The sequence below is a fragment of the Melanostigma gelatinosum genome (assembly GCF_949748355.1).
Source record: "Melanostigma gelatinosum genome assembly, chromosome: 13".
Lineage (NCBI taxonomy): Eukaryota > Metazoa > Chordata > Actinopteri > Perciformes > Zoarcidae > Melanostigma > Melanostigma gelatinosum.
The window spans coordinates 12314627-12437261 of NC_136646.1; the positions used below are offsets into that span (position 1 = coordinate 12314627).

Sequence of the window (122635 nt, forward strand, 5' to 3'; positions counted from 1 at the left end):
AAGTGTCTGTAAATATTATGTTCTGGTCAAATGAAGCTCATACCTGGGTATTTGGTTCTTTATTCCAGCTGGTCTGAGGCACGTCACCACCAGGTGTCAGTAAAGTCCAAAGGATCCGACAGAGGCCTGGACTGACTGGGCAGATGTGGACCGTCCTTTTGTTTCGATCATGTGATCATGTGTTGATTGTGCATTTAAAGAGTAACCGTGACTGTAGCATTACATTGTAAAAACTACACGACATGAAACGCCTTTTGTGAGAAAGAATCCATGCAAGGTCCTTGTTGCGCTGATGACCACATGGGGCATGCACAGGAGAACACACCCTCTGCTCCCTGGCTGTGAGCAGCAGGAGCATCCTCTATGGACGTCAGCGTTCATTCAAATGTACAACGCAACCCAAGGCTGTCCTGGGGCTGTACAGAGTTAGGGTGAGGGGTTAAGGGTCGGAGCTTGCTGGAGGCCGGCCAAGGATCGACAAGTGTCAGCACAAAGCACCAGGATCTTCTCTTCTAATGTCTCCCTAAACAAGTCAGCCATTTCTGCTTTTTCTCCTTTTTCATCTTCTCTGGTGTGAAGAGGCTTTTCCCTGCTCTCCAAGTGCAGAGACCACACAATCTCTGGCTGATGGCTTTCAAAATGAATAGTGTTTGCAGTGTTTCAGCTGCTAACATATTGCCATTTATTTACCTTAGAAGGTACTATCTTCCTTTTAAGACCGGGAAAGGTAACCGTAACTGATGCTGCAGACACTGTAAGTGTGAAATAGAGGTGTTGGCAAACACACAGGTGACACATGGCTTTCTACAAAAACCGTATGTGGTAATAAATCCTGAACATTTGACCGGATGACCCTCGCTTCTATTCCCCAGCTGGGATTAGGAGTCGTGATCAATCGCCAGCTGTTCATCAATAAGATGGCTTGGCTTCTGTTGATGGGCCCCCGCAGGGAGGAGGGGGGCCCATTAGAGGCCTGAAGGTATGGCGATAGAGTATCCGTTGATACCAACTGCTACTGCAGCAGGAGGGAGCGGTGCCTAAACTGTGGCTGACATCCTGCCACAGGAAACTAAAGCAAACCTCAATGGAAAACAACAAGGGTGTTATTTAGAGTGACATTGCCATTTCAGTGTTCAAGAGTGCTGAGTCGACTCTGTCGTTCACATTCTCTCACACTTGCTGTTTTATTTCAGCTCATGTTTTGCTTCTTCCGTCAGTCCCTGATGTTTTCACCACTTCACAGCGCACTGAACATACAGCAGGGATCACCGGGAGGCCCCTGCTACAAGGCTGACAGCGGGCCCTGCTATGACCATCATCTGCTATGACCATCATCAATTCACAAATATTTCATTCACTTCTCCCCCTTCCTCTGTCCTGTCCTGTCCTTGAGAAGTAGCTTGGCTCCGACGGTGCTCATATTTCTCTCAGTCATCGTACTGAATGTGATTAGAGCGGCTGTGTTTTGGCTGCAGATTAAGCCACTTATCACCACCAAGGTCTGTGAACATATCCACGTAGCAACACCCTTGAATAAGACCCGTAACTTCTTCAGACTGTCTCGCCCTCTGAGCAAACATCCCACGATTACAAACCACGTACAGTGATCCTCCGTGTGTCATGTGGCCGTTGGTATTTACCAGAAACAATGTCCCTATTTCCTGCAGTATTTTTACACGAAGGATACACGCTCTCTGCTGCACATGCCTTCTTTGGCACCAATTGGCTGTGATTGGATTTGCCTCCTCAGTGGGTTATGAATGGGGTTGCATTTATCCCAGCTTACTGGCCATGCCTCGTCCGATGATGCGAGTTGGCCTGATGTCTAGTGCTACGCCATTGTTGTAGTTTATTCCGCCCTGGCCTCAGACGCTCAGTTTTATGGTATATGTGAAAGCAGGGGAGTCGAGGTCAGACTGCGCACGATGATGCTGCACAACTGCACTCTCTCCGAGCTCCTCTCAGTGCGAGAGTGAATGAGTGGTGCTTATATTTACAGTCTCCACTCTGTTTGTTTGTCTTCAAATTGATTCCTAAGAAGAAGGGAGGCGGCGTGAAGGAAGAGCAGCCTTGCGTCTTTGATGAAGAGTGATACCGTAAAGGAGTGTTCCGTGGTAACCGCTACTATTCCCCTCGCACCTTTGCCGGGTGAAACATAGTGTTTGAGGTGGAGCAGGATTCCCATCATTGAGGCTTCAGCAGCATGTTGAATAAGGAAACATGAGGAAATAAGGAAATAAGTGCTGCATTGTAGCACATTTCCTTGGAGACAAGGACACACGGTGTCAATTTTATTTATACAGCCCAGTATCACAAATCACAGTCTGTGACAGACACCCTCTGTCCTTCGGCCCGCCAACGTTGACAGACCAACGTTGTCAAAACAAAAAGCATAGACAATCTGGATGACAAAATTATGGATAGATTGTGAAAAAATGTGAAGAATGGAGAGAGAGAGAGAGAGAGAGAGAGAGAGGGGCCCTTAGCTTGGACTCTCATGTGGGACAAACAAATCAAAGAGAGGGTTGGAGAGACGCAGTGGTTGTTAGAAAGTTCACTGTATTCTCTTCAGCGGGACAAACATGGAAGAGGTGGGCTTAATCTCCTCTGTTGGCTCAGACAGTATCATCCAGTTGCAGAGCTGCAGCCCTGGCAGTTTCAAACCTGAAATAATGGACCTGATTGTTCTGCTGTAGCCAAGGAAAATAACAGATGACTCTTACAACTCAATTTGTTTCAGATAGCTGTTGTTCGCGGTTAAAGGAAAAATAGAGGGGTGAAAAACAACACCATAACTATGAACTTGTGAGTCTGTTGGTTATCGATACAGCAGTTGACTCTGGACATGTGAGCTATTCTCAAGACAATCAGCTTGTTTGAATGATGTCCTTCAACATCTTAATATTGGATCATAGATGTTTAGAGACTGGAAAAAAAAGCTAGATTAATGTACAGATCTTTAAAGAGCTGCTTATTGAACTTACCTTCTTTTTAATACAAAAAAATATATATATTTTCACCAACATTTTATTGCACACCTTAGTGGTTGTTTCCTTTCCCAAGAGGACATCTTTTAGTAAGCCTGCTCCTCCTGACATGACTACAGCTCAGAAATGCTTCCACTAATACAGAAATAAAAAACTGCCTAAAATTAGATTTTCATAAAAAATGTATTATTCCACTCATATTCGAAATCACTCATTGTTAAATAGCGAGGCTGCCGCTCCCTAGCGCCCTCCAATGGGGAGCCCTATATGTGGTACAGAGTGAGTGCACGTGAGTTACGAGCTCTTCACTTCAAATGTAATGATGAGACTCTGTACAATAAAACTATAGAGCTAACGCGTAGGCCTGTGATACATGTTCCAATGATGAACTCACAAACGTTCAATACAGTCCGTGTGCCGATGGGGGAGACGGTGCGCGCGCACGCATGGAGAATCAAACTCTCGTTGCGCGCGCGAGACGCTGGGGGTTTAATTGCACACGCACGCGCACACGTGTGCTCGCGTTTCGGGGGCTTATTGCGATTGCGCTCTCGCCGTCTAGAAGTTGTCCCGCGGATGCATGCGAGAGAGGGGAAGCGCTCCCGTTTGCAAAGCTCTGCAAAAGTGAGCACAGGGCGCGAGGCGACGCACACCGCGGAGAGTCCACAGAAGCGGACGTGGTGAGCGGAACCGATTTCTGAGGACACGAAAGTGCAAGCTGTAAACAGAAACGGCAGCGGCAACCCCCCCCCCCCCCCCAAAGCATAAGTTATTAATCCCAGTGTTTGTTTGTTTTTAGCACGCACGCCTCCAGAGAGCTAATCGGAGGGGGGGTCGCGTGCTGCTCTTGCTTTGACCAGGACGGCAGTCAGACTCTACCGTGCGCCCCCGGTGATGGACCGCCGGTGATCCGGAGAAGAAGACCGAGCCGCTCTGGACGTCAACAAGTCCACCTTTGCATTGAGAAAATGGGCTGTTTTCACATCGAGGAGGGGTGGGCACTGCTGTAACGCCGGCGGATCATGGCAGGGGTACACGCTTCAGATGTTGTGTCGGGACATTTTCTGGATCCCACCGTCGGAGCCCCGTCGGCCCAGGGCGCGACCAACACTGCGGGAATCACCGGCGACGCGGCCGCGCTGACTCTGACCGGTACCCGGGCGTACTTGGAGGTGTCGGCCGCTGCCCAGGGCTACGGAGCCGAAGGAGTTTACACCAACGGGCGGTACAGGGAGCAGGGCAGTCCACGGATCGGGAGTGGCAGCCGTGATCATTCCGCCGAGAGAAGTCACCAGGGAGCTGGAAACGCACCGTGTGGCATCATGAAGGTTGGTTGATTCAAACAATACATTATCCTCGCCAACGATCGTCAAGGTGACGCGAGAGGGAATTCGCTAAGTGGCCACATTATACAGCGTAACAAGATAATAAAAGGTTATCAAATGTGTGGTAAGCCTGTAAACTGTGGTCCAGACACAGGGGGTCCCTAGAGTTCCACCGGGTACCCCAGAAAAATGAAGTTTAGCACATCGAGCACCCGAATTAGTCTTCATGCCTCCACAGAGGAGACAACAGAAATCCACTCATCAATGACAACGAATGCTCAAATCTTCACCCAACATCTGTATTTTGGGTCCTATAGGCATATGGATGCCCCTGCATCCTGTGTGTCAAACTCACTGATGGTAAAAAACAACACTTTGACATGAAGTCTGTAATCATCCACAGATCCTGTAAACCCCTCACATGTGCAGGGTTGCATCTTCAACGCCAGTTCAACCAGAAGCTAAAGGAGCCTCATTCTTTTTGAAACAGCTGCAGTCACCTTGTTGTTGCTACAGTACAGCATGCACTTAACACACACAGGGCTGCACAGTAACACGCCGTTACACTGTGGAGAGATGCAGTATTCTGCTGTGGTGTCTTGTATTTCACAAATAATGTCTGGTTTTAGTAGCGTTGCAGTACACTAGGGGTTCATTTATTAACTCTTGACAATGTAGCAGTAATGGCATATTTATGTGAAACAGATGGTGCACAGAATTCTGTGTGCTTTGAAACTTTTGCGTCACATAAAAAAACCCTGATATGTGGGCCACTTCTCTGCATATAGCTCCCTCAGTTTAATGGATGGTGTGATGTTCATATTTTTAATGGTGGCCCGGCCCGCAGTGCTCCCATTACCGGAGGTTAATTAACCGGTCTTCCACACACCGACATGGGCGAGTTGTCCCTCATAGGATTTATATAATACTCACCAGCGTTGCATTGTTTCTACAACACAGAGTGCACCATGGGGCCCTTGGTGGAGATAGGAGTATTGCGTAGGTGGGGACACACTGGAGAGTTGCATTCTGTCATATCAGACCCAGTTTGCTTAGCAACTGACACAAAACACTGACTAATTCTTTGTTGCCCCCATTATTAGATTCCCTTTTGGATGCCGTGCACCCTCCCACAAACGACATGCATGTGAACGCAGACACTGTCAGCGCTTGATTGTTCCCTGAGCCTTTACTTTTGTGTTTACAGTGGAAACATTTGTTCTTTATAACAAACAAAAAAAATCTGGAGTATCACATGTCTCCAAAGCCCTGTACCAACCGTGTTGGTGGACTCCTGCCTCTCGATGCATTTAATGACCACGGCGATCCAGCGCACTCTCTCAGAGAAGTGCGCTCACGTTTCCAAGGCTCTTCTTCCTAACGTGAGAGGCTGAATTTTAGTCTGTGAAATTGTGCACAGCTGGTGGAATTCCCCTCTGCTGTGTTTCAGCTGCACTTATGACAGTTTTAAATAGACTGTAGTCATCGTGACGCTACCTATTAGTTTGTGGAGTGCCGTTCTAAGCCTCGATATCGCCATCTTGGATTACCATGTTGTTTCTTGCAACCGATGAATGGAAGTTACCATATTTGAAATGCGGAAGAGTGACGTAGAGACGCCGGATACGGCTCTGGTAGCGGTAGACCTGTCAATCACAGTAAGCCCCGCCCTAAAGCATACCCTGCTTTATGGTCTGTTTGAAATGGACCATCATTTACCAAATGAACATCATGCTGTATTGAAGAAGACTTGAAACTAGAGATTGAGACCATAAACTCATGCTCACAATGTTTACTGAGGTAATAAATCAAGAGAGAAGTATGGCCATTTTCTCATAGACTTCTATACACTCTGACTTCTTTTTGCAACCGGTGGAGTCGCCCCCTGCTGGTCAGTTGAGAGAATGCACTTTTAAGACACTTCCGCATCGGCTTCACTCGTCAGAACCGGATGTTGCCGCCTGGTTTAAATTAAACACTATTATCAAACCACTGCTTTTTGATAGAATTTCAATAGATTTTAATGTACAGTTTTTTAAAACTCGACTCGACTCGACTGTGGTTTCAGTCGCTCTTGTCTGGTGTTGATCACATGACGGCCTTGTAGAACAGGTTTGATCATTTAACATGCACATAATCAAGCTGAAACACTCCCGTCACAGAGCCTGGAATATGTCTTGAACCATTTGAGTCCGTCTCATGTTCAAGCAGGTGCGACTGAACAGGGTTTGATTTGCCCGAGCACCTCCAGAAAGGCACGAAATGATACGCACTGTTCGAGCAGAGCATGTGTTGGGAAACTGGGTCAGCCGTGCTTCACGTGTAGCTTGAGCACAGCCACCCACACTTGAGCAGCACTGTTTCTGCCTGTGTGTGTGTGTGTGTGTGTGTGTGTGTGTTTGAGTGGAGGTTTAAAAGGTGAAGGGGCCATCGGTCCGTGGGAATTTTGGAAGCAAATGAGCAATTACCGCTCTGCAGTACCTCATTGAGTTGACCCGTAACAAGTGAATCTTAGAAGAGAGGAGCGCTTGTGTGTCTGTCGCTTAAGCGGGCATGCAACTTTGTCCTCGTGCCATTTCCTCAGCGGGGGTGACAGTGTCATGGTGGCCGGGGGGGGGGGGGGGGGGGGGGGTTTGTGATGCAGCCTTGTTATGTAACGCTGGACTGTGGACAGCTGCAAGGCCGGCTCCAGCCTGGCTGCTGGGTGGAGGCCACTGACAGCTAGCACAAGTGAGGAAGGAGCCAGATTTGATCAAGAATTTAAGAGTGACGCATTTTATTATTGCTGCATCTCTCAAGCATTTGCCATATCTTTCTTTTCTTCCTCCCCCCCCCCCCCCCCCCCCCCCCCCCCCCCCCTCTTGGCTGCGCTCTGCAGAGTCCTTAACCGTAGCAGCAGATTAAAGGTCAGACATTTATTTTCAGAGCTCTGCAAGAAGAAAAAAGAAAAGAAAAAAGGTTCAAGGTTGGGTTAAATGAAGGAAAGACATCAACGATGTAACACTGTTCTCATCAATTCATGCTCTTATTAATGACCTCATATAATAGATATGAGGCAACATGGCCGTGTGCTTAACAGGGGACATGCCTGATTGGCTGATGGAGGGGTCAAACCTGTCGACTGACAACATCCTAGATGACAGATTCAACTAAAAATTGGGATCTTTAGTTTGAATGGGAGACTGTAAAAAGACATGTCCTTCTGTCACCAACGACAAAAAAAACAAGCGGGAAAGTTCTCCAACCCGTTCTCTGGTGAAGTGATGCGTTCTGCCACATAACCGTGATGTCCTTCTTCCACTCTCAAAGTCGCCCTCCTCCACTCACTGACCATTGAAATACCGTTCACTACCGTGTTTGACCACCTCTGGCCTTGATTGCAGCTCCCACGCATCGTGACTCAACAGAGGGGCGAGTGTTAACGCTGACCATGCAGACATGCGCCCCGGAAAAGCAACTTGGTCAAGGACACGCGGACAAGGAGGAGCTAGGAATCAAGCTGGGAAGCTAGGAATCAAACCGCCAACCTTTGGATTAAAGGACGACCCATGCTATGCCCTGAGTCAATAAACAACACGCTGTATTTGTCAATGATTGAAGGATGTACGCTCGGCAAGATCGGCTTTGCAGATTGTACAGTAGTTGCATTAAGTGGCCGCCGGTGTTCTGTATCTTTAAGCATCCGCAACACGTGGATTCGCATCAAAATTATTAGTAGACAGGAATTGTCTTATAATGTCAGTATAGTGCCAGCTGACAGTCAAAAAAACTCTGCACGGCAGTAATTGTATTTGATATTTTCAAAGAGCCTCTCGGTGAAAGAAGCACAAGTAATTCACAGTGTCTGACTTTGTGACATTGGAAAAGTTAACACTTCAAACCTGTATGGACACGTAGCTGTAGGGAACCTGTCAGACAGCAGCAGCGTCTTAAATCTCCGCCCCCTGATGGATCCAACTGTCAGGCTGCCTCTGCTGCTGGCTGTTGTTTAGCTGATGTGCGATTTGGCTGATCCCCCTGGAGGACTGAGGACACCTCCGTACGAGCCTGAACTTATAACACCGATTACATTGAGTGGGATCATATGAGATGATGATGATGATGAGAATTGGAACAGTGTCGACGCCTCACTGCTCATATCACAGGCTTTACCTAGAATCGTAGATTAAGAGCTCCCTCCGTGAAATTCATTCAAAGTAATGAAATAAAGACAAGAGATCCAGAAAGTTGGAACAAAATGCACGTCTCTCTGAAGGTTTTCAAAGTAATCCCCATGTCTCCTGCAGCAGCAGCAAACCCGAACTGAGCGCGTGGATATTTTTGGAGAACTGAGATCTGCAGCGCGTCGTGAAAGGAGGAAACAGAAGATGTGAAGCGGTGATTACAGACGTCTGGGGCTGCTGAGTCATCGCTTGCTCTCTTTGGCTGCTTCTCTCAAAGCAGCGATCTGCAAAAAAATACAAACATCTCAAATAGGGCCTCTTTGTCTGTGAATGCACAGCTTGGCATCATGCTGGGAGCAAAAGCAGCAACGGTGTTATAAAGGGCACTCGCCCACAGAGCAGTACTGAGCTCAAGAGCCCCCAAAACATTCGTGGAACGAGAGTGAAGTTAAACGAGGAGGAGCTGTGAATTATGTTTGCTTCAAGGTTTATTTGATATCGACGTTCATATTTCTCTCGTCTCTTCAAAATGTCTCCTCACTCGAAGCTGATGCGACCGTGGCAGAGAGAAGACGAGGACTCCAGGAAGAGGGAACAATCAAACAGAGCTTCTCATGGAGACATGATATGGAGGGTCTATATCTGAGTTTCTGAAGCTCAGTTTCAAGCATTTTAAAGGATTTAAAAAAAAAAACCCTGGCATGGAGAAATGTGTCACCTCTTCAACTTCAATTTGGGATGAGAACTCTTTATCTTTGCCGGGCCATTTTTATTTACCGGCGGCTACAATTTCAATTGGCAAACACTAGACTAGACTAACCGCCATAAAACCCCTGACAGGGATTTGGTGTATTTAACTTTCCCTTCACTCTTCCCTTCTTGAGGGATGACACACACCAGTAGAGTTCCTCTTGTCCTCGTGCCTATCCGTCTCTTGTTTCGTGGGGGGGGGGCTCCTAATCCTTCCTCCTCCTTTATTCCCTTCGGGGATAATGTCTTGAGCTGGAACCTCAATTACCCAATGCGTCAAGTCGGGCCCCAGACAAAGACGGCTCTTTCAAACAAGAACGATTGATTTGATTCGACGCCGTGTTTGGGGTGATGCCTTATCTTGATGATCCTTGTGGGGACGTGTGCAACGGTGATGATACGACATCGGTGGGTTTTATATGTGTGGTCCCGGTGACGGAGAGAGGACATTGGTTTGACCAGGCGATGACACCAGATGGGTCTCCCAGGGTATAGCTTTTGTCATTTCAAGCACATAAGTAAGGATGCGTAATACTCCGATGTGTCAGGCTGGATGTTTCTCCGGTTCATCTGGGCCAGAGGAACGGTGGATCTGATGGATGAATAGGACACTATGTCCATGGGAGCTGCTGCACCTGGCTTCACTCCGACATGTTTTTTCTCCTGTCTGTAGAACATACAGCATATCCTTTCCATCACATTGGTTCATGTTCAAGTGCAGTGAGACAGGAAGAGAATGTAACGACACGTCACGACGTGCAGCACCAGCGCCTCGTGTTACACACCGTGTTATATTACAGGCTTAAGTGTGAATCCTAGGTTTCCCCCATAATCCCACTGACGGGGAGGAAGCACAGGAGATGGAGCCGGCTCCGTTTTTCTCTTTCTCTGACTACGCCACTTAATTAAAAAGAGCAGGAAACCGGTAAAGACCGGCGGCAAGTCTTCATCGGCCTCGCTTTATTTACTCAGACAGTCAATCAGTTATAGGTTTGGCCCGCCGGAGGGAGCGCACTGTCCTCACGTCCGCACCATTTCATTGGTCTGTTCCTCCTCCTGCGGTCTGGTGCAGCTATCTCTGTGCGACGAGAACGATTAGTAGAAGGAGGCCGCGTGGTGGATGAATTGGGACGTGTGTAATGTGAGTCATTGTGCACGTGGGTGGCCGTTTCCAGTCGACGTCACTGTCGTTATCGGAAGTGACAGCGGCGTATCTTACCGGTGACGAACGTTGCAGCGTTCTTCTTGCGCAGCTTGTTCTCGTTGAAACGGAAGGGAATTCCCCACAGAGCGTCGAGACGAAAGCCGTCAGTGCTGCTTCCTGAGAGAACACAATACGACGAGGGACAACTGATAATGGAAGATAAGCCCAGGGCATTGCAGGAGGAAGGAAGTGATGCAACTTGCCCTGATGATCTGCATTAAGGCATGCCAGAGTGGGTGCGATGTGAGGACATCACATCAGAGATATTATTACACTATGCTGCGTGTGTGTGTGTGTGTCACATGCGTGTATGTGTGTGTAGGCCATCATCAGTGTGTTTCAGACCGAATCATGACCAACAAAAGTTCTCCTGTAGGAAAATAAATCAAAAATATTGATCGCCAGCCACAGTTATCTCTACTTTAACTGAAAGCACATACTAATGCAGTGGTTATGCGAGAGTGCAAGGTTGTGTTTGGAGGTTTGAACTTCCATAGAAGTAGCTCTTGTTGAGCTACTAAAGAAAATTGCAAAAAATAACTTTGTTATGCCCTCTGGTTGCTGTAATTTGTCTCTCTTGGCAGTGTGTGTGCCAGTGTTGCTCCTGAGTCCTTGTGTCTGCTCCGCTTTGCTTCTTTTTTTTTTCTTTTTTTTTCTTGCGTTCTGACCTCGTGACCCAGCCAACCAAGGACCTCAGCTTATTTATAGATTTTATAATGGTAGGCTAGATCTTCTACAGGTGCATAACACAAAGTGAGGTTTTTTGTTTTTGAGTTCCACACAGCAGAGCAGCCTGCTGTGTTTTATGTTAATGTGTTGTTCATGTAGGCATCACGGTGAGATTATCTTGTGATCAGTATTTAGCAGTGTCGGGTGTCAAACCTCAATACTTATTTGGTGCTGACAGAAATGTGTCGGTAGCTCATCAAATACTGAAAGCAAATTCAATATTTCCTTCAATTATTCATTGTTTTGGTCCGGGGTCCAAACACCTTGGTATTGTATCAGCAGTTCAAATCAAATGATAACCAGCAGAGAGAACCAGCCTCTTGGCCTCATGACAACTATTCTCTTGCTCAGTGCATCGCAAAAACCTCGGCGCAAAGTGCACAATGCGTTACGCATCGCATAGAAAGCAACTCAGAGAAGTCTTTCGCCTGCTAAAACCTCACAAGATCAGGTTTGTTTGTACTGTAGCACTAAAGTGACACCGTTACCATTTAAAAAAGCCTTTAACCTTCAGCATTCATCAGCATCATTCAGGCTGCATGGTGGATTGTGATGTCCATGAACATCGCGGGCCACTGTGTGCGGAGACGCTTGTGTTTATTCCGACGTCTCTTCACCACGGTGGGTGAGGATAGCCCGCTGCTACGCAGACCTTGCCAGGGATTCACAGATGGTGTCATTTCTATCATTGCCCTGGCACAGATGGCGTAAGACGTAAGGACATTTTGGGGCTTCATAGGCACAGAAGCTTGAGTGTGTATGAGATCGGAATGGACAACTTAAGTGTCTCGTTTGATTCGTTGATTGACGCCTTTTTAAAATGTTGCGTTGTTGGAAATCAATCTCACCGCGTGGTCAGAATTTAACGAGCTCTTTGTGATGTGGCGTTTTGTTTCATGTTATAATTTACCGGTCGTTGTGGTGGCTGCCCGCACATTAAAAGAAGTCTCTCATGCCTTTTTGTTTTTTTTATTGATGAGCCATTCGGAAAACTGCAACAGCTACGCAGGCTGAACAAGAGATCACGTTCGACTTTCCTTTTCCGCAGAGGAGACGTTTCTTTTCACATTTCCTGTAATTACGGTTCACTCCGAGTTATGCGCAGATGTTCCGGTTTGTTTTCGAGTCAACTGGTTGTTTTCGAGTGCCTCTAGGGACACACACACACATTGCGTCCTAGTGTGTGTTGCCCCCAGGGCGTCTTTCTGCAGGTTACAGTGCAAGCACGGGCAAGACACTCGCAACATTCCACCGATAGCAAACATAGCATGTCCTTTGCAGCGGCATCGGTACGTTTCTCTGCGGCTGAAACAGAATACATTATTTACGGGATGGTTTATTTCTGTTTGCCATACTGTGCGGTAGATGTGTGGTGGGAGCTACTGACAGAGTAGGCCTTGGCTGATCCTGGAGAATATAAGACATGGGTTTGGCGATTGGAGGTTTAGGGTCAGGGGGTCTCACGCAATCCCAGCTTCCTCTCTGCTCTGCGCCTCTGTGCACCAGACCCCAATGATCGGCTTGTATATTTCTGTTTTCTCTGAACATATATATTCAGTTTGTGCGTGAAAGGGGAGGAGGCTGGGCTGTGACTTTGGATTGAGGGATTTTATGATTGATTGTGAAAGAAAGAGAGAAAAGTAAGCGAGAGGAGGTTCGTTGATGTTGCTCTTCTTGATGAAAGTGAACAAGCATATAAAGGAAGGTTAGAGTCACCTTTGCAGATCCATTAGTTTGTAGAATATTCAGCTTCTTTCATGAATCTTAATCTGATCTTTTAAAGAGCAATGTGAAGAGCATGTGGAAAGTGTGGGCACGTCTCACTAGAAAAAGGAAATGCAAGATTTGCAGTGTGGTACACGTGCATCAAATCAAAGGAAAGTAAAAAAAACAAAGTGTGGGACTCAACCACAACATGCCGCTGCAATCATAAGTGCAACGCAGTGTGACAGTCGGCGCTGGCTAGATGCTAAACAGGAATGAATATTATTTCCACCATCTCCTGTGTATTTCTGCTTCTCGTGCTGCTGCAGCTCCAGCTGGGTCTCTTAGCGAGGAGCAAACGGCTTTTTTTCCCCTCACAGCAAGAGGAGAAATGAGTCAGGGAAGGGCCGAGAAAGGTCACAGAGCAATGACGAAAAGCAGTGGTGAAAATGCTTTCAGAACAAATGAATCCCTGTGGTTTACCCATCCCCCTCATATTCCACATTTGAGCCCCGACTACACTTAACCAGCAACAATGTTTGATAGCGTACTGACAGGTGGATCTCCGGCCTTCCAAACAGCCGTCGGTCCATCGCTTGCAACACGTTGACTCTGTGTTTTTGTCAAAGCTTGGTTGTCATTGTGAGGTAACGTAATTGTGAGCAAAGACTGAGCACAAACATAAAGAATTCGAGCTATGTTGTCTGAAATAGAACAATAAACAGATGTTGTGAATAAGACGACCAAGGTGTTGTTGGTCCTTACAATTAAAACTTTGAAAAGCCTTGAAATGTAGTTTTTTTCCCCCCTTTCCTTTCCCCCCCTCAAGTACTTGAATGTCTAACCACTGAAATGCAATGTGTACTTAATGGACAAAAACATGCCAAATTAACAGCATGGAACTGTAATCAGTTCCTAGTGCCAAGGCGTCCCGCTTTGTTATGCGGGCACCGTGCAAAATGTGAGATTCCAATTAGACTGAACAGAGCAGCTCGGTCAGGGTAAGTGGGTCCAAGCACTCAGCACAGGGTGACCCGCTCGTCAACAGCCTTGACAACGTGTGTGTGTGTGTGTGTGTGTGCAAAAGTGTATTGAGTGCATGATTGTGTGAAAAGGTGAGACAGTCCGGCAACAGGGAAGTCTGGTTTGGTAATCAGGGAGTATTAAGGTCAGCAGCTCTGATTGTCGGCGGGTTGGCGGGTGGCGAGAGGTTCGGGTGGCACACAGCCTGCGCCAGAAATAAACACAAGAATCTCAATCGAACTAATTGAGAGCTCACCCGTTGATCCTGACAAAAGGGCGGCGCGGTCGTTCTCAGAGCGTCGTCTCTGGGACATTTATAGCCGTTGCAGTTGGACAGGGTTATATAATGACAACAACCAGCTTCATGCTCGGCACAGTTTTTTGATGAGTCAGGCTCTCGATCGTTTTTGGTTTTGAGCTATTTGAATGTAGCCAGATCTTTTAAAAGAAGGTCATTGCTTTTGTCTCCTGCTGCAAGGCGATGCTGTTCAACACGATTGATGGTGAAACGGGGGCTCCCCCCATAAAACTGTGTTCACAATCAAGTATTCCATTGATTATTCTGAAGGTCGTTCCCTTTATTGGATGAGGACACGTTAAAGTACTTTTATTAAAGAACACAAATAAACAAAAGACATTGAGCACAGAGTGTCTGCAAAAGGAATAGTTCAACATTTCGGGGAATGCCCTTCGAGAATCAGATCAATTCCACTCTTGCGTCGGTGCTGAATATGACGCTACAGCCTGCAGTTGGTTAGCTTAGCGTAGCATAAAGAACTGGAAGCACGGGGCAACCACGAGCATGTGCAAAGGCTACACTTTGTTGGATGTTAAATGCCCTATGCTAGATCAACAGTGAGGGAATAACATGCAGATCAAAGGCAGGAGGAGGAGGAGGAGGAGGAGGAGGAGGAGGAGGAGGAGGAGGAGGAGGAGGAGGAGGAGGAGGAGGAGGAGGAGGAGGAGGAGGAGGAGGAGGAGGAGGAGGAGGAGGAGGAGGAGGAGGAGGAGGAGGAGGAGGAGGAGGAGGAGGAGGAGGAGGAGGAGGAGGAGGAGGAGGAGGAGGAGGAGGAGGAGGAGGAGGAGGAGGAGGAGGAGGAGGAGGCATTAAAAGCCAGAGGGATGGAAATAAAGAAAGGGCACTGCCTGTTCTACAGCTATTAGCACCTTCAGCTGGCAGTAATGCTGAGCAGCGAGGACTGCAGTCTTCTCCCAACAGCCCAGTCACGAAGCAGGGGGGGAAGACGGGGACGTGAGGCACAGACGAAGGGGGAGGAGTGAAGGTGCGACGCCGTACATTCTGGATGCAAATGCTTCAGTGAAGCCGCGACGGACGCCCCTCCCGTCTTCCTGTCCTCATCTAACCCGAGTATAGTGCAGGCCTTGTCTCTCATGAGAGGTTTTTGAAAAGACAAAGGCAGCTTTCTCACTTCTGTTTCCAACAGGCCCCGTTGGCCTCGAGAGACTCTCTCACAAACGTGCCTGTTCTTTTGGCAGTTCTAAGGCGACCATTTTGAATCGAAGTGTAATAACTGGTTCGTCAGACAAAACAAATCAGTGTTACGTGTGTGCTTCCAGCAGGTTCTGTATAAACTAGTCCCTGAACAGTTAATTGATTATTTATTGCGAGATTATAGTTCCTCTGTTCTGGATGACATGATCCATAGTCGTAGTTTGTCGTCTTGATTGAGCGACAACCAGCACAATGTAGTAGTTACACAACGGGTTTTGTATAAGTCACATGAAGATGTGTTGACAGATTAATCCGTTGATTGCTTTTCTCAATCATTTTTCCTCCATCACAAGTTCCAGGTTGAAGTTGTCAAATTGCTGTTTTTGTCGCCTCCCAAATGACTGAAAACATTGATTCGATTATGATTTGATTCTCAAAATAGTTGCTGATTCCTTTTCCAGTTATCAGTTAAACCAATGAACTCTTTACAAATGTGCAAAAAAGGAAAAGAATATATAGAATTGACATCAAAGCTACAATGCAAATAGCACTTCTTTGTTTTTCTGAGTTTGACGTTTGAAGGACTCGCTGATGAAGGCACCGGGTGCTGGTTGACTGTCTGCTTGTGCTTTTCGGAATCTTATTTTCTCTGCCACATTTCCCGTCTCTCTGTGTTTTGTTTTTTTGTCCTCATCTAAATTTTCACAGTTTAATTCAAGTCACACGCTTTGGCGCTAATTGTTTACCCAACATGCAGAGTGAGTATCCTTTACAACCAATTAGAAACCGCATCAACAGACGTCCCCTTCGCTCAGCTGAGTATAAGCACATAACTGCAGTTTATAGTTGGTCTAAATGTTATCGTACAGTTTAATGTTATAATGTTTCATGTATTTTTTCAATGCACGGCAATCAAAGTGGACAGCAACTTATGGATTTTGATTTTGCAGTGCAACTTGTTCCCCATATGAAAACAAGGCTTTGAGTCTTGAGTGACTCATCGAGGTCTTTATAGGCAGAGAACCGGACAAGCAAAGTAGGCCATGACTGCTCATCGAAGGCAAATAGAGCAGCCTCATCACTTGCATCAGTCCTTTTTCTAAGAATGAATTATTGAGAGAATATATGCTCCACTTCATGTTTCTCTGATAACTGCAGCTGAGCTGAGATCAGAACTGTTGTTAACCAAAGGAAGTTCAGGCTTCTGAGAAAAAGTACTCCAGGAAACCGCTGAATCTCTTTATGGCTCAGTATTGGCGGGTTCGCACCCAAACGCACGAACCCAGAGACGGAGCGGATGAAGTTAGAAGTCAATAACAGACAGGCGAGGTAAGGTAAGGCAAAGTCATCCAGTTAGGAATCAAGGAAAGGAGCAGAAGTTCGTAAAGCAAGGCAGGAATCCGGCTGGGCACTGAAGAGGATCTGGCTTAGAATGATGGTAATGGAACGGTGTATATAATCTACAAGGCTAATGGAGACGAGGGAGGTCAGGTGACAGGGTTACCTGCAGGTCAGGAGGGAGGGGCACAAAGACAATGTGGATCTGGGATCAGCTTTAACGTTGTGACCGAGAAAAACAGAGCAGACATAGACGTGTAGTTCATGTCAGTCATCTCCATCACCTCGGTGAATTGGTATTCACACTGTATTCACAGACAGCTCGTGCTGCGACTGGTTAAACTGCCTCAGGTCTCGCATATGTGTGTGTGCGGGGGAAACAGGTGTGCGCTTCCTCATTTGTTTACATGGCTTGTGGCTGTGAGGAGGGTACAGTGTGTGTGTGTGTGTGTGTGTGTGTTGTTGTGACTATGGAAAAAGCATCCTGTGGTGCAGCCTCTCTCCCACCTGCCACTTACAGAGCCGACTCCAGAGACCTATAGACCCGTGTGTGTGTGTGTGTGTGTCGCTTCAAAACACCACTGCCGACCCACAATATGGAGCCGCCTGCTTGCACAGAGCTGAGGGAGGGGAGGAAAAGAGAGGCGATGAAAGGAAGATGAAAAGGTCGAGCGAAGGATGCAGGGAAATCGTGAGAGAAAAACAGGGAAAAACAGGGGTGGTTGTATTTTTTCACGTTCTAGAAATGATGGAATGGAAAACGACAGCTTGGGAGGCAGGGGGGGGGGGAGTGAGAGAGCAGGGGGGGGGAGTGAGAGAGAGAAACGCTGGTAGAATGGAAGATGGAAAGCGAATGGGCACCGATCTGTAGAGGTCGAGGTGAAAGCTGCCGGGAGTCGGGGTAGTTTACAAGACGGGGAGCTCTGCAGTTGGATAGCAGAGGAAGGAAATACTTTGTGTTTTTTTTTGTCTGTGAAAAGCGCTCGATAAATACATTTTATTGTTATTAAAATTGGAAGAAGGTGGAGGAAAACTTCAGGGTGGAGTACGAGGGTCATCTAAATATTGAGGCTGGCCAGGCGCCATTAGATTAGCAGATAACTGCACGGCAATCCGATTGTCAGTCAGTGAGGTGAGGAACACCGGTGAAGGCCACACTGAACATCCCAGGGTGCCTTCAGACTACAAACGCAAGCATACACACACACACACGCACACGCACACACACACACACACACACACGTAGTGTTTGCTAATGTTGTTAAATGCTTTCCTGTCCGCGCAGGAGTTTGTCCTTGTAAGAGGATGTGCTACTCCTCCCCCCCCCCCCCCTCTCTCCCATCAGCCCCTCCCTCCCATGTCCCAACTCACTGCCAGACAACAGAGCGATAGGAGGAGAGGAAGGAGGATCACATTTCCCAACGCTGCATAGGTGATATAGGAACCTTGCAGCCAGCTATCAGTCATAAGAATCTTCCGGCCCGGCCCGTGCCAAGCACCGTCCCCGATCTCTCCCCCCCCCCCCCCCCCCACGATACCTATGAGCCTCGTCAAGTCATATGAGCGGAACAACTCCTACATGCTCTTTATGACTCGGGAGCAGGCCGTTCGGTTAAAGATAGCGTTGTGGGGTGAGGTGCTCGTGAAGCCAGAGCAAACTTAAGGTTGTCACGGTTTTTTTTTTTTTTTCAATCACACCCTTGAACACATCGCGATGTGAGGCCTTGTTGTTCTCCATTCAGGCATATTTTGGGCTGTTTTATATGCGTGTCTAGTTCCAGCTTTGTCTGGTTTTAGAGCATGACAGAAAGTGAAAGAGGATGTGGAAACTGTTTTCTCTTCACTTAAAAAAAAAAAGAAGAAAAAAAAAAAGCAGAAGCTGAAAGCTGAACAATCAGCCGGAAAAAGTGGCGAGTCGGCTGTATTTGTGTGCGTGAGAGAGAAAGAGAGAGAGACACAGAAGGAAAGATATCTGTGAGGTAATGCCTCACAAGGTTTCCTCTGTGTGTCTGGCTTTGTTTCGGAGGTGGTGAGGGGGTGGAGGGCGGGGTCTGCTGGGAAGGAGACAACCCAAACAGCTGGACCTGGGTCGACATCACAAACAGCGACCCCCCCCCCCCCACCCCCCAAAAGACAAAGAAGGTGGGAAATTAAATGTGCACGTTCTGAGGCTGGCGGTGGATATTGTTCCGCCAACTGATGATGTGATGTTGTGCAGGCTCGGGCGAATCTCGCTTGATGCTCCGTGTGCCTGCATCATGCTGACTCAGCACTCGGAGGGAAAGGAACCCAGAGAGTCCATAAGTGCACTAATGCCCTTGCTGCTGTTGAAACTCTTCTAAAGACAGCTTTCCATCATCCACCCTTCCATCCTCCGTCATCCAACTCAATGTGAAGGAACTGAGATCAATCCCGGCACATTGATGAGAAACATCCAGAGAGTTAGGAGAGAAACAAAAGTGTGATTTCATTCATTTTTTTCTTTTGTCCTATTTTTTTGTACCTCTGCATCTATGCCCCCCCCCCCCCCCCCCTTGCTTCTTTCAGCAGCCTGTCCTTTGACACTGTCAGAATTAGCCTCTGTGCTGGATATAACGTACAAGCAGACCACAGGAGACAGAAGTTAATGGAAACAGGTTTTATTGAGCCTGACTAAGACAGGAAGGTGTGGAGCCCGTGGTCCGACAGCAGAGTAGGCAGATCGACGGTGTGAGGCCCGTGGCTCGACACCGGAGGGCTGGCAGCTTGACGGCGTGTGTAGTCCGTTGAACACAAAGGAGGGCAGAGCGGCGGAGTGTAATCCGTAGAACACAAGGAGGGCAGCGGATGCCACGGGGTTGAAGCGGGTGAAAGACGGTACGACCTGACAACCCCAGACTGCAGGGCCAGAGTCTATATAGAGACAGGGGACTCATTAGTGGGCCCTGAGTCTGGTGTGTCAGGCTGCAGGAGGTGATCGGCTGGAGTGTCCTCAGCTGTGCACAATCAAGGGTGTGGCCATGGGAGGTGTCAGGAGGCAGAGGACAAACAGGGGAATGACAGGACACATGAGGAGAGGAGATCAGCGGAAACACACAACAGGTCAGACAGGGATCCTGGATCCTGGATCCGGTGGAATACACTTATATTGGTGTCCTTGAGACCTCCTTTGCACAGCTCAGGTACTGGATGTACTCGGCTCAGTGAGCGGTGTTCTTATGGTGTAATTACAATTTTTTTGTTCAAGCTACCTGAAGAGATTTTGATTCTTTAACCTGAAATAAAGGTTACATACGTGTACAAGATATATATTTTGAACATTAAATATTATGACGAGTTCATAAAAGGTTGAGACAGTGAATGCTTCTTTTCTCACAGGCCGTGTGTTTCAGCATATCCAGTCGGTCCTCCTCCTGTCGGCCCTTGAGTCGCTGACCTTCTGTGAGAGGAAATTAACACATGAAATGCATTGCAGAGTTGCTAGGCAACCAGGCCACTCTATTAACCTGTTTTGTACATTTCTCTCTGCATCCCCAATCAGTGAGTTGTTGAGAGAATGATGGATGAACACGAACAAATTACAGCATAGTATATACAGTCTAATGATCTGTGATTAGAGTATGTATATCACACGGTTGAACCGCACCAGGAAACTCTAAAGTGGCCGTAGAGTTGAACCTGCCCTCGCTTACAGATGTAGCAGCTACGCAGCGAGCTAAACACACTTGCAATACACTGGAAGCAACTCTGAAAACACTATAGGATTCAACTATAGTAGTTACAACAAAATGACAAAAATATGAGATATCATAAACCACCGTTGGAAGGTATTGCAGAAATGAATTTGCACAGTAACAAGCTATCACAAAAGTATAGTTCACATGAGTTCATGTTCACCAGTGAAAGATCAACCTTTGTATTCACTGGTTAGTTTCCTCCAACGTCACTTAAAGGAGTAGTTTGGCATTTTATGTAACAAGCGTATTTATTTTTTTAAATACCGCTCTCATAATGTCCATGAACAGATATGAATGCAGAATCTGTGGGCAACAGGACAAGATTTTGGTATTTTGGTTCTGGTTTCTGTTTGTAGTCTGAGTAGTATTGACCAATCACATTTGAGCAGGCTATGGTCTGACGACTTGGCTGTTTTATTTGCTTTTAAACTGGTTATTTATTTAAAAAAACAATCTGGTCGTAGACATCGTCTTTCAACTATTCTCACATCTCAAGCTGCTAATCAGGCTGTGAACAATGACCAGCATACAGATGACCCAGATATCAGTTATCTGGATCTCAGCTGGCTCCAGAGGCCAAATCATCATCAGGTAATGTGATATGATTGTTACCAACCGTGAAAGCAACGCTGGTCTTGCCATTGGCCCCCTTCACTTTACGCCCCTGGCCCGATTTAGAAGATGGGTGTGGTCTAAGCACGGGCGCTCGAAGTAGCAACGCAAGTTGGTCTCTCGTCTATTAGGTCTGTTTTTAATTGAATTCTAGGGAGAGGCCACTTTCCATGTGTCCCGAGTTAGTAGGTCATCTTCTACATTGCTGCTCAATGATTTTGTTTATTATTTATTTAATCTTGAAAAAATGTACTTTAGTACAAAGTGCAATTTCAGAAAATGTTCAACGGCAGCCATGTATTTTGTATTCGCCCTTGTGATGCCTGAATATGGGCTTTGGTGGGTTTAGCAGGGTGTAGGGATTCCCCAAATTGAGGTTCCTCTCTGTTGACATGGCCGTGTAATTTGAGAAGGACTAGAACAGCAGCAGCAGCTACAGACAGAAGGAATGCACCCATATACAGCATATTCTGTTACGTTTTCCTGTCTCATCTGACATTTCACTCTGCATTCAGATGTAAAAGAGAACTCATCATTCACAAACTCTGCCCGCCGACATACCTGCGTTGTGTAGCAAAGCGCGTTCATTCATCACCTGATGAGTTCTGCTGTCTGCTGCGCCGCGTCTGAACTCCATTAGTCTGGCAAATCATGTCGGAATCAACCCATGAATTATCATTTCATTACTGTGTTGCCAATATGTAAAGGAAATAGAGGGAACTCTTTGTATTTGATAAGTCTTGCTTCCTTTTCCTGCTCATCATTTTACTGTTATCCGTCACAGACGGGTTTGTGATTCAAATAAAAATGCTGGATGCTGAGTTTCCCTGAGAAAAAAAGGTCACCGCTGATGAATTTCAATTACTCGTACACCAAAAGGTGGCAGGTGATTGCAATCTCGGTTCAGACGTAGTCAACTCAAGCGATTTGATTGACAACGCTGCGCACCGTGAGAAGAAAAAAAAGAAGTGTGGTGTGAAGGACGGCATGCAGATGAAGCTGTTGGGATGTTGGGCACTGCTCGGGAGGCATTTGTGGAATCAATAGAATGCAGAGCTTTGATTAAGTGTTTCGTGAGCCGCTACCCTCTGCTACTCTCTGGTGGGTATTTATGTGCGTATGTCTGTATGCGGTGTTTTGCGTCCTGTCTCTTTGAAAGTGAGCAAATCTTCGTCCCGGAAGAAGCGACGAGGTACACGACATTATGTTCGCTCGCCGATGACAATCTCATAGGATTATTCATTTTGATCTGATTACCTGCGGAGAATTTGCATTATATTGTGTGTGCGTGTGTGTGTCTGTGTGTGTGACACCTGTTGACCTTTAGGTGCCCTCGCAATGCAAACGGATCTAAAGGGACGTGATTAACATATATGCATGGAACAAAACATGGAGATGAAAGCCACGGAAGAAGCCCTTACATGCCATACTATCATTACCACCTTGCTGCAGTCTCCCAATACTCTTCAATCCCTCCTGCTCACTAAGCCCGTACAGTGGAGCAGTGCAGAGCTGGTGTTGCTGTTGTCGTTGGGGGAACAGCAGATGGATGAGGAGAGGAGTGCCCCGTAGGACCCCAACAGCATGTGACTGCCCGGTGGACCGGCCTCGTACGCTGCGCTCACTAAGCTGGAGAAGATCTTTCATGTCAAAGAGAAACTGTCAGCTACAAAACCATCTGCCCTGTAAGAGGAAGGATGTTGTCAGCGCACATAGAAGTTTCATTCACTGCTTGTTCTTGCATACAACCAATATATATACTTTTCTTTTGCTCAGTGTAGAAATAAACTAGGTCCTTGTGTGTACTTTATTGTAAGCCGTGGTTGAGCAGGGGGAGATTGTTTATCCTCCCGCACCACCACCACCACCACCCCAAAGCATTCAACAGCTGTTCTGACCCTGGTTCCCCCTCCATGCCCTTGTAACACCCACACACTCCAGCCTGGTTTGTCAAAGTAGCCACTCCGCAGTGGGATTTTTATTTTCCCCTTTTGAAGGACATCGAGTACCTCTCGCTCTCGCTCTCGCTCTCTCTCTCTAATTAAGCAAATGCTCAACACAAAAGCCTTTTTTGTCCTTGGAGAGATGTGAGTCATGCTGTGACTGTTGGGCATAGTTTCTACCATTGAAATAAAACCCACATCACATGTGATTCTGTATTTCGTGTTCCATCTCTAAAGAATAACAAAGGTCCCATATTGTAGAATTGGTTGTGAAAGAGAACAAATCAAGATAATCTCATCGAGCGTTGGTAGCTGAATGAATTAAATCATGTTCTAGTATAAACCCCAATATACATGGTCCTGGAAGTGAGCATGATATGTCTCTCTTAAGACAAATGTTGTTTGAGGAATGGGAGACGGGTGCAGTGAAGCTGGGAAGTGTTCACCGAGGTGATGCTCGTGTCTTCCGTTCACCAGTCTTCAAGAAGCAGGCCTAGCTCCCCACAGAGAGGGGGTAATGACGGGGGCTGTGGGCTCAACCCTGCTGGTCCTCCTCCCTTTAACACTGATGTGGTTGTGCTCCTGTAGCCGCTGGTTGAAAGCCTACACGGTTGTGTGTGCTCTACAGGGAGCTGTAAAGTCAACCACATGAAGAGATAACACAGCAGAGGACCAAAATAACCTCACCCACTTCTCAAACTCATTTCGGTGCTTCCTCCGTTTGATACGGCGTCTCTCTCTGAAGCTTTGTGGGAGTGTGCATGCGTGTGTGTGTGTGTGTGTGTGTGTGTGCAGTTGGGATCAAAGTAGATCTACATAGGCTAGTGTAGTAGTGCTAAGACGATCTCTTTGAGGCGACATTACAAACCTGAATTCATACAAACACAAAGAGGTTTGGCCAGCAAACAGAGCGGAGAGAGACTCTTCATGAGGTAAAGTAAACTTCATTCAGATGGTGATCTCGATGACGTCCGGGGTTGTGGCTCTTCCAGTTGATCCTTTATTCAATTATGTAGTATGAAGTTCCACAACACCTCAATACGACAGGTTTTAATACCAAAGAACTCTTGAGAATCATGTTGCATAAGATTGCATCCAATTCGTTAATTGTTTCGGAGTAACGATGTTGGGTTAAGAAAAGGGGACAGCATGAAATAACACCATCGCCTTCACATGACATGAGCAGCAAGAGCATGACCTTGCTCGGAGAGATAAGCTGAGTTTAATGTGGCGGCCAGGGCTTTTCAGCGAAACTGAGTCAGCTGGTATCGAGGCCTGGATGTCAGCGTGGCTTTTTGTTTTACGCATCCTCATCACATTCACCTCCACGCCTGCTGTTCAGTTCTCTCCTATAGGGAATCCTGACTCCCCCTCTTCTCAGTGGAGGAGTGAGGCCAGACCTAAAAATAGGAAGCGTTGTTCTCCCTGCTCTTCCCCGGCATGTCAACCGCCTTCTTCCTTCCTGAGGAGAGTCACACAGTTTGCACCCATGTCCACCAAACCCCAGGCAGCTCATGACGGTCCTGAGTTTCCTCGCTGCAGTCCTGTCAGGAGCCCTTCTGCAAAGTGGGAACATTGGACCATTCTGCCCCCGCGTCCTCCACCCTAACCCTCCACTGTGCATTTACTCAAACACACCCACTTCCTCCCATGTCCGACTTTTGTCTCCACTACTGGGAGAAAAAGAATGAACCTGCTATTGACGGAGATCCCCCTCCCGAGCTCGTACCAGTTATCACTCGTCTGCCCTATCCGGTGGTGGAACGAGTATCTTCACTCAAGCAAAAGTAGCAATTACACACATCACAGCAATGCGTTATTATAATCCTGCATTCAAATGACTCATTGTGCAGAACGTCCCTTGGCAGTTTTAACTGTATTATTTCATGTTACAAGATTGGATTATTATTATTGATGTGTAAGCAGTATTCTAGTGTGGGGAGCTGCTATTAACTATTTCCTTTATTGTTGGCTGTCGTGTTTTACAGGCTCATTGTGGGTTTATTTATCATAATTATTTTGTATTTCCCGGTGAAATGCAGTTAGATGGAAGTCTAACGTAGTATGAAGTGGAACTTATAACTGATAGCATTTTAGAGTTAAGGCACAGTCCAAGTGTTCTTAACCAATTAAGTGCAAAGGAGAATGATTATCGAACAGAGAACCCCGGGGAAGGAGCTGTGGAAGGAGGCTCATCATCCTGCAGATCAAAGAGAAGCGGGGTGCAAACACACAGTTTTGTTTTCTTCTCCCCACTGGAACAGTCCACGAGTTGGTTTGCCAGCCTCTTGACGAGACAGAAGGAGCCCAGCCGAGGACCAGGCTCACTGGGATTATTCATAGAGTTGAGTGGGCTTCAGGGACGCAGGCGTGGAATGTGTCAGAGAGAAAATGCATCATTGATCAAAGCCTGCTCGGAGATGTACCGGTAGTCTTATTTTTGCCAAAACCGCTGAGCAGAGACGTGGGGTTTGGAAGAAAACGATAGCCTTTACCAAAGGCTCCGTGTGTGCTGTGCTATAGTAAGCTCGCCTGCTCCTCCACCCACACAGTCATCCGCACCTACACAGGTGACTGGACTTCGCTGAACAATTTTAGCCTCCCTCATCTCTTTCTCCACACCGGCGTCTACATAGCTTCTCAGCTCTGGATGTTTAAAATACACCCATGGTGGGCGTTCGGAGAGTGAGTGTGCTGCACCTGGAGGCAGGTGTGTACCTTCACAAAAATGTGTGGGTTTTTACAATGAATCAGCTGTGTGTGTGTGTGTGTGTGTAGGTGTACATGAGGAGGTGTGGAAGGGAAAACAGAACTTCTTTTAGGATTGTGTCCCAAGAATTGGAGGCATCGATTACATATCTGGTTGTTTTTTTCCTTTGTAAATTCCTCTTCGATGTGTACCTCAAAAGGGATGGAGACAAACACTGAACTGCTGTCAAGGACAGGCTGTGGTGGTAGTTATCTGTGCGTGTGTGTGTGTGTGTGTCTATATCAATGTATATGTTTATAGAGGACAGTGCAGGATGCCCCCCCCCCCCCCTTTTATCTCCCCCACTCTTTGGTCCCGTTCAGGGAGTAGAGGAGAGGAGAGGTGGGGGAAAAAAAGCGAGATGGGATGTAGGGAGGCTGGAGGAAGGGGGGAGGAGTGTAGCAGAGGTGTCCTGTACTGCAGCAGCACAGCTCTCTGGTGGCAGGCGGGGGGGCACTTCTCTCTCCTAGCCATTCGCTGCATTGCAGGCGGCACTCAAGGTTATGCCTGTGCGGCCGCGTTGTCGGCCTGGGGTATTGAGGATGCCGGGGCACAGAGTGCGAGAGACAACGATCGAGCTTCGGGAAACTTGTGGCCTCGTTGTCCTGCGATGCTTTCATTTATAGCCACGGAGCCTTCATGCTCAGACTTGCAAATCCCTTATTGACGCCTTCAATAGCACTTGATGTTTCTGGGGCATTAAAAAACAAACACATTTTGATCCTTTTTTTCTCCGGCTGCACAGACAACATCTCTCTTATTTTCCTCTTTCTCGCAGAGTTGCCTCTAATCTTTCGGCAGGCATTTCATACGAGCATTGTGTCTGAGGTGGAGGGTAAATGCCGCGGAGATGCGTGGCACATGGACTGGCACGGGTGACATTTGTTGTTCATCAGCCTCCTGCTCATCCTCAGCTCCCCGCTGTCTGGCTGTGATAAACATGTCAGTCTCTCAGCCACGCCGCAACACTGAGGACCGCAGGCCGTATATAGTCGGCGCTTCAGAGACGTCCCGTGCAAAATGTTTCGTTGGAAGTGGATCAGAGGAAGACCACATCTGGTAGCGTTGCACATAAGAGCCACTGCAACATTCTCACTTCCTGTTGAAAGTGAGCTGTAGTCTGACATAGACACAGACACCGCGCGTGTGTGTGCGTGTCCACGTGTACCCATAACGATTCCTCTGGCTTCCCCTTTTGCTCCGCCGGAAGCTCAGGCAGACGATCCAACGTGAGCGCTGCCTCTGTCAGATGTTATTGAGCAAGTGATAGATCATTTCCCACAGGGTTCAGCGCACCGCCAGTCTTACCTTAATTATTTCCCAGTATCAATCCTGTCTGTCTGTCTGTCTGTCTGTACATATATATATATATATAGAGAAAGAGACTAAAAATGAAATAATTCAGGAACAAAGATTGAGTGACAGCGAGAAAGACAAAGTGAGAGAGCAAACAATAGTGAGAGAGTGGGAGGACTGATGACGAGCGCTCCTCTGCTAACTACTATCCTTTCGTAGCTTATCATCGGGTGTTGCGCAAACACACTTTAATGTCACACGCCACACACCCTCCACATCTTTGGCAAACACAGCCAAGGATCCGGTGGGGAAATGAGAAAACACTGTGGTGATGAATGTAATGAGTGGAATGCTTTGAGATCAGACAACACTGTTTAATTAAAGCAATGCAGACCACGAGGGAGTGTTGAACATAGTTATATCTGATAGGAGTCGATGAGTGCCTCCAGTAGAGCTCGCTGTGAGGGACTTGGCACACAGCTAGGCTGTTGTCGGATACAAAGCCTGCATCTCCAATTCTATCGACTTTCATCTGTGTTGGAACGACACACAGTTGTTCATGGGCTGTGAAATTCAATTCGTCTTTTGCCCGTGGAAAACAATCACCGAAGCCTCGCGTATGATGTTGAAACGGACATAACTGGACTCTCTCACCCAACGCTGCAAGAGATCAGAGCATGCTATTCCTTTTATTATAAATGGTTAGATCATTTCTTAGGGCATTTCATGCCTTTATATTAAGTATGCACGATATGGATTTTTTTTTTTTGCGGATACGATAACCGATGAGTCGTTTATGCACACCTGAGAGTAAGAAAGACAAAGATGTAGTGAGCAAAGACAGATGATTTAATATTCCATCGCTCTGACTGAACCAAGTCTAACTGACATCCCTATTGTTAACACAACAATAATAAAAAAACCAGTTTGGACTCTTCACATGTGAATTCATTCTCTCTAGTAAAGTATATCAAAGAAACATGTATCGCATATGACTGATACTGAAACGTCTTCACCTGCAACGGCAGCTTTGGCTCTAGTCAGCATACTGCTCTTCCTCTCCTGCTTCTTCTCCTTCTCATGTGGTATGCACCTATACCACTTGGCTATTGTGTCGCCCAGAGCATCCTATTCCTAACTGAGACAACACAGGCTCAGCTTGTTACTCCGGATAAAAATGTCATTGTTTTAATAGTTGTTTCCGTGAACAGGAAGTAACTAATCCATGCCTCAAAGCAAGAAGGCTAAACTAATTCCTAAACAGAAGCTAGCAGTAATCACCAGACCTCTCTTGGCACTTTTCTGCCTTCTGTATTAAAAGATCAAAGTTATTTCAAAAATATTCCAACTACTTGTTATCCGTGTCACTCTCCCAGATTAAAACACCAATGTGCAAAGGTCCCATGTGCAGCTTTAAGGAGCAGAAAACCTTTGGATGCTTTAGGAGTTAAAGATTGTGTGTGCACTGAGTGTGACATTTTATGTATAACAGTTTTATCCAAAGTTCCCCCACGGTGCCATGGATTTGCAGATATATGGGTGTCTCCAGTGACAATTGAACCCTGTAATCTCGGCAGATTCTGTTCCGGAACGCTCTAGACACAGTAGCTGAATGGGGTCACAGAAGATGTGACACAGAAAACATTAATATGAGCTGATAAAACAACCTTCAAACAGCGGAGACTGTAAGGGAATCCCGGGACAAACAAACCCCTTCCCGTGTCTCCCCCCCCTCCCCATAGACGAGGATTGTTTTGTTATTATTTCACACAGCTTCTACAGAATTACCGACATGACCTGACAGAAAACTAAGAGTGACTGAGAGCTGAGATTGACAGCAGACACCTTGCCTACTGAAGAGGATGACCACAGACTGACGAGACAGGAAGTTGACATTGTGTTGACAAGTGGATGTGACTTGACCCTGAAAGAAAAGAGTCTCTCTCTCGCTCTCTCTCTCTCTCTCTGTCTGCCTCTCCCCCTCATGCTTAGCAACAAGCAGGCCCACATGAACACGCTCAAGCTCACCTGTAATGAGCTCATGCAATAGGTTTTTTGCAGGAAATAATTGGCCCCATTGGGGATGGCAGGCGATGGAAAGCGTGAGGAAAGCAGCTGGGGAGAACGAGTTCGGTGCGATGGAGGAGCCACAAGAGAGCTCAACATTGGTGCGCATTTCGAATGTGCGATGAACTCGAAAGGTGCGATCGAATTCATGACCAAACTTGTAGACGTGCCATACTGAAATGTATTGTGTGATCGCATGACCAGTGCTGTGTGACTGAATTATCAGCGGGACTTGAGCTCGATGGCATTGACTTCCACTCTCTCTGCGGGCCGGTAAATAGTGAGGCTGCTTGTTGCGCTTTAGCTTTTTCAGAGTTCTCTCACGGAATTCCACGTATTATCCGAGCACGGGAAGCGTTTTAACAACAGAACCAGGGCTTTAAATTCAAGGTAACGGTGTAACACAATGGACCACCTGGAAGAAAATGTGTACTCGAACAAACACATTATGTTTGCGTTCTGCGAGACTTGCACAAAGATGCTGCGATGACTTGCATGATGCGCCGCTGAGGGTACCGTGAGAATTAAAGCAGTCGCCCGCATGAGAGATTACACTGACAAATGGTGACAGGCCCCACTTATCTCTCCCCCTAACTCTCCTTCCATCATCTGTCTCTCTTTATTCTCTCCATCCCTCCCTCGCCTCTCCTATTTCCAAAATCTGTCTTCACTTCAGAGAGGCTTTATGAGCATGACAGAAAACAATGCCGTGTTGCCGAGGCAAAACATTGTGTTTATCTCTTTTTCCCTCCTGTGAGAATTTAGTTTTCCAATTTGATTTCATTTGCTTTATTGGCATTGAGGTTGAACAGCATCGCAAAAACATCTTAACAAATGAAGTTAGCATTAAGCTCATTAAACTTGCTCTCAATTTCTGTCAATTGCTCCTTCTATCTCTTTTTCATGCACACGCAATCTTAGCATACATCCACCTTATCTCTCGCTCTCTCTCTCTCGCTCTCTCTCGCTCTCTCTCTTTTTCATTCGCTCTCCATGGATGACTCTTAGAGGCTGAATTATGTCTGGCCTACATTGTGGCAGGATTCAGATGTCAGTTTGTGTAACTATCTTGGATGTTGGATGTGTGGTGCCTTGGGATAATGGTGGGCAGCCCAGACTTGAGGAAGGGAAGGAAAGGGGGGGGGGGGTGTTCTGACGATGACCTCCCACCTACCTCATCCAAGCACACTGGGCCTGACTGAGCTGTGAAATCCTTCCAGCCAAAAGGCCGAACTCCTTGGCTCTTCACGTCTAGAGCCTCTGCAGGGAACGATGCTGGGTTTGTCTCTTTTGTTGCATGTAACATTTTGGAAAGCCAAAATGTTCGAGAGGATTCAAGGAAAACACCTAAATAAAAACACTGCACACTTTAACCGTTATCCTCGACGGAGTTTCTGTACGAGAGCGCAAATCTTGAGTTAACCGATGAATCGTTGATAACGGGCGAAGTTTAAAAGAAAGTAGCAGAGGACAGGTCCAGAGCAGAGGCCTTGGCTACTTCAATTATTGTTTCAATGTATGTTTTAAATCTCCTCTACTTTTTATGACTGAATTTGATTTCTTACACTGTTTCTTTAATTGTTTTTAAATCTCCTTTTCTTTTGCCTTATGTTTTGATGCTTTTAATGGTTTTATGTGAAGCACTTTGAATTACCTTGTTGTTGAAATGTGCTATACAAATAAACTTGCCTTGCCTTGCCTTGCCTTTAAACATTCAAATAGCAGTGTTTGACAATCACGCTCGCCAGGTTGCCTTTGGCAACCTGGTTTGCCAGGTTTGCCTTTGGTTACCAAAACCAGGTTACCAAACAATGAGGTTACCCTAACCCAGGTTACCAAACAATGAGGCAATTTGGTTACCAAACCAGGTTTGCCTTTGGCTACCAATTGACCCTTCCTTGCTCCCCGAGCGCAGACTAGCCAATCACATCGGCCAGCTCTGACGAGGGTCCGACAACTGACCGACTCTGCTCCGTAGACTCTAATTCATTCGTTTGAGATTTTCTTAACATTGATACTCGTTACCTGGAGAGGTTGGAAGGAGATACACGTTCGATATACAACATAAAAACCTGTCCAGCCAACATTTACAGAGTACGTTAAAACAACTAGTGTAAGCTTTTCTATGCTACGCTAGCTACTGAAGGTATACTGAATATTATACACATTCTGCATTTGCTTTTTAATGATTCTAACAATGAATCGTGAAAATTATTTAACACGTAAACATTATTGCTTCATTTTTCAAACAGACGGGCCACACTTACAACATTGACGGCTACTACGATGAAACTCTTCAGTCTGATAATTAGGGGAGAAGATAGTTTTTCCTTGACTGTAATCAGAAATGGAAAAAGTAATTAGTTACACGAATTAACACAAGGCTCCTTGACGGTAACACTTTACCATCAAAACGCAGGAACCGCGTGTCTGTGGTGTGTGTTGGATTTCTTAGTGTTTGACACGTTAATATGTGCATTTCATGTGTAATGTTGCATAGCTGTGACTATTTGTCTGTCAGGGTGTTCTATACGTGTAGACATTGGTCCTATCCCCCAGCACAACACACAACACAACACACTTACTGTGGCTCACATCTCGGAGAGGACGTCATCAAGTGGGCTCTGCTCCGCATGCTCTGCCTGCATTCTCCATTACCCACGCTCCCCTTTTGCCTTATTCACTGATTCACATTGCACACACACACAAATGACACAGTAGCTCTGTGGGCAAGAGGAACTGAGCCGTGCCTGACTACTTTCTGCATACCCCTTTTTGGAGATGAGATACGATATGATAGGAGCAGGGGTAGCGAGTGGCAGGCAGCCAGACGAGGTGGGATGGTTTGAGGTTTGGTGGGCCGGTGGATAGTGAAAGAAGCAGTGTGTCCTGGCTCCCACAGGAAGACCTTTAGGAGAGAGCTCAATCCTCCATGTGTTCAAAAACAGGCTCAGCGGCTCAGTACGATATTGTATTTTTCAGTCTGAGAGAGAGAACGTAGTAGTTAGTTTTGCTTGTGCTTTCTGACACAACAAGCGATCAGGCAGCAGAGGACGCCCTTGGGGGTATTTGTTGGGGCGCTTGTGTTGCACCCACACAAACACACACCCCCTCCGGAGATGAAGCAGGCATTAGTTTTGATGCCGCTGCATTCCAGGACACAGCAGACCGGGAGTACAGGAAAGCCATATGTGTATTGGTTTTAGATGATGAGATGCTATGAACACGACATTGGAAAGATAATGATTATAGAATTACACAAAGATAGGATTTTTTTTTTAATTTTTAATATCTTGTCAATTGTTCCCTGCAGTACCATTTTAAAGAGTTATTATTATACAATGCTCCACTCAGTGGGGCACTGCCGTGTAACAGGCAACCTGGGAGCTCGTCTTGCATTAATTGCCTCCCTGGTCATTTTTTGCAAGTCCAAGTCAACATCGAGTCTAAATAGGCTCACTGTATTCTGCACCTAAAAATGGATGTACTAGAACGTTACTCGGGGTGACAATAAAATATTGCTAACATTGTAAGTAATAATAAACTAAAATTACACTGGGTAACCTACTATAATTTATCACATCCCTTTCGTCTCTTAAACTCAGAGATGCTCACAAGTCTCTGCCCAGGAGTGAAGTTGAACCATGTTGTACTGCTTATGGCGCCCCAGCATTGGGGTGTGACAAAAGATGATGTTGGGGGACTCGTCTCACAGCCTGCCCCGCGCCCGGCTGCGTCACCCTTCCATCAGGGAGTGTTTGACCCAGCCCGGGGCGACCAGCGTCACCACAGGAGAGGGCATGGGGGAGGTGTGGAGGACTATCAAAATACCCCCACATCACTGCAGCAACAGGCAGCCAAGCCAGAAGCACTTAAGCACACACACACACACACACACACACACACACACATCTACACACACACTCGCAAACTACTGACATCTTTACCAGGAAAAACCCCAGGGGCTGTGAGAGGTGAGAGAGTGCAACAGAAGCGCAGCCAATCAAGGGAAAAAACATGGCCTCATGTTGGAAAATACAGAGGCAGAAATAAAGTAATTGTTGGAAGGTCATTTAAATTTTCACAAAATTATGATTTAAAATGTTTTTTGTTATTTTTGGTCATCTTTCTTGACCCTGACCTTTTGAGCATACACTGTCCACAACACATCCACAACACATATATCATTACCCAGACCAGTGATTGGTCATTTACCTCAAGATCACCAGCCTTGTGATTTTGCATTTAATTTGTGTGTGAAGTAACCCTAACAGACACATTTTGCCTACTTGGTTTTGATTGAGAGGCTGGAGCTGGCCGGTGTGTCATCCTACCTCGCTGTCCAGCCAATTGTAACAGCATGTTAATGAGACACAAGATTACCCTTTGCACCCTTTGACCCTAAAAAAGGCCTGGAAACAATCAGACATGAACAGATCTCCCCTTCTTGCCACTTGCTCAGTCTGCTCTCTGTCTCACAGAGCTCTCTTCACATATCCACAAGACCCCAGTCAATGTAGACGTCCATCTGACAGATTTTTGCAAACAGCAGAAGAGCAAACCAGACGAGAGACCAACTGTGTTTTGGGACTGCTTTTAAAAATAGGATAGAGTTGTTAACTTGTAGTTTTCTCTCTTATGAGGCGAAAAAAAGCAGGCTAGTGAAATACAACAGCAGGACGTTTAGGTTGAAATGTGATCTCTTTATTACGGCCTCCACAAGCTCTATGATGTGTTGGGGGCGGATGATTTATTGGAGGAATCAAGAGCATGACAAAATGAGACAAAGATAGGATTAGCATCAATGCGGTGCTCTGTCTGCCTCTCATAAGAATTGGTCGACAAGTTCTTGACACTCCAAGGTTACCTCTGTGAACGAGTTGGAATTATCCTCCAGCTGAACCAACAATTCCCCTCCTTACCCTCACAGTCTTGGCAACGGCACATGCAATACCATGTGCCCGGGCGTCTTGACATAGGCTCTCACAACAATTGCATGCAAATACTTTATTGAGGGAGAGAAGAGTAAAAGCCTGAATAACTGTATTTTAACAGAGTAAGCATCCCTTGTGACCTGGGTGGTCCCAGCATCGTCAGCCACAGCACACCATCTGGTGTCAGACCAGTGGGGGCCACTGACTAGAATGTCCAAAAGGTATTTACAGCCACATTAAAGAATGATTCAAGAATCTCTTTTACAGATTTGTAAAATATGATGTTGAGTACTTAAGTGCAGGTTAAAGACATAGAGGTCGTAAAAGGAGAGCGATGATCGTGTCATATCTTCGGCTTTGCATCAAGCGGTGCTCATTAATCGTGATAAGGTGCCCGGCTGTCATCTGGCTCGGACCGTCGGGTAGAAGATGGATGGTCCTGGGGGATTTCACTGGTACTAAAGTTGAACCATGCTCAGGGGAGATCTATCAGACCTGTATAGGCAGTCGCTGTCCTGGAGGGAAGACGTACTGACTCCTCTGTAGCCCTGGGGTCCTCTGCCCTTTCTATTTTTTCTTTCTTCAAACTAAAAAACAATCAACAGCCATGTGGAAAACTAAGATTAGGTGAATTTGGTTACATCTTTTTCACCTTGGAGGTTTTGCAAGTAATCAAGCATCACCACTGACACGTGACTGTGCAACTAGATGTTTTATTAAAGTTCTTTTAAAGAAAATTTGTCCTCTTTTTGAGTTTCAACAAGGACAGTCTCAAAGGCTTTGTGCCTAGATTTGTTTATTAATATGTAACCGTACTTTGTGGATTGCTTTCGTTTTGATTTTGCTGTACTGTTCGATGTGGTATGCATTATTCAACAAGTCTGTTTTCCAAGCCCTCAACCAGGCCAACCGTATTCAGGCTAACTAGCTAACCACAGCCTTGTGTAGAAATAGGGCAGTTCTGTCTGTCTGCTTTCTGCCAGCTAGGCTCACAACCTAAAAGCTGCAAAAGTTCAGCCATGCCATGTGTGTGTGATGCATCTGTTTGAGTATTTTCACATGTTTGGCTTTTGCCTTGGTTGCAGAGCTTCCAAAGACATTTCACATTTCAATGTCTTTGCAATTGGTTGGCAAGAAATGTATTTATGAGAGGTTGCCCACAGGATGAATAATTAACCACATCTCAGTTGCAGTTATAATGTAACTTGAAACAGATTTGAAAGCCCTTAAATTAGTTTGAGAGATTAAACCATTGTGACTTAAGCCAAGCCAAAGTTGTTTTTGTACAGTTTTGTACCCTATCATTACAGCAAGCAGCACTGTTTTAAAAAGAAACAGACCTCATGCATTACAGTATATTAAGCTCTGTCTCAAGGGGAAACTCCAGAAGTTACTCTGCCTTCACATGAAGTTGTGCAATTTAAAACATGAGCTGAATAATTAGACAAGGAGATGTGAATTGTAAATTGACATATAATTATCTCTGAGGCGATTGGCATGTCATTAATATATTACAAAAAGTAAAGATTGTTTTTTGCCATTGAAATGTCAAAGAAGACACCTCATCATACCCATCCACCACTGTGTCCCATCTCCATTGAATGGGCTCCAGCATATTGGCTCCCCTGCTGGGGAGAAAAAGAAGATTTCCATTAGGCTTTTGATAACTGGGTGCTTAATGTTCATGTTTATGCATTCAGCAGCTCAATACAGTTTACTTATGGGAATGGTATATTATGTTCCTATACATTTTAGCATCATAACTGCTTGTGTTTAGATTTAAGAATCCTCTTTTAGGATTAAATGTGCATATATCTATCTCGGTGTAGAGCCACTCTGTGATGAAATGACTAACTCAGTCTTTGTCTCCTTTCTCCTCTTCTATACATTATAATCTCACTGTAGTGTTCACTACTGTTCAGATACAATATACAAAGATGGAGATCAGACACGATGTGTAACCAAGAAATCTTTCTCTTCCCCATCCCTCCCCCCCCCCCCTCATTCTGTTTCCAGGATTGTTCCAAACAGAGGCAGGTGAGGAAGAAAACGGTGTCCTTCAGCTCAATGCCAAGTGACCGCAAAATCAGCAGCACAGCTGCTTGCATGGCCTTCATGATGGAGGGTTGTGAGATGAAGAAAGTGCGCTCCAACTCACGCATGTACAACCGTTACTTTCTGCTTGATCCAGACATGCACTGGCTCCGTTGGGAGCCATCCAAGAAAGATTCAGAGAAGGCGAAACTGGAGATCAAGGGCATTAAGGAGGTCCGTTTGGGAAAGAAAACCCCAGTTCTACGCAGCAATGGTCTCTCAGATCAGTTCCCTGATGAATGCGCCTTCTCAATCATCTATGGGGATAACTATGAGTCCTTAGATTTGGTAGCCAGTACAGCAGATGTTGTCAGCACCTGGGTGATGGGCCTGAGGTATCTGGTGTCTTATGGCCGGCACACCGTGGACATGGTGGAACCCAGCCAACCGAGTCTTCGAACGTCTTGGATTGGCTCAGTGTTTGAGCTAGCCGATATGGAAAAGGATGGACACATAGACCTGTTCAGGGCCACCCAGATAATCAAGGGGCTCAACCCTGGAATGAAAGAGTCGAGGATAGAGCTGAAGTTCAAGGAACTCCAAAAGTCTAAAGACCAATACGGTGAGGCAATTAACATGGACACCTTTGTGGAGGCCTACTGTGAGCTCTGCACACGACCAGAGATCTTCTTCCTACTGGTACAGTTCTCCAGTAACAAGGAGTATCTGGACAGTAAAGATCTGATGCTCTTTGTAGATGTGGAGCAAGGTGTGGAAAGTGTAACAGAGGACATGTGCAGAGACATTGTTCAGAAATTTGAGCCCTCCGCTGAAGGTAGGGAGAGGGCCTACCTCACCATTGATGGCTTTACACACTACCTCCTCTCCTCCGAATGCCACATCTTTGACCCCCAGCACAAACGTGTGTGCCAGGATATGACCCAGCCTCTGTCCCACTACTACATCAACGCGTCCCATAATGCCTCTCTTCTGGAAGATCATTTTTGGGGTTCGTCGGACATCAGCAGCTACATCCGAGCTCTAAGAATGGGCTGTCGCAGCATTGAGGTCATTGTATGGGATGGCCCTGATAATGAACCAGTGGTGTATGTGGGTAGTTCTGTTGCCTCACATCTTGCTCTCTCTAAAGTCCTGGATATCATAAACCAGTATGCTTTTGAGAGCTCGGAGTATCCCCTGATTCTCTGCTTAGTGACCCATTGCTGCATTCCCCAGCAAAGGGTCATGGCACAGCATATGAAGAAGATTCTTGGAGACAAGCTGTTCATTGAACCCCCCAACAAGGAGGAAAACTACCTACCCTCCCCTGAGAAACTTAAAGGTAAAATCCTCATTAAGGGCAAGAGGCTTCCACCCAACTGTACTGACGCTGAGGGTGATGTGACAGATGAGGAGGAGGGTCTGGAAATGTCTCGAAGAGTGGGAGCTGATGAGAAGGACCAGCTAAATGGCTTAGGTTACAGAAGACTCAGACTGTGCCGGGAGCTCTCTGATCTTGTATCTCTCTGCAAGTCAGTCCAGTTTAGGGACTTTGAGATCTCAAAGAGAGACCACAAATACTGGGAGATTTGCTCCTTCAATGAGGTAGATGCAAATAGGTTTGCCAATGAGTTCCCAGAGGAATTTGTCTACTATAACAAGCGCTTTCTCTCCAGGGTATATCCCACACCTATGAGAATTGATGCCAGCAACATGAATCCCCAGGATTTCTGGAAGTGTGGCTGCCAGATTGTGGCCATGAACTACCAGACGCCAGGCCTGATGATGGATCTTAACCTAGGCTGGTTCAGGCAGAATGGCAACTGTGGGTATGTTTTGCGTCCAGCCATCATGAGGGAGGAGGTGTCCTACTTCAGTGCCAATGCTCGGGACTCGCTGCCAGGTGTATCGGCTCAGCTTCTTCACATCAAGATCATCAGTGGGCAGAATCTGCCAAAGCCTCGCGGCTCTGCAGCTAAGGGTGATGTGGTGGAGCCCTACATATATGTCGAGATCCACGGTATCCCAGCTGACTGTGCTGAGCAAAGAACCAAGACCGTGTCCCAGAATGGCGACAACCCTATTTTTGATGAGAGTTTTGAATTCCAGATCAATTTACCGGAACTTGCAGTACTGCGCTTTGTGGTGCTGGATGACGATTACATTGGAGATGAGTTCATTGGCCAGTACACCATCCCATTTGAGTGCCTACAGCCAGGCTATAGACATGTCCCCCTACAATCTCTGACAGGAGAGTTCCTACCCAACACCACTCTGTTTGTCCACGTAGCCATCACCAACAGACGGGGAGGAGGAAAGGCACATAAGAGGGGTCTTTCTGTCAGGAAGGGTAGGAAGGCCCGGGAGTACACCACCACCAAGACCACAGGGATCAAAGTAGTCGACGAGCTCTTCAGAGCTTCTACCCAGCCCCTCAGGGAGGCTACTGACCTCAGAGAAAATGTGCAGGTAAGAAACTACATTCTTTTTTTATGAAACATAATCACAAAACCTAAGATGTTGATCACATAGATATAATACAATAGAGGCAAAATTGCTTCATAGCTCATGGGTTAACCATCCGCCAGCTTACCTGGGTATTGTTTACAATCGCTACTAATGGCAGCTACTGGTTGTCAGCTGTTCAGCACCTGATTGCTTTACCAGAAGGTCCAAAGAGACCAGGGGAGGTCGGCATCATTTTTGACATAAATTGACATTGCTATACCATTATGAGGTTTATGAATAGTGTAATCATTAATGAGGAACAAGTTGCTGGGCACTTGGTGCGACACTGTAAAACGCTTCAAGATGATTAAAATGAAGATCAGTCACCATGGTGTACTGTATATTTGGCTGATCAGTAGCAGAAGCATTCCAGTGTATGTGTCAACATTAAAGTGCTGTTAACTGTTGACACGACCCCATCAACAAAGCTTTTTCAACCAAGGGAAAAATGTTTTAATAGAATTGTGTTTGTAAAAAACTGATAAGAAATTAAAAGCAATTTATTGTTATTGTGCTTCTTAAAATGTATGCACAAGTGCTTTGACAGTCAAGTAACCCAACAAGATTACTTGTATTCTTAAATTCTCTAAAAAGCAAAAAAGAAACAGGCTGCCTCACTTAAACGATATGGTGGTAGGTAGGCAAATGTGATTACTGATTCTCTTTTCTAATTTCTTTGTGCTGTCGTAGCCGATCCCGGAAGGATGTAGCAAAATTAAATATATAATGTTTCTCTATAAGGAGACATACAGCTAGACGGACTCGTGTGTATTCCTCCAGAAGCTAATGTACCACACAATTTTGTATTTATCAGGTCATAAATACCACGGTCTGTCCATCTGTCTTCAGTAAGCAGTAACCTCAGTCTAATGGCACAGCAAACAAAAGACCAGACCAAACTAAATAAGCAGAGATGTGATTAGAGATCCTGTGGCATGCTGTCATACATTTTTCAGTTGTGGAAATAGGCAGTGATCTGAAAGAGGACATTATTTTCCTCTCCAAGACCCCAATACAGAGAGAAATATGTTTCTGTTTTGAGAAAAGTGATCCTGTAATTTTAGAGGCAGTAACATTAGAGCCTGAATGGGATAAGCAGAAGATAATTTCAGGAAAAACGTTGGAAATTAGAGTGTGATTGCAAACAAATAATGAACAATTCTGACCAAAGTGTTTCCTCGCTAGGTATAAGATTACAATATTTGGCCCAATCCAGTGTTGCTTGTTTGAATAATCTGAATTAGTGACAAATGAATACCTAAGCAGTTTGTCATGATTAGGTCCTTGTCTTCTCTCGGGTGTGATTCAGGATGGTATAATTTAATGAATAAGACTGTGAAGACAGTCCTGTTGACACAGCCTTATTAAACATGTCCTAACTTTTGTAAAACTACAATTAACAAATTGATGGTACATATTTGATAATCAACGATTACATTTAACAGCTGACACTGACTCTGTTCTGTAGCTTTGAATTATCTCTCACAACATATGGCTTTGGTAAGGAATCTGAAGGCATATAAAAAAAATGGCAGTTTATGATTGGATGTGAATCGGTGTCTTTTAACCCGATCAAACAACACAGGCACCTCGGCCGCTCCCCAAGCCACAATATCCTCAGGTTTGAAATGTAAATTTTTCTTTTTGAAATTAAATGAAAGAGGTGACGTTGAGGATAAATGAAGAATAAAGCCTTTGCCTTTTAAATGTAGAAAAACGGACGTTTGTGAAAGCTTTGTTGAGGCCAGCTGTGTGTGGAGCCTGGTGCCTTTAATCTGAAGGAAGCTGGAGGGCAGAAGTGGGGCCTGCAGCCAACAACCCACAAGGCAAAAACCAGGCCAATCCTGGAGGCTTCCCCACCTCTGACTTGAAGCCAAGATTAGACGTTAACGCGAGGAAAATAAATACCTTTGGCACTCACAAAGATCCCTGATCTCACGGCATACACAACCTTGGCCATTAAAGCACAGCACACTGTCAGAAGCGTTATATCATCTCACTAAGCTCTTTTAAGACTCCCTTTGTCCTGAAACAGCCAAGCTTCCAGATGGTCTGCTTTGAACAATGAAATGAAGTGTGTTTGTCTGTTAAAGTGTCTGAGAACATCCATGAACGTTGACCAGTGGGCAGATATGATAGGTTGCCGTGTTTTGTATTTGGATCTCGGCAGGAAATCAATTATTTCTGTGGGTGACTTGAATTAAGTCTTTTCCAAAGTGCTGCTGCCCATGAATCTTAAGTGTTGGTGGCGGTGGAGGAGAGCTGCCAGCCTGGAGTTTCCTGTTATTTGCTGAACAGCGTGTGTGTGTTCAATCATAGGCACAATGACCACCACTCAATTCTGTGAACCAGAGAGAAGCGGAGATATACACAGATTGAAGCAGAAAGAGAGAGAGAGAGGGGGCGGGTACAAACAGAAACAAAGGCAGTGTTGTAACCGGACACAGAGCTCTCGTTTGGGGAATGTTAGAAGGGGAGTAAAGTGGGGGAAGGGAGTAATTAAAAGCCCAGCCTCTCATTGGTGTTTTTTTTAGTTTTCTTTGCACCATGGCGAGGAAACAATTTAGCTTTTATTGCACAATTACTGAAAAAAACATTCACGCATGTGGTCCCATGCACACATGCGTGGAATAATACAAAGCATAATGAATGCTAATAGCTGTGACTCAGACCACACTGAGACATAAACACATGCAGTCACACACATGCTTCTAGCTCTCACACACCAGGTTTAATCTAGCGCTCCAGTCCCGCTTCCACCGTTGTGTTTCTTCCCCTGGCTGTGCTCAATGGCCCAAGAGGTGTTAACTGTGGCTGAGGCACAGCATACAGATTTCGACTGGGTCCCCTGACCGCCCTCTCCGTCTACAGGAGGGCCGGGCGCCGCAGTGACAGCACATCCTCTGGGATAGGGGGTGGTTGGGGGGGGGGGGGATTTCTCCTTGAGGTCTAGCCCAGGGAGACAGCTGGTTCCCACACTGCAGAGTGCCGAGTGTGTCGACGGATTCCCAAGTACCAACACTGGCACTCTTATTCTCTCTCACGCTCTATACCTGCCTTGTGTTTTGAATGATTTATGGTTTTATTTATTTATCTTTATTTTATCAGGAATATTCCCCATCCAGAATCTCTTTCAAAAGTATTGGCCAAGACGGAAGCATAAAAAGTCACATAAAAGAACAAGATCTTCAGTTTTCATCACCCTCACACTTTGCAGTCCTTTTGAGACTGCTCTTTTTGAACTCCTTCTCTTTCACTGTCCCTTTCTCTTCTCTCGCCTCGCTTTGTCAAACTCTCCTTTTTTGGCTGCGTTAAAACCAAGTTAACGAATGGGGTGCCGTGTGAAAAACTGTGGGCCTGGTTTGGTTGCTTAAATTCCCATGCTGGCAGCAGAGTGATGTGCTGTGAGCGGCAGTTGCCTGGTTGCTGGGGCTGCAAAGCCTTTGAACCCAGACATGCAGAAACTCTGGTTTCGGTGGACTGGAAAACAGGCTGGCTGCTCAAAAACTATTGTGAGAGTTCGAAGAAAGGATCAAATTGGGAGAGAAAAAATTACACTGTTCACCAATTTCAGGTTGATATAAGGCATCAGGGATGGCTATGCATAAATCCTACTAGGCGGTAAATCAAGAACCAAGTTCTGTTTTTTGTATTGGTTCTAAATCTCAGAACATGCCAACTTAGGTTTTTGTTGGGAGATCACTGAAGGTGCACGAACCGAAGTTATCTGAAAGGTTTGACAAGTGATATCGGCTCACAGTGCCTGCATATTTTGTCACGTTCTTTTGTGACACATTGCATTCATTTGGTTGACGCGTGCCATACAATTGGAGCAATGTTGGGTTCAGTGGCTCGCTCAAGGACACATGTGGAGAGGAGGAGCACTAACTTTGTGATTGATGGCAGAACCGCGCTAACTGAGCTACAGCTGCCCCTGATGGAAAACAAAGATTTGCTCACAGTACTAGATTAAATAAACAGGACATGTTTAGATGGCTTTCTTTATTTATCCAACAGCAGAGAGCTAAAATGGTCGATGGTCCACGTAGAAACACGATCGTAATGAGAAGAATGCTTTGGTAATTACTCAATTTTGCTAGTTTTACGGTAGATATTTGCAGCGTGAGAAGAAAGATAAACGTGAAGAAAAGGGTGAACAAAGAGGAGGAGGAATTTAGAAGTGACTGAATGTACATATCCTTCAGGCTGATCAGACATTTGGCTCCCGAGCCTCTGGGCTGTTGACTGAGCAGACTGACGTGACGGAAACCTGATAGTTTTACTGACACCAAGACAAACACTCTTATCTTATCTCGTTACTGGCCTGAGGGGAGTGTCACAATCCCGCTCATTACATCTCCTCACTCGAGGTCGTATGCATAAAGTGGCTGCAATATTTGCCATTTAATCAGGACTACAATCACCTCATTTGCCAAGCACACAGAACTGTACATTAATTTGTCTTAGTTGCTTTAGTCACTTTGGTGCTGTAGGGACAGCTAAGAGGTTCAGAGCTCAAGGATGTATTTATTTAATTATGCTGGTGATTAATGCTTCTTCCCAGAACGTTTTAGAAGCATTCAATGAATAAAAACAAAATTGTAACACATGCAGTCGATTATTTTCAGTCACGCCTTTTTATGTGTTCACACCCAAATCCTTCATTGCGGTTGTTTCCTCTCCCAGAATGCCATGGTGTCCTTCAAGGAGCTCTGCGGCCTGACCCCGGCGGCCAACATGAAGCAGTGTATCCTGACTGTGTCCACCTGGCTGATGAACAGCGAGCGGTCCCTGAGGGTAACCGTGGACCTGAGCGAGACGTACCCCACCATGGAGGCTCAGGGTCCTGTGCCTGAGCTGCTGCGCAAAGTCTTCAACGCCTATGACACGGTAAGAACCCTGCACACGAGCGCACGCGACGCTGTCGGGCAAACAGAAATGCTCACACTGCTGTTGTGAACGACCGAGTACGGCATTACACATTAGAGCAATTGTTTGAACAAACAGTTGTCAGAAATGAAATTACAAATTCAGTACACGCGCATATTTATCGTCATACAGTGTTCATGTGAGACAATAACAATCTTATTGCAGTGTGTAACCTCTCTTTGAATATGCACTTCAGGGAAAGATAAAATGTCAAAGCACTCAGGCATTTAAGTATGATAACATAACTGCTCTGTGCAGATCTTCATGGGTGCTGCGCTTACAAAAGTAAAACAGAACAGTAAACAGAGAGGAGTGGTGGTTTGCTTCCTCCCGTAATGCTAGTTTGCACATCATTTGATTCAAGCATCCACACACAGCTGGATGTGTTTTGCAAGGCTTCTGAACATGGCTAACACGATAAGATTGTCAAGCTGCAGATACTCATTGTATAATTTCACGTGTCCGTCTCCATCCCGCCTCCTCAGAACACTGCATTTTCCACCACTTGACATTGGCACGGCCCGGGGGGTGGGGTGGGCGGGGTTGAAGGACTCTGTCTGTAATTAGTTATCACCCGCTGCTTCCTCTTCCCTCCTGCGAGGCTTTGGTGGGGAGCTGGTGAAGTGGGTCTTGAGCGAGGAAGGAGGTTGTTGCGTCCACGGCTGGTCAGGTCGTCTGCGCTCCTGCTGCTGACACCTACAGCAGTGCACTGACATCAGGAACGACGCAGCGAGCGGCTCCAAAATAGAATCTGCTTGGACTTTTATGAGGCCTCGCACCAGGCAGGAGGTTTGGGACTGTCAGAGCAACTCTCACGCTCCAGTCCACACAAAAACAACTTTTTAGGGGACAGGCAGGAAAGCAGACCCAGACTCCACATTTCAGAGTTCAGAGAACTTTCATTCGCAGGCTTTTAACATCAACCATTTCTTGTCATGACCCAAAAATGACATGTCATCTCCCTTTCTCTGAACCACATATGGTTCTTTTGCTTGTCCCCATAGAATAAACCTTTTTGGTTCCTGATAGGACCTTTTATAAAGGTCCCACCTGGAACCCTTTCAGAGTGTCCTACCTAGAACCCAACATAAAGGGTTATACCTAGAGCCATCTGTGAAAGGTTCCACCCAGAACCCTATATGAGAGGTCGTACAGAGAATCCTTCCACCCTCTTTGGAGAATCTATCCAGGTCCTCCCCACCTTCTAAGGATGCTAGCAAAACCCCAACCACGGGGTTCTACTGAGAACTCTTTTATGTTCCAAGGGTTTTCATCTAGAACCCACTAAAGGTTCCTGTTGAGCAGCGATGGGACGATATAGGGACGATAGGAGAAGCACTTTGAATACGTTGATCGGGTGAGTTTCTATTATCGGGAAAATCACGAATATCAGGTGAGTTGAAAAAGCTGTCTAGCTTGCTGTCATAGAGAAGTGATTTAAAATACAGAAAGTATAATGTAAGAAATAACAGACTCACACAATGTTGCAATTTTAAAAAATGTATTCATCCCATATTTATGCAGGAGGAACTTAAGAGTTGTAAGCATATTTTGACAATTATCGGGATAACATCATGAATCGCAATTGTTTTGTTAAGGATCATCGTGACATAACATTTTCATATCGTCCCATGCCTACTAATGAGGTTCTTAAAGGATCTGGTGCAGTGCGACCCACAATAAACCCTGGGTCGCATTCACAACTAAGGTTTTCCAGAAGTAAATGGTTCTGGGAAGATCCTCGGCCCTTCAGAAAGAACCTTTTTGGAACCGTTATTCCTAAGAGAGCACCAGTGGTTAGCAGTTTTCAATGGTGATTATAGCCTGAGGACCTAATAACACGTTGTACGCACATTAACCTGCGGTCTTGTCCTGATGCTTGGTCCGGTCAGCTGAGTGTTTGTGTTTGCTTCCCAGAGGTCGGCCTGTTGCCACACTCCCTGCTCAAGAACAGAGGATCCAATGTGTTTTCTGTGTATGCGTGTGTGTGTGTGCGTGTGAGAGAGAGTGTAAACGCATGTGACTTTATGGCTGCCAAAACCCGGCCATTAACTGTAGGATATCGGTGTGCGGTCCATGTCCTCAGTCACCCTCATGAGGGCCGCTGCCAGTCAGCGTTGTAACCCTCAGCTGAACGAAGCACACTGGAACTCTGTCTCCAGCTCATAGCTGTACGTTTGTACGTCCCCTTCATTGACCGCACTCACCATTCAGAAGAATTTGACCCAAGATGCTTGAACACAACAAAGGCATTGTGTACTACCATTAATTCTGTGTTCATACTGATGGTGTCTTTTTTTATTATTTGTATGCCTCTGCACCAGCGACAGCCGTGGACGGAGGAGTTATGTTCATAAGTTCTCCTTGACACAAACTATTTGGACTCGAGGTTGAACTGAAAACTGAAGAATTTGGTGGTCAAAAGTCACAGTGACTTCACAAAAATTGTTTTTGGCCATAACCCAAGAATTGAGTGTCAGATAGGATGCCCTTTGTGAATAAAAGTTGTCTCACTCAGAGCTCTCAACGAAGAGAGAAATCTACAACAATAGAGGCCGAGGTGCTACTTTCAAGACCAGAATGCAGTGCGGCTTCAAGACATGTTGCATCGTTGCATTCAGGACTCTTTCTTGCCGCTGTTGGAAAGATTTGCTCTCAGCCTTATACTTTCACTATTGATGCAACTCTGACCTACGCATACAACTCACACTGCTCACAGACCTTTGGGGGTTGTTGAAGAAATGATTGGAAATGTAGAGTCATCAAATACTTCATATATTAGGCATCACATATTTCCTTTAGTTTCTTATCTTAAACCGTCCCCTTAAATTAAGGGACTGTCCAAAATGAGGTCATTGTTTTTACGAAACTGTTTGCACTCATACCTGTTCTCATAAAGATAGCAAAACAAGGAGGAGAGGCATGCACGTGCACACACAGTATGAGAGTCCACTTCCTGTCTCCCTGCTGACAAGGAGTGTGAAACTTCATTAGCTTCCTCCTCCGTGCTGCAGGGCTGGTCCAGCTGCTCCTCCTCCACCCGTGGGATGATGTTTATGGCTCAAACTAGCGTTGGTCAGATGCAAAAGTAGAGGTGATAATAAGGCACCTCTGCCACTCTTGATACCAGTGTGGGACAAATACATGTGTGATTTCAATGCAGATGTTCAGAGACAGAACCAACTATTTATGCCAAGTATGTTGACACATATTGCATCAGGAATTTGAGTCCGAGTACCTCTGAATGTACTTTTCTTTTGATGGACTTCCCATTTAATCGACTAATTGTTGCATCTCGAATGAATGATAAGTTACCCCACGACAGAGGTGGTTTGAGAGTAGAGGTACAGTTTATATAATCCGCTGTATTAGGTGAGAGGCCACAGAAGAAGCTTGTTTGGAAAGCAAATCTTTAAGCCCTCTTGCTTTTTGAAAGCCTATATTTACAGTTAAACACTGGAGTTATAAGGCTGCAATACTAAACAGACTGCTTAGAGCTTAGCTTTTCACATGAATTGTGTCGAGCTTACTTTTGTACGAGAAATCTGAGCACATGACACGGGTTACATGACAGCTACGCTCCTCTGATTGGGTTAAAAATGGTACGTTTGTGTGCCTGTTAACATAGAAGTTAAGTGTTTCGCCCAAATACTTGCTGTTGAGGGGATCAGATCTGTTAGGTTATAGCCTAACAATGGGACAAGGTAACACCTCTCAGCAGTTTATATGAAGTGTTTCCCTCTTGGTGTTTCTCTTTGCTTCTAAACCCAAACCTTCTTCTACCATACGTTGACAGTCCCCAGTGTTTGTCTGGGTATGATGCTGAGATGTGATGCAAATTAAGCGCACGCCTTCTTTTCTCTTCTAGATGATCCAAACCAGCAGAACACTGATCGAGTCGGCCGACGTCGTCTACTCCAAGCTCACACAAGCACAACGGGCAGGTACGCTGCGTTATGGGATGAGTTTAACATTCCAGTCCATCCTCTACGCCTTCTACACAGCAGAGCATGTTGAGCACAGCCGGATGTGTTATCCAATATATATATATATATATATATATATATATATATATATTACTTGCATGTTTCTTTAATTTTAGCAAGACAACTACGACACAAACACAGTATCTGGCTGCTGCTGCAGCAGCATCTCCATCAACGCCGACAGCAGTGGCTGCTGTCTATAGAACAGGCCATCATCGGTGAGTCAGCAGCGAGTAGTTCTCATGTCAATGGGCAGGTGAAAACAATCAGCCAGCCACACAAACAAAAGGCCACAGGAGGAAGAGGACAGAGCGCGTAAACATCAGTCGAGAGTAGGAGAGTGTTAGTGATGTCAGGTTGGAGGGATTGCAAAACTAGAGAAGACAGGATGGAATTGAAGCTTTTCGTCCGTTTAGCGCATTTGAAAAGGGTGCTCGATGTAAGAGGGGCGAGGACAAAATTCAGCCGAATAAGATCGTCAGGAGAGAATCTGCTTCGAATCAAGAAAATCCTGTGGCTCGTCTTCTCCAGCCTCTTTTGCATTCAGCACTAATTGTTACTCATTTGCTTTGCTTCTCTGCTACGCAGCAGTGCCTCTGCTGAAGAGCTCCTCAAATGGCAGCGCATACTTTGAATACCGACGTCTTCATTCTGCATGTTTTTACCTCCTTATTCCTTCCGCAGGCAACCAAAGACATAACTGAGACAAATGAAAGCTACAGATTCAGGCTAGTTGGTAATGGCTGGTGTCGACATGGAAAGCCATTTGTTGTCTGTTGTCTGTTGTTGTGTATGATGAGCACAAAGTAGAAAGGGAATGCTCACTCACTGGCTCATGCCAACCTAATATCCTGAGGCCGATAAGCCAATTTAAGCCCGCTATGCCCAGTATAACTCCCTGGTGTCACACAGAGGCGGACGTATATGCTTCACTCGGCCCCCACCACAACTTGCCAAGCTGATATTGGTGTTGTGCAATTACCCAGGGACGTAGGTTGAGCGCTGTGGCTTCCATCTCAGAGTTGTCCCCCTGGCTCTGAGGTTCCCCAGCCCAGAGCTGGAAGCATCTTCAAAGGCGATGACTGCAGAGTTAAGCAGATCTTAAAACCCCACACACAACCACAGCCACACTCACAGCACGTAGTCAGTAGCTGGATACAGGAGGCTGACGCTCGGCTTTCCTGCTGCAGTCGGGTGAAAAAATTACACATTTTCTGGATCTACAGTGAGAAAATCAACCTTGTTTTGTGCCTCGGCAAGCGTGCTTATTTAAAGTAATTCATTTTCGAAAAGGTCCTCAAAAGCCCAGCGGTTGAAGCATTTTCTCAAAGAGCGTGTAATCCTAACAATCCGATTGAAGCGAAAACATGGAAATTCCTAAATTTGGAGTTACAAGGTTTTTTTTATTTGTTGTCAGTGCAGCATTATGCAAGAACGACACAATGAGGCAGAGGGTGGGAGTGACAGCCCTGAGGGGCCTCAGCTGCATGCCAAACATAGCACTGTCCCTATCGCCCACTCTCCCCTGCCGCCAGCGCAAAACACACACGCCTCAATCCGAACCGCCGACAATCAGAAATGTACAGGACTGCCACGTCCTGTTCATTCATGCTTCGCCGTAGTTGTTGTAGTTTCGAGGCGTGAGGCTGAAAGATGAATGCAGTGTACGAATAGCAGCTCTTTCGCTGACATACTGTGGTTTTCCAACCGGCTGCCAGAGGAACAGATGCCCCAGCACTGTTTTCCAGAATCCAATTACTGAGCTTCTTATGTGTTCAAAAAAATTTAAAAAAGAATCTAACCTATTGCCTCAAATCAAAATTGAGAAATAACAATTCTAAACTTTTAATGAAATGTAAACCTTGTTGACCTGAGGGAATGTAAAGTACGGTTGTTCAGAATACAGAGCTGATACAACATACTGTACATTCATAACCACACAATGTTAATTAATGCTTGATTGGGAAATTATGAAAGTCATTAATTAATGCGGTCACTTCTGTCCCGCTCCCCCTCTCAGCATGCTCTTTGTCCCCTCCCATCTGCTTCCTGTCTCATCGGGTCCCTGTCGTCTGTGCATCTGATGCTTGCTTTTGGTCGCAAATATGCAGAATTCTTTCATAATGGTCCATGGAGTTTGAAGTCTAGTTCTAGCTGTACGGTTTAGTGCGAATGGGAAAGGAAATGCATCACTGCAGCCATATTATCACAGTAATGCTCGCCTAGAGATGTGTGTACTGTTCAGTGTGAAGACAATTAAAAATGTGCTTAAACATGACCTTCATGGTGCTGAATATGTGACAAATCGAGAGGGTTGAGCTACTTCAATCTAATCAGTGGATCTAATGAAATACACAAAAACACATTCTGCCTCAATGGGTGTCCTCCCTCTTTCTGTCATCTTTGTCTTGTTTAGCATGTGTCGCAGTTCATGAGAGAGAGAGAGAGAGAGAGAGAGAGAGAGAGAGAGAGAGAGAGAGAGAGAGAGAGAGAGAGAGAGAGAGAGAGAGAGAGAGAGAGAGAGAGAGAGAGAGAGAGAGAGAGAGAGAGAGAGAGAGAGAGAGAGAGAGAGAGAGAGAGAGAGACTCTTTTGATAGACTGATGAGCACTGAATGCAGCCTTCAGAAGCCATCTCGTAAGCCATATGATTATGTAGAGACTGAGCGTGACAATAGCAACGGCCTGAAAACAGAGAGTCAGAGAGTGGCGGGCATCCGACATTTGCATGGAATTGAAGGTTTTGTCCCTTTTGATTGATCCGGAAGCCAATCATTTTGGTGTAATGGCTGTGTGGGAAGTGTAAAAAGAGGACAGGCTGTGAGCATTGGAGAGAGAATTTGGGACGGGTTAGGGTGTGTGTGGGTGTGTGTGTGTGTGTGTCCGCGCTGCACCTAAATTAAAGGCCTTTGATTGGCTCTGACACGTTTGCCCTACCACCATTAAAAGTGTGCTCTGCTCATCAGCAAACCGCCACAATCACAATGACGCGCAGGCTGCAGTCTGGAGTGAGCGACTTCAACTAACCTCTTACCTCCTAAATAGCCTTTCGTGTTTTGTTAAAGCAACGTGGAATGGGTGTCACGTTGGCAGTTCCACCGCCTGTACAGCGGGCGATGAGAAGCGGGCGATGGGGGACAGTTTTGGGTTACTACTTACTTCCCTCCTCCCTCTCCTCTTTCCTTCCTGTGTTCCGTTGACGCCCAGTCATTATTGCAGATAATCAGTTTCAGATAATCAGGGCCGTGAAGCTGACGTGTTGATGAGGATGGAGAGGTGCTGGATGATTCCCCGCCCCCTCCCCTGGGCACTATTGATGGCTCGCCATCTCCCACACCCCGCTAATAGGGGACCAGATAGACAGCTGATGCACGCTCTGGCACCACTGTGTGCTTGTGTCTGTCTACACTGGCTTACGTGTCTGTATGCATGTGTAATCTCACACTCATTCTCCTTTGCCAGCCTTTGCGCCACAGCTTCTAAAAGGATTTTCTCAGCAGTCTCTGACACATTTCAAACTAAAGAACATCACGATTGACGAGAGTGCAGACATCCTTTTATTCGTAATGACGGATGTAGCTCCCATAGTGGATTGTCTGCCCATATGATTTGATCAGTTTGGATGACTATCACAGCTCCAGTCTTGCAGCGAGAGCACACAGGGAGCAAGATGCCTGAATATTTTATGTCAGTTTAGAATTTGATTTCATCACAATTCGATGGGAAATAGTACCTTTAGAGGAGTCGCTCATAACGTGATACATACCAATGTCTGTAGCCCCGCATCCCGCCTTGAACCAGGCGCAAACTCGCTGGATGAGTTTGGAAGCTGCTGCCTTCCTGCAAGCCTGACCGTGCTCATTTATTGATGTTCCCTTCCCATGCAGAGACTCTCTCCTCTATCTGACCACTGCGATTCTGTTGCTATGATTTGACTCCATGTAGACTCCATTACCATGGAAATCCAAAGGGATAAAGACACCTCCCGCCCTTTATCATCCCCGGCTTTGCGCTGTCATTTCCCCGTGAAAATATTCCCTCCTCTATTTGCAATGATGATATTCTGCCAGGCCTCTGCGGTGTGTATGACGTGATAAATTAATAAAAACGCTGATCTGTATTTATCTCCTCCTCACCCTGTTTTCCATCTTTGTTTTTCATCATTCTGTTTGATTTTATTATCTCTGGCTGTAGCTGTCTCCATTGCTGTGCATGTGTATCTGGAGCACAAGAGGTTCTGCTGCAGTACTCATTACAAAGGCAAAAAAGGAACGTTCTGTTCTATGCAGAGACTGTAAGCCTGGACCAAGCTGTGTGTTTTTGTGTCTGCATGTATGCGTCTACTCGGAGAAGACGTGTCGTTGTCCCTTCGGTCCTCCTGTCTGTCTCAGCACCAATTTCTCTCTCTCTCTTTCTCTTTCCAGTAGACAAGCAAAGCATGAGATCCCGTCTCTACAGAGTGTGCCATGGGTCCACTTTTTGTTTATTATAATTCGTTTAAGTGACAGTAAGGAACAGCAGCTGTGTGACTGTTAGGGGAAGGAAATTCTTAATGATTGGGAAATTAAGTGCTCGAAGAGGCCGTATTGCGACGAGCCGCCTCCAGCTAATTTCATCTCTTATTCAGCTCCCTGTCTGCTTTCCTCCCCAAGTCCTGCGATCTCCTCGGCTCAGCTCGGCACCAGCCCATTAACTACACCATGATTAGAAGATCAAATCAGCCCTAAACCCTGTTAACACAACTTTCAGGCTCTGAAAGAGAGATTCTGCAAGGGCCCTACATCACCATTTATGTAGAAATTAAAGATCATCAGGGGGGGCCCTGGCTCTTTTTTTTCCGAGGTTATGTGTGCTGTCCACTGAAGGCCAGAGATCATGTTTTCTGTATTTACTTCTTGACCTCTCGATCTGTTTTAAGTGTGCTGCAGATTATTCTGGTAAATGCTGTTGTAGTGAGTGTCAAACACTCTGGGGGCGACTGGCTCACTAGGCTAAGAGGGTTGTCTGGTAACCGGAGGGTTCGATCCTTGGCTGGGACGTGTTCTGAGTAGAAGTGTCCTTGAGCAAGACACTGAAAGAAGGAGACTGGATCAATGCCTGGCAACTCTTGTGACATTGAACCACAGAAATTGAACAGACAGGCCAAGAGATGGCATTTAATGGCAAAGCCAAATAATGTTGTTGTGTTGTTTATCTCTCCCCTTGGAAACAAGTAAGAGTCTGCCACTGGGCTGAGGTCATCCTCCTGCTCTTTCACGGAAAAAATATTGAATCCAGACTTCTCTTACCAGCAGTCGAGGTGCCGTATCTGCCTGCTCGTCACTAAAGGAGCAGAGAACTAAAGAATGAATGACTTGTGATGATGGGCTTTTTTTTGAATGATAGCGTATTATGTGTCTTCAATGTCTTATCGGTGAATCAAAGCTGAAGTGGCATGAGGCCTGTGGCTGACACACACACAGCTTTGGGAGGAGTTTGTTCTTAAAGCCCAGAGGATTAGTACTGGTCTGCGTGGGCTAAATGGAGCCGGACCTACTGATGCACTAATTAGAGGTTAGCCTGCGTTGCGCTACCTCAATTTTACCCCTATTAGGAATGCAGCACTTTGTATGGTGAACTGCTATTGCAGCCGTCAAGGTGCTGACTTTTGTTCTGCTGACTTTTGTTCTGCAGACTTTGTGCAGAACAGTGAAAACGTGAACAAAAGAGCAGGCAGACAAAGGTTACCTTGATGTTTATATCTTATAAATCTAGAGACTGGCCACCCTTGTCGGAGGTATACACTCTCTGTATAACTCCTATACTTAAATACTTTTGTGCTCTGGTTACCTCCTCATGATCCACAGTAGATGTGCAATTAAAAACAGGTATACACATATTAGTACACATGCATATAGAAGCAGCCCTTCATGTGTACATACGTAGCGATAGTACATACGCAGTCATAAGTGCACATAGACACACAAGCGCAGCATAGTACATACATTTAGGTACGAGGCAAACAATATTAATTAACTAGAGATAATACATACATACATGGGCAGGCTGGCCATCTGGAAGACTACCGAACGGCCGATCCGTGCCAGGCCGAACCGTGCCAGGCCGATCCGTGCCATGCCGATCCGTGCCAGGCCGATCCGTGCCAGGCCGATCCGTGCCAGGCCGATCCGTGCCAGGCCGAACCGTGCCAGGCCGAACCGTGCCAGGCCGATCCGTGCCAGGCCGATCCGTGCCAGGCCGAACCGTGCCAGGCCGAACCGTGCCAGGCCGAACCGGCTTGTGGTCATGGGGTTTTTATTTTCCAACTCCTCGGCCGCAGCGTGGGCCAGAGCGCAAAGCACAACGCTGCCTGTCAGACTTGGCTGATCCAATACTTTAAATATGGAGGGGGGGATACGACATGTCGCTCCCAATTTGAACTGATCCTCCTTTAAGGCTCAGTCATTTTCATTGTGCTCCAGCTCACCTCGGCTTGTCTGGCCATCTTGTTTTAATTCAGTACATAGGGTGACATGCTTATACAAACTGAGGAGGCAGGTGTTAGCCAAACATCCTTAGGCGTCTTGAAGGTTGTAAGCATCATCAGATTGTCTTTATACCACAAAAACTGTGTATGTTTTAAACATACCGCCAAAAAGTGTTTGGCTGGCGCACTCCGGGCAGGCGCATAAGAGGCCTCTCCATCTCAGAGTCCCAGTATGTCCCTGCATACAAACATGATACAAAACACAACAGCAGCTGTCAACAACTCGCAATGGGACAAATTCAGCCACATTCTTTAATTAGGTTTAAGTGCAGTAATTGCTCTTACTTGTCTGGACACTTAGTTTAGTTTTTATATCAATACAATACTTTAAGACAGCCTATAACTTTCTAAAATGTCCTTTTTGCATTGCAGCTCTGTTTTGGGGCTTCACTGATACAAACTTTATAATCTTTATACATGTCATGTGTGTGTGTCGTCGTGTGTGTGTGTGTGTGTGCAGGTCTGGACTTCCATGAGGACCTGCATCGCATTGGAGCAAAGGAAGGTCTGAAAGGCCGCAAACTTCAGAAGGCCATGGAGAGCTACGCGTGGAACATCACTGTCCTCAAGGTGAGACGGAGTGAGCACAACAAATACCCGTATAGCTGTACTGTATATATATATATATATATATATATATATATATATACCTCCAGTTTGAGTGAAGTACCGGCTAATACCTTTGATTGATGTCAACATGTGAGATTATTTTGGAGACTGTAATCAGATAAGGAATCCCAGATTCTGTTGCTGATATTAAACTACATGGTGTTTTAAGAAAGCCCTCTGGGCTAATTGCATTTGCCTCCTCTCTCATCCCTTCTAATCTCCTAATTAATTACTGTTGATTCCAAACACTGTTTTATTTTATTTGCTCATGCAACTATCTTGACAAGACGCGATAGGATACATTTATTCACAGACACACGCACACGCTGCACTATTATTCCTCATAAGCACACAATGGCTCCCTTGGACATGCCCGAAGATGATGCTCAGCAGAATGCGTTGTTGTCTCCACCTGCGCCATTTGCCCAACGCCCTCATTCTCATTGCTTTTTTACGAGGCTGTGTTGGTAATACCGGCACTGATAAAACCCCACATGCTGCTCAGCACAGTGGGCCTGTATTGCTAAGCAAGGACAGCGCAGCCAGGGTATTTTTATCTCCTCTCATCACCCTGAAATCATTTGGTATTGAGTGAAGACGCTCCCTTGGCTCAGCCTTTTTGCTTGAGTGTCAGGTTAGGTCAATGTTTGATTGCGTGATTCTTCTTTGCCTTTTGCACGTCTGCCTTCTCAGAAAGGAGGACAGTAAAGATTACCAGTTGTAAGTAAATATTAAGTTCCATTAACGACAAATCGTTCATCAAATAACTGATTATTAGTTTAGTTTATGACATGTCAGAAAATAGTACTCAGAAATGAATGTGACTGCTTTAGATTGTTTGTTTGGCCTGACTAACAATCGTAACAGATTGTTTTCACTGTGACATCAAATGGTTAATAATAAAAGCAGCACATTTAGGACACAGGAAACAGCTTTGTCGATAAATAACGTCAAGGATTAATGGATTATCAAAACTGTTTCTGCTACATTTTGACTCATTGATTAACCGACCAAGAGTTTCAGCACGAGTGAAGGTGATGGCTATAGCAGTAATGAATCAGTGCTAAATGTATTTTCTTGTTTTTCTTCTTGCACTAATACAGCAGCCGTGTGTGCAACAGCAAGATTTATCTGAATTAAGTTTCATGGCACTCTCTAGAATTGGGGAAACTCGTGTGCTTAAATAGCATAGCAGGTTGACACCCAAACATAATCCCTTTCTCACCCGCACTCCCTCCATCCACCCTGAACTCCTCCCATCCCTGCCTCGTCTCTCCAAACACACACATCCCTCCGTCGTCCTCTAATTTCTTCCATGAGCCTCATTCTCAACGTGAAGGCATCTTGGCATCTACTCCCCCCCCCCCCCCATTCCTCCTCCCATTCTTCAGTTGTAAGCTGTGTCTCATACTGAACATTTGGTGAGAGGCTGGTGCATGTTTGCCAAGGCTGGTAGCCATGCACAGCTATTTCACCTGTCATCCTCTCCAGATCCTCAGCAGCAGTGGCCGATTTTTGGCATGAAAATGTCAGTGGGGCCACATAATATTCACAGAAGGAGATTTGATGATGCAATCCAAACACCCCACAGATATATCACATTGAACCATGCACTTGCACAACTGTGTGCGAGTAAGTGAGAGGAGACACTGCGACTGCTGTGACCAATGTATCACCAACAGCAGAGATGACACAATTACAGCCGAACAATGTCATCTAAAAAACCAAATGACAATGTCAAAGATCTCTCAACATCAAACAGCCCATGACCAGCAAAGATGTTTCTAATCTTTAAATCCACCTGCTGACAGTTTCCGCTCCCATAAGAAGACGTGGGAGCGGGGCTTCTGTTCATATACGTTAACCACGTTTTCCTTTTGAACCACTCGTGGGGGAATTATTCTTTTTTTAGTCTTTTCCTTCTTTAGATGTGCTGGTCGATGTGCTGCCAAACGTTTCATTTCCAGTTTTTGCTCCAGGGGTAAAGCGCTAAATCGTACTGTTGTTAAATAATCCACACGAGTCATCACGACTGTAGTTACGGTAGGGCTGGGCGATATGGCCTAAAAAAAAAATCTCCGATTTTTTTACAAAAAATCCGATTCACGATTTAAATCGATTTTTTTCCCCCAAAATTTTTTGCAGATGACAGAAGCTGTTGAAAACAATTTTTTCTTTTATTTTGTGATGATTTTCCCAAGTAGGTTGATAAAAATAAAGTGCAAACAAAACCTGAACATTGTAGAAAGGTGCCTGTAGTATACAAAAAGTATTTGGTCACTCTTTTGTTTGCCTGAATCATTTAAATATAAAATTAAATTAAACATAACATTAAATGGCATTAAATAGTAGCCTTCCATTGTAAACAACTGTGCAAATGTAACTTTTTACAGTAAGCTTTTCTAACTGAATACACTGATACAAACACAGCATGAAATAAAATGTATATGACCCTTTAACATTCACATTTTCAAAAGTGCAACATCTGATCTAACATCAACATAACATATTTTGCACAGTAAATAAGTGCATGTAAACAAAATCAAGTGCATTCACAACATAACCAACAGTATTAAACAGTAGTGCATGTTTTTTCTAAATATTTTTTGCCAGGAAGACAAGCCTGTCTACTACCTCTGGCTTCAGGCATGCACGGTGGCATGTAACAATGCCCCCCCCCACACACTGAAAAGCCTCTCAGAGGGGGCACTTGTAGCTGGCACAGAGAGGTATTTCTTTGCTAAAGTACTTAGCCTTGGAAAGTTAAGTTGGTGACGCTTCCACCAGTCAAGTGGATCGGTGTCTGGGTCAACCTGCTGGACCACAGGTCAGTTGTTGCGGAGTAGAATGACATCCCCTCCAGCTCCGCAGAGATCCTTTGGCGTGTACTATTGTACAGCCGAGGCAAGGCAACGTCAGAAAAATGTTTACGGCTTGGTAGCACGTACCTGGGGTCCAAAGCTTTGAGACGGTGAATAAACCCCGGCTTTTCCACGGTGTATATGGGCACCATATCTTTTGCGATATACATCGCGACTGCATCCGTGATGGCTTTCCACCGGGCACTCTTCTTCTCATGCGGAGTACAGTTGGTGAATGTCTCCAAAATGCTGGGTTGTTTTTGTGAGGTGGCGGCGGCAGCAGTGAAGCTGCTGGCCGCCATTGTTTTAGTTTGTAAACAATGCGCGCGCACTCTACTACGGGAAAAAGGGGTGGGGGCGATTTTCTCGATTTTCAATAAAACACATCGCCTTAAAGCACACATTCGAATTAATCGATTAAATCGATTTATCGCCCAGCCCTAAGTTACGGTAACGTAAGTACAACAGCAGTCCCTCTTTGGCTAGCTAGCAAGACGTGTACACCCTTTGCAGCATTAAAATCAACCCACTCACAATCTGAAAGTTCATGTTGAACAAGCGCACACGCGCGTATGCATTGTCGGCCCAGAGCTACATGCAGTCGGGCCAGTTCTGCCGTGCCCCACCAAGGGCAAGCAGCTTCAGGCACGAAGGCAAATTTACACACACTACAAAGCAATATGTTTATGTTTGAGAGAAGATTTTATTCAGAATGTGATGAAAAGATGCAAACATTTAACGATAACTTCTTCTGTACACCGGCGCCCTCTGGTGGGGCCGAGCCCCACGGGGCCCCTAAATGCAAAAAAAAACGCCGATGCTCAGCAGGCCTGGAGGAAGCCTGGGCAATGGAGGGGAAGCTGTGAGAGGAAGAGTTGTGTGCTCTCTCCGTTTCTCAAACTGGCTCTTCAACCGTACTTTGAATGTCAGATCAGAGCTGTCATGGTGAATGAGACCACCCTGTCACTCGTCTTACCTCGCTGCCACAAGAAAAGCAAAGCCAGAGAGGCATATTGTGTTGGTCTTCTCTGTAGATTCTTGTTGCCTACCAAATCACTCACCATTGTAGTCTCTACTGTAATTAACTGTTGTTTGAAGTATTTTACTACATTCCTAATCGAGCCCCTGCTAAAGTAGCTCTCCACTCAAAGGCACTTTACGTGGTAAAAACAGAAACAATAAAAGCAACAACAGAGAGATGACATAACAACCGTGGAAAAAAACAAAACTAAAACATACATAACTGGCGTCGCAGGTTAAAAGCAGATTTAAACAGGTGAGGTTTAAGTGCAGTTTTCAAAGTGGCGAGTGAGGGAGAATGTCTGAGGTGCTGGGGCAGCGATGGAGAATATACAGTAAAGGCTCGTTATTGAGGGTCCAATTTCTGTCAAGGGGATGGAACGATTTTGATAAACAAGTGGGAGATTAGGAGAGAACTTAATGCGGATCGAGTGGTGGGATTTGGTGTCTGCCCTCGTTCAGGCTTAGCCCCCCTTGGATAGCTTCAGGCCAGCTGGTGAATGTACCCGAATACGAGTGCCGTCGTGATTTATCTCTGGCAGCACAGAGCAGTCTTCTCGCTTGTCTTATTTTATGCCTGCTGAGTCATGGCTTACATAATTTCTGGATTTTTTTCTTTTCTTTTTTCAAACATATGATTTATTCATGCTCGTGCTTTGCGTGCTGGAGTGGCTCAGGTAGAAAACGCCACTCGCAGCGTGTTCCCATCACCTGGGAGTAAAGCGTTGGTCACCTTTACTCATTCTGTGACGTGTCAGTCTGCTGTTTCCTGCCTTGCTGACTGAGAACGTTATCCCTTTTGCCATTGGCAGTAGACTTTATACTGGGGCAGAGGGGGGGTCATTCTGTGCATCTTCATGGGGATGTTAAGTTCATAAGCTTCGGGTCTGGACGCGTCCAGACTGAAGTTCAGTGGGCGGGAGGGGCAAATAGACAGATCCACCGAGGAGAAATGCTCTTAACTTGTTTGTGAACGGATGTTGGAGGGAAGGTGGAGTAAAGAAAGCGCCGGACCGGACACTCAAAGAGGCTGCAAGGCCTTACCGTGCCCAAGAGTCAAGGATTTAAATACTCTAGATGTGGAGAGAGTTCTTAATAAGCATGTGGTCAGATATAAGCACCTCTCATTCACAGATATAACCGCCTGTGGAAAAGACTCAACCACATTTCCACACGACAGAGACAGCCAACTTAAGGTGGCAGGCAGCCGTGGCAGTGGCCCCGGAGTGACTTGACAGTGCTGTAAAGCAGGATGCCTGCCCTGACCACTTCCTCCACATATGGCAGGGACTCGTCTCTGGGGTGCTCCCAAATGAAGAGCAGAAATGTAGTATAACATCATCACCATGTGCCAACACTATTCACCAGCTAAGAGGAGCGGTTGACTGGCTGGCTGGCTGGCAACCAGCGGGTGGCTTTATACTGCCCCCTTCTGCATTTTCTAAGTCAGTACACTGAGGAAATAGTATTCCTGTACAACCTTGACCTAATTGTCCTCCCTTATTTCATTTTATTCAAATTAAAAGATTAAAATCTCTTTTTCAAAAGAGACCTGGCCAGAGACTGTAGCACAGCTCTAGATGATGGCGTCTTACTCGGATAGACTGTAATATGACGCAGCCCTGAGGGAGAGGACACCGGGAGATGTTCCCTGCTGTTTATGTCTCCACGTGTTGTTAACAAAGCGGTCCCTCTTTCTGTCTCGCTCTATCTCAGGGCCAGGCAGACCTGCTGAAGCACGCTAAGAGCGAGGCGCTGGACACTCTGCGTCAGATCCACTGTGCAGCTCAGTCCTGTGGGCTCAGTAAGAACGGAGCCGCTTCCCCACAGCTCCAGCACCATCCTCATCACCAGCCGCAGCCGGTCCAGATACAGCAGCAGCCTCAGGCCAAGACCCACCCACAGCCTCCTCCACTGCACCAGTCCCAAACCCAGACAGCTTATCTCCATCCGCTTCCCCAGCAATATCCCCAGCCACCAGCTCTCCCTCTGGTTCAAACTGTTTCAAAACCACCGGCCTATACTCAACCCCCAGCCCTAACCCAGCTCCAGTTACAGTTCCAGAGCCAGCAGCAGAGGGCGGCAGGACCTCTGGACGCCATCCCCGAGAAAGGGACGGTCGGTGACGATCCTGCCGGATCCTGCTGACCCGCAGCCTGTGCCCACAGAGAATCCTGCTCAAAGAGAGACGGAGAGAGCGAGCGAGAGATGGAGAAGGCCAGTAACGCAAGGGACCTGGAGGAATTGGCCGAGAGGATTAAAGAGATGATGATGGCGAGGAAGACCCGTCGTGTTAGAAGTGAGACACGAGTCTGAGACGGGGTTTGAGTTGGCCAGAGGAGAAAAGAGAGAGAGAGAGAGAGAGACCTCACACTTCAATCACACATTTCTTAACGGGATGGAAAACTGGAACGGCAATGTTTACTTTTCTCCGTCGTGCATTGTGAAGATAATCTTCCATCTGAGCCAGGAAGTTTAGGTCTCTTCTGTCTTCTCTCTTGTGAAAAGCCAAAAGGGTAACAGCTGGTAACAGACTTCTGGCGTGTGTCTCGGCATAGGAAAGCATGAAGCAGTTTGATCGGTTAGATATCCCTGTCTCTCTCTCTGGGAAGTGCTAGTTACATGCCCCTCCATTATGTACTCTAGCTCTGTGGGTACAGGCTTTACCTCACGTTGGCATTTTTCTGCCACAAATTTGCCTTTTCATTTCCAGAGAATCCTCGGCATGTCTTTGACCTTTCATTTTTTCCATGCTCGCACTCCTCCATCGCAGACGTAAAGCTAAGCGCAGACCCTTTCGACGAAGAGGATGCCATTTCTTTTGATTTTGAGTGCACAAACGTAGAGCAGCTCGAGTAGGCTGAGCTCTGTAGGCGTCGCAAAGATGTCTAATTCAGCACAAACCAGGAAGCTTCAGAGCCAAAATAGAAAAACAAACTGCAGCCGTCGACGTGTTCGGTCACAACGACGCTCTTCTTGCCACGCTTGCTGGCGCCGACCTCCATCGAGCCCCACACACCTCTCCAGAGTCATTCCACAGGATTTACATTCTTCAGCATTCATGGACTCTCCCCACAGGGTCTCCTTGACTCCCCCCCCCCAGGGGGTGTGTGTGTGCGTGTGTGTGTGTGTGTGTGTGTGTGTGTGGGGGGGGGGGCGTTACGTGAATCAGTGTTTTGGTCCCCAGGGTGGAGCTGGCCCATGTCAGTTAGTGGCGGAGCTCACCAGCCGATCACAACTGGAACAGTTGAGCCTGCCTGTTGAGAGGTCAGAGGTCAACAGGAACATAGTACTGCTGTCAATAAAAACACAATTTAAAGTGAATATAGATGTAAAGTGTATGTGAAATGTACGAAGGGAACATATATTGATATAATAATTCTTCAGACACAGATTAACGATTGATATTATTGTAATTGTTGTTAGTTCTATTGATATTCAGATTCTTTTTTTTTAGCATTACTTCCACACGTACAGTGATTTTGACACCTGTTGAACTGTGGTGCAGATCAGGACAACCAGTGCATGTGGGACTGGAACGAGGGATCACTGGTAAGCGCCACAACACAGGGGGTCCAAACAATAACCCAACGTGTGTTTCACTGCAAAGTGAGTGTGGATTCTGTAAGAGCTCCTTTAAGTGGCCCATTAAAACTGGCTTCATTGTTTATCCTGTCTCCTCTTCTTCATTTCTCTCCAATGACTTTCAAATCGGGATACATGAAAATGTCATGTAGAAGGATGTTAAATATGCCCGTTGTCAATTGACCTGGATTTCAGCGACGTATCGATCAATCGCTGATATTTTGCTGAAAAGTATTTCAGAGAATGACTTTTGAGAAAGTATTCAAACTGACATCAGTCGCGCTTCAGAGCATTTTGAAAGCAGCTTTCACAGAATATCTACAGCAATCAATAACGCGTGTGGAAGGCTTTATTGAGCGCTGCTGATGCACTATGATGCACTCTTAATTCTCTCGATCGAAAGATCTTCTCTTATCGATAAACAAGAAGGAAGCCATTTATTTCATCACAAATGACTTTGTGTCTATTTAAAGCAATGCTTCCTGTTGTCCATACGATGGCAACAGACATTAAGCAAATGAGGATGTGAGGACGAAAACAATCTGAAAGTCAATAATTGCTTTCAAGTGATTTTGTTACCCTGTTATGTTTACTTATGACAGTGCCGATGTTCTTCGGTCTTATAGCGCAGCACCGGCGGTGTCGCAAAGAGGCAACTGTCTTTTTCAATTGAAATAATCCGACTCGACGTTATTTTTAGCTCTGGGCTCATAAATTCATCAACACTCGTCACCCCGCTAGTAATGGCTCTGTGAAGGAGCAAGCCAAAACTGCCCTTGATGTGTGAGTATGGCACCTTTTGTGCAAGAGAATAAAGCCCATAGAACCTCATTATGAGGCATAATAATATGCCTTTTGACTGAGCTTGCCATTAGCATTGAGAAAGGGCGTCTGGACTTTTTACATATTTATATCCTAGAACTCGTAGGACACATTAGCTAATTGACCCTCACCTGTCATCTTAATGGTATGTTTTCATAAACCTTTGGCATGCGGCCACAAAGGAAAACCATTAAAGGTCAGTGCCTTGGAGATAATCTGCTAATTAATGGCAGCGAGCGTTTCATCATGAGCAAAGAGCAGAATTTGTGATATTGTGTCCTGTTTTGTGGTTGGACAAATGACGTCCGTCGGTGTGGTCACCACCAGACACTATAAAAGACATGATTCTTTCCCTGGGGAGATCAGAAGATCAGATGACTCTCCTTCACACAAGCCAGAAGATGCCGTGGCGCCCCACCAACTTCCAGACAGCTGCTGGGATGGACACGTCTAACCGGGTAAAACAGCCGATTCATTGTGTATTTAGAGATTAGTGAGCGATTTGTTTCACATCATGAATTCATGGTCTTTTAAGTCACCTAAGGTTGGTGTCTCATTTATTTTTACACTTGCCATTTGTATTCGTATCCTCACCAAGACGCAAGCAGCCGACTTAAACATGTTTTTATAAATGTGTTGTATTCGTTTTTATTCAATTATTAATTTGACTTTATGTGATTTAAAAAAAAAAAGTTACAAATGATTACAAATACTTCAAAAATTGGGCATTTTATTTTCATCATGTCACTGGTATCTTGTGGAGGTACAAGTTCACAGCAGAGTACTTGGTTTGCATTGACGGGGAACTGTAGGGCGTCCGCTTCTACAAAACATCTGTTTCCCTGTTGAAGGGATCCGTGAGCAGCATTATACTCATGTCATCAGTATTATCATTTCACCTACAACAGAGTCATTGTCATTTGTATTTTCTGTGTCATGCTTTGTATCACGTCTAAGGACAAGGGTTGCTGAATAGAGACCAGGCTGTAGGTGTTCCTACATGTGATAAACAAGTTTCTCTCAGATTTAGGCAGATTGCTTGACTATGATTAATAGAGTTGTACAGGAAGAAAAACTACATTCCGTTAGGTTGATTTCATTTGGTAATATCATTTTGACTATAGAGATGAAGGTTTTATTGGAGATTCAGTGATTCATATTCATCATACATAGGTTTGTCTATCTATCCATTAATATCTAACCAGCAACATTTTGATCATGGTGCAATAAAGAACATACAAGGAATGATAAAGGATTCTTTTGACGCCAGCACAGTGTTATTTGGGTGTAAACGAATCTCTTGTGCCCAGCAGAAAGTCCTGGTGCTGGTCTTGATGCTGCTGCTGTCTCAACTGGCCTGTGATGCTCACAGCATGTCTGAATGCTGCAGACAACCAGCTCGCTCCTGTCGCCTCTCTGTGTTTCTGTGTCGCAAAAACTTTGCCGGAGCGCTCCCCGGAGACGCCGCCGCTGGCATCCTTACTTTGGGCAAACGAAATGAAGATGAGCGTAACTTGCAGAGCCGACTCAACCAGCTCCTTCACGGCTCCAGGAATCAGGCAGCAGGGATCCTGACTATGGGCAAGAGGATTGCAGAGAGGGCTGGAGAGCAGTACATGGACTGGATGGCTCAATCGGGATCAACCATCACAAGGCCACTCTATGATTTAAGCTAAATACCTCGTGGTATAGTAAGAAGCCTGTGAGACTCTTTTAAAGTCCAGGGAGAAAAATCCCACCTATTTGGGGAGTGTCATGTCACCAACTGTGTGTCATTTGCTCATGTAAACAAAAAATTGTGATTTTCTTTGAACTGTGCCTTTTTGAATGTGATGTGCAGTAAGTGCACTGGGCTATCGGATAACATTAAGAAGATGTGTAATATTGTACATGGATGGAAAGCAGGATGTCGGGTGTAATAAAAAATATAAAGCTGATATGTCTTTAAAAAAATGCTTCAATTCAGTCTCCGAAAAATCAAAAGCAGTAATGATTCCTGTTATGTTGCATTAACCAGAAAAGAATCATGTTCAGGAAAATCTGATACTGTATGTATGCGTGCATATGAATATACATATATACATACATATAAACAATATATATATATATGTATATACATATGTATATATGTATATATATTCATATATACTATATACATATATACATTCATACAATTGTATTATTCTATTTACTCAAACAACATTAGGGAGTGTACGAAGAATATAATCTTTTTGCTGAAGTGTTTATTCTTCCCACAGATTCATATTAAATTCAATTGTTGTAATATTTACTGGAAGAAATAATGAAGTGTTACATCAAAAGAGTTACTCCCTCAATCCACTCCTAATAATATTTGTCCAGCCCCTCGCACTGAATCAAAGCCCAGCATCTCGGCTCAAGTCGAGACTTCTATTGTGATTGAGTAAAGCTTAGGAGCCCAGTGCAGTGTGGGAATAAAGTGGAACACAAGATGGTGCTGATATGATAAAAAAAAGAGTGAGAGGGGCAGTGATACAGATGATAGACTGTCCAATTTGTATCCAATCTATAAAATCGAAGTTTGTACTGCTGTTCATTTCACCAAATGACACCTCTGTTCTTAAATTTGCCTTTAAATTTGAAAATATTGGATGTAATCAGGTTTCTTTTTACCTTTTGATCTTTCACTGAGATCCAAAGTGCTGCCCCTCGTTGAGACTTCTCAGTACCGGCTTCTGCTTGTGCTCAGTGCGGTTTTCTTAGGAAGGTGCTTTTATGCTGAAAGACAAGTTCAACCCCTTTTGTTGACGTATAGGAGCATTCTAGGAAATGATTGAGAAGCTGTTGAGGAAATGTTCTTGTACTGAGTTCGTTGTGCAGACAGATGTTATTTCTCGCCCAGTTACTTAAGTGCAACTCTTCAGCTGAGCTACATCACACATATAGGCTCCATTAGGGACACATTTCAAGAGGACCGCTGCTCAGCAACATGTTGCAGCGTATTGCTTCAAGCTGAATCTCCTGGTTTTAATAATCTGACAAAAACGACTGTTGTGTGGATCAGTACTGTATTTAATGGCTAAGTGTAGCGATTATATTGACCTATGCATCAATTAGATGTCAGGTCTTAGTGGGTGTGAGAGTGTGCCGAACAGCGTTACACTCCACATGGAAGCTGGAGGACAGCGGTAATTGGCACATTGCTGTACAAAGAACCGGTGCGTGTTGTTATTTAGAAATGCAATCGGTGTGTGTGTGTGTGTGTGTGTGTGTACTTGTGGGTTTATACTCTGTGTGTGTGGGGGTGTTTGTGTGTGTGTACAGTATATGGTGAATAAAATGTGATGCAGAGATGGTGATACAAGCAACACGCTGCTGACAGACATCCCGCTTGGCAGCAGATGGATTGTTTGTGTCATTGAGCCAGACAGTGAATCATCATCGAGTGCTGCACTTGATTCAACCTGACCTCTGATCCCCACATGTCCATAGACTATATATATATATATATACACTCCTTCTGTACAACAGATTAATCATTTGAAGCGAGCAGCCCGGGGAACAGAACAGCGTCTTGTAAGTGATAATAACTTCTCTGGGGAGTGATAAATACATGTAGGAGTACACAGGGTTTTTTTGCATGGGAAGGAGAGAGAAGACAAGAGAGATAACTAATAGATTCACTGTGTGTGTGTGTGTGTGTGTGTGTGTGTGTATGTAAAGAGGGATGGTTCAGGCTTTTGTATGAGAGACAGCGGGCGGGGGAGAGAGAGAAAGCGAGAGAGAGAGAGATAGGGGACTCGGCGATGGCAGGAACCATGGTGAGTGGAGTTAGACCGACTCAAGGGAAGCTGAGGCTTTGCCGTGATATTGGAGTGGTGCTGAAAGCAGAGCGTTGCACACACTGAAACCTGAAAGGCTCCCTGAATCAAGACCGAGAGAGAAGCTTGAGAGAACCGCTCTTTTTTTCCGCAGAAGTCCGTAGTTTCATCTTGACAACGCAGAATAGAAACATCTTACATCAGAACATTGTGGAAGAGTCAGAAGCGAGCCCGAGGAGAGGCTCTCCGTGGTTTCCTTTCAGGTCGTCCTCGGGGAATGTTGACGAGCTTCTGGAAACCGCTGTCTGAGAGTCCGCAGCCTTCCCCTGATCTCGTACAAGATGCCTGTGATGAAGGGCCTCCTTGCTCCACAAAACACCTTCTTGGAAACCATTGCAAACCACTTTGATGGCACTCGTAAGTATACTTTGTAGAAGATATCTCACTAATACTCTCCAGTTTGTCCCTGCAAAAACCTAATGTTAATGTTAATGACTTGTCAAGGGAACCAAATTACAGTGCATGTACCAATGGGCATGTTTTAAGCTTGCATTTTAAATGTAATTTGTGGGACAAACGAGACATTCAGTGCATCCTTTGTGTACATCTTTGGACAAGCTGCGCTGGTTCTGTATCACCACTATTCACATCAGTACTGCAGTCAATGTGTGTCAAACTTTCTTTCCTCCAGAGACACACGTGAACACACACAAGTTAAAATTGTGATGTCAGCAAATAGATTTCTCCCAGTTTTTGACGCTCCAACTCGACCAGTTAAGCTTTTAGGACTTTGGCCTTTTGCGTTTTTGTAACCTAGTTTAGGATTCGGGACTGGCACTGACAAAAAAGCCGCTGTCGACAAATGCGTCTGGCGGTATGTGAGATCCAATCATGAGACTGTAAGTGGTGACAGTAAACCAGGGCTGGAAATGGAGACGGGCAAGTGCCATAGAATGATGTATTGGAGCTGAAGAGACACTTGTTGAGCCGCAGAGCTGCTTGTTAGGATGTTTCATGATTCATGCTTTTTTTAACTGAGGATTGTTCTTTAAAACACACAAAGAAATGTTCAATGAATCCTTCAGCGGGATTATTAAATGCTTGTCATATGAATCTACCAAACAAATAATATCCTACTAATGTCTGCATGTTTTCAGACGGTTTAACATGTTCCTTGAATATTATTCTTCAACATTAAACTTTAAAACGTGTGAGGCTCTGTGTTCGAGGCAAGATACGTTGGTGTCTCTTGATCTTGTTTTTTTTAATTTGCACACCCTTTGAGTGTGTTTGTGCCATGCGTAGGGTGCATGGTGTAAGGGAAGCAGGAGAGGCACAGCTAAATGGAAGGTAAATGGAAATGAGGTGAAAACCTTGAAAATATTCAAGATTATGCATCAAAAGCTTAACATGATGGGAGTTTCCAAGACCTCCACAAATGTAAATGCACCTAACACACCTGCAAACCGCTTCTGCTCTTGTGTTGCCACTCAGACAGCAATCTTAGTTTCCGAATTGGAAAAACCAAGCTCCTTGTTTTATACAGTGTTTTACTCCGCATCGCTCTTTCAGTGCAGAGCTTAACAATTACACAGTTGTTTCATTTCACACCTCGACAGTAATGATGTGCACCCACTGTTGATTCATTCCGACCCGTGTTTTGTGGTTTTGTGTGTGTTCCTGTCCTGCCCTCCCAGTCCAACTCTGCTAGTCATCAGCAGGCACTTCTCAGCTCTTTCCAGAACACGATGAAAGGTGTGACCGACTGTGTAGGGGGTCAGACTGTTCATGTCCTTTACAACATTACAACTTCAGTGTGATGACACTGTTGCTGTCACACACTCATAAAATCTTCCATCCCTTCTTCACATTGTCACGCCCTTGCTTTCTGTATAACACACACACACACACACACACTTGCGTACATGTGCGATAGCGCTGCAGACATTTTCTCAATGCTAGCTGCCACAATACCTCTGTATCAGATGTGCAGACGGGGGCGGATTGACCAAGTTGAGTGGGAGGTGAAAGGGCCAACTGAAGACAAAAGATGGCTTCAGAGCAGCGCACTATTTCATCCGAAAAAACTGCCTTGAATCTGTCTCGGTTAAAATAAAAGCCTTTCTGCATGGTGGCATCTCTTTGGAGACAAGGGGACAATTATTTCAACTCTCTGCAGAAGAAATAACACAAATATTCGCAGTGTGAATTGAGGCTGGGTTCAGGGGAATGGAGGAGGCGTTCACATGGCGCTGGTATTTGCAGGGAAATGAATTAAAAGGAATTATGCCACCGCCAAGAGCCAAATTGAATACCATCGGACTTTCTCAGTCAACTGAAATACTTAAATCATTGGTTGAGTTAATTCACCTCCAAATATGTCAGCAATTTCAATTGATGGTTTAGAGTGACACTCGTGATGTTTCTTCACGTTTTCTTCAGAGTATCATCCATCTGGATCTTAAATTGTTTCAGTGATGTAAGAGTACAGCACCAGCCATGAAGCTGTAGCTTTTCTCTTTTTTGTATCCCTCCTTGTCGACAGCCTCTTCTGCTAATTGCCCTGCAGTAGGTGTTGAGATGACATCTTTCTCCTCCCCATAAGTGCCGTCCTGTATAATTAGCACTAAGAGTCATTGAGTTTGAGTGACTGCACTTCAACTGTGAAGAAGCAAATGTATTAGATGAATGCCAAGTGCAATTAGAGACGTGGCAATGACATTAAAAAAAAAATTTGTATTATAAGGATTTACAATATGCACTGATTGTCTGAGCTTAAACATTTACTGACAAGAAAGACATCAGTGAGTAAGTTTCACAGATGAACAATCGTTTTTTCCAGTCAGTAGCAGCCATAGAAACGGGTTGAGGAGGAACAAGAGGAAAAGTGGGAGAGACAGGACTTGACAATTGGCTGGTAAGGGATCCGACCAAGACACAAGATTACAGTCGAGGCAACAATCTATTGATAATGAGGCAATTGAAAGAAATCAGCTGAAAAGGCTTCGGTTTTATATTAATTTGATATCTTAGTAAATCCTCACTCGTTCATGTTGTATAAGCACTTCAGCAATCACACATTAAATGTGTCGAGTGTGAATCAGAAACGAGGCTAAAGCTTCAGATCCTTTCTTGGCTCCATCTGTGTTTGGGAGGGCACGGTATCTCTGTAACCCCGTAGATGCAAATTTCAGCATTGCCATATGTTTTATTTTTCTCGAAAACAAGTTGCTATGGCAACGTGAGAGTGGAAAAGATCTTAATTTCCTTCTTTGTTTCTTGTGAGATAAACAGCTTATCAGAATATCCACGCATCACCAAATCTCTCTTCCCCTGGAACGAACGCTTAACACCTTAATTATTTTTGGTTCTAAAAAATAGTATAAAATTGATGAGGTGAATCTACAGCTACGTGGTGTTATCTGTGTTTGTTTAGTCTCCTAGAAAGAACACGGAGCATCACTCTCGTTTAAACCGGCTGTGGGGGCCTACAGGTGTTCAGTGTTGTCTTTGCAGCTATACCATAATTGAAGTGTTTTGCAGCATTGTGTTTGGATTCGAGTCAGCTTGCATTCAGAGAGCGACTGAACAAATAAATGAAAGAAGACACCATTCAGTGGACTCGGCCCATCTGTCTAAATACTGAAGGGATATTCGAGGTGCAGACGAGTGGAAGCAGACGTGCATTAGTCAATGAATGACTGCGAGATTTAGCTTTTGTTTTTTTCTGCATAACCCCCATATCATTTACTCCTACAAATCATTCTGCAGTTTCTAAAGAGTGGATTTAAATGTAGCGAGGCTACTTTATTCCCAAACTCTAAATTCTTTTTTTTAAACAGGAGATTACTCATACAACGTTCCCCAAAAAGCTATCTTTTGTATGGTGTCCATGGACAGAAAACCTGCAAATCAATTCAGTGTTTGTGCACATTGATAGTTCTTAAAGTACATGAACACAATATTTTCTTTCAGACGAGGCTTTCATTTTCCAGTATCTCTCTGAACCATAGACTGCCCGTCTTCTCAACCATTATTTCTCAGGCATAAAAGCATCTTTTAGACAGAAGTATTCTCTCTCTTGTCACGTACTGTTATGTAAAACCTGAATATTAAAACATTTGCTTCTCAGCAGAGTTAGAAAGAAGAACACGACCTGTGTGTGTGTGATTCTTTTTAATTCGCCACAATAAGAGGCACATTAATACTTTTTACATTGCTTCTTTCATCTGTACAAAAAAATGATCTGTACAAAACTTCCTGGAGTCTTGGCTGGTTGCCTGGCAACTGCACATTTATTAAGTCCACATAGCTGAAACAGTCCTGCACTAAATCACAGCTGAAGTTTCCAATGTTCAGTTTGTGTTTTAATGGTTTTAGAGAGGCGTTGATTCAACTTGTATGGCCATTTTGGAGGATGTAATGTCTGGTGCTGTTGGACAGTGTTGCATTATAACGTAGCGTTCCTATTATTTAGCCGACACTCACTGATATAAATGGACAAAATGATTAAAACAACCAATACAGTCCAACAGCAGCACAAACTGCATCCTCCAAAGTGATCGTGAAGTTGAACCCACTCAGTAAAACAGTTTGGGAGTGAAATGCTTCCCCACGTGAAGGAGTTCAAGTATCTCAGGCTTGTGTTTGCTCGCGCTGCTCTCGTGGTCTTGCGGTAAAAGGAGCCAGTTGAGGTGTTTCAGGCATCTGATCATGATGCTGCAATGGGCGCCTTCATTTGGGAAGTTTTCGGGGGCACGTCCAACTAGCATAAGACCCCAAGACCCCTGGGGGGGGGGGGGGGGGGGGGGGACACGCTGCAGAGATTAGCTAACACATCTCATCCGGCTTTCAGTGGCTGGAAAAAGTTGAGGGGCATCTGTATAGCCTATACAGGTATATAGACTATACCTCGCTTCACCAGCTGCCACCGCGACAAGGCCCCAGATAAGCGCCATAGAAGGGATGGATAGATCTTTCAAAAAGACTGTGTGTGTGTGTGTGTGTGTGTGTGTGTGTGTGTGTGTGTGTGTGTGTGTGTGTGTGTGTGTGTGTGTGTGTGTGTGTAAGTAAAATACATTGCATAACTGGTGGCTGGATGAAAACATGCTAAGGGCCAAAGCCTCACTGAGGCACTAGCCTCCCATGGATCCAGCTGGAGCCCTGCATATACAGACTGAATACACACCACTAGCTTACTTCAAAGCCCTCTCTGAAAAACACGAGACTATATCAGGGCTCTGAGCTGAAGGCAGACAGGATGACTCAGAATAAAAAAGTTGTTTTTTTGCTGGTGCAACAACAAATAAAACAAATCTGGAGAGAAGTATGTAGAGGAAGTGAGGAGCGGGAAAAGAACATGGTCGCCATGTCTGATTGTTACTCCTTCAGAGCGCTTTCTTACAGAGCTGCAGCTTTGTGTGTCACCGCTGTGCATTTAGAAAAGCACAGCTTTTTACCTCTTATTTCCTTTGCAGATAGTAACTTCCTGCTGGGAAATGCTCAGGGGCGTCACGGCTACCCCATCGTGTACTGCTCTGACGGGTTTTGTGAGCTGACCGGCTTTGTACGGACTGAAGTGATGCAGAAAACTTGTACGTGCGGCTTCCTCCATGGAGCCGAGACCAATGAGAGTGTCGTCCAACAGGTACACAAGGCTCTGGAGGGCCAGCAGGAGTACCAGGGAGAAGTCTGCTTCTGCAGGAAAAATGGTGAGGATCGTATTATGCACATGTTGAGAAGCTGAGATGGCCATGCACTCTGAAACACACACGTTTTAATATTGTTTATAAACCTGACCTAAAACGTATTCGTACATTGGTGATGACGTCCTGAAATTAACCCATTTTCCTGGCCTTTCTTGTGAAAACAAATTAGTTTAAAGGAAGCTGAGGTGAGGTTAGCGATAAGTTAAAAAACAAACATTGTTATTCCAGTGTTAATATAAATTGAAGTCATAATGTTATGGAGAAGAGCGGTCGTGCGGTATTCTAGGTTTTAATCTCAGTTTAATAACCTTTTTTAAATATCCTCAGGAAATACATTTTGGTGCCTCCTTGATATTGTGCCAATTAAAAATGAGAAAGGAGAGGTGGTGCTCTTCCTCTTGTCCTTCAAAGACGTCAGTGAATCATATGGGAAAAGCCATCTCTTCAGCCAAGCAGACGGTGAGGCCTGGCTCCGAGCTTTTAACTCTCCTCTCCATTTTTTATTTCACCTTCAAAATGCCTGTCACCTTCATTTCATACAATTCAAAGCTGAATTGAACATGGCATTTACATTAATGCTGTCACTGTCTTAATTTTGCTCACAGGTACGTCAGAGGCTGCTCACCAGAGCAGGAAAACCAACCGTTCGCACTTTTCCCAAGCTCGAGAGAGGGGGAGGACTATTCTGCACCACCTTACCAACCAGTTCACCAAGAGGGGCAAGAGAAAACTGACCGATGTGAGCGCAAACCCCTGGATCATTAAGATCATCAAACACACAATATGAATACAGTATCAATGTCATATGTCATACATGTGATACATTTCCATTTTTCCCAGAGTTCAATTTCTTGTGAGGATTTTTCTCTGTGATTTATATGCCACCTGTCTCTCAGAGTGTGTTTCAGAAACCGTCTCTACCCGAGTACAAGGTGGCGGCGGTGAAGAAGTCGCGTTTCATCCTGCTGCACTACAGCATCTCCAAGGCCGTGTGGGACTGGTTGATTCTACTGGCGACCTTCTACGTTGCCGTCGCCGTGCCTTATGACATCTGCTTTGTCAGTCACGATCAGGGCGGCGACTATCGCTCACTTGTCAGCCGAAGCACCATCGGCAGTGACATAGTGGTGGAGATGCTCTTCATACTCGGTACGATGTATATTTATTTGATTAAAACGTTTTTGTTATCGTTTGTTTCCAGTCATGTCGGTCAAGTCTTTCTCCAGGTACGAGGCAAAGTCTATATTTAGTCTATAATTAGCAGCTCGGACCAGTTCAATGTTAAATAACATCTCCTGCACTGATTGCATGCTGCACACCAGCCGACCTTTCCTTCGAGGCATCCCGAGCAGGATCGTGCAGAGACAACAATGTTCAGTTTGAATTCAGAAAAACTATATTTATCAGTGCCGCTGCAGTGGTTTCCCTGGTGATGGCTAACACGTATACAACTACGGTTCCCGTCTCTGTTGCCCCAGGTTACGAATCACAATTAGATTTCTGTCACTTCGTTCCACTTTTCCTCCGAACGAAGTGTGATGGCACATCTGTTGTGAGGCCCTGTGACTTCTAATCTCTCAACAAGTTTGGAGACTAAATTAGCTCACCTGGTATCACGTGCTGTTGTTTTATCTTTGCTTTTAGTGAAAGTAATTCTGTACTCTCTATACAATCTCTCTATACAATCTCTCTACGATCTCTGTACGATCTCTGTGCGATCTCCACACGATCTCCACGCGATCTCCATGCGATCTCCATGCGATCTCTATGCGATCTCTATACACTCTCTATACAATCTCTATACACTCTCTATACACTCTCTATACACTCTCTATACAATCTCTATACACTCTCTATACAATCTCTATACACTCTCTATACAATCTCTATACACTATACAATCTCTATACACTCTCTATACAATCGTTTTGCAGTGGACGAAAGAGGAGATTGTCTTTTCAGTGTAGTGAAAAGCTAAATAAATTGCCAGGGATGTGTGACATCATATGTGTGCTAGGAAATACTGCTAATGTCCATTTCATCCTGCTATTGTGTTTTCTTATCATGATTTCTTTTTTTATAATTTAAGTATTTATTATTAATTAATCAACTTGAATTGTTTTTGTTTGTACCTTAGCTATAGTCTAAGTGACCTCATGAACTCAACCCTAAATGTATAATGCAATCACAAAACGTTCTTTTAATGGCTTATTTCTTCCTTGCCAGATATCATCCTGAATTTCCGCACCACCTACGTGAGTCAGTCGGGTCAGGTGGTGTACGACGCCCGCTCCATCTACCTCCATTACTGCACCACTTGGTTCTTTGTGGATCTGATCGCAGCGCTGCCCTTTGATCTTCTCTATGCTTTCAACATCACTGTGGTGAGATTTCATATCTCGAAGTACAGTATGCCCCGAGGTGTTATACTTTATTCAGGGCCATGGCCACCGATGTTTCAGTAGTGTTGTTCCCTCGGAGCATTGGACGGGAGATGATTTTCCGTCTCCACTCAACCACCTCACTGAGCATTGTCGTTTGTCTGCTCGCCTCCGTTGTATCCTGCAGAAAAACACGAGTGCTTCTCATGCATTCGTCTTACTTTGCTGCAGGCCTCAGCTGACTCACAAAGACATCTCTCTGTCACACTTTACACTCTTCTGTTTGCCACCGCATTTTATGAAGTAAAACTTTTTTTTCTTGTTGTATTTTTAATCTTCTATTTTATTTAGTTTAAATCTTTATAACATTCTGTTGACGTGTGCCTATTTACGTCATCTTTGTGTTTCTTCCATATCTTTTCTTATTGCCTTTCTGTCTAATGTCTAACTTGCTTTGCCTCTAATTACAGCCTTGGTTTTGTTGAGATGTACCCTAGATAACAACTTCCCTGCTCACTGTAACATTAAATTCAGAGAAGTGCTTGACAAAAGGGAAAATCTGAAAACACTGAATACAGATTAGAAGTGAAAAGAGGATGGGTCACAGGTTATACTTACAAATATGCAATCCAAAATGATCCAGCTTGCATGTGTTGCTCTCTCTCTCTATCTCTCTCTCTCTCTCTCTCTCTCTCTCTCTCTTTCCCTTCACTCAGACCTCGCTGGTGCACCTGTTGAAGACGGTTCGTCTGCTGCGTCTGCTGCGCCTGTTACAGAAGCTGGATCGCTATTCCCAGTACAGCGCTGTGGTCCTGACCCTGCTCATGTCTGTGTTTGCTCTCCTGGCTCACTGGATGGCTTGTGTCTGGTACATCATCGGACGCAAGGAGATAGAGAGCAGTAACCCTGTTATCTGGGAAATAGGTGAGCACATTGTGTGTGTTTGACAGCTCCAACACCACTGAATCAAGAATATAATGGTCTTCCTTGCTCACTATAAGCTTTGCTGAGACCAAAGGTCCAGGACTGCACATCTCTAGTCATGCTTGAATGCCCGAAAGGCCTAAGCATCATTTCAACCTCTAGCTCGTCTCCTCTCAGCATGGAGGAAGTTTAGGTCACAGACTAATTCCATTATATCACCAGTAATACGTGATGTCATTTTATTATATCACCCATTTTATTACCTACCAAAGGAGAAAGGGGTCATCCATCGAAGCAGATAAGTCGCCTCCGTTAATCTTACACAACCATCTTCTGACCGCTTCCACCAGGCTGGCTTCAAGAGCTGGGAAAGCGTCTGGAGACCCCATACATCAACCGCACCATGGGTGGCCCCTCCATCCCTAGCGCCTACATCGCCTCTCTCTACTTCACCCTCAGTAGCCTCACCAGTGTCGGTTTTGGCAACGTGTGTGCCAATACAGATGCCGAGAAAATCTTCTCCATCTGCATTATGCTCATGGGCGGTGAGTTTTCTTGTGATCACAGCAAAAATTCCCTGGAATTAAAAATAAATGCCGTGAGAATATCATCATGTTGCGTCCCTCTCCCACCTCCAGCCCTGATGCACGCAGTGGTCTTTGGCAACGTGACGGCCATCATCCAGCGCATGTACTCGCGGCGCTCTCTCTACCACACCCGAATGAAGGATCTCAAGGACTTCATCCGTGTGCATCGGCTCCCTCAGCTGCTGAAGCAGAGGATGTTGGAGTACTTTCAGGCCACTTGGTCTGTTAACAATGGCATCAACGCCAATGAGGTGGGTGAAGAATCACAAGGAAGACACCATTTGCCTGTGATCTCTTCAAACATTTAAGCCCCTCATAGGATTTATTTCTGTTAAAGTTACTGTGAAGAACTTTTATGAGACAGTCTCATACTATACTGATGCATCCGTATGATATGATCTACATGAGTAAACCTATACCATCAGTGGGAGGATTGGCTTTTTCTTTAATGTCACTTTTAGGTGCCACCGGGTTGGATTCGGGCGTAATCAGTCGAAATCATGCAAGTTCACCAGCTATTCCCTCAGTTCAGACAGACCGAGATCCGTCTTCCTTGTCGCTACCTCCACTACTGCCTTTGTCCACAGGGACCGCCAAAACCAACACAAAATAAGAGTTCCTCGTAGTAGCTTTAAAGTGAGTAAATTGAACATTATGTGAGCTGCAGAAATGTCTTTTCCATGAAGAAAAATTACATTTTCTGCGGGTACTAGATTCTAGATTCGGGAAACGTCATCCTTAAATTGTGGGTCACCTCAAATTCTCTGGTGTCTCATTCCACTTCCTTTCAGTGGAGGACGCTTTGTTGCAAATAGAACTCCAGTAACGATGCCAGAACCGATCGAGGAGAAGTTCCCTGTAATTATAGGAGTAGGAGTTGAAATAGAGATAATACTAATTAACACCCTCACAGCCACCATCTGTACATAATTAATTCACTGTTGAAGGTAACAGACAGAGCCACTGATTTCTGAGAACATGCTGGCTTTAACACTTTGTGGCTGTTTGCTTGGCACGTCGTGTGAGTGCATCAACCTTATTAACCACAATCTGTGCCTTTTTTCTTTTTTTTTGCTCCAGCATTTAGTAGAAACATTCAAATCCTCATGTATCCAGTTTCAAGTACCTCAAGGTGAATATGTTAAATTCAAAATAGAAGTGTTTTAGGAAAGTCCATTTGGAGCTGGACCAAGTGATTTTTGACCACAGAGGCAGAGAGAGAGACTCCTGAACTAGAGCAACATGAGTATCCCACTGTAGTCACATGCCTTTTACAGTATCTGGTTTGGTCCCGACAACCTCTTGACCCTAATATATGTGTGTTCAGCTTGCTTGATGCAAAGAGCAACCTCAGCTGGCCTCGAGATTCAATCATACGGTTAATATGTGGACTGAAACGACGAAAACTATGAGCTGAAAGCTGCAGAGATGGGTGTTCGTTCCTGCCCCCTGTCTACAACATATGTCTTCCATTCATGTTTTCAGTTGTTTTAAGCTTAAAGTATATATTTTCCAATTCAAACAGGTAACGACAAATATAGTGCAATAGGCTATAAGTGGTGTCTAAACACGCCTGGCAGAATACTTGAACAGATCCAGTGATAAGGACCCTAGCTGCTGCTGTCGTCAAGGCCACGTTAAAGTTCCATGGGGCCCCAGAGGTACGGCCCTACCCCACTCCCCCAAGCACCATCACAACTCAGCTATTGCCCCATCCAACCAACACAAAGTCAATCCCCCCCTCTCTGAATTTGATTGGGCCCTTTACCGTCGTCATGCCTCGGCGGTGGATGTTATCGTGCTGACGTGCTGCTTTCGCTATAGCGGCCAGTGTAGACGAGAACTTAGTGCTTGAGTCAATTAGTGACACATTTAATGAGGTCATTTGATTCAGTGTTTGAGTAAAGGTGGGGGGGGGGGGTATTTTGTAAGTCCTGAAGAAATGTAGTACATGCATTCCAGTGGTGGTTAAACACGTCCTTGTCCTGTCTCTTAGCTGCTGCATGACTTCCCAGATGAACTGCGAGCTGACATCGCCATGCACCTGAACAAAGACATCCTGCAGCTGCCTGTGTTCGAGCGAGCCGGCAGAGGGTGTCTGCGCTCCCTCTCCCTGCACATCAAGACCTCTTTCTGTGCACCCGGGGAATACCTCATACGCCACGGAGATGCACTACAAGCCGACTATTTTGTCTGCTCTGGCTCCCTGGAGGTTCTGAAAGATGGCATGGTCCTGGCCATCCTGGGTCAGTGTGAAACATTTCCTCTCTTACTCATTCTGCACCTTTCAGATTGTTTCAATTGACGATCCCTACAGGCAAAGGTGACCTTATTGGGGCTGATCTCCCGGAACACGACCAGGTGATCAAGACCAATGCAGATGTGAAGGCGCTGACCTACTGTGACTTGCAGTACATCAGTGTTAAGGCTTTGAGGGAGGTCCTTGGGCTGTACCCCGAGTACGGCAGCCGGTTCAGCTCCGACATCCATCACAACCTCACCTACAACCTGAGAGAGGGCAGTGAATCTGACGTAAGGCATTTGTTCTCACATTTAAAGAGTGGAAAACACAGTGTTTCATGTCTTTGCTCCTGCTCATTAACAACAGCATCTATACTTTGCCACCAAATACAGAATGTGTGTGTAATGCCTTGTTAATTTTGACTTGAATATCTCTAGGGAGTATCAAAATGTCCATGGTCTTCCAGGCTGCCTCAGGTACGTGTGCCTCACTGAGGTAATTACTTCAGCCGTCATCTGCTTGATGCATCTGGCAATCAGTTACAGATACACAATCTGTGTTTACATCCTACGGCATGAATGTGCTTCACTGAAAACGTTGAACTGTTGTGGTAAATGTGTTAAAAAGGATGCTGCTCAGTACAGTGATGGAAACCAATAGATGAGACCAATTAGGTAATCAAGAGATTAAAATTGAAGCTAAAATTAAGTGTACAAATTAACTAAAGGATTCTGCAAGAGCCTAAAATATGCCTGCATGGCACTGTAAGAATCAATAAGACAACACTTTAAAATTAATAAGAGGCAAAGAAGACTTTGCTACATTTGTCGATTCAAGGTTGCGTGTGCACAAAAACAGAAACTTAACCTTGCACGCTGACAAAAAATAGAAATGATCTATACAATATCTAAACGTCACTGACAATGCAAGGCTGTAGCTGTTTCTTTTATATTTTGGGTTTCTAGTCTGTTGCAGCGGAAAAGGCTCTGCTTTTACATTTAGATTGTTGCACTCTCTGAACATGCAAATATGTGTTAGTTTACCATAATTGACACCAGAAATTAAATTGGCCTCATGGTGGGATTCCTTACATCAAATGGAATGCTACTCATGTGTAATCCCTAATCTGATATGATGGGTATATCGTTAAAGCAAACAAACAAACAAAATATTTTAGATCTTGCAGCTTCAATCCATTACCACAAATCAGAGAGAACGTCTAACTTTCCATCCGTCGTCTCCTCAGGGCCGTACTTCTATGGACCATAAACTACCCTATATTGTTGATGCAGATGAAGATTCCGAACGTGGAGAAGACATGAGACACTCCCAGCAGAGGAGAGTGCCTCTGTTACAAGGATTAGGCAGCCCTGTTCATCAGCCCTGCCTCAGCACCCTGCTGGGAGAGGAGCTCCGCCACATCAACGCACTCCGCATCTGTCGGTCACCCGTTCAGGGCGGCAGAGGCCACAGCCCCACTCCTCAGCCATTCGCCAATCAGGAGCTCTCACTTTCTTCTTTGCCCAGTGTTATCAGTGACCCAGACTTCAACCATCGGCCTGCCAATCTGCTCATGCCATCCTTGTCGTGTGTTAGTCCATTGGACCTTAGCCCCAGGTAACCACTTCGTCCTGCTTTACCCAAACATGATTCAATAATCCGTTTGCAAATATTTAAAATGACGTAACCCTGATTTGTGTCTCTGCTAGGGTCGTGGATGGAATTGAGGACAATGGTCACGCGTTTCAATTTAATGTAGAGCAGAGCGAGACAAAGTCTAATGTAACAGGTAAAATCTCTCGGGCTGCACGGTGGATGAAACATGAAATATATGGGATTGGGGCAGCAGAAATATGAATTAAAAACACAACAGGAACAAATCCTTAACTCTAAATGATGTATGATCGAATACATGAGGAGAAATGTCAGAGTTTTACACTTTGTGACTCATTTTTTGGTCTATATTCAAGCAGTAACTACACTCAAAAAAACGACGCTTTCAACGAACTTAATAAAATCATGGAAAGGATTTCCACATGATTAAAATGCTTTCTTTAAGCATAAAACAATTATGTTGATCCAACTTAAAGTACTTGAGTAGGATCAACTTAATTTATGAGGGTTGGTTCAACGCATTTACTTGGGTTGTGTCCAACTCAATTTAATAGGGTGGGTTTGACTAATTCTACATTAGTAAAAAATACAACAGTCAATTAAGTTGGACCAACCCAAATTAATTAATTTAATCCGGCCCAAGTAAAATAGGTTGGACTAACCCGCATAAATTACGTTGATCCGGCCCAAGTAAATTATATTGGACCAACAGAATTGCTTTTTGCTTAAAGAAAGCATTTTAATCGTGTGGAAATCCTTTCCATGATTTTATTAAGTTCGTTGAAAGCGTCATTTTTTTTTATTAAACGTTTAGTTGTCAGGACCTGACAACTCCACGTTTAATCGTGTTGAAATACTTTCCATGATTTAGCTACGGTAATTCTAAAAATAACTTTAGAGTGTTAACATTTTTTAAACGTTTACCGTGAACCAGAACTGAAACTTAAGTTTTAACAAAATATACAGCCGGCTGGAAACATAACAAGACAAATGGGAGATGTTGCAATACAATTGTATTTCTCAAAGGAGGCACTGAATAATGTTTTAACAACCAGTTGCTTGCAAACATACATATCAAAATTACAAGTTTTCTCAACTTTCTATGACATACATACATTCAAAATAATAAAGTACACTGCTTCACTTATTTTTGAAAGTGCCAACATAGTGGATCTTGGTACTTCATCTATTTGAAAAAAACAAGCGGTTTAAAAAAACAAACACATTCCTCTTAAAACCTTTCTAACATTCTTCTTAAAAGATTTCAAACATTCTTCTTAAAACATTAAAAACATTCCTTTTAAACATTTGCAATTACTAACTTACTGCACTTGTCGTTTAATGTCCTGGTGAACTCACAGGATTACAGAATATAGCACAGAAACACGGAAGTTTCTTATCTGCTTTAGCCATCAGTGGGCAGTCTCAAACTAATGGAAAAGCTTTGTTTTGAGAGTGTGTCCTTTTATGGATAGTTTGTTTCCATTTAGTTCCATCATGATCTTCTGCAGAGCTTCGAATGTGTACTTGAGCTCTGGAAGGTAGCTCAGGTTGAGAGCATACACAAGCGCAAGCAACATTGACAACGCAAAAGGTACCTTTTCCAACTCATCTAGCACTTCCACCCCCTCCAGAATGACTCAAACATGCTCAGGGTCATCACTGGGCTCTGCACCTTCTTTTCGAATGACAAGGATTCCAAAGACGGTCTCGGCCATGGCTGTTTGACTGCTTTCGAAATTCTGTGACAAAACAATTAACAAGGGCAATCATTTTTCACTTATTTGCATTACATTAGCATTACTAAGGTAAATAAAAGTTTCACGTTTTTAAAGCTAATGGCAACCAAGAGGAAACCACATCTATTCCAACTGTGATCATCCCCAAATAAAGATAAAGGTAAATGAACATACCTTGTCCCTCACCAGCTTCTCTGGATCTTCGTTCAGGTAGACACAGACCTTTGAGGACGCATTCTCGTCTGACGTCAACGCTGTCAGTCTAAGTATGCAGATAAGAGAAAATATGCAAACTAAAATAACATTAGGAACACCATCTCAACCAACCAGATTATTAATCACAATGATTAACCATGCAATATCCATGTGTGCATTAGTATGTGAACCCTTGGGATCCAGTAGCTGCTGGCGCCTATGACTTCAACTACACCTTTCCTAAAGTTTCTTATTTATCTCCCAAGGTTTTTGAATGTTCGCTACCGATCACAGCTTGGCATCACCACCCTAATTTCAGAAATGCGTATTATTCTGGAACCTCTCAGTTCATTTTAAATTGCCAAGGGGCGTTATCAACAGGTGCAGACAACCAATAAGAGCAACGGGGAAGTAAAAAAATACAAAAGCTCTACGAGTAGAATAGCCTCTCTTTAACTTTTCCATTGTTATCATACCTGGGTTATGGGTACCATGATGCTCTTGATCTTTCTCCCTTGAACTCCACATTTCTTGGCATACACCTGGATCAGGTTTTCAGAGTGAAGATCCAGCTGGGAGAAGAACTTTGACTGCAAATTGATTGTTGTGATTCTCTTGAATTCTGCATTCACCTACACAAAAAAGAAATTAGTTTGGCTATTTTGTTGTCACTGTTGTTAGGTACACATTTGATATTGCAGTTCAGTCCGTTCAAGACATGCAAATGCACAATACACGCATCTTCAACTGCAGGGTTATCTTGAGTATGTTCATCTTCCTCAGGATTATCACAGGATTCTTGTGAAACTTCACTGGTTGTAACTACTTGAAATATTTTAACGTATGTGGATTGTGTTTCCTGGTCTTGTGAGAGTGAAATGTTCCGTATACATTTGTTTGAACACTGCAACCCCCAAACATACAAGTAACAGTTTCTTGACTCTTCAAATGAGTGCAAATGTGTAAAAAAGAATCCTTCTCTGTGGAAGATCAATACAAGTGCACAAATGACAACTGAATGTTGACAATTCTAGCAGCTCCTGGGAGTTTTGTTGAAGATGGATTATACTTAAATGAATGTGCAAAGCATTCCACATCTTAAAAGTACATGGGCAGTTTATGTGTGGGCATGGATAGCGCTGCCTGTGCTGTCGTCTAATATGTTTTAGTAGCTCATATCTATCAGATAGAGATACACTACACTCCATACACCTCCACATAATTTAGCTAGACCATCACACATAAGCTTTTTAACATTGGAATCGCTTGTTCAGTCACAAAAATTCACCGTTTCATGCCTGGCAGGTCAGTGAGGTTGACCAGGACACTCTTGCGGTGGGATGGTGCAGTCAGTGAGGTTGACCAGGACACTCTGGGGGATAGCAGACACAGGACACGTTTGCAGTCAGAAGTTGCTGTAATAAAGTCAGATAGAACAATCAATGAAGGTTAAGTTATCTTGATGAAAAAATGATTGTCAAGGAAAGTAGCAAATATTATATATTTTTCTCACTGTGACTTTCTGCTATTTGTAAAAACACAGCATATTTGTAAAGATTCATCATGTAAAAAAAAATATAGATACATTTACTTCAATTATCTTTTATTAATTCAATATTATTAACAAATAGAAATGTTACCCCCAAGTTAACACATCTCTTCTATCATTGGAAAGATAACCAATCGGAAAATAAATACAATCGGGCCTGTAGCAACGTCCTCGTAGTAAAAACACAGAATTCAGCATGTTCTGCATCATAACAAGCTGCCCTTATTCACTAATAAATCATACAGACTTCTCTTCAAACTAATTCCCCTGTTATGGATAATGAGCATTCATCTGTCGTACAAAAATAACTCTTTCTGGAACATATGGTAAAACAATACTTACAGTGATAAAGTGCACGGCTACGGTGACTCTAGACTATTTAGCAATGGATGTCCACACATAACGTTAGCTTATTACTACTATCGTACCCGCTTTCCTCAGGTAACGCTACTCCATGACTTTAGCTGTGGTTGGTTGTAGAGAGAGAGAGCGTGTCGCTGTCCGTAAAAACGTTGCGATATCTCGGCTCCAAAGTGTGCAACGTAGCGCGAAAGCTCTGATTTGAATCCGGTCAAATTGTATCCATATTCGGCAAATCAAACTCAGCCACCCTCACCCAAATTCTGCTAGTATTTAGCTTAGCTTAGAAAGTAAACAAGACACACGTGTATTACGTCTGCTGCGTTCGGCAGCAGTAAGAAACGGCTAACACAGGGACAGTGAATCTACTCAAACCCACACTGCAGAGGTCTGCAGCACACAAGTCCACAACATCACCCTGCAGGGCATCACTGGTGTGAACAGTCTGATAAAACCGTGCAAATCTCAGGGAAAGGTTGTTTCCCTGAGATTTACGTTAGCAGTAAGCAGGCTAACGTAAGCAGTAAGAAACGTTAGCACGGCTAACGTTAGCACGCTAATTTAACTCTACAGGAAGTATGCCAACGTCATTAACATTTGTTAGCTAGTTGTGAACACCTTATAATATGTCGCTAACACGTTACCTCGTCATTAACAATAGCTTACCGTTCACAATGGCAAGTTATGAGGCAGGTTGCAAAAAAGGAGACAACCTAACGCTAACGCGGCACAGCTAGCCGTGCACATGGGGACTGTTTGCGTTTTAAGTTTGGTCGAAAATAACAAATAGCCTCAACAGAACAACTAGCTAATTAGCTAAGAGCTGAAGACATTTATGCACATATTATTTTGCATTTAGGCGGATGATGGTAGATTTCTGCTTACCTTTTCCATGTGCAAGCCAACGGTGTATCTTCTTCTCAACAATCTGCTTCTGAAGAAGACTGCCCTCGTCCTGATTTTCGCGGTCATGCCTAGATACTCGATTGTCTCAGTTTATCGCAACATGAATGGATCTAATAAATGTTACGTTTTTGAAGTTCATGCAAATCCTACATGACTGAATCACGTTCACATTGGAAACATGAATGAATATCGTTCGAAATACATGTTACACTATAGTAAATGTAACAGCCTCCCAATATCCATTTTTTGATACTAATTTGGGGTTATAATATGACATATATTATATTGTGCGTATAGGGTTATCTCAGATCGGCTGTATTGTATAGCTATGTTTTTTCATCCCTTTTCAGACCGGTTCCAGGTGACTGCGAACCTGCTTCTGGAGACGGAGGAAGTGAGACAGAACATCAGCAAACTGAACAAAGAGGTATGGTATCATATTAGACCCAACGCATTAATATGAAAATGGGAAATGAAAATGATATCAATGTATCAATCATTGTTGGTTTACAAAATAGTGTTAGATACGCTGTTAGAAGTTTTAACTGCGCTAATAATTTACCTCACCGTTTTTTTTGTCATTCAGGAGTTACATGAAATGCTTAATAGACAGATATGTTCGACAGCCAACTTTGATTTATTTTTTTTGTCTCAGGTGAGCAACTTGAACCAAGAAGTATCCAACCTGGCCAAAGAGCTCCACGACATAATGCATTTCCTCCAGTCTCATATGGCCATGCTCCATACCCCTCCAGTCTCCTCGTACTCCTGTGGCATACAGATGGTTCCCAGTCCCAGTGTGACATCTTCCAGCAACTGGCAGCCCCACGCCCCTTTAAATATCGCCACGGGTCTGCACCTCTATCATGAAACAATTAGCCATCCTGCCAGAAATGTGTGGGGCTGCAGTGGGATGCCCACCCAGGGCAGGAATCCCACCTTGATGCACTCTTCAAGCCCTGCGTCATCCTGTTTACACCTGTGCTGCTCTGAGCGAGAAGGGGCCGCAGCCCATAGGTTACAGAGCCAGTGTGGCCCCTTCCGAACCTCGAGAACAACTCCAAACTCTCCCTACATGACCCACTCGCATGCCCGGGGAGGTGCATCCCTCCTGGGCCTCAGCTCTGCCTTCAGCAGCATCCCAGTGGTTTGTCACGCCCCACATGTGCCGTACAATGCCTGTATTCCCACAATGAGCAACTCTCACCCTCTCTGTTCCCCAGTAAATTCTGCCTATCCATCTCTGAGTGTTCAAATCAACTCTGCTCCCACACATAATCAGACCAACTCCCAGACACCCATCCATTCCTCCGTCACTTGCTCTGGCCAGCCGCAGTATCACACTGCCTTCTGCCCCCTCACCCCTTCATCAGTCCACACTTCAACATGCATAGCACACAGCCAGAGCCAACAGGGCTCTACCAATGCCCCCAGGCAACATGACCCCGTAGGATGCAGCCCCGTCCACACGCAGGACCTTGCATGTTCGCTGCTGAGCCAGGTGACAGATAGAGACTTTAGAGCTTCACTGTATCAAGAGAGGACAGACAGTCTTGAATCTCAGGGTACGAGCAGCAATACTCCAACTGTAGAAGTTCAATCACCTCGCTTGGATGTGGAGGGAATGCAAAGCCCACAGTGACGACTTCAGTGTCTTGTTATGATGGATAATGCACAGCGGGCCGCTCATTATTGTGAAATAAACCACGACAGGCTGAGCAGGTCAGGCGAAATAACACGCTCACTGTGTATTAGCCTGCTTTTCACACAGATACTACAGAAATTAATATTTTGACACAACATATATGATTTAAAACTGATTTTATTGCTGCTAAAAAAATAGTCTTTTGCTGTGCACGGACATCAGAGCTGCGTCCATAGCAGCGGTCTGCTAATAACAGACCATATCGTTCCTTAACATACCAATCAGAGTCGATCAGGCTATTCAACAAAGCTGTGTAATAATGGGTGATAATGATGACTTAATTGTACCTTCAAAATGGCAATCTGAGAGATTTTCATTAAAATCAATGTCTGTTAAGACACTATCCATCGCTAAAGGAAGTAGCACATTGGTAATTGAGCCTATGGCCCACCGATGAAAGTATTGCAATTTTTATATATTTGCAGTATATTAAAAACTGTGTGTCTGCGGCGCCATTCCTGGAAAAAATACTGGATTGCAGTTTTTTCTCCATTGTATACACTCACAAAAAAAACAATTCTGAAAAATTGAAGCTCATAATCAACAAAGACTCCAAACTCTAAGGACAATTTCATAGTTGTCACTCAAATAGAAGAAATCTGCCACTTTAAATTCTTTCGGTGTAAAGTTTCCATTCAGTAATGCTCCCTGCCCAAATGCACAAATAACTGCTGAAACTTTACTGCCACAACAGAATAAAACATTTTGTAAATCACTTACCTGTTCCTGTTTTATACATGACAATGTCAACCAATATGTGCACCACTCTCTTTCTCTCTTTAGCGTCCAACACAGGATTATTTGGATATTTACAAAAGCAAGTTATCATGTACACTGAAAAGCATCAGCACGAGGGAGATTTTCTGCATACAAGGTCACTGCTGTCATCACAGCAAGTAGTTTACATTGTTATGAACAACTGTACGGGTGTGCAGCGCCGCTCAGTGGTGAGAGGGGGTTACAACTACAAAAGGCTTTCGTCAGTCACAGAATATGATAGTCCTCTGATTGTTCACCCTGAAACTGAAATAAAAGTCTGACAAACAGAAAGGAGTACAACTGTACAGTTGATGGATAGAAATCACAATATTTTGCATTGTATATTTGCATTAGGGGGTTATTTTTATTCTATATTTTCTTTATTTTTATTTTAGCCTTCATACAAGAAAAAAAACAACACTCACGAGACCAGAGTCCCACTATGGGCATTGCACACTGTGATACATTTAATTTTAATATAGTTTAATTGGTAGCATAATTCAAATTTTTTTTAAATCATTAATTTAAGGAAGAAACAGTCATACAGATTATTACATGCATCATTTTTATAGTACTCCTTCTATGGTAAGTACCATCATAGTGAGTAAAGTTATCGGAGGGGGCAATATATCTCAGTCACATAAATATATATTTGATTTAGGTGAACCAGAATTCAAGCAAGATAAGTTCATTAGACCATGTGCCACTTAATGATTCAAGCCTTGACCTCATCGTTCCTTAGGGAGTGACAGTTCTGATACTTCTACTTCTTTCTGCGCATTAATAATGATGAACAGTTCACTCCAACTTTTATAATGTTTAGGGCATAATAAAAACACTGAAACACACGAACACACCCTCCCCAGTGCGTCATACACTTGTGATCAGCCTCACTAACGACAACAGCTAATTTTAATTGCTTTATATACTTATGGTAATATGTGATGAGTTGAATTATACTTTGTATTAATCATCTAAATCTGCAAAGCAACCAGTGACTAATGTTGGCAAATACATGCAGTGGAGTAAAAAACAAAGTAGCATAATACGGAAATGCTAAAATTGTAGTAAAGTACAGTAATAAACGTACTTTGTTCCATTCCACCAATAATCCAATTAAACTTGACAGTATTTTAGCTCTGGTGCTTTAAAAGTCTGTTTGCAGAGTTCAGGTTTTATCTTAAACATACAATAGGCAAATGATTAAGTTTAAATCAAGTATTCATGACATACTGCTGATTGATGCTATATTTGTACATTTGAAATCTGACTAAAAGGCCCTGTAGTGCAGAAAGTGGTGTCTCGTGCAGACAGCTGGTGTAATTGGTCAAACAGCCGCTGACTAAAAGTGGGACGTTCCCGGAAAAATCGCGAACCGGAAGGGAAGGCCAGAGCCTCAGAAGAAGAAGAAGAAGAAGAAGACCGCCGCCGATGAGACCAGCGACAGAAGAAAAAGTATTGTAAGTCAAACAACTTGAAATGATTGAAGATTGTGGTAAAGAGGAACACTGAACGCATGTTGGGCTTTCTTTGTCGACGAGCTGTTCACCGTGTTTAGACACGCGCTGTCACATTTTGGTCAACCGATCAGCCAAGTCCGGGTTCAGTCGACACGTCCATCAGACGGGCTCGAGACAGGCTACGAGTCTCTAGCCCTGAGAGACGACAGAACGGGTCCAAAGAGCCTCGGCACAAACATCGCTGAGCAGAATATGACACACGTTTTATTCCAGCTGCAGACACGATAACACGTCACATACCCAGAGTTTGTAAAAATGTCAAACAGCTGACTACGTGTGACGGAGAAAAGGAAAGTTGACTAATGACGTTATCGCTGCTAACCTAGCTAGCTAAAGCTATCAAGTTGTCGTTTCCACAGTTTAGCACAAACGCTTGTTGTCTGTTGTCGATAATAGACGTTAGCAAGCTAATGCTACGCAAATTCACGCTGAATTGTGATTATCAGACGTTAGCCATGCGACGTTAGTCACTAAGCTGCTTAGCACGAGTAACGTTAACGGTGTTGTGTTAACAGTCAGTGCCCGAGTTATTGATGGCGGTCGCTCTATTGTGACCGGCTTTCATAGCTAACGTCATATCTTACCATCCACCATAGCTACGTTACTGTAGTAACAGCGAGCCTGTCCACCACATATCACTCCGCTTTAGACTTCAGAGTTGTACATGTAGTTCCACTGTAACCATGAATGACAACATTGGTAGCATGCACTAGCTTTAGTGGGGTAGTGCACTGCTATGCTCACTTCAAGTTTTCCTTGCAGCCTTTAACTTGCGCACTCATCTGAGGGTTAGTTAATAGGTTTCAGTTTCTCACACTCTGGCCACTAAATGCCAGCTAGCTTGTACTTTCTACACATTCAGTAGAGATGTCATTACTGCTGACCGCATTTGTCTTGTAATTATGCCAGTTAACATTGTTTGTGTGAAGGTGTGCCTCCTTGCATTTAACAGCAAATGCGTTTCCACATGTTTTGTATCCTCTTGGCTCCTTTTGTTTATGGCTGAATAAGGGGAACAGAGCATGGACCTTTGAGACGGAGAAGAGAGTTACTGTTACTTTGCTCGAGCTCTTGTTGGTTTTATGAGGTATGGACCTTGTCCTTCTCAAGTGGTGACACATCTTGACAAACCAGCTCTGAAAGAAGCCCTGCGACTTTGTTGCATCTCATATAGTGAGCAATTATGTAACTTGGTACCTTTTTTAAAAAAAATATATATTTAACTGCTTCAGTTGGTAAACTTTATTAGTATTGATTTGTTTTTTGTGTGCAGCTTTTGACTGATGGTTAGCTTTATTTCCCTGTTTGGGTAAACTCATGAGAAAAGGAAGTGCCTGTGATTTCCTACTGGCCTTGCTAAACTGCTAGCGATGAGTATCACGTTTGCTTTTCCTGTGTTACGTCCCCAGTTTCCCTGTCACTGTTTCCAAGGCCGTCCTCTATTAGAAAGCTGAGCTGTCGAAGGCCTTTACCTTGGATCAACACCACTTCCTGTTTCATTAGAGCGCTGAAGGATTGTTCTGCATTTGTGTCTGTTGTTGACGCCTTGGAGCAAAAAAAAATGTTGCGTATGAAATCTTGTTTTAGGTCTTGAATGCACGGCTTCACTACATGGGAGTTTGCCACCTCTAGGTTAAAGTCCGGCCATTTGACATACTAGACAAAAGGAGGAGGGTGATGCAACCCCCCCCCCCCTCATATCAGACACCACCAGTTCTTCTGGGACCCCACCCTTCAAATGAAGTGAGCAGCACAAGTCCCTGCTTGTGTTCGTGAAACTGGTATAGTGATGTTGTTTGACTGACACTTAAATGGAATGTGTGACTGAGTTCAGATTTTCTCATTACATGATTACAATTTGAATAACACGGCCATGATTTAGCTCCGTGTATCTATACATGTATTTAATTTGTGCACACGCTATCATATTTAGGCGTTCGATGGCCCCGCTAAGTGCTTGGATGTCACGCTGGCAGCAGAGCATACAGGAGGCCGCGATGAATATTTCACAGGCTCGCCCTCTAGTCTGCTCCTGCCTCCCCCCCTCCCTCCTTTCAGTGACCCGTGTGCCGCTGTCTCTCCGTGACCCACTTGCCTGTGGAGGTCTTCGGACGCCATCAAAGCATCCGTCGCAGGCTGCTTAAGATGTGTGCAGGTCTGTCTTGGTGCAACAAAAAGAGCCTCTGATGGCCAGACACCGACGTGTCTTCTTCCTTCTTGAAATGGTGCGCTCATTATTGATTTCACTTCACCGTTACTACGCCGCTGGTCAGCTTGGTAGCAGATTGTGTGTGTGTGTGTGTTTTGATATTAATAGTTAATGTGTGCTAGTCCGGGTGTTTTCTAGGTCTGTTCCCACAAACCCAGTCCGTCCATCCCTCGCTCATCTTTGCTTCCTCTCGTGGGGAATGTGAGCAGGTGAGAGCTCATCTCTGCTGCATGCTATCAGATGATCACAGCCCTCATGTCTGTTGCACCCGGGGAACAGAGTGCCTTTTTATCTCCTGTCTGCTGCCGCTGTGAAGCCTTCCCTTGGCTCTTTAGAGCCTTGTGAGGCTGTGTGTCTGCCAGTTAAAGAGTCCAGAGAGACCTGAAAGTGCACCGCTGATGGTGTCTGCTGTAGTTAGATGGATACATTTGGTGACATGCTGACACTATTTCTTTGACCATAACTCATGTAGAGCCGACTTATTTTTACGTTTGAGTGAAGGGCAAACGCTCTAAAAGAACTGGTATCTTCTGTGACCGTGATTTCTAAAACTCAACTAAAGCTGCAAACACACAATAGTAGCCGTAGACCTGCACAACTAAATGTGTTCATATAATGAACGTATGCAGCATGTTTGGTTGGTACACTGTCTAATGAAGAATGCCAGTTCTGACAGATCTCCTGTCACATGCTTAAGTCCGGCTCAGCAACGAGCCGAGAGAAGAAGAAAAACAGCCTCACATGACCAAACTCTTAATTATTCAAGTATTACGTTAACCCTACAGACTGTCAGCAGCGCCGTCTTTACTTCTCCTCACGCTCAACGTTTCCCTCCTAACTTGTAAATAGTCTTAAGTCGTCGGTGTGCGTTGTGTTTCTGCATGCCAGCGACAAAGCCGAGGCTACCCCCAAGTTTTAATGTGCTCAGCAGTAAACGGTCTTCTGCAATCTTCACTTCCTGCTTTGAGCTGAGTTGTTTCCTGTCCTTTTGGCCAAGCAGAAGCATGAGCTGACCTCATGTGTATCAGCCAACTGTAAAAAAAAAAACGATTAAGCAAGGTTTCATACATGCAAAGCAGGCTGACGGCTCATTTCTACCGTCTTTGTGGATCATTTGGGCCGCAGCGTACACCTCATTTTAGCGGCGAGAGTGAAGTCATGGTGTAGATAAATGCCACCTGGTTCTTTAAAAAAAAAAAAAAAAAAAACGTGGTCACTGTTGGAAATATTTATCGTAATGATATTTTATTATCAGATTTTTGTCGTTGCTACGTCCGTGGAAGCAGCCACAGAGATCTTAATGCTACACGAGCTCGTCATGGCTTCAGCCTGTGGCCAGATGTGTGTTCAGAGATGACTAACAGGAGGAAATGTGTTGAGCTTATGTGTTTAAGACTTAATACTGACGTCTATAGTTTCGACATGTTTGTTTTTCATTTCTGCAGTGTACTCCCTACTTCTGTAGATTTGCACCATCAATTCTGCAGATGCACATCCTTTTATTTGGTTATTATGAGACGCTGAAGTAAAGGACCTCGACTGTTCTCCTCCAGCACTTGTTGACACTAAACACGATTCAAGGATGAACTCGTTATCTGAGGCCCCGCCCAGTGGGACGCATGTTTCTGTGTCAACGTGTCTGTTGTTGTAATCTTGGCTCAAACTAAAGTTTTCGTGCAGACGTATTTAACAGAAACACTAGTTAACGCGGCGCTTTACTCTTCAGTCGGCTGTCAGCTCGTAACAACTATACTAATAATGAACTACCTCAGTATTCTGCTGTTGTGGTCGTTTGAAATGAAGCGTTAACGTCCTAAATGATGTGTTGTTTTTTCCAGCTCCCACCGGTGAGGTCTCCTCTTCCTCTGGCTCGTCTACCTGCCTGAACTCAACGTGCCCCCCCTCCCTCCCCTCCCCTAACCGCCCCCCCACCCCCTCCGGGACCAAGACCCGGGGCCTAAAGTCAACCAGACTTCCTCCCGGGTTCTTCTTCTTCTTCTCCCTCCCGATTCTCCACACTGCGCGATGGCAGGGCGAGGCGGACCGGCGCGCACCAACGGCACCGCGGCGAGCAACAAGATCTGCCAGTTCAAGCTGGTGCTGCTGGGGGAGTCGGCGGTGGGGAAGTCCAGCTTGGTGCTGCGCTTCGTCAAGGGCCAGTTCCACGAGTACCAGGAGAGCACCATCGGAGGTGAGGCGTCCGAGTCCCATAACTGTGGATCGTGTCTTCTTGTCACGTGGTACTCGCTCTGAAACATTTTCAGCACGTCAGTTGGTATAAAAACGTGTCTCTGCCGGTCCAGAGGAACTGATGACTCGCTTGTCAGTCTTAAGCTTGTGCAGGAGACGGAACGGCAGAACGGTTCTTTGCATGCATGTTTTTCTGAGAAAGGACGGAACATGACCAGAGTGTCCTCTTCAGTCTTTAGGCAGCTGGAGGAGTGAGGTTACTTGAAACAGGAAGGAATTGAGCCAACAATGGTGATTTCCTGGACCTCCTGCAGATCAGTGCTGCTGAAAGAGAGCAAGAATGTTCAGTCTGTAGCTTTAAGTGTTGGTGTTAAACGTGTTTCTACATTATGCTGATTCCAGCTTGAGGGCTACAGAAGTAAACGTGTGTGTGCGTGTCATAAAACCATCATGCGGCACACGTGTGTAAATTTGGCAAAATATTGGAAATACGACTTGTTTCAGCTCTACACGTAGACTTTACGTGTGTAATTCTATGAAGACAATAACATATTGACTAGCATCAGATCTTTTAGTTTAACGTTGTCTCCTACATGTTGTGAGTAATGTGCCTGTAGGATGTGGGGACAGGATGCTCAGTGCTTTCACTCTCGCCGAGTCAGCATGTTTTCTATACTACAGAACCGTGTGGTCAGCTGAACGCCTGGTCAAAGATTACAAAGCTTTAAACTATGTGCGAGCGAGTGTTCGGTGTCCTCCGTCATGTGACGGCCTGCTGAGTAAGCGGGTTGTAAGCAGCAGTGCCTCCTGGCGATGTGCCACAGAACATTTTAACTTCACCAATGATGATTTTCTGCTCTGCTGCTGGTTCTAATACGTACTCTTGTTCTCTCCAGCTGCCTTCCTCACCCAGACGGTATGTTTGGACGACACAACGGTGAAGTTTGAGATCTGGGACACTGCGGGACAGGAGCGGTATCACAGCCTGGCTCCCATGTACTACAGGGGAGCCCAGGCCGCCATCGTGGTCTACGACATCACCAACACAGTAAGTCACCTGGACACCAGCCGGCCTCGTGTCACCTGTAGGCTGGACCCGTGTCTTCCGGTTTGGGTCGATGATTGTTTCATTCAACAGACCTTTGGTCTGAACTCCCACGTAAAACGTGCATCAGGGGTTTCAAGTTTAAAAGCACTTCATCTCATGTTTATGCACTTTTTTTTTTAAAGGATACATTCACACGTGCAAAGAACTGGGTGAAGGAGCTCCAGCGGCAAGCCAGCCCAAATATTGTTATTGCCCTAGCAGGAAACAAAGCAGACCTGGCCAACAAGAGAGCCATAGACTTCCAGGTAAAGATGCTGTCTGATGCTGAAGTCGACAATCCTTTTCAATGACATTTCTGAATGAAAATCAGCTCCAAATCCGTTTGTTTCTGTGTTGCATCTTTAGGAAGCACAGGGATATGCAGATGACAACAGCTTGCTCTTCATGGAGACTTCAGCCAAGACTGCGATGAATGTCAACGAGATCTTTATGGCCATAGGTGAGCGCTCCACACATTTCACTGCTCTCATCAACAGCACGCAGATCGGTGACTATCTTGATAGTGTTGGACTCCAGGGCTGCAACTAATCAATTCATCTGCCAATCATTTATTTTGGATTAATCACTAAATATTTGGGAATATAATTTCCCAGAACCGGAGTATGTTTTTTTACTTAAAGTTACTGTGAGGAACATTTCCGTGCTGCAGTACAAAGAGATGTTTTCTAAATGGACTCTGGTGCTCGTAAACACTGCCGATCCCCGTCAGGGAGCACAGATACCAACGCATCATGAAAGATTTAAATGATTACTTGATTATCACGATAGTTAGCGATTTATTTTATGTTAAAGGTTTCAGCTCTGTTAAAGTAAAAGTAGAATTTTCTGCTTATTCTTCTCGAGCTTTACAGTAAATAAAATATCTTTTGTGTTTTGGACTCTGGGTCAAACACAACAAGACGTTTGATGATGTCACCTCGGACTTCAGGAAAATAGTTTCACTATTTCCTGATGTTTTATTGACAAAACGATCGAGAAAATATTCGCCCGAATAATCAAAAATGAAAATGGTCAATTGTCGCCATAGCGCAGTAATTCATTTGTTGTACCCCAAAACAGCCAAGAAGCTCCCTAAGAACGAGCCTCAGGGTGGACCGGGCGCCGGCGGACGAACCCGAGGCGGCGTGGACCTGCAGGAGGCCGCACCGCAGGGCAGGAGCGGCCATTGCTGCGGTGGCGGGAACTAACGAGTCAGCTGATCCGACCAATCCTCAGCCTCGATCAACCAGACCAGATATTCGCCAGCTGTCAATGTCCCATCGGTCGAACCGATCCACGGTCGGACCAACCACCCTACGAGCAACGCGGCACCAATTAACTGTTCGGCAAACGAGTCCACTGGCCAGTGAACTGCCAGGTGAACCGACCCACCGGCTTATTTACACAATCCTATTCGAACCCCAGGACCAATCCAGGACCTCGCTACTGATGATGGACACTTGACGTCACCTTAGGAGGGAGAAAAAAACGTCCCATTCATGGATGAAAGAAAAAAACATCAGTCATTACCAATGGCTCTTTAAACGGCCTTCTTGCTCATCGATTTTTTTTTCTGTATTTGTGTAGAGGAAAAAAAAAATGAAAGCAACAGGAATTGCTATAAACGGGCTGATTGGCCCCGCCCCCTCTCTTCTGTCCCCTGCTTTCTCATGCACCGTAAACGTATGAAGTATTTCCATCTTGGTCGTGTGACACTGTTTAAAGCTCCAGCTGCACGCAGCAGTAGACGGAGAGGGAAGGTTCGTCACAGAACGGGAACGGACAGATGTTTCCTTCTTGGTAGAGCTGTGTAGAGTGAATTATTACATCGTTATTGTTGTCACTATTATTATTATTATTATTATCATCATTACTTCTCTTGACGCAGGCTGTTAAATATGATTTTAAAGCCTTTAAGGTTCTACAATTGCCTGTCTGTTATCAAACCATACACAGTAAATAGTACTTCAATAACATCGTCACTCATAAGTAATTTTAGCATTAATGTAATGTTTTTGAATCCTGATTGTACAATGACAAGATGCATAGCATAAAATCCCAGCTGTGTGTTGACAAACGTTGCTGTATTTGTGTCAGACTTTTCAAGTTTATAATCAATCAGTAGTTACTGTCAAACATTATCTTCCCAATCTCTACATGATGTTTTGTCAACCTTAATTATTTTGTGATGGATTGGGGTTTTTTTCTGTGTTCATTTCTTTTCTTTCTGAAGATCTATGGTATTAAATGCACTGGTTGTGTCTCATCATCTGTGTGACTCGAGATGTTATCGTCGGCTTCCTTTCCTTTTTTTTCTCGCTTTTGTTTTTACTCTTCATATCGGGGGGGATTGCTTTCACCTGTAATGACATGTCATCGACAACTAGCACAGCAGCCACTGCTGTTAGGTGGGAGGGTGGGGTCATGGGTAGATAAAGAAGAAAACAATGTAATTTTACCAATAAACAAGGGGAACGTATCTTTTCTGTATTCCTGTTTGATAATTTTTTGATGTCCAAATATTGTTGACTGGGATTATTTTTAACTAATCTTTTATTTAAACCATCATAGCTCTGCAACCAAAACAGGCCAATATGAAGGAAATTCCTCATCAAAAATGTATATAATTAGAATTTAATAATTTCTACATTAAATCTTTGTAAATCTGACTTGTTCACAAACAACACTACCCATGATCACCACAGACTAGGCGTGGTGCCTTCAAGTGCTGCAACCTTTCTCCATCCACCGATTCTAAGCCAGATGCGCTGACACTTATAGTTGGGCTTCCTCTGCAAAATATTTAGAAATAATAATATATAGCAGAAGACTGCAGTATTCGTAATATTCTGTCTACTAGTAGGAAGCATCACGGCTGTTTATTGTAATTATTACATGGAGTCGAGCTTCCTAATGTTTGATAAGAAAATAAACATTACTGCAGATATGCGGTACTAACGAGACATACCACCCTTATTGATGCGTCTAAAGAATATTGATAAAGATAACTTAATCTTCTTACTGGGCCGGTAACCAAATTTTATAATTTAAATATGGCCAGAGGTGTAGTGACGCATTGTGCCCACTGGGGGGCGCTAAAGACACCCACCAACTTCACAAGTATAAAGTCAGACATTAAAGCATAATATAACTTCCGGTGGAGATATTCAGAATAATACATTCAAATTTGTCAGAGGCGCAAATAGTATCAGTGATTACGGGAATATTGTGGTACATGGATGATTTGAGGCCTCTTCCGGCGTGGTCACGTAATGTTGTGACATTGAAGCGACAAATATTGGTGATATATTTATACTTTGAAAGGTTGATACTGTGGAGAAAAGTCTGCTTCCATTGTAAAATGAAGTGTTTGCATTACTTGTATTCTTGATGTGTGTTCTTAACGCCTTTATTTTTTATGAGAAGATCTCAAAAAAGGAATTTAAAATTCTAACCATTGCTGCGGTTCTCTTAAATCTCATTTTACCAACAGCGCTTGAACGCAGCATGTGAGGTAAACGAGAGCAGAGGACGAGTCTAGCGCGTGGACATGTCGGACCCGGCGGCGCAGGCCTTGCAACCCCGACTTCTCCAAGCTCAGACCGCTGGGTCAGCTGGGTCCAGTACCGCCGCGACAGGCTCCGGGTCAGGAAACAGTGACCCGGCGAGACCGGGACTCAGCCAGCAGCAACGTGCAAGCCAGAAGAAAGCCCAAGTCCGAGCTTTCCCACGGGCGAAAAAGCTCGAGAAACTTGGCGTATTCTCCGCATGCAAGGTAGCTAGCTTAGCTTAGCTAGCCAAAGTTCACCACAACAAAGCACTCCTCGGGCAGTATTAGCATTAATGGAGGAGGGGGAGCGAACTGTAGCGCAGTCAAGGCACCGCAAACATAAACGAGAGCGTAATGACGTGTCGTAATTGTTAACTTTTGTAGCTAGCTCGGTAGACACTTGTGTTATCCACATTAACGTTGGTTCTTTGAAGCATTATCAGCTAGCTTAACGTAACCGTTTAGTCATTCATTGACGTACAAGAACACCAGCAAGTTACTGTGTAAGCCGGTTTATTGTGTGTTTAGCATATTTTGCCTTTTCTCAGGCTAGTGACACATGCAAGTGCAATGGATGGAAAAACCCAAATCCACCGTCAGCCACACGTATGGACCTGCAACAGCAAGCAGCCAGTCTGAGCGAGCCGTGCCGCAGCTGTGGACATGCTCTGGGTACAAACGAATCAACCTCTACAAATACACACACACATAATATATATATATATATCCCCCTATACGTTTGATCTCTCGCTGTAATAGTGTTACATGTTTTTACTCGCAGCTGACCATGTGTCTCACTTGGAGAACGTGTCTGAGGAGGAGATTAACAGGCTGCTGGGGATGGTGGTGGACGTGGAGAACCTTTTCATGTCCGTGCACAAAGAGGAGGACACTGACACCAAGCAGGTCTACTTCTACCTTTTCAAGGTAAGCAAAGTGGGTCTCGCATCTGTGTAACTGGTGAAGCAAACCACCGTGGCCCAGTTCTTATCCACCCTGTTCTCCTTAGCTGCTGAGGAAATGCATCCTGCAGATGAGCCAGCCGGTCGTAGAGGGATCCCTTGGAAGTCCACCATTTGGGAAGCCCAACATTGAGCAGGTAAACATGATACTAGAAGAATCTCCAGGTTACTTTGATAAAACAGGATCGTAGCAACAGGCATGCTTGTCATATGTTTATGCTTGTTATTTATCCTATAGTTTTGTAATATGACAATAGGTGGTGGCCCGTGTGCACAACCCGTGGAAAATAGACAAGACCAATGTCACATTTCTCATTCATTGTCCGCTGCCTCCTTTTCTTTATCTTTCGTTTCCTTTTCCTCCAAAGGGGGTTTTGAATTTTGTTCAGTACAAGTTCAGCCACCTGGCACCGAAGGAAAGGCAGACCATGTTTGAGCTGTCAAAGATGTTCCTCTTGTGCCTAAATTACTGGAAGCTGGAGACGCCAACGCAGTATCGCCAGCGCACCCAGAAAGATGACGGGACGACATACAAAGTGGACTACACAAGGTGTGTTGTTGTTGTTGTTGTTGTTGTTAAAGGGAAGCATGGACATGCTTTTACTTGTACGATATCTGTGTAGATGCTGATATCTTGTCTGTATAATAACTATTTTCCCGTGTGGCTCCTAGGTGGCTGTGCTACTGCCACGTCCCCCAGAGCAACGACAGCCTGCCGCGCTATGAAACCACTCACGTGTTCGGACGCAGCCTGCTCAAGTCCATCTTCACCGTGACCCGACGGCAGCTCCTGGAGAAGTTCAGAGTGGAGAAGGACAAGCTGCTCCCAGAGAAACGCACGCTCATCCTCACACACTTCCCCAAGTAAGCTGACTCTCTTGAGAGAGAGAAAACATTTGCTCCACCACTGCCAGTATAATAAGTCTGCATATATGTGGTTCAGTTAAGATGGACTGAGAGAAATCAATATTGGTGAAACAATACTTTTAATGTTCGGGCAGATCAGTTGCGTCACTTAATGTTACGTTGTTCTCTGCGTGAGGTCAGACTGACCTGTCAATATGTCGGCCATGTTTTTCCTGTAGTTTTCTCTTTTTATTTATATGTATATATATTTAGGTAGCATATGGTATTTTATGTTTGAACTTGTGTATTGTGTCTGTTCCCCGTGTATATTTTGTGTATATTTTTGTTTTATTTATTTGATTTAATTTCTTTGACTGCGTCGCTTTGTGACTGGTGCCTGTGAAAGATGTGATATAATGTTATACAAATACACTTTGCTTGCTTGCATGCGTTATTATTGCAAAGACTCAATTTGTCAAATGTTTTAAATTGCTCACAAATTATTTTGAAAGAGGGAACCGAACATCAAAAATGTTTTTATTGACAATATATTGTTTGCGAGGTTTAATTCAGGCTTTAAAGAACCAATCGCAGTGTGCACATATTGTTTATGTTGTAATCCAGTCTACAGAGATTAGTTATTTTCAGTCATGTGAAAATAGCCCAATGTATGTAAATCTATAGCGACCCTCTTGTTGATATTTCCCTGTGTACGAACCTTTCCATCTGAATGTGGTCAGGTTCTTGTCCATGCTGGAGGAGGAGATCTACGGAGACAACTCACCGATCTGGGAGGCTGACTTCACCATGCCGGCCTCCGACGGCACGCAGCTGGGCCATCAGACAGGTGAGGCAGGTGTACCGCCCGCGAGTCAATCAACTATGACGCTATTATTGGGACTATAAAACACAGATGTTTCAGCCTATTGGATACTACAGAATGTAAAACGATGCCTTCACTGATCCCCAGAGCAGAAAGTCACACGTTACAACATGCAAAAAAACAACAGGGTTAATGATGAGGAAACAGATTAGGAACAAAAAACAAAGAGATACATTTTATTCAACAAGCTACAGTGGGTACGGAAAGTATTCAGACGCAACATCAGTCAAGGCGAAAATCAAAACTGTTCTATGGCAACTGCACTGGGTCATATAGGCTATGATGTTTTTGACAAGTTCATTAAATTATCATTATTATTAGAGGAAATTAGGGGGGCATTTTTTGCCCCCCTCCTAGTGATATCAGGGGCAAAATTATATTTCTTAGGGGCATTTTTGCCCTTTGCCCTCGTGTATTTCCGACGCTGGGTATGAAATTAAATGAGCTATTTAAAAAACATCTGAAAACATCATCGCTGGCTTTTGCATTTGTCACAGTTCCTGTTGTGCGGTTTGTAATCGTGCACCTGTGCGTTGCAGTGATCAGTCCTGCTGCCGGGTCCGGCTCCCCCGCGCTGCCCAAAGGTCTGAGCAGCATCTCCTCTCTGAGCAGCATGGACACCGGAGCTGCAGAGCCCATCACAGGTCTGTCAGCTCTGACTATGTGGAGTATTGTGTAATATTGAAAGCCACCGTGAAGCGCACACACACACACACACCTGCGACTACAAACGTAAGGGGGGTGATGGTAATAAACCCTCAAACAGCAATGAGGGTTTAATGATGGCTCTAAAATCCTTGTGAGCCGACTCCTCTTATTGTTTTAATCGGAGCAATGTCGCCGTTTGTTCAGGAGAGAAACGCAAACTCCCGGAGGCGCTGACCCTGGAGGATGCCAAGCGGATCCGTGTGATGGGAGACATTCCTATGGAGCTGGTCAATGAAGTCATGATGACGATCACCGACCCCGCTGCTATGCTCGGACCAGAGGTACGTCGTTCAGTCTCGGATGAAGGTCAAAGGTCTCATTTATTCCAAATATTGACTTTAAATTTTTTTTATCTTGCTAGACTAATCTTCTGACTCCAAATGCTGCCCGTGACGAGACCGCCAGGCTGGAGGAGAGGCGGGGCATCATAGAGTTCCACGTCATTGGGAACTCGCTCTCCCAGAAGTCCAACAAGAAGATCCTGATGTGGCTGGTTGGCCTGCAGAACGTCTTCTCTCATCAATTACCTCGCATGCCCAAAGAGTACATCACACGGCTGGTGTTTGACCCGTAAGTAGATCTATTCTAGTTCTCTTGCGTCGCCATCGCACGTCTGCACACTGTTCTGACGTCTCCGACTTTCACAGGAAGCACAAGACCCTAGCCCTTATCAAAGATGGCCGCGTCATCGGAGGCATCTGTTTTAGGATGTTTCCCACTCAGGGCTTCACGGAGATCGTCTTCTGTGCCGTCACATCCAACGAGCAAGTTAAGGTAAACAATGACCGTTTACTTTACCGAGAGTTGTGGTGGGCCAAGCAGACTAACGAGGCGCTGGTCAACATTCTGTCACTTGTTGTAGCTTTAGCTATGAAATTAATTGATGATAACAAAATCTGGGAATTTGGCAACAAATAGTATTCAGAGAAAACACATTTTTGACAAAGTCTTTTCTCTGTTTTTCTTCATTTTAGGGCTACGGGACCCACCTGATGAATCACCTGAAGGAGTACCACATCAAACACAACATCCTCTATTTCCTCACTTACGCTGACGAGTACGCCATCGGCTACTTCAAGAAGCAGGTACTGCGGCCGTGAGCCGTGCATTGGCTCTGCTGCTGTCCTCTCCCTAAACCTCGTCCTTTCACTGACTCGTTCTCTCCTCGCAGGGCTTCTCCAAAGACATCAAAGTGCCGAAGAGCCGATACCTGGGATACATCAAAGACTACGAGGGAGCGACCCTCATGGAGTGTGAGCTGAACCCCAGGATCCCCTACACGGAGCTCTCTCACATCATTAAACGACAGAAGGAGGTACGTGATGCTGCGAGAGCTTCTCGTTAAAGCCAAAAACGTGTGTTTTCTGCTGTGAGTCTTTGAGTTTTTAACATCACATATTTCTTAAATGTCATAACAGATTATTAAGAAGCTGATAGAGAGGAAACAGATCCAGATCAGGAAGGTTTACCCAGGCCTGACCTGCTTCAAAGAGGGCGTACGGCAGATCCCGGTGGAGAGCATTCCCGGCATAAGTGAGTGTTTGGTTAGTGTGAAACAAAATAATAATGATCTGTTTTATCATATTACTTAAATTCGTTTTTTCTTCCAGGAGAGACGGGATGGAAACCCAGTAACAAGGACAAAGGGTAAACATTAAGCACCGTTTGCCGTCTTCCCTCTGGGTCCCACACTGACCGTATCAATAACAAGAGGTTTAATCTGACTCACTTACCTTTCCACGTGTTTTGCAGGAAAGAGGTGAAGGACCCTGACGTGTTGTACAACATGTTAAAGAACCTCCTGGCCCAGATAAAGGTAAGAGTCGACAGGAGCACGCATGCACCTACAGGAGTAACCAGACCGGAGACTAACCAGCGGCTCTGTCCCTCCAGACTCATCCCGATGCCTGGCCCTTCATGGAGCCGGTGAAGAAATCCGAAGCTCCGGATTACTACGAGATCATCCGCTTTCCCATCGGTGAGCGAGCGGCCGCCGCTTTGATTACACACAAACTCTTTATTAAACAATGAATTCACATTTATCGTTGTTTCTTTCCGCAGACCTGAAGACCATGACGGAGAGACTTAAGAATCGATACTATGTGACCAAGAAGCTTTTCATCGCCGACCTGCAGCGAATCATCACCAACTGCCGCGAGTACAACCCTCCGGACAGCGAGTACTGCAAGAGTGCCAACACCTTGGAGAAGTTCTTCTACTTCAAACTAAAAGACGGAGGACTGATCGAGAAATGAGACGAGAGAGTTATTTACCCATTTCTAAACCGGCGCGGGGCGACTTTCACTCACCCCGGATGACGAGGGGAAACGTCGCTCTTGTCATATCTGAGTTAATAGAAGGGGTATGTACGTGACTGGAATAGTTGGACAAACAGAACCGCTTTGGTAATATCAGATCTAGTTGAGCGTGTCGGCATTACCTCTGAGGTAGCTCCTGTCACTTCCTCGTTTCCACTTCTCACAGCGGGTCAAGACGACGCGTTTCATTAAGTGTACCAAAGTTATCGGTCCAAGTTATAACAATGCCACACTTTCCAGCATTGTTGATCGTCTTGATTGATTTTGGTTTTGTCGCATGCGATGACATTTGTTCATTCTACTTTGCTTACAACTCGTCACTCAAGCAGAAGTACACGTAGGGTAGAGTTCTTTCACGGAAAACTGGACCTCGGGACCTGAAGCCGCCACGCTGCCTTTCATTACTGACGGACACTTGAACATCCGGCCGTCTTCATGATGCGTATAAAGACGAGCGTTGTCCGAGGGGCGGAGTCCTTAAAATACTTAAACACGCTACTTTGACTCTGGAGTAGTCTGGTAACGATTCCATCAGTTGCTGAATAATTAATCGAACACGGTTGTGAGTTGTTGATGAAGTGCAAAATACCGAACGTGATGGTTACAGCTTTAGTGTATTTTGAATATTATTTATCATTTAGCGAGATTATTTTCAACATTCTTCCCAAAAGTAAAAAAAGCATCGATGACTGATAATAAAAAGCGTTTGTTGCTAATGAAGGGCCGAGCATCAAATATGTCAAAACTTAATCATTTCCCCGATCGTTGCCGTCACGACAACACGGTGGATGCGTAATACGGTTAACATGACGCACACTGGTCACACACCTGGCTTCAGGATGAGGTCGCACGTTAGTTTAGCTCGCAGGTGTTCTTGATGGTTTCGTTCCGTTGCTAGACTCTTGTCGTACAGTCGTATGCACACACACACACGCTGAGTCGTCTCTTTAGTGTACAGCCACGCTGTCTGGTGGTCACCGGGTTACTGGGTTGTTTATGTTGACGTGGGGGCGGGGGGGCTGGTTTATTTATCACACCATACACGAGCTGTAGCGGGTGGTTAAGCTGGATCAGTTAACAATTTGAATCCATTAAAAAACTTTCAGCCATAGTTGTTGCAGGTTGTTTCTTTTCTCTTTTTTTTTACGGTGACGAACATTTTAATGTTTGGTCAGTGCTTCTTTTATTGGAAGTAACCGTCTTGAGCCTGCTTGTTGACTGTTTCATTGACTTGTGTGTGCGAGTGTGTTTATTTTGTACTTGAGTCATGACTGGCTTGGAATTACTGAAGTGACGTCAGCGTTGCTTTATTCAGGGTTGTCTATTCCGTACGTTTCCCTCAATCTACCTATGCTGCATTTCAGACTTTCTTAATAAGTCTGAGTGAAGTTTCCACCTGTTTGAGGATGGCTACTGTCTAGTTTTACTGTAAAACTCTTCATGACTCTATTATGAGGACTCAGAGGACAATCAATCAGCATTCCCCTGGAGGGGTTGCTGAGAGGAAAAAAAGGACGGAATCTCTATACCAATTTGTTACTTTTCTTTTCTTTTTCATGACTATATATATATATTTATTTATATATATATTTATATTTATTTATTTATTTAAACTATGTTGTGAACTTCAGTCACTTGACTGGCTGAAAGATTTTGAGGATATCAGACCATGACAAAATAAAAAAAATTCACAAAACGTTTTTGGCCACAACTCTAGAATTAATTTGTTATTCACAACAATTTCACACAAATGTCTAACAGGATAAAATATTGACATTTTGGAGAGTCGTTGAAACTGCAACTTGGCATAACACCTTGAGGCAGTGCGTCTGTTGGAGTTGTTGGGAGCTATTAAACACTCGTACCACTTGTACAGTGTTAGAGTGACACCTTCTTACCTCAAAAACAATCTTTAGCTGAGTGTCTTGCACACAAATCCGACGAAGTTACAAAATTAATACTTTTGTCATTTTAACCTGTTAAAGCGACTTATTATTAAATTCCAATTTAGTTCCTTTCATACATTTTCGTCCTTTGGTCAGCTTTGGTCTCTGGGTCCTCATTTGACGCTCAACAGCAGTTTGATTCGCACCATAAGGCTCTTGGTGCATGTAAAACACTTACCAGTTGGACCGCTACAGTGAGGCGTCCTGATCAGATGCCTGGACCACCTCAGCTGTTCCCCTTTCAACACAAAGCAGCTGCTCTACTCCAAACTTCCTCCGCATGTCATTTCGTGCGCTTGTACACGTTTTCATTGGTAGACTCGAGCCCCTCTCCAGGAGTTTGATCCCAGAACAAGCGCTATGCGTGGGAGAGAGTCCACCTCACTCACCAGCTCCAGTTCCTTCCCCGCCAGAGAGGTGGCATTCCATGTCCCTATATACCAAGGGTAGGCACGCGGTCCCTGCTTTTGCCTGCCACCAGCTCACAATGCGCCCAACCCCAATGTCTGTCCCTGGACTCTACCAGGAGTTATTGCCCCTCACAACAGGGATTCATGGCCACAAAGTCGGAGAAGGGGCATCAAAGCAGTTTCACGCGCCTCATAACTCTTTAGGTGCACGTTCGGCCATTTAAAACAATAAGTGTACTTTAAAAAGCGTGAGACGCTCAAGTGCCTTTGGACCTTTCGTAACTTTCTTTAGTTAAGGCTTAATAACAAATGCATCCCTTAACTATCTTCAGTGACCTGCTTAATTGGTACATATTTGTCTCTTAAACTATCCAGAAATATTGAGTGTCTTAGAAAGTGCGTGTGTGGCCAAATAGTTGCCTATTATTGTGCAGCTGTGTAAAAAAAAAAAAAATCAGTACTTCTGTTTGAGTCTGTAGCCTTTAGGTTTTCTTTAACTGATGCAACAAAAAGCAGGGCCCATTCAGGGTGTACTGTACACACAACCTGACGAACCTTTTTCAGTTTCAGTGAAACACCCTACTGCAAACCACATATATAGTTTAAGATAAATATAAGATTACATATGGCTAGATTATAAAGGGTTTGTGAAAGGCTTACTTATTATCAGTGCTGCTGTTCAAGCTTCCGCTGTCACTGCAAAGTGAAGAGCAGCGGTCGTTGCTCCAGAGCCTCCCTCAGTGGCACCATTCTGTGGACACATACAGGTTAAAGTTTCGTTTCTCCGTATCACACATCTGATCACGGATATAAAGCATCGTGGATGTTGAGTGCTTTCTGCATGTAAATCGCAGGCAAATTATCGTTAATATTGTAAATGTGCAATACATTTAAGAAGAAAATAACTCTGGTAGTATATGTATTGTTTTGAATAAAGTATATTTATCATACTTTTCCCATGCTGTGATGTTTCTTTCACCCATACTTTTATAAACGGGTAGAGAATTCATCCGTTACCGCATTGTGCTTATTTTCTATTTCTACTTTTGCATTGATTCTGTGACTCTCCTTGTGCCTAGTTTTTTATACATGTGTAGGGGTAGTACAGCCCAGCATGTGCTGTAAACTGAGCATGTTGCTTATATAGAGATGTTAATATTTTAATATATTATTTATTATGTATAAATAAAGCATTTAAGAATTTTTATTCAGGTTAATAATAGTATTTCTGTTCATCTGATTGCTCCATAAGCATGCTATTCTACATGACATTATCGCTCTAAAAAAGGTGGTATGTGTAGATTTACACAGCTTCTTTCAAATTCCAACGTTTAGCTTGACTTAAAATGTGCTTTACCCAAGTCCTGCAAAACAATGACTTGCAACTGAAATCAAAAAGTGTATGAGGGCAGAACAGATCCAGTTACATAAGTTAAAGCAGGCATGGGGATTTCCTGCTTCACCACAAGCAACAACAGTAAGTTTTGTTTTCCTGATAGAATGATGAACAAGTATAGGGCCCATTTAAGGGGTAAGCAAAGACTCAGGACGTTTTCAACACTCTACAAACACACCATGGCTGTACGCCACTACTTGAAAAAAAATACATAGATAGGATGTACACTAAATATAGAAGTGGGCCTAAAAGTGCCTTTTTATTTTGAACTATTACTATAAACTATTGTCTTTGTAGTTCAGGCTTCCCCTGTCACTGCGTAAAGAACTATACTGTTGTTCCTCCAAAGCCTCCCTCAGTAGCAAAACCCGTCAGAGGCTTTTGCTTTCGTTTTCCCGTTTCCACATCGAACAGCTGATCAGCAGTTTAAAACCCCACGACTGACGCTGTGTGACGGTAGTGGACCAGGAGAAGCTGGAAACGCCACACAGCTGAGCAGTGAGTAAATAACGGCTGACTTTTTAACACTTTAAATACATGACGCGGCTTATTGCTTCATTTGTTTCATCAGCGCGACTGTCTGATCCAGTCCGACTTTATTGTGTTATTGATCACAGTCTTTGATGTAGCTACTGGTATGATCTTGTGTTCTTTTTTCACGATATTATAGACAGTGCAGGATGGCAGATTTAGGACTGCGGTCATACCAGGAGGAAGTGGTTGAAAGGGCTCTTCAGGGAGAAAACATCATCATATGGCTGCCGACGGGAGGTGGAAAGACCCGTGCTGCCGTCTATGTGGCCAAAAGACACCTGGAGATAACGCCTAAGGCTAAGGTGGTGGTCCTGGTAAACAAGGTACACAGAAGGCGCACAGCAGCAGAATCATCATGAATAGACTTCCAGTGTGGCCAAAATACAATGCGTCTAACTGTAATGTATTATATATTGTAGGTCCACCTTGTAGACCAACATTACACCAAAGAGTTCAAGCCTCACCTGGGCCATGACTACACCCTGGTGCCAGTCAGTGGGGAGAGTAAGGAGAAGGACTTCTTCGGGCCAGTGGTGAAGAGCTCAGACGTGGTCATCTGCACAGCACAGATCTTGTACAATGCTCTGACCAACACAGAGGAGACCAAACATGTTGAGCTCTCAGGTCAGTAGAAGTGAGCTTTAACGTCCATGATTATGATGTTGGGATGACTGGCTGAATTGATGAAGGTTTTCTAATAGAGTTGTACATAGAAATTGTACCCATGATGCATTCATGCTTTCCTACAGATATTACTCTCCTGATTATCGATGAGTGTCACCACACCCACAAGGACTCAGTCTACAACAAGGTGATGGCATTCTACGTGGAGAAAAAGTTGAAAAGAGAACAACCATTGCCACAGATCTTGGGTCTCACTGCCTCACCGGGATCAGGGGGCGCAAAGATCCTGGAAAAGGCGGTTGATCATGTGCTGGAGGTCAGGGTTTACCGATTCACCTTTGGTTTTTTACTGAAATTAGAGTGAAATGTCACTAATATGAGATAGTCTGTCTGATCTCCCACAAGTGTTTTCATCTTCATCTTTCTGTCCTTCTCAGATTTGTGCCAACCTGGACTCAGCCATAGTTTCAACTAAAAACTATGTCTCTGAGCTGCAGCAGAACGTACCCAGACCCGTCAAGAAGTTTGACATTGTGGAGAAAAGGCTTGAGGTAAACTACATTTGTTCTTTGCTCTTTAAAACAACTAATGTTTCCAATTAATAACTGCTGTGGTAGACAGTAATCCACCCTAATATAATAAACTGACCTGGGCACACCAAGATAAATGTTTTTTTTATCTGCTTTGGCTCATATTTGAACAAACAAAAACTTCAAAACAATGTGAAAGATGGTATGATCATGTAATATAACGTGTGTTCTTCTAGGATCCATTCGGGGATCATCTTAAGAGCATGATGCAGATGATCCGTGAGTACATGGACATTCCTCCAGACTTCCCACTGAGAGAATGTGGCACACAAGAGTATGAGGCAGATGTGGTGACACTAGAGAAGCAAGGTAAGAACTCATTTACATTTTTTTTACATGTGATGGCAAGGAGAACACAATTGAAGCAAATTAAATGTAAAATCAAATGTGTGGAGAAAGCAATGCTTCTGTTGATGCTGGTACATAATGTGTCTATTTGGATCAGGAGTAAGCGAGGGCAACAGACTGCTGGCACAATGTGCTATCCACCTCAGACAGTACAACGATGCCTTGCTCATCAACGACACCCTGCGAATGATGGACGCTTATCGCTCCCTAGAATTGTTCTACGACAAGAAGTTTATCACAGCAATTGATGGAACAGACTTCTTCCTGGTGGGACTTTTCCAAGGTAGGACAAAAAGGATTAGTTACATGTCTTACTTTAATGCACATGACTTATATGTTAAGCTCAACATTTTGTCCATTCAAGCAATCATTAATATCACCGTCCTTAAACACAGAGAACCAGGTGGGGCTGAAGAAACAGGCAGGAGATTCTCGCTATGAGAACCCAAAGATGGGCCAACTTGAAAGCACTCTGCTAAAACAGTTTGGTCCAAGTGTGAATTCAAAGGGAATCCTCTTCAGTAAAACACGTAAAAGCATCCATTGCCTAAACGACTGGGTCCGCCACAATAAAGCCTTGCAGGAAGCTGGCATCAAGGCAGCCATCCTCACCGGGGCTGGCAATGGTGGCACTTACATGACGCAGGTGTGTTCACAAACAATCCCTGACCATGAAGTCATTCCAATTCAGTCACAACTTGTCTATAGATGGGTTTCTGTTTCGCATGACTCAGTCCTTGCATGCTTTCCTCGCAGAACGAGCAGGCGAACACGATCCGCAATTTCCGCCACGATACTGTCAACCTCCTGATCTCCACCAGTGTGGCCGAAGAAGGCCTTGACATCCCCGAATGCAACCTGGTGGTACGCTATGGACTGCTTACAAATGAGATTGCCCAGCAGCAGGCCAGCGGACGTGCCAGAGCGAGAGACAGCCAGTACTCAGTGGTCGCCGAGAAAGGGGGAAAGGAAGTGAAGCGGGAGCTCATCAATGAATATCTGGAAGAGCTGACGAAAAAAGCCATTGCCAAGGTCCAAGAGATGAGCGTCCGAGAGTTTCGCACAAAGGTGAGGCTGCGGTGCGCCGTACATCTTCATCCTTTACTCTCACTGCTTCGTGTTTCTGCCATCACCTTTTGTTCGTCTTTGTCTCCAGATTGCTGAGCTTCAAAAGGAGGCAGCTATCTTCAGAAAAATGACAGAGGCACGCAAAACAGAGAAGAGGAGTCGCAACACAGCTGACAGCGTCCAGCTCTTGTGCCGAAACTGTTTGAAGTCTGTGGCCTCAGGCAGTGACATTAAACTTCTTGAAAACGTGCACTATGTCAATGTCAATCCCGACTTTCAGTGAGTTGAACTCTTTGTGGTATAAGAGTACATGCAAAACCATATGCAGGCTGAAGTGTTTACGAAATGTCTTAACTGCTCTAATCATGGCTGATCTTTGCTCTCAGGAAACATTACAAAGTCGGTGGAGAAGTGATGCTGGAAAAGAGTTTTGAGGACTGGGAGCCCGGGCGTACGATCAGTTGTAGCAAGTGCAACCAGGTATAGTTGGTACTCTGCCAATTAAAGTTCATTTAAAACTCAGAAAAGAGTTCAATGCAGGTCATCAACAGCGTTGATGTGGGTGGGATGTCAGTTTTATTCTTCTTTGAATTCACAGGACTGGGGATTTGAGATGAAGTACAAGGGGATTGCCCTGCTGCCCAATCTAGCCATTAAGAAATTGGCCCTGAAGACCCCTGAAGGCACGAAGACTGTGAAGAAGTGGAAGGCTGTCCCTTTCACTGTCGAGGACTTCAGCTTGGAAAGGTACTGCCAAGACAACTTCCTTGACCCCCTTGATTGAGACACCAGCAAGAGAGCTCTGTGTAGGTTCCCCCCCCCCTACTTCACATGTGCATCTTTATCTTCAATTGGAGTTGGATTACTTGTGCTCATTTAGAGAGAGCAGCATTGTATTGTTGAGGTGCGTCGATACAAACACAGGCTTTTTCAAACATTCACTCCTCACATGCTTGCATTAATTTGTGCTGCCGGGCCAGCGAGGCAGCAGTGTTCTTCAACCCGTTACGCATCGATCATGCTTGAAATTAGCATGACAGCTTTGTTCATGCCCAAGGTCCTAACTCCCTTTGCATGTTTTTGTGCGCGTTTCCTCCGCTTCATGCCAAGTCAAGCACAGCAACAAAGCACACAATGACCGCTGCTGCAACATGAACCTTAACCATCATGAACACTCGACATGTCATCACGAAGATGAACTCTCTTTTAGCTATTTTAAGTTGTGTTTTTAACGAGCAAATTACTTTTCACAGTCGATGCATGTATGTGTGTCTGGGGTACGTGGATGTTGTATACTGATAATCTCAAATATGTGATGTACTTATTCAAGTGTTTGACGGGATATAAACACTTTCATTTTATTTTGTTGGTGTATACTATTTTATAACCAATGATGGACAATGTAAAGAAACTTTAACTGCAGAGATGACATTTTAATAAACATTCCTCTTAAAATGGCAAACAGATCTCTTGTAATTGTTTTTGCACTTATTACCCACTAGGTGTCAGTGTTGATTAGCCAATCAAGTCAATTTCTCTACTTCAGACTTGCTGTAAAAATGCAGTCGAGGCAGACAAACGTGTAACTCTCTTCTCACACTCCGCAAACTTTGCGGTTATATCCTTGTGCTTCAGTAGAGCGGCTCATTGTTTGCTAGTAGAAGATGGCAGCCTCCGGATATGTGTATCTGACATCTCGAAAAAATAAAAAAAATGTACTCCGTTGACAGGAATAGGGAGTATTTCCGTGCATTGGTTCTGATGCAAACAGTGGCTGTAACAATGTAACTGTGTCTTTGTGCGCGTTTAGATGGTATGGTGTTAAAAGATGCTTTAAACCACAACATCTGCGAGAGCTTCTCTTTGTAGAGTGAGTGAAATAGTTTTGACTGCAGCAGCTCACTATGCTCCTTCTGCATCAATGGATCAATACAGGGTTATGTATTCCAGTTTGGATCATTAAACACCATCTACACAGTCCACATAGAGGAACAGTTGTATCAGACTTGCAAATCGATATATTTTACTGCATATTAACTTGAATCCTCAGCTTGATTTAAGCAATCCCCCAAAAGACATGTTTTGCCAGCTAATCGCGTGAAACAGTCTCTGCTGAGGATATTTACGGCTTCATTTTGCTGCTGTGTTAACATACATGAATCCAGCTTGATATGCAGCAGCACAACTTCGGCTACAATGAGCAGTTTCCAAAATAAACCCAGATTATGAAATAAAATCAACCGTGGGGAAGCCATTCATTTAAGGCCTGGCAGCTGTATTTGTATAGATCCACTTTTGACCCACGCACCACATCTTTGTGTATTTATGGGCAAGACACGATGAGGTCAACCTCACTGTGTCACATGTGCCGTAATCCTTTCAAAATCTGGCAGAGAGCTGGAGTCAGTAGTGCAGCCATGCATGTAATCAGGCTAAAACAGGCTCTGTTCCGGTGTCATGCCTGATTCTGATTCAGGCAGGCGGAGTGGAGCCGTACAGTGTATGATTTACTCTGATCAGGCTCAGGCTCCAGAATCAACGCTGATTACTTCCTTTTACTTCCCAGCTCAACACCCCATGCATCTTAATTGCAATTAGCTTTCTTCTGAAATTAAAGCAGCTTGGAGGAGTTGAGCAAAGGATGATAACATGGTGTGTTGTGTAGGTGTGTGTGTGTGAGTGAATTTAGGTGATGCACATAGACTCACATTTATAGTATGGCCTCTTGTCATATATAGGTATCCAGGCCACACACACGACTAATCTGTCTGTATGTCCCATTTAATGAGCACTACCAGTCTGTTTCTAAATTCCTTGGTTGGCTGAGGGAAAGCACGTCTTACAGCTCAGAGACTGACATCATAGGATCTTATTAATCCATGCACACAATAACTAACATTTCCAATATACGAGGCAACAACTTTCTCAATCATGACATGACTTTGTCCAATTCATATCCTAAGAAATGTGAAAGATGGAGCATGTTTATAGGGACCCCCGTTCTTTTGGGGCATGTTTAAACAAAATGAAAGCTACGGGAAACTCAGGACTAATTGTGTTGGTGCTAACACGGTTAATTAGAGCTGTAATGATAAAGTGTGTATCAACAGAAAATGTATTATTTTGATAATTGTCATTTTCCAAGCAAAAAAAGCCAAAACCTGTCTTTTTTTTATCATATGTGAGGACTTGCTGCTCTCTTTTGTCATATAGAAGTTAAATGAATGTATTTGGGTTTTAGACTGTCAGTTGAACAAAACAAGCAATCTGAATGATCACCTTGGGAAACTAAAATGGGCATTTTTTTCTCACTATTTTCTGACATTTTATTAACAAAGTCGTTGTTGATTAATTGAGAAAGTAATTAGCAGATTGACATCAAAATATTTTTTCGCTTTATTAGATTTTTTTCAAACTGAGCTAACAGTGCGCGATAGGATACGGGCCGGCGGGACTGCAGCTCCGTAGTTGTCGTCTGGTGGTGAGTGTGTTTTCAATTAACTGCGACTTGGCAGCATTCCTTCGCTCACGTCACGCGGTTTACTTTTACAGCTGTAACGTTGGTTCTGGGAGATCTGTAACGATAAACTGCTTTTCGTGAATCCTCAAACAAAGTGTTCTCTGACCGTGTTGTCCCATTCGGAGCGTTGTGTTGAATCAGGGTGACGCACGTGCAGCTGGTGTGCCACTGTGTGTGTGTCGATGACAAGTCTGTCATCAGCATAAACTAAAGTTGTGTTGCTGTAGTCTGTAGTGGGCCTGTTTTGATTGTACATGGTCAATACACTGTTGTCATCTGGCTGAAACAGAACGTGCACGGCTCAATGGCTCACAGGTTAATGGAAACATCGACCATTTGTTTGTTGGCCTATTTTGACCAATACATGATTACTTGTGACCTTAGTGCAGGCAAGAGTTGTGAGCAGTTCAACCAAAGAGGTTCCCCCCCTTACTCTGTTTCATTTGAAAGATTTTAAGATGCCTGAAGTTCACAATTAAAAAAGCAAAAAGTCAGCAGAAAAGTCAGCAACAAGACAACGGTCTACAGCCATACTAACGGCTCTGCAGGCTGTAGGTAGACGTTAACTGTATTTCCTGCCTATTTGGGGGCCAAAGGTTTCAAGGAGTATTTCATCAGTAGGCTATAAACTGTAGGTGGGTAATTTCAACATATTGACCAAAAGTAACATACATTGAACATTTGACCGAGCGAAAAACTTTGATGGAAGTGCCGTTACTTCTGCAGCTATTTGGTCATATTTTTGGGGGGCATAAGTGGTTTTAATTGTATATTTTAAGCTGCTTAGAGATCGTTTTTTTAGACGGGTCATCATTTCCTCTCTGATCTTTGATGTTGCTGTGAAAACATCTCCTTTCAAACTGTATTTATTCAAGTTTCTTGAGCCAAAAATAATTTTACAAAATTGCATTTGAACACATCATGATGACTTTGTAATTGACCTTTACCCGTTATCATTTTTTACTATTTGGAGCTTGAACGCACCATCATGTAGCTGTTAGCTCCATTATCAACAGCAATGTGCTGTACTCTGAGCAGGGTGCATGTGAATGACTTACGATATAATAGGCCTTCGTGTCTCATTAAGTTAGTTGTACCAAATGCGACAATGCTGCAGGACTGTGCTGTCAACCGCTAACAGCTAACGTTAACCAGCTCTCCTTTTGCCGAGTTCATCGGATTTGTTGTTCACAAATGTATCATTATCAGGGATTGGTGAATAGAAATATTAATATCGATCTACCGACTGCACTTTTTTGACTCAATAGCGATCCCGAATTAAGATCACATTTATTTTTCACTTGTATCGGATTACTTGGCCCGGGCAAGCGGGCAAGCTTTCATTTGGAGCCCTGGCACATACCTTGTTGAATGCAGTTTCATGCCGGAACTTGCAGGAATGTTTTTTAGATGCCTGAAGTGGTTCCTCACTACAAGTCCTGTGGATTATCTTGATTAACCGGGCCATGACTTCAGGAAAGAGACATTCCTGTTTTTTGTTGTTTTTGGCGCAACACAAGCCAAGTGCCATATAGTCCCATTATATCTGAGAGAAGGCAGAAGTCTCTACGGCCGGTATCTTCAAAACTAGGCAACTCGCACTACAACCATCTAGATTGATGAGCAGCACTATACAGGTAAGAGGAAAAAGTGTATTTTTGATTCTGGGCTGAACTGTCCCTTTAAAAAAAAATGTATCTCGGGATACAGTGGGAGGTCCGTCAACCTCCAGTTCTATATCTAGATATTACTTTTTTAAATAAGGAAGTACTGTAATCAGTCTGTGCATACAATTAATCGAAGGCAACATTTCTATGAGTGGACCACAAAGTCCATCACTAGCTCAATTTCCTGGCAGAAATCACACCTGTCCGGCCAGTGTCACACATGAAGTAAGTAAGACAAAGGCACTGTCAACAGTCACACACACACACACACACACACACACACACACACACACACACACACACACACACACACACACACACACACACACACCCTCTCCAGGACACAGACAGAGACAATGACATACACAAATATCTCGTACAGTGAGCCGGTCACCAGGACGGGCATTTCCTCTGGGACCGATGTGTTTGCTAGCCAGCTGCTTGTGCTGTCAGAGAGCTGCTGTGTTGCTTGTCGGCCCCCTTGTCGAGGCGATAGGACTTCACAGACTCTATTCTCCTGGCAACAGCGGTGGTTCACGCTGCTTTCAGTGACAAGATGGACGTTGACCTTTTTCCCCATGTTGTTATGTCCCCTGTGCATATTTGTAGTTCAAAGTGGTTATCAAGGTGCCGCCCAGTCTGTGCGGATGAATATTACTGCATGTTTGTGGTCATGTGGTGTGTAGGAAGTGTGGGTATACCTCTTAGATCTCTGTTGTGTAATGACCTCTGTTGGTGTAGTCGTGTCTTGCCTGCCACCAAAAAAAGGTGAATTGAAGATGGTATTTTAATTGTACGCAAAACATTCCTTTCTATGTTTTAATTTCATGGTACGTTCCCTTTTTACCGCCCGGATGCTTGAAAACATGTTTGTATTCATTTTCCGGGCGACATGAAAGCAGTTCTAATACGCAAAGGGTGCATCTTTGTTGGCGCGCGTCTCCTTAGATTGAGGATGTCGCTCCTCTGAAGTGGACTGGATCTCTGGTGTCGGTGCCAGAGTCGAGAGTTAGCCTATTTCATGCTTTATTATCGAGCAGATAAAAGAGGCTCTTGTCTTTGCCACTTTGTGGCTGGGGCTCTAGTCTGCTCCTCGCTGTCTCGTCCCTTTCTTCTGTGCTTCTGTTGACAGAGCTGCCTGCTATAGATTATTAGATACTCAAGCATGAACTCCCAATCAGTTCTTCATCTGGATCTTTGACTCCCCCGCGGATTGTTCGGTTGTTTTGCTATGGCAAAATAATTCCCTCTAAAAACCCCAAACAAGTGCAGCTTTCTATGTTTTAGTCGATAAAACATTATGACACATTAGCAGTATCAATATTAGTGCTCTCATCGAAATTTCTGGGCGAAGTAGACGCTGTTGACAGAGTTATGATCTTAAGTAATCATAGTGCTTCAGATATTTATTGCAAGTGTGTGTCCATGTGCATAGCTGTGTGTGTGTATGGTTGGTTTGGTCTGCAGTAAAATAAATGTGCCTTTCTGTCCTCCCTCCTCTGTCTCTGCCATTGACTGCGGTTTGTGTCACTCTAATCCCTGTTATTAATCCATGTTGGGTCATTCAGGCTGGAGGGGATTGTTGTGCGCTCGTACGACAGCCCGCAGTTTTTCCATTTGCTCTTCTCTATGCTGATGATGGAGGATGATTGTATGTGTGACGGTTAACTGAATGAATTCAATTAAATTCAAACCAGCAACAACTTTCAGTTTGAGCAGAAACAATTAATTGATCGACATATAATCAATCAACAACTATTCGACAATCAATTGTTTCCTTTAGAAGCCACAAACATGCCCGAAATTCACTTTTTGTCATTTTCAAATATTTACTTGTTGAACTTTAATTAGAATATTTGACAAAACAATTCAAAACATTAATTAACAATTGTTTTATTATTCTTTTTTATTAAACATTGCTGGTAAATTTGCAATTTGCAAATACCGGAGAATAAGAGGTTACCAGAGTTACTGTTAGAACGGGCAGCAATAGAGGGTCAAGTAAGAAATAGAAATGCTGGAGGTGCTCGCAGCAGTGTGTGTAGATTATCCTGATTAACGGTACATCTGGAAAGATGTATCGCTGTTGTATTTTTAAAGTGTAATTTTCAGTCATTTTAGCACCGCACAAACAAATTCCATTCACCTCTATTGTATTTGGGTGCTAATACAATCACTGAGCGTGAGTGTAAAACGATTGTTTTAAATTTAAATATATGTAAAAAGAGTCAGCTAAAGGCTAAGCCCCGTCCTGTAGCAGTTGTCTAATCATAGCGTAGCAACCGTAGCGTGGTGTGGCAGACCTATCGAGCTATCCAAGAAAAGCTGCAAACTAGTATCTATTTGTCCAGCTAACCAGTGTGGCCAACTTGACAACTGTTTCGCTAGATTTAGGGACTTTTCAGACCCTCTTAACGACTTCCTTTCTAAAAAGCGTCAAGCAACAAATTTAGCGACTCAGTGGAAAATGTAAAAACATATTCAAATATACCAGATTGTAATTCATTCCCATGCTTGCTGCTCAGAGTTATCGCAGTCCAAAGCTCTTCTGCCCACAGCGTGGACTCTCTCCTTCTCCTCTTGTGCCGCGTGCAGACAGGCGACTGTTGACCGCGTACTGAAATTTTTAACCAAGTGCTTCAAAATGTTCTGTTGTCATTGTGGTCATCATCACCAACAGCAAAAACAACAACAGCAGCAAAATAACAAATGGAGCCATCGATCACACTGTGAGAGCTGCAGGTCACGGGCTGCAGCTTTGCCTAATAGAGGCACTACATTAACTGCTTGCGAGTTTTGACAGATCCAATTAGAACGAGATCCATACCTCTGCCACTGCCCTGCCCTCCAAGCAACCCTCACGAAGGCAACCATATGGTAGCATCATGGCATCCCCAGTCTGACTAGTCTCTGTGGGCTTCCTGTGGTGCATCACCAGTCGATGCAACGCTGTTCAATCTTTGTTTCTGTTGTTGTTCTTGACTTTTGGTAATCATGCAGTGAATATACAGTATATTATGCAAAAAGCATGTTTCCACGCTGAAGACTTTTAATGCTGCCCCCCTCCCACACCCCCTTTTCCACATTCCTCAAGATGTCTATTCTTGTCTCTGGTAAAGCTGCTTTTCTCTCGTCTATCCACAAAATGTCCAAATGATAGGTGTTGTGTCTGAGGAGAAAAGAGAGTCATGCTTCACAAGATGGAGCAAAGCAAAACATCGGACTCCTGCCAAGGAGAGGAAACAAAGCAGGCTCATTTTTTTGCAAAATCTATTAATTTGTCCTCATCTGAGGCCTGCTTTCCTCCCTCTCAATTATTCCTGAGAAAACAATGCACTTGTCAATCTTTTTCCCTTTTCAATAGCTTCTATCCCCCCTCTGCCCAACAGTCAAGCCAATTATTGCGATCAAGCTGTTGAAAGTCATTTTCAGTCGCAGCGGGAGGGCAGTGCCAGACAGACTCACTATGTCCATTGTTAAGGTAGGAACAACACTGAGTAAACGAAGGTGAATTAGCCCGAATGGATCCAGAAGTAATTTTGTATCTGGGTCATTCAGTTATGTTTTTGTGTGCATCGTTTCCTTGTTATTTCTTCTCTGTCACACAATGTGTGTGTGTGAACACATACGTGCACTTTTGCAGTCACATTCTGTGGCATGAATCAAAATGACTTGTCAGCGTGAGTACAAGAGGAAAACACAAAATAAATCAGGATAGTGTTTCCTTGACACTCAGAATCGGGACAGCTCTAACATTACGTATTACGGTCCATAGAATTGTTGAATGTGGATTCAACCCTTCACTTAGCCCCGCCCCCTGCTGCTGCATCGTCCCGTCAAGCTGCCAGAGCCACCATGGAGCCCACACTGTCACTAACTGCACTCACTGAATAAATATGATACATTTTCTGGAAAGTTTAAACGGTATTTCAAAGAGAAGCAGAAAGAAGGAACTACAATATGCTGTTTGAAGGATATATCCAAGATGTCAAACTGATTCAGCATAAAAAACAGGTGGTCAAGCACTATGTGACTGGAATCCCATAATGCAAGATACAAAGTGGGTATTTGAATGCCTCAAAATTAAACCCAGTAGAAAATATAACCTCTGTCGCAAGTGCGGTGAAAGATGATGAGTTGTGGAAGTACCGTTGAATGAAAATTGTGGATGAATGATTTTCCTTTCTTTTTTTTTTTGCTGATGTGAGCCATCAAACCCCCTCATGCAGGCCTTTGATGTGCTCTCCATTGTCTTGTGGAGCTGCAGGAAATTGAAAGGGAAGATCAGGGGAGTGTTGGCGAAGGGGTGGAGGACGGTGGTGACGCGCAGCACGACAGGGTTTTCTGGGACCTGACAGACGGAAATGAACAGGCCTCGCATGACCTGCAGGGTTCTTGCTCTCGAAATGTGAGGATGTACGGGGCGGATAATCAAGAACGGTTGTTTTAGAAAACACAAGATCAAAGAACAGATTTTATTCACCAAAAGAAGGTTTAATATTTCTGTAGCATCGTTCCACAGCCCACGCCGCCGCCTCTCAGCGCTCCGTCTAAAGCCCTTCCATTCTAATGCAGAGAAAACGCCAAACCTTTGGAGAATTACTCAAAACGCACTCGCTCAGCCGTAAAAGAGCAGCTGTCCCTCGAGTGTTAAGAGTGACATTTTAATGGCTGCAGAATTTGATTTAAAGTTCTCTGTGACTTGAAGAAGGGTGAGAAGATTCCTTTCTCTGTCATTTTCCTCAACACTGTAAGTGCTTTTTCCGTGTCTGTCAATGAATACGCAATTTCTTCTCGCGCTGATGAAATGTAACGACGCTGTTTCAGGTTGGGGAGTACAAAGAGGTTTTAGGCAAGGTTAATGAGTCCATTTCTGCTCTTTTGTGACTCCTCGAAAGGGGAATTAGCATTTTGTTTCAACATGGCTGTTTCTCTGTCCAAATAAATATGTCTGCTTCTCCTGAAAACAAGCTTTTAATCACAACATATATGAATATTTCTAGCGAGATGGCTAATCAAAGGGAGCAATTTCATTTGAATTTATGTCGCTCAGCTTTTCTCCCTCGTGAGTCTCGAGTGTTTAAATGGTGAAGAGCGAGGTGAACACACAGAACAACGGAAGCAGTCCGATATATGAAAACATGGGAGCGTTGTTCATCTCCCCGCTAATGTGCTCGGGTAGAGAAAGAGGCGGGAAGCGTGATGTGCAACATAGCAGGTCTGACCCGGGGAAAGTGGGTTTGCTCTGGCGGGAAATGGCTATTTACGTATAGCTGAAAATGGAGTGGGCCTTTCTGGCATTTTCATAGCCCTGCAGGCAAGAGTAACCTTCAGCAGAAAACAGAACGATTAAAGAAACGGGGGGCAGAGCAAGAGGTGGGGCAGAAAGCAGGTGAAGTGATTGCATGGGAGAGCTGAAAATGATTGGAAACTGAGTTTCGGAGAAGAGACGGGAAGGAAATGAAGATGGACAAAAATAAAGAGAAATGATTTGGAGGTCACGCAGAGCTGTGGGGGGAGAATCACTGCCGTACACACATTTGACAGGTAGAAAATAAAGGACATAATGGAGGGAAACGCTGGACAAGGTCAACAAAATACTTGCATCTAATCTACGCAAATACAATTCAATAAACAACATAGTTCTGTATTTTCCTAACAGCTTGACACATTATTGCTCCTCTTAAGCACTGCTATCAAACTGTGCAAATCACTCAGCCTTGAAACGTCTGTGCTGATGTGACGTGACAGAGAAATTATGCATGAATAACAGTGCAAGTTAATAGTGCAGTCTTCAGTCTCAATAGATTTGACATGATAATGTGCATCAAAGTGTCCTCTTCCCTATTATTGTCCTGTGCGGGTGAACGACTGACTACAACCAGGTGTCTCCAGCAATTACTTGTGTCACACTGCGTTACCTCGACTTTCAATCACAGGTGCACTCAAAGTTTCTATACCTCTGTGGCACAAACTCAAAATGAAGAAAGAAAGACAAGAAAGAAAGAGCCAGACTCTGTATTAGATGAGCCACTGATTAAAAGTATTCCAAGTTCTCAGAACCAGATGCATTTGCCGTACCTGCAGTCTGCAATGTAAGCAGCTCTGTGAGGCTGTACTTAGCCAGAGCGGTGCTTTGAGCTAAATGCTAACATGCTCACAATGACAACGATCACATGTTGACGTTAAGCATGTATAATGTGAACCATGTTCACATCTTAGTTTAGTGTGTTAGCATGCTAACATTTGCTAATTGTTACAGAGTACACAAAGTACAGCTGAGGCTGATGGGCATATCATCAGTTTAACAAGTAATTGACCCTTCGCAAAGTCCCGCCCCTCAAATGCAGACTGGCCAATCACAGCGTAGCATCGGCCGGTTTTGACGAGATTCCGACAACTATCCGTCTCTGCTCCGCAGACTCTATTGCAATCGTTTCAGATTTTCTTAATTTTCAGCCTGGTTTTGTGGATTTGGAGCGAGTCATGGTTGAACTAAGCGTAATAGTGATACTCTTTAACCGGAGACTTTGGAAGATGTATACGCTTCTACAACGTTACGTTTCTATGTAAAAACCTGTTGGGTACGTTAGCACATCATGAACTAGCGAACGCTTCTATGCTAAGCTAGCTACTTGAGGTATACTGAATGTAAACACCTGCTGCTTCTAATGATTGTAATAGTGAATGGAGATGCACGTCTTTACAGAAACAGTGCTGTTCCTTAATTCGATAGCGAGGGGTCAATTGCCCATAAACCAAAGTACTAATTGGAATTAAGATGGTGGTAGTCAGAGGATTACTAAAATTCTGAATACACAGCATCTATCCTCTGGGGACGATACATGTCTGCACAAAATTGAATGACAATCCATCCAATAGTTGTTGAAATATCTCAGTCTGGACAGAACCAGTGCACT

At 44.4% G+C, this 122635-nt stretch overlaps 6 protein-coding genes and 1 long non-coding RNA gene across 7 annotated transcripts; 6 read left to right on the plus strand and 1 right to left on the minus strand.

Moving 5' to 3' along the window:
• The first annotated feature begins 3816 nt into the window (after positions 1-3816).
• On the plus strand, positions 3817-62116 carry LOC306786974 (inactive phospholipase C-like protein 2). The gene is made up of 6 exons (XM_079281933.1): positions 3817-4315; positions 36010-38496; positions 43222-43425; positions 47333-47408; positions 54434-54543; positions 60180-62116. The coding sequence occupies exons 1-6, from the start codon at positions 4010-4012 to the stop codon at positions 60609-60611; spliced, it is 3615 nt and encodes a 1204-aa protein (XP_079138059.1). The 5' UTR covers positions 3817-4009; the 3' UTR covers positions 60612-62116.
• Positions 62117-63244: 1128 nt separating this feature from the next.
• hcrt (hypocretin (orexin) neuropeptide precursor) lies at positions 63245-64546 on the plus strand (the record flags this gene model as incomplete). Its single annotated transcript, XM_079282314.1, has 2 exons — positions 63245-63328; positions 64184-64546. 2 exons carry the CDS (start codon positions 63245-63247, stop codon positions 64544-64546), a joined length of 447 nt encoding a protein of 148 aa, XP_079138440.1.
• Positions 64547-67011: 2465 nt separating this feature from the next.
• kcnh4a (potassium voltage-gated channel, subfamily H (eag-related), member 4a) lies at positions 67012-86517 on the plus strand (the record flags this gene model as incomplete). The annotated part of the gene is made up of 16 exons (XM_079282040.1): positions 67012-67087; positions 72148-72381; positions 72706-72837; positions 72984-73117; positions 73275-73527; positions 74605-74762; positions 75476-75683; positions 76034-76228; positions 76322-76521; positions 78267-78516; positions 78588-78802; positions 78950-78988; positions 79759-80129; positions 80222-80301; positions 85226-85302; positions 85531-86517. 16 exons carry the CDS (start codon positions 67012-67014, stop codon positions 86515-86517), a joined length of 3609 nt encoding a protein of 1202 aa, XP_079138166.1.
• Positions 81841-82578, minus strand: LOC306787042. Its single transcript, XR_013772520.1, has 3 exons — positions 82537-82578; positions 82040-82127; positions 81841-81868 (listed from the first exon to the last, which is right to left on the minus strand). It is a non-coding gene; the product is annotated as an uncharacterized lncRNA (long non-coding RNA).
• Positions 86518-88707: 2190 nt separating the features above from the next.
• On the plus strand, positions 88708-96612 carry rab5c (RAB5C, member RAS oncogene family). The gene is made up of 6 exons (XM_079282019.1): positions 88708-88799; positions 92907-93259; positions 94155-94306; positions 94489-94611; positions 94712-94805; positions 95426-96612. Exons 2-6 carry the CDS (start codon positions 93094-93096, stop codon positions 95551-95553), a joined length of 663 nt encoding a protein of 220 aa, XP_079138145.1. The 5' UTR covers positions 88708-88799; positions 92907-93093; the 3' UTR covers positions 95554-96612.
• A 944-nt stretch (positions 96613-97556) lies between these two features.
• Positions 97557-105033, plus strand: kat2a (K(lysine) acetyltransferase 2A). Its single transcript, XM_079282583.1, has 19 exons — positions 97557-97646; positions 97839-98120; positions 98444-98567; positions 98677-98822; positions 98905-98994; positions 99226-99407; positions 99530-99721; positions 100444-100550; positions 101126-101230; positions 101439-101575; positions 101656-101864; positions 101942-102068; positions 102269-102379; positions 102466-102609; positions 102713-102827; positions 102905-102941; positions 103047-103110; positions 103188-103272; positions 103356-105033. The coding sequence occupies exons 2-19, from the start codon at positions 97896-97898 to the stop codon at positions 103547-103549; spliced, it is 2394 nt and encodes a 797-aa protein (XP_079138709.1). The 5' UTR covers positions 97557-97646; positions 97839-97895; the 3' UTR covers positions 103550-105033.
• Positions 105034-107798: 2765 nt separating this feature from the next.
• On the plus strand, positions 107799-111981 carry dhx58 (DEXH (Asp-Glu-X-His) box polypeptide 58). The gene is made up of 12 exons (XM_079282603.1): positions 107799-107862; positions 108035-108221; positions 108318-108522; positions 108648-108838; positions 108960-109073; positions 109289-109421; positions 109558-109743; positions 109856-110106; positions 110217-110528; positions 110617-110807; positions 110915-111008; positions 111127-111981. Exons 2-12 carry the CDS (start codon positions 108045-108047, stop codon positions 111310-111312), a joined length of 2040 nt encoding a protein of 679 aa, XP_079138729.1. The 5' UTR covers positions 107799-107862; positions 108035-108044; the 3' UTR covers positions 111313-111981.
• Positions 111982-122635: the final 10654 nt, after the last annotated feature.

Bases quoted from the DNA above. Each gene is read 5' to 3' on its own strand.
- rab5c (XM_079282019.1), top strand. From the start codon at position 93,094: ATGGCAGGGCGAGGCGGACCGGCGCGCACCAACGGCACCGCGGCGAGC. The intron at 94,307-94,488 runs GTAAGTCACCTG...TTTTTTTTAAAG, and splicing joins TCTACGACATCACCAACACA to GATACATTCACACGTGCAAA. The intron at 94,806-95,425 runs GTGAGCGCTCCA...ACCCCAAAACAG, and splicing joins CGAGATCTTTATGGCCATAG to CCAAGAAGCTCCCTAAGAAC.
- dhx58 (XM_079282603.1), top strand. From the start codon at position 108,045: ATGGCAGATTTAGGACTGCGGTCATACCAGGAGGAAGTGGTTGAAAGG. The intron at 109,422-109,557 runs GTAAGAACTCAT...TATTTGGATCAG, and splicing joins GGTGACACTAGAGAAGCAAG to GAGTAAGCGAGGGCAACAGA. The intron at 109,744-109,855 runs GTAGGACAAAAA...CCTTAAACACAG, and splicing joins CCTGGTGGGACTTTTCCAAG to AGAACCAGGTGGGGCTGAAG.
- LOC306786974 (XM_079281933.1), top strand. From the start codon at position 4,010: ATGGCAGGGGTACACGCTTCAGATGTTGTGTCGGGACATTTTCTGGAT. The intron at 4,316-36,009 runs GTTGGTTGATTC...TTCTGTTTCCAG, and splicing joins CACCGTGTGGCATCATGAAG to GATTGTTCCAAACAGAGGCA. The intron at 43,426-47,332 runs GTAAGAACCCTG...TTTCTCTTCTAG, and splicing joins TCTTCAACGCCTATGACACG to ATGATCCAAACCAGCAGAAC.
- kat2a (XM_079282583.1), top strand. From the start codon at position 97,896: ATGTCGGACCCGGCGGCGCAGGCCTTGCAACCCCGACTTCTCCAAGCT. The intron at 102,069-102,268 runs GTAAACAATGAC...TCTTCATTTTAG, and splicing joins CATCCAACGAGCAAGTTAAG to GGCTACGGGACCCACCTGAT. The intron at 102,942-103,046 runs GTAAACATTAAG...CGTGTTTTGCAG, and splicing joins CCCAGTAACAAGGACAAAGG to GAAAGAGGTGAAGGACCCTG.